At 42.3% G+C, this 118899-nt stretch overlaps 1 protein-coding gene across 1 annotated transcript; it reads left to right on the forward strand.

The window, feature by feature from the left end:
• The first annotated feature begins 749 nt into the window (after positions 1-749).
• On the forward strand, positions 750-112332 carry LOC139692777 (uncharacterized). The gene is made up of 17 exons (XM_071591057.1): positions 750-852; positions 1688-2480; positions 26223-26729; positions 32181-32515; positions 41836-42300; positions 61550-61844; positions 66323-66875; positions 69640-69936; positions 75582-75674; positions 79665-79895; positions 82270-82434; positions 89168-89443; positions 91584-91770; positions 95919-96058; positions 103304-103602; positions 104487-104790; positions 110086-112332. Exons 1-17 carry the CDS (start codon positions 750-752, stop codon positions 111424-111426), a joined length of 6384 nt encoding a protein of 2127 aa, XP_071447158.1. The 3' UTR covers positions 111427-112332.
• The last annotated feature ends 6567 nt before the right edge of the window (positions 112333-118899 follow it).

The raw sequence follows: 118899 nt of genomic DNA on the forward strand, positions 1-118899 counted from the left end.
ACATTTCAAAAGCCTCCAGTCTACGTCTATCCTCCTGCTTCAATGACCACGTTTCCGCACCGTACATAGCTACGCTCCATATCAAAGTTTTTACGAGTCTTTTCTTAACATCCTTACTCAACGTCCCCGTCATCAACTCCCTCCTTGTGAAAGCCTTTTTGCCTAGTGCAATTCTTTTCCTTTCGTCCCCACTACTTGGTACATGTTGATCCAAAACACTTCCGAGATACGTTAACTGTTCCACAACAAGAGTTAATGAACTCTAGTTCATTAACTCTTGTTGTGATATTCAAGTTATCCGTCTATTTCCGCGAAGTCGCGTAACCTTCGTTTTGTTTACATTTATTCTCTCCCCACATCTGTCGCACTGCAAATCATCTGTGCTTGCAATCCCTAAGGCTGACTGACAATTTAAAGCGTGATCGTAAGCGAACCTTACTGATTTTACGAATTCTCCGCATACTCCCTATATCCACTTTTTCTCATGCCTCTTTAACCATTTCCTCCATGAATACCTAAAACACTAAGGCGATAATTTTGCCGCTTTGCAATTTCTTACAGTGAAAGCATGATTGATAATGGTCACCCTTATCTCACCCCTTTTATTATGGTTATCCCTTTTCTTCCTAACACTGGCCATGCCCACACAATATCTGTTCCCCCACTCGCACCTGATCGGTCTGAGACACCTACCAAGTTCCGGATAAGCCTCCTGTCTTGCTGAGGCCCGTGCTGGGCAACGAGAGGAAATGAATGTGGTGAGCATTGGTGAAAGGAATATGAGGGAGGATGGGGGCGTTTGTGACTCGCGGCGCCAGGGAACACCGGCACTGAATAGCCAGTCAGTGGGAGGTAGGCACAGAATGGTTGCATTACGAGAGCGGTGAATGCATGTGTGCACGTAAAATCTCGCGACTCAATAGATGGCGTGGATGGCACAAGTGTGGAATGAGATCCCCGTTTGCCGTGGCACGAGTGAGGAGACGTGAGTGGTCGAGGGAGGGAGGGTGGTCGCCTCTTCGGACACGGAGTGGCGTCGCTTCTTCCCCGATCGACACCAGAGGCCAAGGTGGATGGTCCCGGAGGAGGTGTGCTTGGAGATCGTCGCTTCGCGTCTCAGGGCGGGAGAGCCACTCCAGTGTCTGGCGCCTTCTTCGACATGAGCAAGGCGTTCGATCGAGTTTGGCGCGATGCTTTGCTGTGGAAGCTTGTTTGCTTCGGGTTTCCTCGTTGGTGGAAGGACATCATGGCTTCGCGACAGGACGTTCCGGGTCAGCTGGGGACACGCGCTCTCCGAGAAGAGGAGCATACGAGCGGGCGGGGATCGAGATGGTGCGGGAGCTAACGTACTGAATTCCCACCCTGAGGGCGCGGGTTCAAATCCCGGCGGTGTTGAATATTTTTCAGAGGTATCTCGATCCCTACTTGAGGTGCTTTGTGGAGGGTACTTCGAGTGAGTACGCCGTCCGTCGGATGGGACGTTAAGCTGCGGACCCCTTGGCGCCTTTCGTAAAGAGTAGGCTAATGCCGACGCCGGGTTTCTCTCCACCCTTCATCCTTTCCTGTCCATCCCCTATGGCGCAAATGACCTTAGCTGTCGGTCGCCTCCCCTAAAAACTACTACTACTACGAGCGGGCGTTCCGCAGGGAAGTCTGCTCTCGCCGCTCCTCTTCAACATCAATTCAGCAGACATCCCTGATGACTTCGGAACTAACTTCCTCATCGCGACGTATGCGGATGATTCGGCGATCTTGGCACGCTCTTCGCGGCAGCACCTTGCGGCTGGTTACCTGCAGCGAGCGGTCGATTCCCTCATGGCGTGGTTCTCCCTTTGGCCCTTCGGAGTCAACGAGAGGAAAACCCAGGCGATCTTCTTTTCCAAGGGACCTAAGGAGCCCCGCGAAATTCTCGTCGGAATCACAGAAGTTCCTTGGAAGAGCTCCGTTCTCTACCTGGGCGTGCTCCTCGACAAGCGCCTCCCTATGAAGAACCACGTGAAGCGAGCATCCGGCATTGCAGCATCCGAGGAGCATCTCCTGACGCCCATCCTCGGCCATCCATGTCTTCCGCTTCGAAGGAGACTTCAGCTGTTCACGGCGGTGCTTCGCCCAATCCTTACTTACGCAGCGCCCGCGTGGTGCGGCGTTATGGGCAAGGCCGCCGTGAACGTGCTGTGCAACGCGGATAGGAAGAACCTGCGGGCGACGCTGCGTCTCGGCTGGACTCCGGGCAACGAGGCGCTTTGGGAGATCGCCGGCCTTCCACCGCTGGATGCTGTACTTCGGGAGCGGACCGTGTCCTTACGGGAGCGTGCAGTGACTTCCTCTCACGGGGAAATCCGCGGCATCACTGATGCTGTGGTTTTTTTCCGTGGGATAAGCACCCACGACCGCACGCGGGCACAGGAAAAGCAGAGGATCAGTCGCCGGCGAAACGACGCAAGCTCAACGGCCATTTCGGGGCCATATGCTTCGAAGTGGTACGACAGTGTCTTTCGGGCACTTCGTTCGTCAACCATTTCGGGCATTTCGCTGCGAAATGGTATGAAAGTAGCGGAGTCCCTTAGGACTCTGTGCGTTTCGCCGAGAAGAACACTGCCGAGGAGCAGCAGAAGGAGCCGGCGTGAAGTCAGCCGGACGACCCACGTGGTGGTTGAGGACGCCGCCGCGAAGGTTGGCTGCCTGCCTGCATGCGGAAGGAAGGAAGGAAGGCTTTCCCCCTGGAATATTGTGGACGCTTTGAGTTCAATGGGGAAACGTTTCCCAATGCCTAACCCCATTCTACGCGTCTGTCTTTTTTCACCGTGTACCCTCGCCCGTATCCGAGAATATTCAGCGCTCCAATGGCTTAGTGCTCGGCCGCGAGGACATTTACATCGTGATTATTGACTTTTTGCGGTCAATCGTGGTTTAAGTTATTTAATCTCGCGTTTACAATGTCCTGAAACATCTTGGCCTTTATTCCTCGTCAATGGGTCACCTTTTGCGTCCAGAATACCCCAAAGTACAGAATATCGACGACTACCGAAGTGAGTTATGGAATTGTAAAGTAAATAAAAATCTTCCCAATGTTGCGGGGGCCATATCAAATGCAATTATCACCTTGCATCGACGCTCTTTTGCCCAATATGGAAGTTCCAAATACTTCATTTATCAATTTTGCCAATAAACATTACAATCGTGCTGTTTTTACGTTCCTGTAAACGTCACAGAAGCAAATCTTCCCTATATTTTCCGCCATGAGAAATATTTCGCTGGCTGATTGCTAGATTATTCGAACGGTGCCTTTGTACTCGACAGTAAAGTTACTAAATGAATCCCCTCGAGAATCCTCAACCATGAGATCTAACTAGCGATGGAATAGGTCGTGATAAATATGAACCGATGGTTTCCTTGAGCTCAAGAATACGCCTTGCTTCGGAGGATATTTCTCAAAGTGGTCGTTTTTAGGCATTTGATTTTCTTGTGAACATTGTGAGCAGTGTTGCCTAGCAATGCGCCCCCTCCCTTTATTGAGCAAACGATTTCAGCAGGTCACGTCCTTGCGCACCCACCCCCTCCCCCGCTCCTCTTCAGCGCACGCCGCCTCCCAATCCTGCGCCTTCACTCTCTCTTCGCCTCGCTCGTTTTCTCCACGGAGCGCCTCTTGGCCCAGAGGCGGGAGGGGGCCACGACACGGGCCCTCACGCCGCCCCGCGAAGACGGTCTTCTGCGTCGGAAGGCCGTTTTCAATTTGGCACTTGCGTTTTCTGTAAACATTTTTATTTTCTACTTCCCCGCATCATTCGATTTATTTACCGAAAAACGGCGTGGAACTGAGTTTTTTATGATATATTTCGAACGAATAGCGTGCGGAGTTTATAATCATGAAAAAACGCGATTTGTAGAATAGTGGCGTGCTTGTTTCCATTAACACGTAATAAAAATATCGAAATTTAAAGAGATCCGAGTCGCCACCTCAACATTGCTTGTAGTACTGTAATGCTCTCACACAAATATGCATACATGGTGCGTTCCAAAAGTAATGCAAAACAGTGATTTATTCACCAGATTTGCGCAAAAACTTAAAATTCTTCAAAGTACTGTCCTTGGGCCTCTACACATTTTTTCCAGCGACTCTGCCATGATCGGTGCGTACCCTGGAAGGCGTCTTCGGGGACCTCTCGCAAGGTCTTTGTCACGGCTGATTGGATCTCTCCTATGGACGAAAAACGGGTTCCTAACAGGACTGCCATAATCCGAGGGAATAAAAAGAAGTCTGCTGGGGCGACGTAAGGACTATAGGGGGGATGGGGCGGCGTTGGCACCTGGTGTTTGGTCAGGAACTCGCTGACTCGTAGCGCGTTGTGGCAAACACCTTGGGCACCAGCTTGGCGCACACTTCGCTAAATATTCTGTGACAATGCGAAACACAACAGTAAACGACAATTCCAGCTCATCGGCAACTATCTTGACATTCAATCGACGGTCAGAGTCCAGCAATTGTCCAACACGTCGGTTGTCGGTTTTGCTGGTTGACGGCCGCCCAGAGAGCGTTGTTCGTCGTGAGCCTCTTCTCTCTGCCCTCCTTAAAGGCCTTTAACCTCCTCGGAACTTGTGAGCTGGGCAGAGCAGAGTTCCCGTAATCCCTCTTGTATCATTTTGTTAGTCCCTTCAAGAGATTTTTCCAGTTTAGCGCAAAACTTAGTAATCGCGTGACGTTGCTCGATCGCCGATTCCATTTTTTTCGTGACACGGTCGGCCCGCAGAGGTTTTTCAATATCTGACGTCCTGCCGCTTACACGGATGGGAGACCATAGCGATTGTAAAAACTAAGCGTCCTCCCCCCCCCCCCCCCCCCGCCTCTACTCCCAAGTGGTTCGATTCCACTCTGACCAAAAGCAGAGGCGCGGGAAATTCAATTACATGACCTTCGGAACGCAACCTTAACATATAACAGTGCATATTTTCCAAAGGAGCATTATTTTCGAAATGAAGTAATGGAGGTTATTATGTGCTTGCTGTGCTATACAAGTGTGCATTGCTTATTTATTTCAATCACCTATGTGATATTGTTTTAACTGCAACTTCGAAAGAAAGTTACGCATGAAATCACTGCCGAAGAACTGTAGAAGATGATAAGCGAGCCTACCGAACTTCAAATTTTCGACAGTTGTATGTTGTTGATTGAAAATATTTTGAACGGGTGCAAAATGGTTGATTAATCGGTTGTCCTCCGGTGTTCTTTTATATTCCTGCTTCATTTGCGTGGAGTTTAGACCTAGCATATGTTGTACTCGGAAATCTGTCCATTTTGGATTATTGCGGTTCACTTTAGACTTTTTATTGATTTTTTATCTTAGTTGTGTTGAATTTTTCGTTTAAATAACAAAACTGTTCACTTCTCTCCATTCGCGTGTATGCGTAGTTATCCATGTACAAGGTGCCGCAGTCATTTGTTCGTCTACTTCGCGGGCGACGGCAGAGAACTTGTGAGTGTATTCCCCTTCCCAGCGTCAGATTCCAGAGAATCGAATTAAGGGAAGAGAGTTGCAACTACGGGCTGCCGAGGGAATGGAACCTGAAGAGAAGGTACCTTCGAAGCGGGATAAGGGTCCTGGAACCGTGGCAACGAAATCCCGCATCTTCAATTTGCAATAGACACGGGGAAACAATGAGGAAACCATGGATTGACCGTGGAGGGGTCGGAGAGAGGGAAATAAGGCAGGGGCGAGAATTGCGTCGGTAGACGACCGGAGAATTAAACTGCGAAAAGAAACCAGAAAGTAAAGCAAGAAAGATGTGAGATGAGCGATTCGAGGATGGCGGAGGAATTAAGGGAGGGGAAAAGTTGACGAAGCCTCTGCAGTGGACGGCGTGAAGACTAATGGTGGGTGGGCTGGCGGCGATGTGTGAGGGGGAGTGGATCGGAGCCGAAGGACGGCGAGTGATTCATGATGAGGAGAGAGAGAGATATTGTGGGAGGATTGTTTCTTTATACCACAAGTAGGTTAGGGGGCCTGTATCTTACACAAAGGTGGGGAAGGCGACGTAAATGCGAATAGCAGGTGTCCAGGAGCTCTGGTATATCGGGACTTTCTTTGACTTGCAAAAAAATGGGAGAGATTAGTGTGTGTGTGGAGTGTAAGTGGAATGCCCGGAAGAAGCAAGCATGGCGAGGGAGAGGGAACGGAATTAATGGAATGAAGAGTTAATGAAAATGTCTTTATTTGATCCGTAGATTTGGAGATGGCGGCTGACAGAGTGGACGCCGTTGATGAAAGTACTTTTGAATGCGGGCGTGGGTTAAGAGATGCTTGATGGAAGCTTTTATGAGAATCCGGCGGTTGGAGAGTGGGGATGTGGGGGGGGGGGTGATCGAGATGCGCCGGGGAATGAGGCGAGACTGCTAGAACTACGAAATGCGTGTTCGAAAGACAGCGTCGAGAGGGATAAACGCATCCAGCGTAGAAAATGCCATGGTTCCTTATTCAGAGCGCATTCAATCTTCGTCAGGGAAATCTAACATAGTATTTAATACTGAATACCTGCGTCCAATGAATTATATTAATATATCGTGCGGGGAATACGGCACCGGTTGGAAACACTCAAAACACAACAGCTCTCTTGGTCCCGATGAAATTCTCACTCGAGTTTACAAGGCAATGGCGTCAGAAGTAACACCGTTTTAAGGAATCATTTTTGGCAAATCATTGGCGGAGCACGAAGTACCGATAGATTGGAAACTATCTCAAAACACACCTATATTTAAGACTGGCGAACCCAGTAATAACAGACCGATCCCTCCTGCATCAATTTTATGCAAACTTCTTGAACACATAACTGTCACATCTATCATATCGATATGTATAAGTCAGATTTGCATATCGATGGCCAGGTTTTATTGATAAGACATCAGCATGGATTCCCAAAGTTTAGTACACCTTGCGAGACACAACTAACTAGTTCTTTGTGCCCATGATGTTTCGGTGTCAGGTGAAAATAACACGCAGGTTGATGAGATATTTTTGGAATTTAGAAATGATTCCCACAGGGTGCCCCATGAAATGCTAATTTCAAAATTACCAAACTTTGGGGCAGGCCATGAAGTTATATGCTGGATCAGAGAACACTTAAGTAGTGGCGCACAACGTGTTGCTATTGGTTAGTTAGTAATACAGTTGAGGTAACTCCGGGTGTCCCACATGGAAGCATCGTAGGCCCCCTTTTATTCATATTATACATCAATGACTTGGCGGGCAAAGTCAACTGTAGGATTTGCCTGTTTGCTAATGACACGGCAAGGCACAGGGTTATCGGCAGCCAGTGCAACGGGGATGCACAGGCTTGTGACCTTCGGGCTATGCACGAACTATATGCACGCATGTGTGCGTACGTTTAAAGTATTTGCAGCTACATTTTACAAGACATTTATAACTCTTGGCGCATGACTTGTGTATAACTGGTGGAGTAACAATGTGACCGTTATTGTCTCTGATAGTAGTTAACTAGTTCATTGCATACTACATGTTTTTCCTGTAATTGTGTATGCATTGGGTGTGGCTTTGTCTGTGCGCGTGCTGGTCATGCCTGGTGTGGATACACCATCTGCCACACACCTTCCCGGTGGCTTACAGGGTATTATGTAGATGTAGGAGAAGCTGGGCACTCGGAAAGTTCGCGGATATATTTACTACGCTTCGATTGGCAAGTGGGCAGTCATTGTTGGGTGTACATACGTGGCCTGTTCAAAAAGTATCGCGACTTTTGTGTTTTTTCAATAATTACTCATTAATTCATAAATATTTATTTTGTCCCCTTCAAAGTAATCCCCATTAGATATTATACACTTGTACTTTTCTTCCTATCCTCGAAGCACTTCAAAAAGTCATTTTATGTGATCTTGATCAGCTCCTCATTCGATTCAGTGTTTTTCTCGTCAATCATGGCGTAGCGTCGCCCTTTCACGAGCCTCTTCAGTTTCGGGAACAAGAATAAGTCACTGGGAGCATGATCTGGGGAGTACAGTGGCTGCGGCATCATTATTGGGTTGTTTTTGGCCAAAAATTTGCGCACAAGTAACGATGTGTGAGCAGGGGCGTTGTCATGGTGCAAAAGCCAATTTTTGTTCTTCCCCAAATCCTGGCGTTTGTGGCGGATTGCTTTGCGCAAATTGCGCATAACTTGCAGGTAATATTCCTTATTTACCGTTCTACCCTGTGGCAAGAACTCATGATGCACCACGCCCCTGCAATCGAAGAAAACTTTAAGCAAAACTTTCACAGTCGATCGAACTTGGCGCGCTTTTTTCGGTCTTGGCTCGTGCTGCAGCTTTCGTTGGGTTGATTGAGCTTCAGTTTAAACATCATAACCATAAACCCATGGTTCGTCACCAGTTATGACCCTCTGGAGCATATTTGGGTCATCGCGGACAGAGTCCAACTCCTCATTAGCAATGTCTTCATAGCCTTGCTGTTTTTGGTCGAAATTGAGAAATTTCGGTACGAATTTCGCGGCGACCCGTGTAATGCCCAAATCATTGGTAAAAATTGAATGGCGCGAGCCAATCGATATGTTTAGGTTTTCAGCAACTTCTCTAACGATGATTCTACGATTAGCCAATAGTATTTTCTTCACTTCATCAATGTTTTCGTCTGTTGTTGACTTGCTCGGGCGTCCGGTCCGCTCTTAGCCGTTCACATATTCTCGGCCTTCTGAGAACATTTTGGGGATTCTTTGATCCATTTTTTGGAACAGGCAAAAATGGAAGATAAGCCAAAACATGTCCAAGCAAAACAGATGTCCAAAATTTACTGAATGTTCACAATGGCCAAAAGTTTCGGCATAAGTGAGCGACAGAAGTACCAACAAAGCGCTAAAAAAATCGAAAATCAAATAAACGTAACCTGCAAAAATACAAAATTCGCGATACTTTTCGAACAGACCTCGTACGTATTCTGGAGGCGCATTCAAAGCGAATGATGAAGAGAATCATTGGAAAACTAAAGTAATGAGATCGTGAGAATGTAACTCGGCTAGAGTTGATGGCCTCTCGGATAAATTAGAGGAGTAATTTTAGCAACTCACGAACGATGGATTGATACTGGGAGATAATGGACTTACAAATGACGAAGTTATGAAAGAAGCTGTTTTAGCGAAAGAAGTAATTACAAATAAACTGGGAATAATGACAAGAACTATTTGAGAAACTCCCGCCAACAACGAACTCTATCGCGTGTCTCTTGTCAATTGTTTCCTTCCTTTCCACGAGCACTCTTCCAGCGGATTGGCTGCACTCCACAGCTGACGTCACCCATTTGACGTCACTTGACCCTCGTTGAGCGAATCGAGCGAGGCCCGCAGCCATCGAGAAATGGGGAGAGAAAAGTTGGGGGGGGGGGAAGGAGGGTGTTGGGCGTGCGGACTCGGGGCATCGAGGCAAAGAGCAGACCTTGAATGGGACGGATGATGGCTCCGTGATGGATCCTTTATTCTCATTGGCTCGCCTTTCGAAAATCACTCATCTTAAATTTTAAATATGTATTAATCCATAGGCTTACGCGACTTCTATCTGATGATGTATCCATGCTACTTCCTGGAATTACCGTCGCGTAGGTGAGTTGATGGACAACTGTCTCGCCCCCAGTCCTGGAGGCGTCTTTAGGTTGAAGTCTGAACGTCGACCTGAAGACGCCTCCAAGACTGGGGGCGACAATGTTGCCCATCAACACACCTACGCGACGGTAATTCCCGGAAGCAGAAGGATCCATCATTCAAGCCTATATGCTGCCTATTCGGCTGTGTGTCGTGCCCGGCAGCGGGGAAGGACAAGGCTTCCGCGGTCATCATCCCACGAAACCCTTGCAAGGGAAAACCGGCAGCAGCAGGACAGCAGACACAGGGGAAGAAGACCAAATTAGTTAGAATAGGAACATGGAATGTTAAGACGATGATGAGGACAGGAAGATTAGAGAATATGAAGCGGGAGATCGAAAGGGCAAGTATAGATATTTTAGGTGTATGCGAGGTGAGATGGAAGGATAGCTGGGACTACTGCAGTGATTAGTATAGAATAATATGCAGCGGAGGGGACGAGAGCCAACGAGGGTTTGCCATTGTATTAAATGAAGAGGTGGGAAGATGCGTAGTCAACATAGAGCAGGTAACGGATAGATTATTACTAGTAGAGATAAAAGCAGAACAGACGAACTTGGTTATTATTCAGGTATACCTGCCACCGAGCAACCATACGGAGGAAGAGGTCGACAGGATATACGATCAGTTAGAGGACATAATCGAGTGTGTTCCCGAAGGGAAACATTTCATAGTGATGGGGGATTGGAATGCGACGGTAGGCGAAGGAAGAGATGGTGATGAGCTGGGGGACTACGGTTTAGGCACGAGGAATGACCGCGGGGAGAAAGCAGTTGAGTTCTGCAGGAGAAAGGGGTTAGTCATCACCAACTCTTGGGTTAGACTCCACAAAAGACGCAGGTATACATGGAAAATGCCAGGTGACTCAGAAAGGTATCAGCTAGATTATATTCTGGTTAGACACGGGTTTAGGAACAGTGTGATTCATTTACACAGCTTCCCGGGAGAGGATGCAGACTCTGACCACAGTTTAGTTGTTATGAAATGTATCCTCCGTTTAAAAAAGATAAGGCAGGGGCGGCGGGTTATAAAATGGAACGTAGAAGCATTAAATAGTTTGAAAAGCTTTCTCTCTCTGGCCTTCAACCTGAGCGGACCTGCCTACTGAGCGCTCCTGGTAACCGGTTTGACCCACCAGAGACTACCTGCCTGCCAGTTTGATTCTTGGTGCTTTTGGTTTTAGTGAAGTGTAGTGTAGTGTCAACGTATACGTTGCTTCGTTTATATAGTTTTCGTTCGGTGTGTGGTTTGCTAACCGTAGTGTGTAGTAGTAGTCATTTACTACCTTGATCAAAAAGTTCCCGGAATAACCACCGTGTGGCGCTCCCATCGTTCCGATTTGAGTTCTGTTTTTTTTGTTAAATTGGTACATCTGATGTTGATATTCCCTTTAAATCTTAGTGTCATAACTTGACATTTGCAAAAGTTACGTAGCCAAGAGTACATCTATCTCTGTGTGTGTTGGCGATTTTTTACAATTTCAGAAATGGATTTTAATTTGCAACAACGAACTTGTATTAAATTTTGCGTAAAAAACGGATTTAGTGGCGCACGGACGTTGGAAATGTTGGAAAAGTGTTTCGGCAACGATTCTCTAAAAAAAACGGTCGTTTACCAGTGGCACGAGCGGTTCAGAAGTGGTCGTGAGTCAATCGAAGATGATGAACGCAGTGGCAGACCATCGACATGGAAAGTCGGTGAAAAAATTGATAAAGTAAAAGAAATGTTGGTCAATAACCGCAAATTAACCATCAGAGAAATAGCGGAGGACTTGAACATTGCCTATGGATCCGCCCAAGACATTGTGGTTAATGATTTGGGTTTCCGTCGTGTAGCAGCAAAGTTGGTGCCAAAAGACCTCAATTTCATGCAAAAAAGAGACCGTGTTGACGTCGCAAAAGACATGATTTGCGAGGCTGAATCCGATCCCACATTCATCAAAAGGATCATTACTGGAGACGAGACGTGGGTTTATGAGTACGACACGCAATCCAGACATCAGGCAAGTGAATGGCGTTCACCAAATGAGCCGAGACCAAAAAAACCACGTCGTTTTCAGTCAAAAAAGAAGGCAATGCTGATGGTTTTCATGGATTACAACGGTGTAGTGCATCATGAATTTTTGCCAGAAGGCCAGACAGTAAACAAAGAGTATTATTTGGGCGTTATGAGACGTTTGCGTGAAGCAATTCGCTGAAAGAGACCAGACATGTGGGCAGAAAACTCGTGGATTTTGCACCATGATAACGCACCGTCGCACAGTGCTATCATTATTCGTAATTTTTTGACGAAAAATGCAACAAATACCATCCAACAGCCACCGAATTCACCTGATTTGGCTCCCTGTGACTTCTTTCTGTTCAATCGAGTTAAAAAACCATTACGGGGAACGCGTTTTAGCAGCCGAGAGGAAGTAATGGAAAAATCGCAGGAAGCACTGATGGACATACCGAAAACCGAATATAAAAAATGTTTCGAGGATTGGATCAAGCGCTGGCATAAGTGTGTTGCAGTCGATGGGGATTACTTTGAAGGGGACAATATAGATTTAGATGAATAAACTTGTATTTTTAATTTTCTGAATAAATTCCGGGAAATTTTTGATCAAGGTAGTATCCTAATCAATGGACTATTTTGTATTTAACGTAAACTTGTAATGGAATTCAGCATCTTCGTTGGAATACACCAAATCTATTCCGAAAGATATTCGCAAGAGAAGGTACGAGTATTGGTGCTGCCAATGGGATTTGCTGGTTCTACTGACTGCTAACCAAGACCGCTATTGTAAATGAAATAGCCTCGCGTTCTTCTTGTTAATTGCTTGATTCTTGGTGGCTTATGTGGGTATTTTTGGCGAACCAGTCGCCGGTTTCAGCAACGTCCATCCGCCCACGTGATGGTGGGAATGTTGCAGCTCGGCTCTGAGGATAGCGTAATTATTATTACAACATTTTTCTGTAATAAAACTGAGTGCAAGATCGTCTTTTCGTTCAGGGCCCACGTCTTTGGAATACTACCGGTGACATCCACTTCGAATTCTTTTCGAAATGGAGATAATAAGGTAGGGGGCGAATGAAATTCATTGAAGAGATTTCTATGCGGCCGAGGTGTTTTCCGTTGTGCTTTTGCTATGGGTGGCTGATATGGAAACACGTTGGACATGAAAAGTGAGGGCATGTTGCCGTTTATGTGAGATTTTATGCAGTACTCTCAATAGGAGTGAGTACGCAGATTGCATCGGACTGAAAATTGTGTAGGGGGATTGAATAAGATGATAAGAAGATGAATTAATAAGATGATAACACTCGTTAAAATTCGAACAATCGTAATGTCAAGGAAACATTGTCTGTATTGGCAGTGAATTGCCGAAGTTTAAGAAAACTAAGTCGCAGTCATCACGTTATTCAAAGCTCTGGTGCAGATATAACAATTGGAACAGAAAGCTGGTCGAACCAGCAGACTGTGAAATTTTAGATGAATAAACTTGTATTTTTAATTTTCTGAATAAATTCCGGGAAATTTTTGATCAAGGTAGTATTTAGTGGATTTTGGTGGTTTTTGTCCTTCGACTCTGATTGGTGACCTGTGCTTTTCTTTTTCTTCTATCTTTTTTTGGTCCTCTGAAAACCAGACCTTACTCAAGCATCGTTTTTTCCACTTCAAATTCAATTCCAAATCGTAACTTATTGATTAAGCTAAATTTAGCTAACCCCTTTTAGAAATTTTACCATAGTGTATACAGGTTAGCTTTTGTTGGGAACTCGGTAGTTAAATTATGATGGCTTCATATAGATCCCCTGTTACCATACTCGAAGGCACTGGCGAATGCGCGGCTTTAAGGGCCCGTATCGTCATGCTGGAGAGAATGGCGCGGGAGCTTCGATCGGAGATCGCCGGCCGGAGGGCTCCCTTCAGGAGAGATGGTGCTCGGGGTGGGAATACGCTAATAGGGATGCACGGGTTGGGCGATTAGAGACTTACCTTGTGTCCCATCTCTCAACGAGGGAGTGTCTCACGTCCGTAGGTCGTACGATTGGAGGGTCGTCTCTCGGGGCAAGGGGAAGGTAAAGCTGCGGCGAGGATTGGGCTCTGCGGAGGCAGATACCATCCCCGTCTCCAACAGGTACCAGGTGCTGTCGGATGACAGCACCACCGTACCTGCAGCCCCTACCCCTACTCCGAGGGCACTGCCTAGGGTAAGTCATCAGCGGTCGGGGAGGGAGGGAACCGTTATATTAGGTAGTTCAAATGTCCGGCGTATAATGCGCCGCAGAGTCCAACAGGAGGGAGGTGTTGGATTCTTGTCGTCCTTGTGTATACCAGGCGGCGGGGTACCCCAGGCGACGCTGGCGGTGAAGGCGGCCGTCAGTAATACGGGCTGCTCCAAGCTACAAATTGTGGCTCATGTCGGGGCAAACAACGCCTCGAAACGTGGATCTGAAGAGATCCTGCGCTCCTTTAAGGAGATGCACTCGGAGGTGAAACGAGTCGAGGCAGAGTTGAAGGTCCCAATTAAATTAAGTATATGTAGTATTGTGCCGCGTATAGACCGCGGAAGGCTCGTTTGGAGCCGAATTGAGGGTTTAAATCAGAGATTGCTGGGATTTTGCCGGGGAATCGGAGCGGACTTCGTTGATCTGAGGCCTGCCCTCTCATCGTGTCAGGTACCCCTTAATCGCTCCGGGGTCCATTATACTGCCGAGGCATCGCAGTTGGTAGCGCGTAGGTTACACGAACACGTTTCGAGGGTTTAGCATAGCTGGTAGGCAAGAGCGTAGGTCATATTTTATTAGGTTAGGTAGGTTATTAGTTAGGTTATTATTATTAGTTAGGTAGGTTATTAGTTAGGTTATTATTATTAGTTAGGTAGGTTATTGGGAAAAATAAAGTAGAATCCAGCGCTTTTTGTCAATTCAGTTCAGGTTATGCCTCTCAAATCCCCAAAAAAATTGAACGAACAAACACTTGCGTTAAAACAACATATAACCCATTTCAATTCAATAAAATTGGTGCCTCTAAATTCATAGTAGATAGCAATGCGAGTGAATGTAATTCTTTTGTCTCTGTTAACCACGAATCGTCTCAAAACAGTTTTGTTAGCGTACATAAAACCGAAAAACAAGAAGTTATTAGCCAAATTAAAATTATAAAATTAAACTGCCGTAGCATTAGAAACAAAATATCGGAATATTGATAGAAGCTCACTTCGACTTGTGTTGTAGTGACGATTACCCTTCAGTACGCTGAAGAGGGATACTTTGTGGCCGAAATACGCGTATTCGTGTTCACCTTTCGTATCCTCTCTTTTTTACCTTTTACCCCTTTTACCTACCTCATTATCCTTTTGTACCTTTTACCCCTTCTTGACCTGTGGCGCTAGCCAACTAATTTCATTTTAACTTTGTTTAGAAAGGTAAACTGTTTACGGCTATTGGAGTTTCACATTAATTATATAAAATATCGGAAATTGAACAAATTTTTGTCTGTACAAACGCAGTAGTTGGAACGGAAAGTTGGCTCACGGGAGATATATCAAACAATGAGATTTTTCCAAACAATTTCACAATTTACAGAAGGGACAGACCAAATAGGTTGGGTGGGGGAGTATTCATTGCAGTAAAGTCACATCTTAGTAGCCAACGATATGAATTCGGCGTAGATGACATAGAAAGCGTTTGGTGCAACATTAAGGACTACAACGGCAGAAGCCTATTCGTGTGTTGATTTTATAGACCCCCAGATTCTAACACAGATGTCCTACACAAGCTCGACGAACAAATATCCACTATCAGCTGCAGACAAAGCAACACTGTTACTATAATCGCTGGTGACACAAATCTACCGTCAATTGACTGGGACAACGTACTGCGTAGGAAAATCTGCTAAAAACCGAGATTCATGCCAAGAACTCCTTCATATATTCACAAAACACTCCTTAGAACAAATTGTTAAATCACCAACACGGGGCCAAAGCATACTAGACATCTTTGCGACTTCTATGCCCGAAATCATTACTAATATTGAAATAATAGACGGAATCAGTGACCATGAGGCTATTCTTGTAGAGTTAAAAACTAAGTTCGTCAAAATAAACAAAGAAAAGCGTAAAATATACCTATACAACAAGGCAAATTTTAACGGACTAAGAGAATATTTAAAGATAAAATTACCAGAATACAAGACAAAAACACTGACAACCAATACAGAGAACACTTGGAATTATTTCTTAAATATTTTACGCGAAGGTATGAAGACGTTTATCCCGTCCAAACTCAAATACGACAGTAAGGAACCTAGATGGTACAACGGGGAAGTCAGATCGGCATTAAGAAGGCAAAGAAAGCTACAGTCAAATTTTAAAAAGAGTTTAAAAAGGGACGATATAGTTTATATGAATACATCGAAACAGCAACTAAAAGAATGTCGTAGTAAGACGAAAAGTATTATACGCACAGCACTACACTCTTTTAAATCTAAAATGCTAAGCGAATATCTTGAGGAAAATCCAAAGTCATTCTGGTCCTATGTTAGGGAAATACGGGGTAAACGTACAACTGTACATTCTTTGGAGACGGAAAACGGAGAAATTGTTACAGATAGCGTGAAAAAGGCAAATATTTTGAACCATTTTTTCCAGAGCGTCTACAACAAAAACACAAACGCACCAAACGATCCTCCACACCCACCCGGGGAACACATGAGCGATCTTACACTGACAAAGCAGGGAATAGTACGAGGGTCATCCGGAAAGTAGTACCCGTTCGTGAAATAAAGACACAAAAGTAAATATTAACAAACATAAAAAATTTTATTTGAAAGAGGATACTTTAAACTACTTCTCAACATAATCTCCAAGCAAATTAAGGCATTTGTCATAACGTGTGACAAGTTTCTGTATTCCTGCTGCATAGTCCTTCGCCGCCAGCTCATTGAGATACGCGAGGGACCCATCTTGCACAAATTTTTGCATAATGCAGATGGTGTTTAACAATTTCATGAACAATTGTTCGAGAAACATTGGGAAAATGCTCACAGATGTCATCAATTGTGACGCGCCGATCGTTCCTCACGAATTCGTCAACTGAGCTCACCAGTTGGTCTGTAATGACAGACGGTCTCTCCGAACGCTCATCGTCGTGTGTGTTCCCCCTCCCCATGTTGAAGTTGCGACACCACCGCCGAACAGACGACTCGTCCATTACATTGTCTCCATACACCTCCTTTAATTGGCGATGAATATCACATGGGCGAACGTTTCTTGCATTGAGGAATTTAATCACTGCCCTCACTTCACAACTGGCGGCGTTCTCAATTTTTTTAAACATTGTAAACAATCACAGAAACAACACAGGCAATGCTAGCGTCACGCAACTTGGCTCAGAGAAGGCAGACAAGCCACTGAAGCTATCTGACCTCGTCCAGCGGCTACTCGCGTCGTCAGCACTTCATGCGGCACGAACGGGTACTACTTTCCGGATGACCCTCGTACATCTGCTCCGTAGTACCAAAGCACACAAGGCACCTGGTCCGGAAGAAATACCTGCTAGAATATTAAAGGAATTAGCTGAAGACATTGCCCCATTTTTACATATTGTTTTTCTAAAATCGATAGAAGAAGGCTCAGTGCCTCGCGACTGGAAGCTAGCCCATATAACTCCCATCTATAAAGGCGGCGATAGAGATAAACCAACGAATTACCGACCCATTTCCTTAACGTCGATCTCTTGTAAAATATTGGAACACATTATTGTGACTTACATTATGAGATTTCTTGATAATAGGAAAATACTAATCCACAACCAGCACGGATTTAAGAAAAGCAGATCTTGCGAAACACAACCTGGTCTCTTCAATCACGATATACTTAGATCGGGAGAAAACAACACACAAGTCGATGCAGTATTCCTGGATTTCAAAAAAGCCTTCGACAAAGTCCCACACAATAAATTGTTACATAAACTTAAATACTATGGGATCAATGAGTAAATAATTAATTGGATTAGAGACTTCTTGTCAAACCGCAAACAAATAGTAGTCATAGATGGGTTGTGCTCAACCGATAGAGATGTAACTTCGGGCGTCCCCCAGGGAAGTGTAATAGGGCCTCTTCTGTTCTTAATATACATTTATGACTTAAGCACACACGTTGGTAGCAATCGGGGGTTATTTGCTGACGACACGGTGGTATACAGGGAAATAAGGAGCCAACTAGATCGCGAGCTACTCTCTAAAGACTTAGAATATATCTCGGAATGGTGCAATAAATGGGGATTGACACTTAATATAAATTAATGCGCAGTTTTGAAATTTTGGAACAAAGGAAGCGAGGAACAGGATATAAACTACGAAATAGAGAGTTCATTTCTGACTACGGCCAATCAAGTTAAATATTTGGGGGTTGTTCTAACACCACGCCTTTCATGGGGATCACATATCAGGACAATATGCGGATCAGCTTTATAGAAACTTGGCTTCATAAAACGGGTGGTGGGGAAATGTAATGAAAAAGTTAAAGAGAGGTGTTATTTTGCTCTAGTTAGACCTCATTTGGAATATGCCGCAAGTATTTGGCATCCGTGGGAGAAAATCTGGCAAAAAGAATTAGATAAAATCCAGAGAAAATCCGCTAGATTCGCTAAAAATTGTTATGATAAGAACACAAGTGTGACAGGTCTCTTAGGGGATTTAGGCTGGGAACCACTTGAAGTGCGGAGAGAACAAGCGAGGCTTAGACTTTTAGAAAGGTTCAGAACAAACGAGTTTAACACTGACACTGTAGGAATTATAATGGCCCCACACTACTTAGGTAGATCAGACCACAAAGATAAACTAAGGGAGATAGATTCCAGGACAGATAGGTACAAATACTCATTCTTTCCCCGAACAATCAGAAATCATAATAGTAAGAAACCGAAGTCACTTTAGAAATATTGAAAACATTGAATTTACAAGTGGGAGCAAAGTTAAACACTGCAAAGCTGTTAGGTATACTTTCAGGTGAATGTGTATGTAAGATGTACAGGGTTCGTCCGGAAAATAAGTGTACTGATTTTTTCCCGCCGCTCCAGGCGCGCCCAGCACCGCTCTGACGGGCTGCGATTGGAGGGGGGTATGTTGGCAAGCGACGCTGAAAAAGGCAGTCGGCTCTGAGCTGTGGTGTAGTGAGGAGCTTTGTTAACGCGAACCTCCACGCTCGACCCACGTCACGGAACGCGATGCCGAAGTTTTTGGAGCAGCGTTATTCCATCAAATTTGCGGTAAAGCTTGGGAAATCGTCTACCAAAACTGTCGGTATGATTAACCAGGCTTACGGGGAGTCAGCCATGTCCAGAAACATGATCTTTCGGTGGCACAAGATGTTCGTGGAGGGCAGAGAAGAGGTCGACGACGAACCACGGCCGGGACGCCCATCAACGACACTCACCGACGAAAATGTGCGAAAAGTTCGCGATGTACTGAACTCTGATCGTCGTCTTAGTGTTCGGATGATAGCAGAGCAGTGTAATGTGCCAAAAACAATAGTGCACGAGATTATTAGGGAGCAATTACAGATGCGAAAAATTTGTGCAAAGTTGGTGCCGAAAGTGCTCAGTGATGATCAAAGACTCAATCGTTTGGAAATCGCGACACAACTTGCGGATCACTGCAAAACTGATCCACATTTTTTAGAGAACGTTGTTTCGGGTGGTCACGAGACGTGGATCTTTGAGTACGACCCGGAGTCGAAGAGACAAAGTGCGGAGTGGCACACCCCATCATCACCCCATCAAAAGAAAGCTCTCATGAGCAAATCTCGGATCAAGGCGATGCTCATTGTCTTTTTTGACAAAAGGGGAGTCGTCCACTACGAATTTGTACCTGAACGACAAACTGTAAATGCTGCATTTTACGCTTCGAAAACGAGTCGCCCGCGTCCGGCCAGCGATCAAAAACATCTGGCGGCTGCATCACGACAATGCGCCGTCTCACACCGCGCTTGTCGTGTCGGACTTCTTGGCCAAGCACGGCGTGGCAACGCTGCCGCACCCGCCCTACAGCCCGGACTTGGCACCACTGGACTTCTTTCTGTTCCCGAAGATAGAGGAGTTTGAAAGGAACGCGATACGGGACTTTGGATGCCGTCAAAGAGGCCGTGACGACGTGTCTTCGAGAGGTTCCCGATGATGCCTTCGCGGGAGCGTTCCAGGAATGGGAACGCCGCTGGAACATGTGTATCGACTCACAAGGGTCCTATTTTGAGGAATATTAGCTTAAGGTTTGTAAAAGTGTAATACATTTTTTTTCCTGAGCTCAGTACACTTATTTTCCGGACAAACCCTGTAGATTGAGTGTTTGCATGTGTGTGGGGTGTAAGTGTTCATGCATGAATGTATGCCATGTTTTTTTTGTGGATATATGATTTTGTGGTTATTGCATGCGGTTTTTTTTTCTTTTTTTTCTAAATTACGGGTTGTGTCCTAACACCCCCCGCCACACGCCCTTGCGGCGGCTTACGGGGTATTAAGTAGATGTAGATGAAAAGGAAGGAGTACAAACAGGCGGTAGAGGAAATCATGGAGGATGGTAAAGAGCTAAGTACTATCGAAGACAAATGGGAAAGTATCAAGAAAGGGTTATCGAAACTGCAAAAGACACTATCGGAACCGTTGACGCTAAAAGGACTAGGAAACCATGGATCACGGATGAGATGATTACAAATATGGATGAGCGGAGAAAATGGAACAATGTAAATACAGTCAGGCGAAATGAAGTACAAATGAGGCGGGCAACAGGTAAAGCAAAAGAAGCATGGTGAAAGACGCAGTGTGAGGATATGGAAAGTTTGCAGAGGAAGGGTGAAATTGGTGCGCTGTACAGCAAAGTGAAATATTTATCGGGAAGTAAGAAAGGGAGGTCAATGCTATCAGTTAGAGAAAAGGCTGGTAAGATAATAGTTGACACAGGAAAGATAGAAGAGAGATGGAAGGAATATATAGAAGAACTGTTTGGTAAAGAACTTCGACCAATAAAGTTAGGCTTTGAAAAAGAATATGACGGTGTGGAGAAGAATGGAGAAGGTGAAATGGACAGAGAAGAAAACAATGTGGAAGTACTTGGTATGGTGGGCAAACAGAGGGGTTTGTTGGAAGAAATCCTATGGAGGCAGGTAAAAAGGTGAAGGGCGTGCGTATTGATCGGTAGTGTTGAAGACTGCAATAGAGGGGAGAATGTTAGGCAGACGAGGAAAGGGAAGGAACTGGATAGTGATGTTGGGACGGGATGAAGGGAGGAAGTGAGTACTCGGAGATGAAGAGGGACGTGATGTAGAGTAGGTTGCTGAATTTTGTATTGTGTTAGGAGTCACGAAATATTTATTTGGTAGTGGTGTCCATCCAAAAACCTACGTTAACCGGTAGATTACTTTATAATATTAATATAAATATGTGTGCGTGTGTTATTACGGCATCTTAATTCATTATGTTTTACAATATTTCTCCTTCGTGGTCTTCGGTTATGTGCTCAAGTGAAGTCTGAAGTGAAGAATCCCCATTCATTACCAAGACTGCTGGGTGGGTGGGTCTCTCAGGGCCGTCACTTACGTCTCACTCGACGGACTCGCTACAGGGGGACACGGCCTGGACCGTGACGTCTGCGACGAATCAAAACAACCGTCCACTCTGACTTCCGAGCGACCTAAGTCCTCTCTTCTTAAGGAGGAGTGCTTCGTCTGTTGATGACGTCATGCTCTTGAGTGGCCCTGCCGAAGCCAAGCCCTCCCCTCCCTGCCCCCACCTCGCCCGTCGTCAAGCCGCCTCCAGATGGCGACAGCATGCTTCCGGCGTGGAACCCCTGTCGTTCGCCTCTCACACTCGTGGGGTTAGTTAGAGAAACATTACGCATTTCGCCATCTTTTTTATCGCTACGACCTGGTGTTAGACAACTTATGGTTTCTCGCCCCGTTCGAGCCAAATTATATTGAAGGAATTCCAGGCTCCATTTCGCTCGCGCGGGCGTCGCTCTTCTTGTCCGAAACCTCGGGAATACATTTATTTTTATTTATTTATATATACCCTGCAAGCCCACCACCAGGGTGTGTGGCAGGAATACAGATCAGAATAATTTTACCCGAACATGATCCTACAGCGGACGAGTAATGTTGATATGATCCCCTGTCTTTCGTGGAAAAAATGACATCTTAAATCTATCTCTTCCACGCCTAATCTTTCTAATTTTTTCGGCATGATCTCTCCAACCGTTGTACGATTGGGACTATATACATTTTCAACATTATCACTGCTATACAGACGACCTTCCAATTTATGCTAGAGCTTCAATCTGTAATTGAACCTTCGCTCCATAGCGTGATTCCCAGCCTAGTTCATCTGAAATTTTGGATACGCTTCTAAATTTATCATAACAACTTTTCACAAATCTAGCTCCTCTACGCTGCACGCGATTCAATTCGGCAATCAATCCAACTACACGAGGATTCCACATACTCGCAGCATATTCTAAATTAGGCGTAACCGGCAAAAGGTAACATTTCTCTCAGACCTTTCCATTAAATTTACCCGTTACACTTCTAATAAATCCTAATTTATTGTTAGCTTGTCCACATATTCCCCCTAGTATGTGTCTCACCAAGGAGAGATTGTGAGTGAGGGTAAAGCCTAGGTATTCAATTGAGTCTAAACATTCAAATTCAGTGTTCCCAATGGAGTAGGCGTTCGTGTGGGAATTGCTCTTTTTACAAATTTTATTAATACGTACTTTTTAAGCTTAATTCTAATTGCCAAGTGTCGCACCAGCTTTGTATAGCATTAAGGTCATTAGATAAAGCTGCTGTATCCTCAGGATCACGGATGTCACGGTAAACAACTGCATCGTCGGCAAATACACGTGTCTTACCAGTGACCACGGAGTCAATATCTGCTTAAATATCTTCCGGATGCGAGGAGCAAGGTAAACTTTGAAAACGAAGCTTTAAAACGGAGACAAATGGGAGGTCGCCGAGCCTTCGTAAATGTCACATTGTCGGGACCCTCCGGTGCTCTCCTGCCGCCCCCAAAGACTAGAGTACCGCTCCACGGGGGCGGTAGCGCCCTCTTTGGGAACCACTGATCTTCATAATACCCCGCCAGCCACCGGGAGGGGGCGTGTGGCAGTATCCACATCAGCCTCTCAAGGCACATGTAAAGTTACGCACCATTCATTGGCCTCCCTGAAGGAGAAAAAATAACAATCCGAACTATTAAACACTTATCAGAAACAAGAAAAATGCATATTGCAGCACCATGACCTCTAGTAGAGTCATGCAACAAGAGTGGTATGTTTCTTGTTAAAGATGGCCTCAACTACTTTAAATATATGCACGCATACATGCGTATACGTCGTCACTCCCGCACAGATGCTAACATCCATATTCATGCACTAAAATTCATATGCACATATATATACACACACGTGCCTACATAACCCTCTGCCATACACCCTTGCCGTGGCTTGCAAAGTACTGTGATATCTATCTATAAATATGTTTATTTTGGTAATGATAATTCTATTCAGTCCCTAGTTTATGTGAGCGGCAGCTGTCATTGTCTCCAGTCATTTCCGGATTAAACGACATATTCAACTTTTCCTACGCACAGTCAATTCATCTAATCGTACATGAATGATTCATGTCACACACGCATGCGCGTGCATGCGTGTGTGTGTGCGTGTGCGCGCGGCGTGTGTGTGCGCGTGCGTGTGTGTGTTTGTGTGTGAAAAATTGTTCGGAACGGCATGCGTGCCCCTTGTTGCCATCGGCTTCAATCGCTAAAGAATTCTTGTGCTTAATAATTGGTGAGACAACACTGTAATTAGGGTCCAACCTTGCTCTGGAAAAAATGATGACTTCCTCTTTAATCTTGCTTTGAGTGCCCTCTATAGGCGCACCCGCCCGCCTTCAAGTGCTTCATTTGTTTATCCATTTTATTTTCATTACTCCTCTGTTTAGCACCACAGTTCCATCGCCTCAAATGCCTCATTTTCTAACATTGTCGCCTCTATTTCCCCTCTCACGTTCCTATGAACAGGGGCACCATTCCGTATTGATGATTCATTTCGCTCGTCCGTTTACTGTAAAAACTAATGACACCACTGACACACTACATCTACATAATACCCCGCAAGCCGCCGCAAGGGCGTGTGGCGGGGGGGTACAACACTGTCCCTCAGTCTGTGCACGGCACAAATTTCCCGATGAACAGCAGCAGCTTTGAGGATAATTGCCAGTAAAAACATTATCACTCAAGGGATTTCACATTTGGCGGGAATTCCAATTGTCTTGTTCATTTTCAGTCGTAACATTAACAAAAGGCAAGCGGCACGGCCTTCCACTGAACACTGCAGCTTGTCTCAAATGGAGATGATCTTCCAATACTTGTGCCTGTAGTTTTATTTGTGAAGCTGCCCTCCCGTCCCCTTTCTGTTTTGATTTTTCCTCATTATCTAAAGCTATCTACTGATCAGGTAATGAGAAATGAGCCCCTTGATCTTTCTGTGTGCTCTTCTTTGCATACGGTAAGTCAGTTTATTAAGATTGGACTAATGACGACAGCGGCTTTCTCTCCACCTATTGACTCTGCCGTTTAAGGTAGGTTTTTGGTGGACAGACTGAACATTGGCAATTGTGTCGCTTAACATGACACAACTTGTCATCTTGGACACTGCATGACGAACTTCTTCAATCCCACATACTTCCTTCCTCCCTTTATCCCATCCAACATCCCTATCCTATTCCACCTTCTACCTCGATTTCCTAGCATTCTCCCCTTTATCGCAATCTTCAACATCCCATCACCGGTCCATACGCCCTGAATCCATCTTTCTTGCTTCCTTCTGACTTATCCCAACAATCCCCTCTCCTCCCCCACCATACTAAGTACGTACTTCCTCATTTGTTTTCCTTTCTGCCCATTTCACCTTCTCCACATTTCAAAAGCATGCAATCTACAGCCAATTATCATGCTTCAATGACCACGTTTCCGCGCCATACATAATCACGCCTCACATCAAAGTTTTTTACGAGTCTTTTCTTAACACCCTTATTCATTGTTCCTGTCATCAACTCCCTCCTCCTTGTGAAAGCCTCTTTGCCTAGCGCAATTCTTCTCCTTACGCCCCTAATACTTTCACCGTATTGGTCCAAAACACTTCCGAGATCCATAAACTGTTCTACCTGCTCTAGTCCTCCTATTTTCACGTTTAACTTAGCCTTTGTCTTTCTGGAAAACCTAATAACCTTTGTTTTATTAATATTGATTCCCCACCCATATCAATCGCACTGAATGTCTAATTCACGCAGCAATGCTTGCAACCCCTTGTCTGACTTACAAGCAAACCTAACTGATTGTACGGATTCCCCACCCACTTTCATTCCTACCTCCAGTTCTTCCCATAATCCTCTTTAATCATTTCCTCCACATATACATTGAACAGCACCAGTGATAATGGGCAACCCTGCCTTACACCTCTTCCTAGCACTGCCCATTCAGACTCCCCGTTCCCCACTTGCACCTGAGCTGCCTGAGACATGTGCAGGTTGCGGATTATCCTCCTGTCTCTTCAATCTATTCCTATTTTCTGCAATATGGTTTTCAGTCTACCCAATTTAATTAACGTGGGTCGTTCTATAATTCATAAGAAAATCCGAGAAATGTTGTTTTTAGTATCGGGAAAAGTTTGCTTTTAGTACGTCGTATCTCTCACTGGACTGATGTTAAAGTTTCTGCTGATTCTCTCTCTTGGTTTCATTTTCATAGACGATTGAAGCAACAAACATTTATTTATTTAATGTTTGAAAAAATGAGTATCCTGCGGTAATTAACATTACTATTTAAAAGACTGAACACCAAAAGAGATCGAAGCCGAATAAGTTAATGCTCACTATCTGCTCCTGTGCTGGCGGTCGTTCACAATTAGATAAACGATTTAAAAATGGCCGTACGTCCACAAATAATGAACATCGTTCGGGACGTCCAGTGGAAGTTGCGTCCTCCAAAATGATAGACGGAATACACGATATGGTTTTCATTGCACGGTTGGTCAAAATTCGTGTGATAGTTGGAGCCACTGGTATATCCAAGTTTCCAATTTTTCGTGAAAAATTGGTTGGAAAAAAATGTCGCCTTGAATGGATGCCGTGGTTGTTCTCGGTGAATAATAAATGTAATCGTGTGCTTGATTTCGACGGTGGGTTTGGTGCTTTTCCATCGCAATCCCAACGAGTTTCTGCGTCGATGCATAACTTTTGACAAAACGTGGATGTATTACTGCGCTACAGAGACGAAGAAACATCCGACGCAGTGTGTTCCCAAAGGCCAGCCGGAGAGGGCGAACGAAGACAGTGGCATCGGCCGACAAATGTGAAGGCCACGGTTTCTTGGGATTTGCCAGTTTTGAATATGCTGGCGCAAATCCTTAAACGGCGAGTGACTCGTACACATTCGATAGTGTGTGTGCCTGAAGATGCATCATTGGACTATGTCGAGCGGACGGTGTGTCCGTTCCACTCGTGCCTTCCCTCTCTCTTAATCTCGCCTTCCCCTCTCTTCTCTCCCCACCAGGTTTCCGGCCAAGGGTCATCCCATGGAGCACTCGGGCACAGAGTCACTGGTGAGCGACGAAGGGCCCTCCGGGGGCCATTCGACCCCTCCACGACCCCCGTTCCATTTCCCCCCCCCGCCTTCCTATCCGCCCCCCACCCACCCCTGCTGCCCCTCATACGACTACTCGTACGCCTACAACGCCGCCTCCGCGCCATCCACCGCCTGCCCACAGCAGCACCCCCTGGCGGCGGCGCCTGCCACGCGCGACAAGCACACCTTCATCTCGACATACGGCGTGGAGGAGAACATCTACGAGGAGATCTGCGAGGCGAGGGCCGCCTTCGAGAACCCGCACGACTTCGCTCCCAGTGGTGCCAGTGGCGTCGTGCGCCGGCTGACGGAGGCCGAGCTGGCCCGGGTTCAGCAGGGACACCGCCGGGTGCTGGGGGAGCTCAACCTCACTGTGGAGGCCATGCTCATGCCGGCGGATGACGCGACAGCGCAGAACCACGGCCTCGCCTCCGGGTGAGCAGCGGGGCATTTGGAGGTCGCAGCCGCTAACAAACCGTTGACACCTTTCCCAAAAAGGAGCCTTTGTCACCCATGGACTTGCATGTGAAAGTCCATGGCATTGCAATCGAATGTTCGCGCCTCGAGGTGATCGCCCATGCGTGCAAACGAGGGTTTGTGGGGGAAATACAACAAGCATGAGGTGCCATTTCACTCAGCCCCCACGGTGTCGATCCATAGAGCGCAATTTGGGCCTTTGGCGTGAAGATTACCAAATCCCCAGCGTAAATCTAAAATGTTTTTTTGTGGTTGTATATTGTCGCAAGGGGTGTTTCTAAGGTGCGACACAAAGGGCATCGGGGAAAGTCATAATAACTACACCGAGTCTTACCCAAACAATCTTGTATTATACATCATCAGTCATAATGCACCATTTACATAGGTATAAGCAAATTATGGATGGCTAGACCCTCGGTAAACCAACGCAAGTGTGGACAGCATTAAAATGGCAGAACATTATCTGGGGAAGGGTAAAGACAGGGTGAATGCAGTCACGACGCACGTAACCGCAGAACATTATCTGAGGAAGGGTAAAGACAGGGTGAATGCAGTCACGACGCACGTAACCTAGGCGGAGCCCTCGTCCGTCGGAAAGGAAGGGAGTATGGCAGGGTGGACGCGGTCACGACACGCATAACCTAGGCAGAGCCCTCGTCCGTCGGGAAGGAAGGGAGTATGGCAGGGCGGACGAGGTCACGACACGCATAACCTAGGCAGAGCCCTCGTCCGTCGGGAAGGAAGGGAGTATGGCAGGGCAGACGCGGTCACGACGCACGTAACCTAGGCAGAGCCCTCGTCCGTCGGAAAGGAAGGGAGTATGGCAGGGCGGACGCGGTCACGACGCACGTAACCTAGGCAGAGCCCTCGTCCGAAGTTGAGTCAGCAATAGGACACGCTGTCGCAACAAGCGCAACATAGCTGAAGCATCGTGCCTTACCGGTCATCGCCATATAACCAACTGACCGCTTTTCGCCCCGCGACCAGGCCTTTTATACCCAACTTAGGAGCCGGGGGAGGAATACTCTTGAAACATTGTCTTTGGTCACGTGGGAGATTCGGAGGAGCCAGGGAAGGAATACCATACTGCATACTTGCAACATTGTCTTTGATCGCTTGGGGTATTCGGAGGAGCCAGGAAAGGAGTGCCATGTCGCAAACTTGCAAAAATATTACTTTTATAATACATTATTATGGTTATTTTCTATGAAAATTCATTCAACATTTGGAGGAAATCCAGGAAAATTAATTAAATATTTTTGTAATTCTTACTGTATACCATGGTAAATATTATTATCCGTTGGCTAATGGCTTAAGGTATGTTTATGATGGACCCTGGCCTGCATAATGCTGTACACCTAAATCCTGAATAGCATGAGAGAATATTCTAAAATCACGTAAAATTATTATTATCGGTACTTTACCAAATAAGTTAGGTTTTAATGGACCCAAGTAACCAAACAGTACTGTGGCAATTTCCTTGCCTCTACTAACAAAACTTAACTCAACATCCAGCTCTACAATAAGCACCTCTTCAACTTCATATACTCTCTTCCTCCTTTCATTCCATTCATCTGATATGCAGCATTATACCGTAATCCACGTTGTCTAAGGCTTTCTCCAGATCAAATTATGGCATATACACCAGTTGATACTTGTGTATCTTCTTTTATTCAATAAACCAATACCGGCTCAAAAAATAATAAGGCTTAAGAGAGGGCTTATGGTGGGATCAGATTTCCCCAATTTGGTAGTCTTTTATTTTAAGGTAGGTTTTTGGTGGACAGACTGAACATTGATGCAGTTCTAAACCTCACCTAGCATGACATAACTGGACATCCAACACTACATTACCTTCCTCTTCGATTCCACATACTTCCTCCCTTCCAATATAGAAGGCAGAGCATAGGTGGCACTTCAGAAGGTAAATTACATTACTGGAGGTCAATGAGGAGTAGGTAATTGGAGGGAGAGAGTTAAAAGGCAGGTGAGAGATGGATTAGATTTGGTTTTGAAGACTATATGTCACAACACACTGTACCACACCCCTAAATATTATGATCAATAGCCACAGTGCCTCATGCAAGAATTCTTCCATGATGGAGATGCTCCCAATCCAAAAGCATGTCTCCCAACATAATACTCCCTTTGATAAATGCCATATTGTCTTCATTCTAGTATCCCTCCCTCCCTCCTCTCTAACTCAAAACAGGCAACGGGCATATATGTGGCTCCTTGATTCCTGGAATGAGCCAGGGATAAACATCAGACATTAATCCCCACCATTCAGATAGTTGCATTCCCCCCCCCTCCACAACCTTTCATGTCAATCCCACACTCCCAAGCCTCCCAAATCCAAATATAAGTATTAAATCTGCTGCCAAAGGTTTTATGGTTGTGGTTGTAAATACATCAGATTACATAAGGGAGGTTAGGGCAAAACTCTCTGATACCTCTTCCTATCGGCAAATTCCCAAAGACCCAAATCCTGCCCTTCAGGAGGAACTCATTCAATTCCTTCCTTCCAACAGGCCCAAAATATATCTAGCTCCTAAAGACATAACCCTCCCTTCTCCTCCTACCCACACACCCCTCATTTCTAATTACTCACAAAGATCCATAAACCTGACAATCCTGGTCGTCTGATTTTATCCTCTCGTAACTCCTCAATGAAAATAATCTCTGCATTTGTGGACTACTAACTTCAGCCAGTAGACCACTCCTCACCGTCATCCATTCATTCAAAGATTCATACCATTTCCTGGAAAGTCTAAAATGAAATTCCCTCCCTCCAGATACTGATATTACCATGGCCACCATTGAAGCCATATCCCTTTATGCATCCATTCCCCACTCACAAGGTCTCTTCATCCAATACTGCCTCTCCCAATGCCCTAAGGCACCCATCACCAGCACTGAATTTTTCCTTAGCCTTTCTGATTTCATCATCACCTGTAATTCCATCTCTTTTAACAACAAATTTTACTTGCAGGGCAAAGGTTGTACCATGGGTACCAGGTTAAGCCCTTCCTATGGAAACCTATATCTTAGTCTTGCAGAGAAAAAATTCCTTTTAAAACAACCTCCAAAACCTCTATTGTGGCTGTAGATATATTGATCATGTATTCCTTCTCTGGCACTGAATTCATTTTTCCTTCCCACATGGTACTGAATCTCGGAAAACGTTTGTTGCTAAACTCAATGCTTTCATTTATTCAGTACTACTAGCCGTAAGAGCTCAGTTCAATCAATGTCGCTATGGCTCTCCAGTGTCAACTGAGCTAAATAAATTCCACCTACTAAAAAGTGTGCTTAGATTGGTGAGGACATCTGTTTCCTTAAAAGGTATTTGATTGTGCAGCTCTCCCTCCCCTTGACAACATACCCAGTCTTCTCAAACTCCTCAACTGTCGGTTCCGTCTATTGGCTCCCATCCTTTTCACCACCCCCACATTTCACGCTGTATATTCTTCGGATGCCTTTAACCTATTCTCACTTCAACTTGTGTTGTCGTGCCGATTCACCCTCAGTACGCTGAAGAGGGCTACTTTGTGGCCGAAATATGCATATTCGTATTCACCTTTCTCATCCCTTTCCTTATTTACCCTCTACCCCATCCTTTGAATTGTGGCGTTAGGGAACTAATCTCATTTGTACTTTGTTTTTAAAGGTAAAATGTTAACGGCTATTGGAGTTTTTTCATTTATTCAATACAAGCTTCATCCTCAGTTTTCTTCATGCATACAGTTTCCTCCTCCCGAATCGTCTTCCTAGATGTAAACATATCATTAATAGACAAAACATCCCATTCTTCAATGTATACACTTATAAAACAGATCAACAAACATAAATACTTACACAATAACAGGTTGCCACCCATATGACAGCAAGTACTCCAATCCTTATTCCCTGTCCATAAGAGGACACAGAATCCGCCATCATCTTGACTCCCTTGAGAAGTTCCTCTCAAGCCTACACCATTCACTCCTCCAACAAAGTTATCCTGAATCCCTCCTAAACAAAAGAATCCAAAGACATGCTTACACTCCCAAACCTTCCTTCACCACAGAAACCCACCCTCTTTCAATTTGCACCACATACTTGCCTGGCCTGGAGTCTCTAAGGTGCATCCTTAAAAACCTCTACCCTATCCTCAAACACCATAATTCCACCACCAACCTTTTTCCCAAATGCCCCTCTGTTACTTTCAAAGGCTCCACCAACTTAGCAGATCTTTCAAATCAATCAATGCAAAATTTTAATCCCCGCCCTATCCCAAAGCACCTCCCATACCTTGCAATAAACCTAGATGCAAAACATGTGCTATTTTCAAAACCCAAACCCCATCCCTTTCCCACCCACTTTTTAACTCTCTCCCACCAATTCCCCATTCCTCATGTACCTCCAGCAATGTAGTTTACCTTCTGAAGTTCCAAATATGACCTGCCTTTTATATTGGACAGTGTGCCACACCCCTCAATAGTAGAATCAATAACCACCGGGCTTCATGCAAGAATTCTTCCCTGATTGGGAGGCTCCCAATCCCAAAACACGCCTTTACACACTACTTTCCCTTTGATAAATGCCATAGTGTATCCATTTTAGCATCCTTATCAACCTATGATGCTCCACTCAAACTCAAGAAGTAGACCAAGCAAAACAAAAAGGCTAAGCTGAACATTATAATAGGAGGGCAAAAAATAGAGCAGGTGGAACAGTTTACTTGTCTTGGAAGTGTTTTGGACCAACATGGACAAAGTAGTAGGGACCTAAGGAGTAGAAATGGGTTAGGCCAAGAGGCGGTAGTTGATGACAGGGAAGTTGAGTAAAGATGTTGAGGAAAGGCTTGTCAACACTTTGATATGGAGCATAGTTATGTACAGCGCAGAAGCATGGGAACTAAAGCAGGAGGATAGACGTTCGGTTGGAGGCTTTTGAAATGTGGGTGTGGAGAAGAATGGAGAAGGTGAAATGGACCAAAAGGAAAACAATGAGGAAGTACTAGGTATGGTGGGGGAGGGGTTTGTTGGAAGAAATCCTATGGAGGCAGGAAAAATGGATGAAGAGCCTTTTCCTTTGCAAGATTTTCATGAAATGACAACTGCAGAAGCCTTGCCTTTCCCGCTGCCGGGCATGAAACATGGTTGATTGGACCGAGTCCTGTAGTTGCCAGGACTAATATTTTCTGTAGTGTCCATCATTATATTCTTGGGAATGATAATTGAGGTGGTATCCTGTTGCCTTTCTCAATAGTGTTTCCAAGGAGACACCATCACTCAAATGCAGCCCCCAGGGGTCATATCCCTATTTTGTTTATCTGTTTTTCTTTTTCACTTAGTTATGTCTGATGTATACTGATATCTGTGGGCTCATTGGTAGTCACTGACTTATCCTCCACTTGCCCTGCAGGTACGGCTCACCATCTGCAGACGAGGAGGATGGTGAGGAGGACCAACGGCTGCTGGGTGTGCCATCACAGGCTGCGGTGGATGGAGACTTGCTCTCGCCAGACAGTGGCTTCCACAGTGGATCCTCGGGGTCCGTGGCATCCTGCTGCCGTAGAGGGGGTGTGCATGACGGCATCGTGCTGGGTCGCCCACCGCCTCTGACTTGCTCGAGGGGTACGCCGCCTCCGCCCCCCAGTGATGAGCGTGGGGAGAGGAGGGGGCCTTGCTGGGGTCCATCGAGCTCTTCCAAGGGCCTGTTCAAAGGAGGATGGCGGAGATTTGCCTCTTCGCACAAGGGTGAGTGGTCTGGCCCTGCTGCTGCTCTGTACGCCTCGCTGTTGGCTGAGGAAATAATAATCTTTGATATCTTCACTTTTTCCTTAGTGTTCTTGTTTATTCTTTGCTAGTAAGGGCTGTAATCTTGGCAGAACCAATTCATCTATCTTAAAGAATGAAAAATGGAACCTTGTAAATCATCATAAATTGTTCAACGATCTTTCTCCTCTAATGAAACAATTTATCGCGTATAATTTAATTAAAAATATGATTTGAGTCTTTTAAGAATTTTAGGAGGGGGGAACGGGAGAGGTATTATGTTTCATTGACCACCTCAAGCCTGTCAGACTGAAGGGATTGCCAAACGCTTCCAAAGCATTCAACCTGCGCCCTTTCATTTCCGTAAGGAGAATGTCTGCTGTGAAGTTAGTGGTGTGATTTTTATCCTAGAGGTGTTTGGCAAATTGGGATCTGTTGTCTCTCTTTTTGAAGCATCCATCTCCTTAGTCTTGTCCTTGTTCTTGTTGATGTAGACCAATTGTTGATGTGCATTTAGATAATTCTCATTCTCACCTTTTTCCTGATTTTAAATGGCTTTACATTTATATTGTTATTTTTATTCTCTAGTGGCTTTCTTCGTACAAATTTTTCTCTGCGGTCACCTTTAAAACTATGCAAATATCTCTATTTGCCGTCTACATATTTTAGCTTCTCTAGGGCCCCTCAGCAAATGAAGCACCAGTGTTTCTCCCTGTACTGTGAATGCCTGAAAAGTGTCCGACCTCAGCATCAAGATGGCATCAACTATTAAACAAAAGTTAGGGAATGTGTTGGCAGATGCGCTGAGAAGTACTCATCTAAATTTCAGCCATTTTGGATAATCAGTTGTTGTTTGACAATCATTTGAGTGAGTTGTTTTTGTACAAATCACTTAACTTGGGCTCTTCTAAAACTCCAGTATAGAGCTTCTTAGAGTTGGAAATAACCCGCTGGTCCATAGACTGGAGTGATGGAGTGGTGTTGGGAGGAAGAAATGGGATCCTGGTGAATTCCTGAGGGAGGTCATCTTGTGGGCTGGGAGTGAGCATTGTCCATACACAACAAGCGAGACACGGAGTGATTCACCATCAGATTCACCTCTGACTAATATTTTGCACCAAAAGACCAAGCGTTTGATTGATCCAATCAATAAAAAGGTCACTTGTCACACAAGCCTGGTTCTTGCAGCTCCATGTCACGTTTAGCCTGTTCCTCTAGACTTCACGCTTCTTTGAAGCTTGTGGAGTTTCAGAAAAGTGAAGAAGCAGGGGTTTGACTTTCAAATTGCTGCTTGCAGTGGCACATTGCAATACCAGTACGAGATGGTCTTTCATTGGCTTGTGGCTGGCGGTTGCTCTCTCCTCTGCTGTTTTGTCTACATATCTAGGCTTGCTTTGCCAGCTTCTTCCAGGAGAGACCCGCTCTCTTCAGGATTAAACACCTGGTGCAGCAGTTAACCTTCCTTGACCCACTTCTGGCTTAACCAGCTTCTTGAAGTCACCAATGAGTTCTCTGCTGCCTTAAAGTCAGAGCTAGCTGCTTTGAGTATCGTGAAGTAATAAGATTCTTCATAAAAGAAGGCTAAACCTGATTAAAATTCATTCAAAGATTCTGAATGTGCATGAGGAATCTTCTTCATCCATTTCCTCCAAACTAAGAAATGGGTGGCCAAGTTGAATGTGGCCGTGAAAGCCTCCACCTGACAAATGCCTGCAGAAAGTGCACAACATGACTTTGGAAGATCAGCACAGGAAGGTGCATAAAAGAGCTGATACTCGAGGGATAGCAAAAGAATGCATTGGCTACATTTTATCACAAAGCTTTGCGAGTAGTGGTGTCATCTATGGGTGAGGCCGAGTACTTTTCAGACCTACTTTCTATGTGTGTGCACTGTGGGACTTCATTTGACAAGCTACTCACAAAGTGAGTAATTCGCATGAGTTACTATTCTACAAACTAGCTACAAAAGTAATTCGCATGAGTTACTATTCTAACAAACTAGCATTTTTCCAAGCTTTTGTTGAGACATATTATTTGTGATTCTTTGTGCAAAGTTTAATAATATATTTGCATAGTTTTAATTATGCTCCCAATGAAAATGCCTCAAGCGCCCAGCCATAAGGGATTAATACAATCTCTTTTCATGAACAATAATCAGACATAATCTCACTCTACCACTCCACAGTCTCTCATCAAGAGTGTTACTCTAAGGGGACTATTACGAACTAGAGAGCACAGCCACTCCCTGAAGCAGAGTTTACTGATGCCACACTTTGTAACTCCACCTGCCATTATTACGAGTGAGGAGGCCAGAGTCTTGCCGCTGGTTACTTAGCTTACTTCAGGGGTCAGAGTTTTATTTGTAACCATTAGCTTTGTATATATGAAAACTATCATGTTCATACAGTCCAAAACTTATATTAGCCATTGGGGAATAGCTGTTCAATCAGCAGACAAAATGGTATGGGTAATGGGAACTTTAAAGAAATAGGTGTATGCATATTTATTAGGTCAAATTGATTAATAATAATAAATTTATTGGTCCAGCGATCAAGTACATGGTATAGGACAAGTCAGAAGATAGTAGAATAATATACAAATTACTAGAACAGAGCACACTATAACAATATTACACTCAATCATTAATGAAATCCACAACCTTGTAATACATTTTCTGGAGTAACATTACTTCAATTTTGGATTTAAAAACGGAAAAACTATTGATACCCTTTAACTCATTGGGTAATACATTGTAAAGTTTTAAACCCATTGAGTTTGGACCAGACAAAGAACTTGTAGTGCATACATATGGGAAATGAAGGTCATTAGAACTTCTTGTGAAGTGGCTGTGTGCAGTACTGTTTTTTTTAAATTTGGTAAAATTATTGTAAGTGTACAATAACACACATAAAATATATACACAAGGAAAAGGTAACAGGCCCAGCTTTCCAAAAATGGGTTTACAAGGGGCAAGATAATGGGAATTAGTTATTAGCCTCACTGCTCTTTTTTGCATTTTAAAAATTCTGGATGCATGGGGTGATGAACCCCGGATTAATGTGACCCAGTGAATATGGGTGGCATTTTTGATTCACAGATGCAGTGGAGAATAGAGTAAAATGCATCGACTTCTCAGAAGAGAAAATGTAGACTAATATTCATTGTCAGGTGAAAGAACTAAATAAGGTAAAGTTTTGAGTGATGATGCTGCAGTGTCAGTTAGTTGTCACTTGTATAATTCATCATATGAATTCCACCCGAAGGAATTCCTCGGGAGAAAATTGGTCATGTCATTGAAGCTACTCCACTGACACAGTGCGCTGATGTCTGTGAATCAACGAACAAAACATCGCAAAGATGGTGCATGAAAGATTATTTTTAAATATTTTTCCTAATGATTCATTTATTTCTCCACCACAAAACTTCATATCAATATGAGAGGGCGAGGGGAAAACTCACCGTAATGTTTCACCAAAACTGAAAGCATGCATAATGAATTTTATGCTTCATCAAAGGAAGAGACGAGATTTTGGACACGTCTTTTGATAGATGTTGAATAAACAGGTTTGGTGAGCATAGGTAAGGGAGTGTGTATTGCAGCAGTCCTATTTGAGGAATTCATTGGGTCGAACACAATGGTATCAATTATTGATTATTGCTCTAAAAACCATAAACACGGTAATCAACCCGAAGGTCGGTTTAGTAGGTGATGGTAGAGATCACCCGGTACTAAGCCCTATATGGCGTGTCACATTCACACACAAATTCACACATCAGGGTAAGGGGGCCAGTTCCTTTCCCTGTGCCGGTTTTGGTTTCCCAGGGAGACCTGGTACCCGAAAAATCACTAATTTTTCAAAGTTTATTTTATTCACAAGAAAGTCACAAAAATTCAAAAAAGAGATAACAATAAATGTAAAATAAATGAAACAGTAGAGAGTAAAATGAACACAAATAAGGGCCCAAAAACATTCAGATGAATGGGGCTGAATGCAGAAAAAAGACAGCATTCAGGACAGGGAGGCCACACACAGATCTTATGCGGGACTCAAGGTGGATCTCTCAGAGTAATGCAGAAAATAGTAAAATGTAAGAGGAAACAGGCAAATGTATTGTTACACAGACTGCAGTAAACAGTGAAAATAAGAAATGAAGAGGGAAACGAACTGAGGACAAAGCTAGAGATATTGGGAAAAGTATGTCGGGGAGGAACACTGAAAATGCTCACTCCCAAACCTGGAGGATATTCATAATGGGAACAAACGTTTGAGAAAGACAATTGTAGAAGTAGCAATTGGTGAAGGGGAATTTACATCGAAATATACACAGAACAATTGTATTCAGGAATTGTAAACAGAACATTTCGGGAATGATATCCTGGAAGAAGAGTAAACGGTTCCAGATGAAGAAATCACACAAATCATAAGCATAACAGAATTTGATTAAGTACCCGAGGAGTAAAAGTACAGTACCAGGGCCAGAAGTAAAAAAGGCGACAGTAGATGGGGCCAAACAAGCACTTCATATCAAAAGCAGACTGTCAACATGCAAAGGAGTCAAGACAGGCATGAAACAGTTCATGTAAACCCATGCATAGATTGTGGGGTTGTACAGAGTAGAAAGCTGGGCCACCCCAGAGAAAGAGAAAAAGAGAACAAAAGAGAAAATTTGACTTTTTTGATCTTCTGGTGCCTATATTGAAAATAACCTGGACAAACAAGCATTGAAGAAGAACAGGAAAAATAATAAACAGATGAGTGGGGCACTTGATCAGGCGAGTAATTTGAAGTGTTTCATGTAAACCTGTATGCAAATTGTAGCATTGTGCAGGGTTAAAAGCTGAGCGATCCTGGAAAGGGAGAGGAAATTTCATCGCTTGAATGTTCCTGTGCCTATGTTAATGACACTCTGGATGGACAAGCACTAAAGAACTTCTCAAAGAGTTAGGGGAGCATGAAAGTTGACAGAAGTATCATAGAAGCAACAGGCTGGGAGGACACCTGATAATGCATTGAGATTGCTTGTGTATCCAACTGGAGATGATTAGAAGCAATAAAGAAAAGAGGATGACTGAGGATGAAAAGTATAGACGGCTAAAACAAGTATATTTGTGCTTGAATGTGAAAGGGCTGGCTGGCATTAATCAGAGAACTTGTTACATGAAGGTTGTGCATTCCAACCACAAACTCCACCAGTCAAGTCAGAAGTCCTCCTGAGCCAGATTGGGGCTATTGGCGTGGTAGTGACTCCTGCCTTTTCACAAAGAGTGCTGCATTTCAGTGTCCAACTATTGACTTAAGCAACGTGATCACATCACAGTCAACTATGCTATGATCGTTAAGGTTAAATACATGCACATTTTATAGTCTACCTTTGAAGGATATACTTTTTAATTTTTTAAATCTCACCAAAGGATTTTAATCATGCATATGATTTGGCATTGCATTAAAAATATTTGGGCATCATTACAGTAATTCTATCACCACCGAAATTGCTAAAATATTTTGCCAGTTTCCAGTTACTTTAATCCATCTTCGATGATCTGAACTTGTACGCCTCCATCTCCTCTCAAATACTGAAATAATTCTTAAAAGAGCACTTTTCTGCCTTGAAAGTCATTGCGAAAAATCTTAAGTGAAGCTTTTTACTCTGTCTGCCTCCCATCTTCAGTGTGGTCTGTCCTCACCAGCGCATGTCTCGACCCCAAACCCTCCTCCCCCACTCCCGCAAGTATGGCCTTGCGACCCTTGTCCACTTGATGCCCTCGCCGCCTCTTGTTCCTCCAAAATGCATTCTCAGCTGGAAGATCATCTACTCTCACGTGCAATTCCTTCACTTTCAGCAATAGCCACTCTATTCAATTCAATGGTTGCGCCATAGGACGTTAGTTCAGTCCTTCATGTGCCAATCTCTACCTTGGCCCTCTTGGACTTACATCTTTCCTACCACACCCTGGCACCCTTACTTTGGCTCAGATACATTGATGTCATTTTTCTTGTTGGCAAAATGGCAAGGACTCACTTAAAGATTTCATCTTCTCCCTCCATGCAGCACCCTCCCTCCCTATTTCCTTACTTCCGCCACTTCTTACAATCAAGTCATATTTCCACATGCACAAATCTCACTCTTTAACAGCAAATTCCATACCTCTGTCCACTTCAAACCCACAGACCAGAAATTATGTCTTTCTTTCAATAGCTGTCATCTTCTCCACACTATACCATCAATTCCGTACTCTCTTTCTATTTGAGGCCACCGTAGCTGCATCAATCCTGATACCCTGAACGAATTACTTTCAAGAATTTGTGGCTCTCTTATCAGGTGTGATTATCTGAACTCGGAACAAAAAATCCTTGAACATTCATACAACCCTAAATAACCAGATCATTAAGTCAGAAGAAAATGACGCTGTCCTTTGTATAACCTTTTTCCCTGGCGGCATGCAGTCCCTAAGCATTTTTCTTAGAGATGTTTTTCCCATCTCTCCTGATGACTAAACCACCGCCGACCTGCTTCCCAAATGCCTGAATAAATAAACTTTGTTTATTTTTACCGATAAAATCTTTATTACGCTATGTACTATGCTTTGTTTTGAGGCATAGGCCATCGACATCATTGGCTGTAAATCACATTCACGGCCAGGACATGTACACGTACTCTTGCTAGGAGGGGAGGTGCGCTACGCAGGGGAATTAGTGGCGGAAGGGGAGGGTCGGGGGCATTCATACAATGAGGTGGCCGGCAGGGAGGAGGGGAAGAGGGGCAACGTGTTGGGAGGAAAGGATTATGGGGGAGGGGGGTGTGAAAAACAAAAGAGTTGACGAGTACGCGCTCTTGGTGGGCAATATAACTTCCATGAAAAAAGATGAATATCTCTCGAGGATGTTTTCGTTTGTCCAAATGCACTGGCTTCTTACGTCCAACTGCCCCAGCGTGGCCATCTCTCATCCCTTTTCCTCGAGGGACCGGATGTCCGGAAAAGAGGCACTCTATTCTGGTCCACGGGTGCTTGGCGACTTGGGATCGGGTGACTTTCCCATTCCGCCCTTGTGTTCCTTCGGTGCCTAGCTTGATTCATCTTCCCGTTTGCCCCACCTACACTGCACTGGAATCTTTACTTTTAAGTTTGTAAACGTTACTTTTTTCCATGCTTTCCTTTTCGTCCTTGGTCCTATTCAATAACGTTCGCAGGTGGCCTCTGATGCTGCATGTAATCCTAAATTTGTCTTTTGGGAATAGATTGGCTATTGTTTCATAGATTTGTTTATGATATGGAGTTTACACCAGCGATATCTTTCTTCCTTATTACCTTGGGTTGAATGTATTAGATTCCTTGCTTTGATGCTGCGTTTCTTTTTAAGCATTCTTGCAATTAAGTCCTGACTGTATCTGTTTATCACTGCAATCATTTTAATGCGTTAAGTTCTCTGGAGAAATTGCATTTTTAGAGTGGAATATTTAGCCATCTATTCAATTTAAAATGAAATGTGGATAGTTTTTGGTAATGTGGTGGTGGTAGTTGAAGGGAATAACATTGTCTGTAAAGGTTGTCTTCCGTTAAGTTTAAAAATCATAGACTTTGCTGCTTTTCGAGACTGTGATATCTAGGAAATTGAGGTTTCTTTTGATTACCTCTCAAAAAGTGACATTCCAATGCATATGCTGGGCGTTTAAAGATGTCCAACTGTCTCTCTATTTACCGGGTCACAATGCAAATACTCTCCAAATGCACAAATGTAACATTTGTATGGCCTGCAAATCTTTCTAATATTCATAAATCCACCAAGCCTCTTGATAAATCCATTTAATACATCCCTTCTGTGTTTTTTACGGTAAATGTTAACAACAGAACCAATTAGCTTATAACCTGAAACAGTAAACTACTGTTATTGATTTACTGCAATATATTAAAGAAGTCAGATTGAATTAAAGAAATTACCTTTGCGTAGTCCTGTGTCCTTTGCCTTTATCTCAAAATATGAAGGAATTAGGTTGATGCCTATGAAGCACTTCAACCAAAACCAACCTATATCAATTTTACACAGAATAACAGTTTATTTTTAATGAATGCACAAAGCTAAGCATTTGCCCCAAAAAGACGTTTGTCTTAAACTCCAGGTTGCCTAGAAGAATAGCAATTTTTAAGTTGAAGTACCAACTTCATCTACATTGCTGTAGTCTTGCTTGTTTAAACCGTTGGTATTTTGGTTGTTATTTGCATACAACAATTGGCAATGCACATCAACTGCTTACTGCTCGGAACATGAATTATAATTACTGTTTACATGTAACTGAACCTCTACAATTATAAACAAACCGGCTGCAGATGGGTACAACACCAACAACACTATACCATTTTCACGAGTCTACATCGTGCTTTACAATTTTAGAAAGAATTCGCAAGTCACTGTCAAAATAAGCAGTTTTACCTGGGAGAATAATCTATGGACTCCCTCTCAGGACAAACGAGATGGATTCAGCACCATCAGAGTCACCCGGAAGTTGCTTAGCTAGTTACAGACTTAGCTAATAGACTCATTTTCTCTCAAAGATAATCATCTATCTCCTTCACTGGAGAAAAAAAGTTACAGACTTGGGACCCAGGACACACGAGCTTAATTATGATGCAAAGAGAATTATAAGTCCCCACAATACTTATCTAAGCGGGATGGACCATATGCATAAGATAATGGAGATAGATTCCAGTACAGTTAAATGTAAGTATTTGTTCTTTCGTCGGACAATCAGGAATCATAGTAGTAATGGATCGAAATCAATGTTGTTACAAATGGCTCGAAGATTAAACGCTGCATAGAAGTCTAGTGCATTTGACGTCATGTGCATGTATATTAGTTGCTTGAATATACCTTTCCCATTTTGTAATTTAAAATAAATTTTGCGTGAATATAAACATCTGTGTGTGTCTATTAGCATGTGTATTTGTTGGTTTTACTTGCCGTTGCATACTTAATATACGGCTGGTGTCCTGGCATCTCCCGCCACACGCCCTTGCGACGGCGTTTGTGGATGTAGATCAGTGAGCGTATCTGTTTTTGAATATTCCCAACGAAGCGTATGTTGTCGTGTTTTTCGAGTACTGCATAAAGGTTTCAATTTGCATATTGTTGTCATGTGGAAGGCGTTCTTGTCCATTTGCTGATATATTTAGCGCCACTATATTTGCGGGAAATTTAGCAGAAAATGACTGGGGTTGAATTGGGTTTCGTTACTCGTCTCACCATTCGCAATTATCGCATTGCGAGGTGCTGTTTGGTAGCATGTGCATGACGTCACCCCGGCAGTCTGGTCACAATGGAGTAAATGGCTTCGGCGGCGGGAATTGGTTCCTCATCCTCGCCACCCTTCCCCCAGTCGCCAGCCCCTCCACACTCCAACCCCTTTTCTGCCCCCAACCCTTCCCCTTCCCGCCCCCACTCCTAGCCTCTTTGTTTTCTCTACGTGTGGTTCTCTCGTCGGCCGCGCGAGAGCGCTGATGATGCCGTGGAGAATAGCTGTTTCCGAGAGGGGCTGGATGGTGGCGTGGCGATCGACCGCCGCCCCTCGCTGCGTCTGTCTCGTTGAATGTCTGTGTGTGTTGGTGTGCGTGCGTGCGCGCGCCCCTCTCTCTGTCGTTCGCACCCTCTGCTTCGTTCCCTCCGTCGTGTTGTTCTGGTCGGTCAGTTCCGTCGGCCATGTCACGGTGGTTATGGCGGCCGCTGGTGCTGCTGGCGACGAAGGGGGAGATGGAGGCGTCGTGCTCATCAAGTGTGAGTAATGCAATTGTGTACTTTTCCCTCCGGTAGTTCATGTAAATATGCACCTGCCTTCGCGCGCAAACAAGCGGCAACCATGACTGCTTCGCAATATCAGTCAGCGGTTGGTTTGGTACAGGCACAACGTGAAGCTCGTCGATTCGGATTGCGTTCCGTTTCGTTGGCACGCGTGATTTATTTTATTCTGATCCCTTATCGTTCGTGTGAGCATATGACATCTTAAATCTCTCTCTTTTACAATCAATCTCTAGAATTTTATTAGCATGACCTCTCCTACCGCAGTACGATGTTTCAGCATCCCTGCTGAAGAGACGTCCTTCCAATTCATGCAAGACATGTCCCATTTAGCCTTCGCTCCGTGATTGAATCCCGGCCTAGCTCCGTTAATAATCTCGATAAGCTTTTCAGTTTATCATAACAGCCCACGCTGCTCGTGTGGGCGCATGTTATCGTCCGAGACGGTTTTTGTTTGTTGTCGAGGCAGCCTCTTTTCCCGTTTGTGTCATTAGAAGGTGCCCGGCGTCTTAAAGGAAGTGTTTTGCGCGCTTGGTCCCACTACCTGGCGTCCATGGCGCTGGGACCCCCCTCTGTTTTCTGCACGCCTCCACCTTCCTCCCTCTCCCCAGCCCCTCTCCTGCCCGCTCGTTGGGAGATAAATTGGGCCCGTTCGCCGAGGAGACCCAAAACTCCTCGGTGGGAATGTTCCTACTTCCCCTTTTCTTAATCACTTGGGCCGCGTGAGGGTGCATTTCGCCACGAACATTCGCATTCCCTTCTCGCGCGAGCTAACCGTCACAGCTTAGGTCGGAAGCAGAAACATACAACCAACAGGTAATCTGTTGAATGTATGCTTCATCTGAGCGGATTCGGTTAGTTTCCTGTCGCCTCCGCTACTCTTCTCTTATTTAGGGACAACGTTGTTGTTTTCGATAGCCTTATTCATAAGGATGATGAGCGAACATTGCTTCTGGTCGTCACGCGTCGTTGGGGAAACGATTCCTCGTCACGTGGTGTGTATGGCCGAGGCCCAGCGGCGGCTTTTATTTATGTTTTGAGTACTTCGCGGTCCCCAGCGGGCCTTTGAGTCGGAGATGTGGGGGACGACGGTCTGATTCATCCAGCCAGCGAGGAGAGGCGGCGATGGCGCGTGACCTCGCCATTCTCTCTCTCCCGTCCTCCCGGGTGTGTGCCGCGGGTGTTGCGTGGGATGACAGCCGAGTGAATTCCTCTGAACTCCCTCGCGTAGAGTGATTCACGGCGTGCTCGTTCCGCCAAAGACCATGAATTGCGTTATTTAATTAATTGAACACGCACCTTCTTATTTCATGAGAACACCCACCCATGGGAAACTAAATTCTAGATCTGTCTGGTTAACTACTCCAAAAAAGCCACGCATTTACACGTAACCGAAGGGATGAGTGACCACGGTAAATAAAATCGTAGAGAACAAGACGAAAGATATGTGCACTTGTTTTTAAGAAAGGAACTTGAAGGAATTCGCCGACTATCTTTAGAGAAACCTACATTTGTGTATTATTAAAATGCACGATGCTGAAACTAGGGTGAGGTGTTTCTTCGATTGAATTAGACTCGGTTTAGAAACATGTTGCCAGCAAAACAAAACACGAAAGCAACGAACAATGATGCGACGGCGAGGCTAGAAGGGCTTCGAGGCAACGAAGGATTCGAAATACAATAAATGCATTTAATCCCGGAGGAGGAAAGTTTGAAAAGACGCTGGAGAAATTCTTTCCACGTCGAAAGAAAACCAAAAGAATCATGTCTTAACAATCTTTGAAAGAAAACCTCTGTGTGCTTACTTTCGGGATCATCCGAAGGCTTTCTGGTCACACGTTGGGGTATTTCAGGGGAAACGTCCAACCCCAGAGTTCCTTGAAGGCCACAGTGATCTTATATTTACAGAAATCACCCAAAAATCGAATGTTTTGAATAATTTCTTTCAAAACATCCCAGCCTCCCATCCGCATGACCCATCGCCGCTCGCGAAGTGAAATAACCACAATTTACAGACATTATGGATTGACTGTGGAGCAACTAGTCACAGACGTATTCAGAGTCACTTGCATTATGTACAAAAATTTCCGGCGAAGCTCATTTAAAATTACTCCGCTTGTGGTAAGCTTTGTGTGGTTTCCAACTGCAGTAAAACTCACTGGAAATGAATTGGAAGGAACTGACCTTTCACTTAATCTCACGGATAAAACAGGATTTTTCTACATCTGGACTATGGTATTTCTTGCCATGCACGTTGTGGGATCGGAGGCTCTCTTTGTCGTTAATCTCTCCATTAATGCAATGGGTCTTTACCAATTAACCTTCATCTCACTGCATAACCTATCATATAAATTCTTTATGAATAAAAATTGAAAATATCCTTAGTATTCTCTGGTTTATGATTGCTTTGCTATGATTCTTTTGGTAATAGATATGTACCTATGCTCATCTTTTGATTCACATCATCTCTATAATTTAACGCATATGACTGTGTGTTGGTAGTTTCAGGGGAAGGACAGCTGAGGTCAGTTGCACCATTAGGGATGGACAGGTAAGGATTAGAAGGGGGGAGAGAACTCTGGCATCGCCATTAGCCTACTTTAAAAATGGGAAGGCCCAATGGTATAAGAGTTTAACGACCCATCCAATGGACGGCGTAATCACTCTAAATGCCCTCCACAAGCACCTCGAGTAGGGTTTGGGATACCACTGAAAAACATCTTCCATCTCCGGGAAATGAACCTGGGACTAAAAAGTGTCATGACAACCAAACAAAATGACCTTTTATTTAAATAAACAGCATTGCATATGTCCTTTAGTTTGAGGCACGAATTTGTGGAAATGCATTTATTTTATCTCCAACCTCGCAGTGATTCTCCCGTAGTGTCCTTGGGGAAGAAGGCAGTCCTTGAGCCTGCTTCTAGTCGTGGCATCCATCTCTTGAATTTTATATTAATGATCCGAATGACGGTTGGAATATGAATAATTAACGAGACCTCAGTAGTGAAACAAGTGGCCTTGATTTATTTAATATGCTCTACCTAATGTCAAATCTTAGTTGTTCCATTGATTCCAAACCCAACTCCAGAAGCGTTTCTTTGATGCTTTTTATTTGGTTGCTACAGTTTATAATGAATGAGGGAACCCTACTTGGAACATTCTAAATGTACCGTGGAGGACTTTTTACCTTTGAATCCCATTCACAACAATTGTACTCTAAATGGGGCCTCACTAGAGCGTCTACACAACACCCCCCACAAGCTGCCGCAAGAGCATGGGGTGCTAGGTCTCCACCCATGAAACAGTGTAGAACTGCATGCAAAGCTAACGAATTCATGCCAATTCACCCCCACAGAGACGTACAAGTATATTCATGCGAAAGCCATTTTAACTTATAAACTTGCAAATACATAAGAGGGTAATCCCAGAAATACCCATCCCAGCAAAGGAAACAGATATTTTGGAAAAAATGTATTTATTTTTCAACATAATCTCGTTTCAGCTGTATACACTTCCCAGCGATGTCGAATGAGTTTGATACCCTTTTTATGATAAGAACTGTCTTGATTCTCAAAATAGCCATTAACTGCCGACATCTTATTCATGGTTGGAAAATCTTTGACCACTGAGTCATTTTTTCGAATTTGCAAACAGAAAATAATCCAAGGGGGCTAAATCTGGCGAATAGGGTGAGGCATGAGGTAGCTATTCTAGCTTCAACTCATGAATTTTGGCCATTGCAATAATGGAATTGTGAGCAGGTGCAATGTCTTGATGAAACAGCACTTTCTTCTTAACCTAATGCGACCACTTTTGCTTGATTTCTTTGCTCAAATGTTTCAATAAGTTCGCATAATACTCGCTGTTGATAGTTTTTCCCTTTTTAAGTTGGTCAATGAAAATTTCCCCTGGCGCATCACAAAAAACCAATGCTATGATGCCATGCCTTGCCTGCAGATGAAACGGTCTTTGTCTTCCTTGGTGGCGGTTCTCCATTTTGAATCCATTGTTTTGATTGCTCTTCTGTGGCGAGTGTGAAGTAATGCACCCATGTTTCATCCATGGTTATGAAATGGTGCAAAGATTTGGCTTTTTTGCTGTGAAACTTACCTAAACACTCAATTGAAATATCTTCACGGCAGTGGTTTTGCTCGAGTGTGAGCCAACGTGGCACCCATTTGCACACAGCTTTTTCCTGTCTATATTTTCAGTGAATATGTGATGTACCGCACTTTTTGAAATGCCTATTATGCCTCGTTATAGCTCGTGCACTTTCAGTCGACGATCATCTAGTATCACTTGGTGCATTTTCTTCACCGTTTCAAATAAAAGCATTGTATCACACAATGATGACCAATTTTCTACATTTTTCCAAATTCATTTAACGTTCACTGTTGATGGCTGCCAAACACATACTAAACAACGTAGAGTCTTCAAACTTGAAACATATGCTTTATAGATGGCATACTTCATATTAACGTGATATTTCCAAACAACTGCGGCCATCTCTAGGTCAGGCAGGGTACTTCTGGGCCTTCCCATGTATATTATCAACTAACATACGCACACACACCTACAAGTACAACTCATGTCTTCCAGATATTAATCTTGTCCTGACTTGCCAGTTGAATATCTTTACCATTTAGTAAATTGCTTTGACGTAAATGACCCACCATACCAAGTCTATGAGGCCTGCCCTTTCGGTAAATCATGTAACCGTAGGGAAAAACCTCACTGTTTGCTATATCTTCCTTGAGTCAACTCTCCGGTATAACTTCTATGTCTGCCTTAGTACTGACAGAAATCCAATATTTTGTTTCTTATGCTACTGTAATTTTAAAGTTATGTAATTTTAAAGTTAAATAATTTGTGATTTTTTAAAATGTGATGAACGTCTTTGGAGAACCAATGGGTCTCAAATTCTCCCAAGAGATTCGGTCCCAAAATTAATCTTCGTTTTTCGATGGTATCCGACCCCACATCTAACAAAATCAGTGTCACTCTGCATCAAAAACTCCTTTGACAAATCTAACCACCCGTTGCTGCCCACAATCTAAATCTTTTACTAAACTAGCCTCTGTTAGGATCGCAGATGCTGGGAGCATGGTAAAACCATGAGAAATCATGGGCAGGAGTACTGGATACTTAACCTGAATACCTGGATACTTTGAAGATTCTGCATTCACTATTATTAGTGCTGCAAGAAATTTGGGGAGAGCAGTTTCGTTCCCAGTAGTCCATGACAAAACATTATATAAGATTTAGTTCTAAATGCGATACCTTACACCATTCCTGAATAGCCCGAAGGTCACAAGCCTGTGCATCCCCGTTGCACTGGCTGCCAATATCCCTGTGCCTTGCTGTGTCATTAGCAAACAGACAAATCCTACAGTTGACTTTGCCCGCCAAGTCATTGATGTATAATATGAATAAAAGGGGGCCTCTGATGCTTCCATGTGGGACACCCGGAGTTACCTCAACTGTATTACTAACTAACCAATAGCAACACGTTGCGCGCCACTATTTAAGTATTCTCTGATCCAGCATATAACTTCATGGCCTGTCCCAAAGTTTGGTAATTTTGAAATTAGCATTTCATGGGGCACTCTGTGGGAATCATTTCTAAATTCCAAAAATATCTCATCAACCTGTGTGCTATTTTCACCTGACATCGAAACATCGTGGGCACAAAGAACTAGTTAGTTGTGTCTCGCAAGGTGTACTAAACTTTGGGAATCCATGCTGATGTCTTATCAATAAAACCTGGCCATCGATATGCAAATCTGATTTATACATATCGATATGATAGATGTGAAAATTATGTGCTCAAGAAGTTTGCATAAAATTGATGCAGGAGGGATCGGTCTGTAATTACTGGGTTCGCCAGTCTTAAATATAGGTGTGTTTTGAGATGGTTTCCAATCTATCGGTACTTCGTTCTCCGCCAATGATTTGCCAAAAATAATTTTTACCCTTCTGCGGTTGCGCGCGTTTGCATTCGTTCATCCGTGGTTTTTTGTGCGTGCGTGTGTTTTCTGCATTTGTGCGTGCGCGGGTTTGTCTGTGTGAGTTCGTCTCCGTGTTTTTGTTTGTCTGTGTTTGTGTGTGTGTGTGAGAGAGTTTTACGAACGTGAAATATGATTGTCGACGGCCGAGCAGACGCTTCATGCGTGGTAAGCAGCTGCCACCAAAGTTATGTATTTATTAATTTTTATTTATTTATGTATCTGCAAGCCACTGATAGGGTGTGTGGCAGGGGGTGGATACATACCAGACTAATTTTGACCCGAACATGATCGTACCACGGTCGAATAATGTTATTATAAACCCCTAACATTAGTGGAAAAAATGACATCTTAAATCTATCTGTTCTACATTTAGTCTCTCTAATTTTACTGGCATGATCTCTCCCACCGTTGTATGATGGGGTAATAATACATCACCAACATCACTGCTAAAGAGAAGTCCTTCCAATTTATCCAAGAGGTTCGATCTCTAACCTTCGCTCTATATAGTGATTCCCAGCCTAGCTGCTCTTATATTTTTGGTACGGTACTAAGTTTATCACAGCAACGTTTTAAAAATCTAGCTCCTCTACCCTGCACGCGACCCAATTCGGCAATCAATCCAACTTCGTGAGCATCCCATCGTACCAAAATTGCTCAATTTCGACCAAAAACAGCAACGCATTAACATGGCTAATGAGGTGTTGGACTCTGTCCACAATTACCCAAATTTGTGCATAACTGGTGACGAATCATCCATGGGTTCATGGTTATGACGTGGAAACTGAAGCTCAATCATCCCAATGGAAGCTGCAGCACAAGCCAAGACCGAAAAAAGCGCGCCAAGTTCGGTCGAAAGTTTTACTAAGAGTTTTCTTCGATTGCAGGGGCGTGGTGTATCATGAGTTCTTGCCACAGGGTAGAACGGTAAACAATGAATATTACCTGCAAGTTATGCGCAATTTGCGCAAAGCAATCCGCCACAAACGCCAGGATTCGTGGAAGAACAAAAATTGGCTATTGCACCATGGCGACCCTCCTGCTCACACCTTTTTTTGTGTGCTAAATTTTGGCCAAAAACAAAGCCCCTATGATGCCGCAGCCACCGTATTCCCCAGATCTGGCCCCTAGTGCCTTTTTTGTGTTCCCGAAACTGAAGAGGCCCATGAAAGGACGATGCTACGCTACGATTGACGAGAAAAAAAGACTGCATCGAAGGAGGAGCTGAACAGGATCACAAACTAATGATTTTTTTGAAGTGCTTCGAGGATTGGAATAAACGTTGGCACAAGTGTGTAATATCTAATGGGGATTACTTTGAAGGGGGCAATTTAGATTTCATGAATTAATAATTTTTGAAAAAAAAAACAAAAGCGTGCTACTATTTGAACAGACCTCGTGTAATGTGCACTCGTAGTGTGTGTTTGTGTGTGGGTGTGTATGAAACGGATGTCGCTTGAGCGGCGTCCGGTCGCCTCCCTCGTCGTGGCCTTGTGGTGGTGCGTGTGGAAGCAGTGGATGGTAGTCAGAAGATCTGGTGACCCCCACGTCCCCTGCCGCGCATACGCATGTGCGCTGTACATAATTTCAGAAGCAACGCCCCTCTCTTTAAAGCGCGCACTGACCGATTCCTGTCGTGAGTGAGGCCCTCCTCTCAAGCGGTGCCCTCGCTGAAAAGGGGTAGCGGTGGGAAGCGAGGTGCGCGCCCTTTCAAAGTCTCGCGTTTAATTATCGGGGGTCAGGGTGTCAGATCAGAGGCACCGTTTACCCTGGACCTCGTCTCCCCCCGCCCACTCTCCCCCCGCCCACTCTCCCCCCACCCACTCTCCCCCCACCCACTCTCCCGACCTTTTCCCCAACCCCCTTCTCCCCGCATTCCACCAATCGCAGTGATTTACCTGTCGTGGAATCTCGACGTCAAAATTGAAGGCTGGAAAATTCGAGAGAGGAAGATTATCCTGCCGTGGCCCAGAGTCGAAAACGAGCTCGTGCTGTGGGGAGGAAAATACGAGAGATGAAGAACGCTCCTTCACCCCCTTCCCCCCAGTCGTATCCTCGGGGAATGGAGGGAGGAGTTGGATGGGGATCCCGCTGTTCGCTCTTGCATAATGATGCACGACGGCCGTGCATTAAGTTTGTGTTTGAGAGACGCAGTGAGAAAGAGAGAGATATTCGGCAACGTCGCCCCCTCCGCCGCCGGCGTCCGGGTCACGGCGGCGCAGTGCCCTAGCACGCATGCCCCCCACCCCTCCGATGACGCAAGTCTCTTCATGGCCGCCTACCCCCCTTCCGTCATCGGTGTCGCCCCTTGGCAGTGGAGATGGCACATCAGTCGGCAACCCCAGCGTTGAGAGTTGAGAAGGAGATCGCCTACTAGGAGGCCCGCTCTCCCCCCCCCGGGGGCAGTGAAGGTGGGTGGGGGTGGTTGACCACTGCTGTCCCCGAACCGGATCGAAAGCCCCCCGCGCACACATTTAAACACACCTTGTCTCTTGTTTGCCCTCCTGAATGATGAGGGCGGCGGATACGTGTCGTCCACGGGGGCGTGCACCATTTGTTTGGACTGTGCCCTCGTGGGGGAGGAATAAATGGATCCGTTGGCTCTAAGTTGCGTAAGTCGCGGTCCTTGGATTCTGGAGGCGGAGCTGGTGCGGAGGGTCGTGGAATGCTTGAATGTCTTATTCTCTGCTGGAGAACGCACTTTCCTTTCTTTGGGGTGTTGCGGTCGGGCGATGAGTGGTCACCCCGACTGGAGTGCCCCCTCGAACCAGTATACAATATCGCTTTTTCGCTGCGTAGATTGTGATACGTCCGGATGTGACACCATTAACGTAATGCCGCGCGCCAGCCGTCTTCTCGTGTGCACGTCTCGATGCGACTGTTCCACGAATCGACCGGCTCTTGTTTGAGATCGACCACCTTCTAGATAGCTCAGGTTTCTGCTTCGCCAATTACTGCTGGCGCTTAAGGTCGCCTAGGAATTTAATTTTCCGGGGAAAACCGTGAATATTCGACAACTCCGGGATTTCAGAAATCTATTAGTGTGAACGAATTAATACGAAGGGTGTCGAGAAAGTAACTTGTGGCGAGTGAAGTAGTTGGGGGGGAGCCGAATGTTTGCTGTGTTGACACAGACACCAGGGAGGCAGTGCGCCTCGATTTGCAGTGTTCGGTGGAAGGCCGCGCCGCTTGTTTTTTGTTAATGTTGCGACTGAAAATGAACAATACAATTGGAATTCCCGCCAAATTTGAAATCCCTTGAGTGATAACGTTTTTACTGGCAATTATCTTCAAAGCTGCTGCTGTTCATCGGGAAATTTGTGCCGTGCTCAGACTGAGTGACAGTGTTGTGCGTCAGTGGTGTCATTAGTTTTTACAGTGAACGGACGAGCGAAATGAATCATCAATACGGAATGGTGCCCTTGTTCATAGGAATGTGAGAGGGGAAATAGAGGCGACAATGTTAGAATATGAGGCATTTGAGGCGATGGAACTGTGGTGCTAAACAGAGGAGTAATGAAAATAAAATGGATAAACAAATGAAGCACTTGAAGGCGGGCGGGTGCGCCTATTGAGGGCACTCAAAGCAAGACTTAGTAGAAGTCTTCCGTTTCATCAAATTCAAAGCTGCTGACATTCATCATCGGGAAATTTGTGCTGTGTGCCGACTAAGTGGTGAGTGACAGTTGTGGTTTGGTGTCTTTAGTTTGAGAGTGAACAGACAAATTTCATGATGTCCTAGAACCGGCAATCCGTCAGTTCATCTGTGTCGAGGCTATGTCGAACACTGCGGTCCTCGTCGTGAATATTGGTTCTTTGGCCATTTTAGAACTAGGAATGCACCACTGCCTCGCTCAGATTTCACTCACTACTCCGTCTCCGTACACGCTTATTACAGTTGCCTATATATTCTAATTGGCTTGTGGGTTTTTTGCCAGTAGAAACCTAATAACAGATGGCACTTCACAACTCGCGGAGTTTTCTGTGGCACCGTATTACATTTTAACATTTGGCAATGTGATCAAAGTAGAAGAAGAACCACAGTCTGCGCTCACACTGCCACAGCAGGATGAGCAGTACTGAGTGAGACACCAAGATGGTGGTGGCTCTAGCCCCCATAGCCACCGCCACGCTAGGCCGAATTGTAAGTTAATTTATTGACAGCCCACGTATACGTATTATAATATCCATTATGGGAGTAGACATTTCTTGTAAATTTGCAGAGGAAACCTTATATGTATCAATGCGAACAGGGATGGTTACAGCATCGAATGGGTGGCCTCCTTTAGTTTGTCTTCGTATTATTTATAATGTGTGAAAGTAGGGGTGATTTATTCCCTACCAGGAAATGAAAAGCTTTTGGTGTTCCATTGAAAGCCCTAGATCGAGAAGAGTATTACATTTGTGCCTTCTACAGGCATTTCGATTCCAGAGATACATCAATTTTAGACAGTAAAGAGAGGTCGCTAGTTTGAATTCTCATTTGCACGCTAGGAGAATTACAATTGGAGGGGATTATCAATCTTCCATCCACAGACTGGAATAACCATGGTTTCATAGCAAGAGGTGAGGACAAGGAGACATGCGAATCACTGCTTCGTGTTTTCACAGCACGCTCGTTGAACCAGTTAGTACTGACACCCACCCGGGGAAATAAATTCTTGATATATTAGCAACAAATTTATCCGAAGACGTCCTCCACACGGCAATACTTCTAGGACTTGGTGACCGCAGAATAGTGTCGGTTAAAATTACTTAGGAAAATCGTAAACCCGAAACACAGATTTACTGAATTGACCGAGCTGCTAACGTTGGATTACGTGGAAGAAGCTTGGACACAATTTGTCAATTTTATGCAGAAAGGAATCACAGATTTCATCCCCATAAAATACGTTAAAACAATTCGTGACCCCAGGTGGGCATGTATAAGGGCTCTAGAAAAGCCCATCGGAAGCAGAGAATGTTACTCTCAAAGCGTGAAGATAGCTGGCGAGACAGCTCTTCCTTGGAGAGTAGACATTATTGGACTAGCATAGATCTTCTAAAATTCAAACCTTAAGGCGATTACGTAACGCCCAACGAGGTTTAGATTGACAATAAGTACTTTGCGAGTATTTGGACAGTGACCCTAAAGTGTGCTGGACATATGTTAGGGGGATAAAAGGGGGTGATCAAACCGTGGCTTGCTTAAGGAATTGTAATAATAGCATCCATTCTTATGGAGGGAAAAGCTAATATTCTCAATGAATTCGTCCAAAGAATTTTGACGTACGATTTTGCCACCGAGGATTTCCCAGAAACATTGCGTACTGGACTAATATCAAATGTCTCTAAGTTATATTTAACAAAACCCCCACAGAGTGCTAGGTCCCTAAGAATTGGAAAATATGGGCAATCAGCATTGTTTTATTAGAAAAGGCTTAGAAAAGTTTGTACATATGGTCACTCTAATATTCCCTTAGATCGTTATTATTTGGGATGTTCCATAGAATTTTTAGCATATGGTTTCTATTAAAACTAGTAATTGGAATCGTTTCTCCCCGAGGGTTTGTTTGTTGTTATATTTGATACGGGTGGTGACAGCTGCGGAGTATCATGTAGTTGTAGACTCAAGGACTCCTTCCCACAGACAATGCGGGATATTAACTCTGACGTTGTAGATAACAAGATTGTTTACTTGCCACGCCCTGCCTGTCTAGAGAATAATTAGTTTTACTTATATGCAACAGCATTTTTCAATGATCTCCTATTTATCAGTTGGCAAATCTCTTCCCTCATGATTAAGACCAGCCAACATCGAGGGTAGCGAATGTTAAAAATTATTAAAAGTTCCCCCTCCCGCCGCTGGTTCCTCTCCGCACGGGTGACACCCCACCCTTGACCCGCTGCCAAAAACACAATGGCTCAATTACTGCAACGTGTGTAGTCGGGGATGGGGTGGCATGGGCATGGATGAATTGAATTTCCTCCCCTTCTTGCTCTCCAGCTGTAGTTGACTTGCGTTGGGATTGTGAACTAGTATCCTAATCAATGGACTATTTTGTATTTAACGTAAACTTGTAATGGAATTCAGCATCTTCGTTGGAATACACCAAATCTATTCCGAAAGATATTCGCAAGAGAAGGTACGAGTATTGGTGCTGCCAATGGGATTTGCTGGTTCTACTGACTGCTAACCAAGACCGCTATTGTAAATGAAATAGCCTCGCGTTCTTCTTGTTAATTGCTTGATTCTTGGTGGCTTATGTGGGTATTTTTGGCGAACCAGTCGCCGGTTTCAGCAACGTCCATCCGCCCACGTGATGGTGGGAATGTTGCAGCTCGGCTCTGAGGATAGCGTAATTATTATTACAACATTTTTCTGTAATAAAACTGAGTGCAAGATCGTCTTTTCGTTCAGGGCCCACGTCTTTGGAATACTACCGGTGACATCCACTTCGAATTCTTTTCGAAATGGAGATAATAAGGTAGGGGGCGAATGAAATTCATTGAAGAGATTTCTATGCGGCCGAGGTGTTTTCCGTTGTGCTTTTGCTATGGGTGGCTGATATGGAAACACGTTGGACATGAAAAGTGAGGGCATGTTGCCGTTTATGTGAGATTTTATGCAGTACTCTCAATAGGAGTGAGTACGCAGATTGCATCGGACTGAAAATTGTGTAGGGGGATTGAATAAGATGATAAGAAGATGAATTAATAAGATGATAACACTCGTTAAAATTCGAACAATCGTAATGTCAAGGAAACATTGTCTGTATTGGCAGTGAATTGCCGAAGTTTAAGAAAACTAAGTCGCAGTCATCACGTTATTCAAAGCTCTGGTGCAGATATAACAATTGGAACAGAAAGCTGGTCGAACCAGCAGACTGTGAAATTTTCCCAAAATCCTTTTCCATTTACAGAAAAATTAGAATAGGGGGCTGTGTTTTTATTGTAGTTAAGTTTATTGCGTTAGCGGGGCTGAGGTAATTATTGGTTTGGAAAGCGTTTGGTGGTCAATTAAAAGTTCTCAATCCCAAAAAATTATGTTTGCCCATTTCACAGACTGCCAGTCGGCAGAGATTATTGAATACTAGAATTAGATCAGCAAATAAAACGTTTCTTATCTCAACACAATGATCGCGACGTTATAATCGATGGAGATTCTAATGTCCCATCTACTGACTGGAGGACTTGTAAGAGGGTCATCCGGAAAGTAGTACCCGTTCGTGAAATAAAGACACAAAAGTAAATATTAACAAACATAAAAAATTTTATTTGAAAGAGGATACTTTAAACTACTTCTCAACATAATCTCCAAGCAAATTAAGGCATTTGTCATAACGTGTGACAAGTTTCTGTATTCCTGCTGCATAGTCCTTCGCCGCCAGCTCATTGAGATACGCGAGGGACCCATCTTGCACAAATTTTTGCATAATGCAGATGGTGTTTAACAATTTCATGAACAATTGTTCGAGAAACATTGGGAAAATGCTCACAGATGTCATCAATTGTGACGCGCCGATCGTTCCTCACGAATTCGTCAACTGAGCTCACCAGTTGGTCTGTAATGACAGACGGTCTCTCCGAACGCTCATCGTCGTGTGTGTTCCCCCTCCCCATGTTGAAGTTGCGACACCACCGCCGACCAGACGACTCGTCCATTACATTGTCTCCATACACCTCCTTTAATTGGCGATGAATATCACATGGGCGAACGTTTCTTGCATTGAGGAATTTAATCACTGCCCTCACTTCACAACTGGCGGCGTTCTCAATTTTTTTAAACATTGTAAACAATCACAGAAACAACACAGGCAATGCTAGCGTCACGCAACTTGGCTCAGAGAAGGCAGACAAGCCACTGAAGCTATCTGACCTCGTCCAGCGGCTACTCGCGTCGTCAGCACTTCATGCGGCACGAACGGGTACTACTTTCCGGATGACCCTCGTAGTTTAAAATGGGCGGTAAAGACTAGGGTATTTGAGAATCGCTCTTGAATTCTTCGACGTTGAACTCATTGAATCAACTTGTCGCTTCATCTACTAGAGGCGATAATATTCTTGATATGTTAGCAACGATTATTCCCGAAAAAGTCTTAACTATAGAAACTATAGAAGGAATTAGTGACCACAGGGCAGTAAACGCTTATTTTTCACTACATGGGGTCCGAAATAAGAAGCCTGAAAGGAAAATTTACTTGTTTAAAGAAGGGGACTACAATGACCTGAGGTGCGTGCTACAGAATCATTTTGCTCGTTTTAAGAAAGATAGAAATAATCCCCGAAATACTGAGGATGCGTGGGATCACGCGCTCAGCAGTCAACAAGTTCATTATTCCCAGTGAATTTATAGAAGATAACACGGAACCAAGATGGTACAACGCGGATGTTAGAAAAGCATTAAAATGCCAAAGGCGTTAGTCTTCACGCCAAGATGAAAAATATTAGGGATGATATTTATGGTCAAAATGTCTTCACCAATTACTCACAGAATGCCACCCATAGATTATGAAATCGTACCGGTCAACCGATGTCCAAAATTAAAATATCATATAATGGAGTAGAACGGATCCTGATAAATATCGAGCCTAGTAAATCCTCCGGACCCGATGAAATCCCGGCTCGCATATTTAGGGATATAGCATCGGAAATTGCGCCGAATCTAGAAATAATATATTTAAGAAGTCGCTGGTGGATCACAAGGTTCCCAGAGATTGAAAAACGGCAAAAGTAGCACCAATATTTAAAAACGGAGACAAGGAGGAACCGAGCAATTACTGACATATATTCCCTAGCATCCATTTCGCGCAAGATTATGGAATATGTAGTTGTTAGTTAGATCGTGAGACACCTCGATAATCAGAAGTTATAAATGAAAAATCAGCACGGTTTCCGAAAAGATAAATCCTGCGAGAAAAAACTTGCAGTTTTTGTTCACGATATTCTTATGTCGGGATAGAGTAATGCTCCAGTTGACGCGATTTTTCTAGATTTTAAGAAAGCCTTATACAAAGTACCTCATAGTAAACTAGTCGCAAAGCTAGAAGCATATGGCATGGATAAAAATATCCTCGGTCGGAATAAAGACTTTTTGAATGGTCGGGTTCAAAGAGTAGTGATAGATGGAGTTGGTTCAAATGCAGTAGAAGTTACTTCAGGTGTTCCCCAGGGAAGTGTCATCGGACCTCTTTTATTCCTTATTTCCATTAACGACATTCACCGCGGTCGGGATGGTGAGGTTACATGTACTGGCTTTCCACCGAGTGGGCCCGGGTTCAAATCCTGGAGACAAGTATTTTTCAGTGGTATCCCGATCCCTACTTGAGGTGCTTTGTGGAATGTACATTTTTGGAAAAAGAGGAATTCCCTCCCGAACGCCTACTACATTGGCAATACCTTATTGGAATGCGTAGACTCGATTAAAATACGTGCCTAGGCGTTACCCTCACTCACGATCTCTTCTGGATTAAACACATGCGGGGAATATGTGGACTAGCTAAAACAATTATGACTTATTAGAAGAGTACTGGGTAAATGTGACGAAAAGGTCAAAGAGAAATGTTATCTGTCGTTGGTTAGGCCTCAGTTGGAATTTGCTGCAACTATGAATGGGATCCTCACGAAGTTGGATTGATTGCCGAATTGATGTTGAAGATGTAATATTACCCCCATCGTACTACGGTGGGAGAGATCATGCCAAATAAAATTAGAGAGATTAAGTGTAGAACAGATAGATTTAAGATGTCACTTTTTCCACGAACGTTAGGGGTTTGTAATGACATTGTTCGACCGCGGTAGGATCATGTTCGGATAATAATTAGTCTGGTGTGTATTCAACCCCTGCCACACATTCTAGCAGTGGCTTGCAGGGTACATAAATGTCTTCCCGGGTGTTATATGTCACACAATGTGCACTGCTAGGGATAATTGTTGCCTATAGTATTTCTTCCTGAATACTTTCCTTATGAAAACCATTAACACAGTAATCAACCCGAAGGTTGGTTCGGCAGATGATTATAGAGTTCCCCCGGTACTAAGCCCAATAGGGTAAAAATTCACATATCAGGGTAGGGGTGCTAGTTTCTTTCCCTGTGCAGGTGATTGTGTTCTAGGAAGATCTGGATCCCGAAAAATCGCATAGTTTGTGTGGAGTTGCAGGTGCCCAGAGAGGTTTGCCCAGGAATGGAACTCGGGCCGTTCAGGTCTATAGTCCAACGCTCTACCCCCTGGACTACCGCGACTCACACTTTCCTTGTGTCTAAACCATAGAATCTGTTGTCTATCTCACGCTACAGTTCACGTCTGATTCATTGGTTCCTAAATAATAAATTCCAAGAAACTGCGGGAGATGCCGCGACAGTAACTTCTCACGGAGTCCGGGAGTCGAACCCAGATCTCTCGATATTCGGCCGAATGCTTTGGCCAGTTAAGCAACCGAGGTGCCCTCTTTACTAGACGTCGTCCTAACTGGCTAAAGTCGGCTGCACATCAAGGGATCGGGGTTCGAATCCCGGTCAAGGAGAATGATTCTTAAACTCTGAAATTGTTGCATTGTAATTGCTATATTCTTGGGTATCAGTAATAGGAGTTGCTGTATGAACCTTAATTTGTTCCCACAGAAGCTGTACATTCCAGTTTTGGAACTGACATTCCAGTTATTTAAATTAGTAAGAACATTGTGCCAATGTTTAATTTTGACCTATCCTCGACAAATTCAGCGAAGGGTATACAGCTAAGGGGATACATACGAGGTCTGTTCAGCGAGTGACCTTCAGGGAAGTGATCGACAAAATCCACAATATGGCTTTGATTGATCCTCAAATCAGTTCGCGAGATAATTGAGACCAAGGGCATGTCACAAGGCACAGTGTTTTCGATGTTGCATAAAAAGGTTGGTGTGAAAAATCTCCGCACCTCGGGGACCGTGTTTGCTTTCAGCAGAGAGAGGAGACACTATCGTGCGGTCTGAGGCTGTTTGCCGCTTTTCCGTCGCAATCCTGACGAATTTCTGCCTCGACATATAATTGTGGATATATTCACTTGGGGTTAGGTGGTAGAAAAGACTCCGTGGTCTCAATTTCGCCCCTAAATAAAGGCGATTAATTATCTCCTACACTGAAAAGACGAAAGAGCATTCGCAGCATTGGCTTTCTAAAGGCGATCCACCACCGAAGGATGCGAATAGAGTGAAATTGACAGACAATGTGATTATAAATAAATGAAAGGACTAACTTTGTAGTTCCACACGAACGATTTATTCACACGACCCGGGTTTCGAAGTAAAACTGATGATGAAGTTTTACTTCGAAACCCGGGTCGTGTGAATAAATCGTTCGTGTGGAACTACAAAGTTAGTCCTTTCATTTATTTATAATGAATCGGTTCCATAAAGTTACGCCAGAAACCATCAATTAGACAATGTGATGGCAACAGTTATTTTGGTTTCATAGTCCGTTTCCGCTTCTCTTTACCGGAAGGGGCGGGTCCAAATTTTTTCAATGGGCGGTTGCTATTTTTTTAATCGCAATTTATAGTGGTCAAACATTCAGAATCGTGATCGTTGCTATAGTCGTTTGAAATTGTGCTATAGATGCAATGCAATTTTTCTGCAGACTATTAAGGGCATTGCTGAACACACCGTTAACTGCGAAACAGTGCCTGACGTTGACCGATTTTGCTTGTCTTTATTTTTCCGAAAATCCGAGCATATCCTCCGATTGGTAAGTTTCGGAAGCGCAGAATTCAAAATAAGCCTCTTTTGCCGTCGTGGGCCTCAATGCAGTTTGATGTTTGCTTCCTGCGACATCTGTAATACAAATGAGCTAATATCCGCTTTGCGTAATATTTTCGGACGCATATCGCCCGTGCACCTTGGAGGGGTGTACCCATTGAATTTTCGAGAGTTCTATTTCATCTTTGACCAATGGGAGAGAGAAGAGTGCAATTGAGCTGCCATTTTGCCATTGAGAATTAACGGAATTTCAGATCGGAAGGAGGAGGAATATACAGCACGTTACCTTTCATGCCTCGAGGGGCTTTTCTGTCGCTAGAGTTAATGCTATTTATTTCTTCCGTCGCCTGACTCCTTCGGCGGCATTTATTTGAACCGTGGAAAGAGATTCAACAAAATACGAGGTGCTGTTATGAACGCTCTTCGGCAAAGTACTTCAGAGCTCCATACCATTCTCCACGATGGTGTTGTTAAAAACCTGTAGATATCCTCGTAGCGACCGTTTGAATTTAAATATTATTTGGTGTTCGTTAGTACTTTGCCTTATGTGTCATAGAGCCTTCAGTAGGTATTCACTGGATGACATAGTCTTCGATCGGTCCATGGAAGGCGAACTTGGCGAGTTTAAATAAGTTTTTCCCCGACCCTTCTCAATCTGCAGCGGAATTCGGTCTAGTGAAGTTTGTTGATTTGCATTTTATTGGATAAAATATTTAAAACGTCCGTGTCGAGCAGGTAGAAATGGAGATTATCATCGTCATCATGTTGAATGATGGATGCACAGGTATTGAATCAATATTGAAAACATATTGAAGCCATGTTTGTATTATGCTTAGTGGAATATCTGAAAGATAAACGCTCCAGTACACTAAATGCTCGCCATTAACTTTTCCCAGCTGTGATTACATGAGGACGACCTTTAATTTGGTGTATATTGACAATGATCTAATGCTCGGTGCAACGTTCTACTTATCGATTTCGTTGAAAGTGAACAAGCGTTATAATATCAGTGACCCGCCCATGGCAAATGTCGAGACATTTTCCTGAGGAACATGCCGAGTGAATGCCAAGGTTTTAGTTATTCATATATTTATTTATATATCATGCAAGCCACCGCTAGGGTGTGTGGTGGGCGGTGAATACACTCCGGGATAATTTTGCCCGAACATGACCCAACCGCGGCCGGACAGTATTAATCTGATCCCTAATCGTTCGTGGAAAAAATGGCATCTTAAATTTATCGTTCTACTTCTATCTCCTGAATTTTATTGACGTGATATCTCCTACTGTAGTGCGATGGGGGTAATAATATATTTCCAACGGTGAAGGTTGTCCACCGGGAGAACTTCATTGCCCCAAAATGAGAGTGATGAGTCGTTGGTGTTTTCCATGGATGCCACTTGAGGTGCAGTTGAGTTTTGCCGTCGTTCCCGATTCGGGGGGATAGTGGTGTGGTGTTAATGTTGTCCCCTTCCTCCAACTGATTCCTCCCCCTTTTCCGCCTCCGCAGACGGGCCCCGTTGGGATGAATCCCGGCTGTCGGCGGCGGAGGCGGAAGGCGAGGGGCGCCGGCCGGTGGCGTCAGACGGCGGCGCCGGGTGCTGTGCGTCGACACCTTGTGAGGCGGCGGAGAGGCGCCGGCGTCTGGATGACGCCCTGCGACAGCTGAGCTCGGAGACGGACAGTTGGGGCTCGGCGGAGTCCGACCTGTCGACGGAGGAGGGCGACGACTTGGAGGGCGGTGAGTTGGGAGAGGGCCGGACGTCGGTGGAGAGGGCCGCTGCGCCCGCCACCATCGCATCCAGGTGAGCTCTAACCCCCCCCAAGTGTGATGACGAGTCTGGACACAGGGTAAAAAACAGTTACAGTGAGATGCCCTTGAAAGACTAGAGAGATAAATTTGAAAACTTGTTAACATTCTGAATTTGGCCCTCCATTGAATGATATTTTGAAAATCCGTTTGAGAGAGATGTTAAGGAAATGATGATGACTCTCTGTTGCTCAAATTCCATTTAGCTTTGTGGCACATTCAATATGTTGTTGACAAGAGGTACGGCTTGAATGTAATAAAGTGATTAAAAGTCTTTTATGCCCTTAACTATGTTTCATTCAGGTATGAGGATGTGGGATTTAAACGAAAGAAAATACTAGGAAGTATGTGGGTTATATGACTGAAACAAGGAATCGCTGCTTTTTTAAAGTAAAAAATAATATAACACGCTGCTGATAGTGCTTATGCGTAAATGTATTCATTTATGAAAGGCCAATAACCTCAATTATCGCATTGTCATGCCATGGTTGAATGGCAATGACATTGAAGCGCAAGCTATGAAGGTCTTTTTGGCATTTGATAGTAGATATTGGAAATAAACAGTTTCATGTCATATATATATATTAAAAATGAATACCAAAGCATAGATGACAGCAGATATTTATGCACTTTTTGTGCAGTTAACGTTTATTTTCAATTTTCTCGCTAACTCACACAGGCTAAAAAAAATTCATATAACTTTTGGTCTAAAATAAATCTTCGCCTTAATAGTCTACATTTTTATTGGTATTCTACCAGTTAAGTTAGGCTTTGGATGGACACAGACTGTGCAATAATACATCCCCGGCTTTTCTTAACAAAACGTACCAGACACCCTACATCCCATCTTCAATTCTGCTCACACATTTCCTTCTTTGTTCTAATGCTGCTTAGCCTGATAGCCCTAGACTGTTTAACCTTTGTTTGTTTTGCATTGGTTCTATACCTATTGCACTAACTTTCCAATATGCTGAGGCCCTTGATTGACTGACACACTAGAGCTTGTTCATCAGCAAACCTAACTGATTTTATGAATACCTTATTGACTTTCATTCAAATCTCCAGTTCTTCTCATGCCTCTTTTGTCATTTCCTCCACCTATATGTTGAACGGCACCAGTGACAATGGATGACCCTGCCTTACCCCACCTCCTCCTAACACATCTGAAATCCCCCCTGCCACACACCTTTTTGGTAGATCAAGGGGGATATTTATGTCAATGTTGACTCTCTATCCTCTACTCACACCAGAGCAGTCAGAGACCTGCTCAGATTAAGTATCTTATCCCTCCAGCCTACTCTTTCCTGAACACAAACTGATCATCGCCCTGTTCTCTATCTTTTTGTTGATGATTCTGAGAACCACTTCAGCTGTACGCAAAATCAAACTTAATGTTCTGTGATCCTCACATTTGTGCTCCTGGCATTCTCTTTTTGGTTTATGAATGCAAACTGATCTGATGGCATCTTTCAGCCTCATTCCTTCCTCATGAATTCTTTCTGCAAATTAGACCACACAAAAAACTCCCTCCTGCATTTTCGTAAAACTGAAGGAGTTCTGCAGGAATGCTGTCAACCTTTCACATTCCATTTCATAGCCGTACATCTTCCAACACACTTATTTTGCCCTATTAGTCTTCCCCCATCATTTCATCATCCAATGATTTGTGCTCGAGTCCAAATAAAATGTGTTTAAATTCTTCCATTTCCTTACCTCATCTATCGTCATAATCATCTTGTCCGTAATCAATGGTTTTCTTGAACCCTTCTATTTGCTGTTATTGCACAAGGCCTTTTCAAAATGTTCCTGAACTTTTTTATCGCGCACCTCCAGTTGGTTATTTTTTTATCTGCTTGAAGGCATTGTGTCCACAGAAACTTCCCAAATAACCACCTTCAAACACTTTGTTCACATCTTGTTTTGTTGATTAGTTATGGCTGCTTATGTGAAGGAGTACAGCAAACAAGCGGATCCACGGACATGAGCTCTTTGAAGGAGCAGCATTACTCTGCGGAATTCTTCTTGAAACTGCAAACCCTTCATGGAAACCTTTTGAGTCGATTGCCTAGGCTGATGGTGAGGATGCTATCAAATGTGGCGGATGTTACGAGTGGTTTACCCAGTTCATAAAGGGGCGGCAATCAGTGGAAGACAACAGGCACTCCAGAATGCCATCAACGTCGACTGATGACCGCCACATCAAGAGAGTGAACGATCCCATTTGTCTGTCAGGTAACTGGCAGAAGTGTGTGGCTTTTCAATTGGTTTGTGCTGTGAAAACCTGACTGAAAAAGTGAGGATGCATCGAATCGCCACCAAATTTGTGCAGCACCTGAAGAATGCAGACCAGAAACAAAGAGTTCAAGTCTGTCGGGAACTCTTTGATTGAGCTGCTGAAGAGACGAACCTTCTTGTCCAGGACCACAACAGGTGATGGGTCATGGACTTATGAATATGGCATCGAAACGAAAGTCCAATCTTCACCATAGATTGATCTTGCAATCTTCACAATTAAACATACCCCAGCCCCAAAAAAGCTCGACAAGTTCGCTTGCATGTCAAGGTGATGTTGACTGTTTTTTCCGATGTAAAGGGGGTTGTGCATCACAAATACCTACCAAAAGGCCAAACATTCACCATGGAGTACTACCTGCAGGTTATGACGCACCTCAAGGAGAGAGAGAATCAGGAGAAAATGGCCTCGTCTATGGAGGGGTGACAATTGGTTTCATCACCAAGACAATGTCCTGGCTCATTCGTCTCCAAGAACTCTCCAATAGTTTTTAGCCAAACACAAGATCGCTGTGCCTCCCCACCCACCCAACTCACCACATCTCGCCCCGTTTGACTTTTTCCTCTTCCCCAAATTAAAAACCCTGCTCGAAGGAAAAAGGTTTGCCACCATTCCAGAGAGAGAGGGAAAATTTTGACGGAGGAGCTTATGAGCATTCCGGAAGAAGCGTTCCGGGGCTGTTTCAAAAAGTGAAATCACCGTTGGGATAAGTGTATACATTGGGGAGGAGACCACTTTAAAGAGGTACCCTTACCATTATTTTGTTGGCAAAGTGTTTTTTGTAATTAAAAAGTTTGGGAAGTTTTTGAACTGATCACGTAGTTAAATTTGCTGCCTTTGATATCCTTTTTGTGATATTTTCCCATTTCGTCATCAGTTATTTCCAGATCCCTAGCCCCATTCATGATATTGTCTACAGCCTACTGATAATCCTATGTTGTAGTTCTAATTAATGCTTCTAAATTTTATTTGTTTAAACGTCTTCCATGTTTTGTCCTTTTGAATCTGACATTCCTCTTCATTAGTCCTGAGCAATAATCCAAATCCACTCCTGGGAAACTTAGTGAATTAATCATGCTATTCCTGGGTATGTGTCTAACCATAATACAGTGATGGTAACCATAGTGTAACTGATATCTTTCTGAATCCCCAGGAATTAATCTTTTATACCGATGCTTAATGTGATATTAAAACTAATTGTTAGTTATAATAAACCCCTGTCCACTGCAGAACTCTATTTCTTTCTCCTCGCTGTCATTTGTTGTTCCTAAACCATAGTCCTATACCTCACTACTATCTCTTCCTTGGCTTGAGGTCAAGTTCCAATACCCTATAACTATCATGGGTTTCTCTCGGGAATATCTGCTATTATGTCCTCAGACTGATCGTGTACCTTATCAACTTCTCTCTCTCTACTCGTAGTTCTATCGGTCGCTCAGTCTTATGTTTTCCACCCATCTTTTCTTTTTGCCTCATCACATAGTGTTTCGTGAGAGTTGTCTCTCTTTTATAATATATTTCCTTTATTATCCTAAGTCTTTGAGAAGAAATCCAAAATGTCCAGTATGGTTCAATTCAGGAATTCGCTGTCTGAAAATGATTGGGCACTTTTTGCTAAGAGATGGCTGCTTAAATGACGTGAGTGCCGTTTGATTTTGTGCATAAATATGTTTGATGTGTTGTTTTGCATTTGATGTTCTTCACATCAATCCCTAAAAAGATGAGTATTGCGTTTTCTACTGAATGATATAAAAGTGTCTTTCCAAATTTCCCCTCTTAGCTGTGGAGGAATTGCAAATGAAGCAGCTGTACCTCCTTACGACCTTAAGAGGAAATATATGCCCACTCCCATTCTACATGATAAAGATAAATTTTTGATTTTTACAATGCCCTCATTAAAAGGTATCATTGCCGGAGCATGGAATTGGTAGCAACTAGTTTTGGACTAGCTCTGGTTAGAGTGCTCAAGTGTTGGAATTGAAGATTCATATCACTCTAGCAAATAGATAACACATGGTGAGTTCTGGAATTAAACTTTGTTGGTGTGTGTTTGAAAAGTGTGAATATTTGTGAGTGCTCTTTGCCTTTAGCGTCTTTATTGTCGGGTCACTCAAACGCCCTCGTGCAAACGAATGCAAGTGTATTTCCTTGAACTTGGCTGATGATGCTTCCTGTTCCAGGGCCAGTGGTAACTTGAGGTCGACGCTTAACAAGGCACGTACTCTTTGCGACAAGTGGCGAGAGTCAAGGGGGCGTGGGAGGGAAGGGGGTGGCCCCTGTCCCCTGGAGGCAGGCCCCCTTGCCACGGGGGCTCCCGAGAGCAGGCTCTCCCGCTGGTTTTCCATCAGACGCAACCAGTATGATGTGGACAGGGGCGGAGGGGGCAAGGGGGGAGACGGGGGGAGCGCCCTGGCCACCCCCCCTCCCCTCGCGGTGGTGGATGGCTGCGGCATCGGCGGGGGCATGCCGCTGCTGCAGGAGGAGGACGATGGCATGGCAAATACGACTGCAGTGGTACGGCCGAGGGCCATAATGATTGGTGCTGTGGTGTCACCCACTGATGTTGCGGCGGCCTTCCCGCCCTTCCCAGCTTTCCAGAGGCGCCATCAGCCCCCAGCGCTGCCTCCGCCACCTCCAGGCCTCACCTCGGAGCAGATAAAGAGGCGGCATATCGTGGCAGCCATAGTGCACTCTGAAAACTCTTACGTGGCCACGCTTCAGAGACTGGTCAATGTGAGTCACCCATTCCGCACTCGTTTGGTGCTTGTCTCTCCTCGTGGGGTGGTGAATGGAAAAGGTTGCGCAATTGATTTCGCTCGATTGTGTTCTTCTGGTTTCCATGGGCTGTGGAGTTATTCTGTGGCTACTCAAAGTGGCGACATCACCTCAGCCTCCAAAGCGTGCTCCCAAGTTATGTATAAGTTTCCTTTGTTTAAATTTACCATGTTGTTTAATTCCTTCCCTCACATTTTGGCACACATCACTGTACCTTTTGTGTATTTATAGAATTTTTGGCAAAATTGAAAGTATATTGTTTCCATGCAAAGTTATTGAGGGTGATGTATTCTTTGGTAATACATGGAGTCAGCTGTTTGCTCTATAGCAGGAGTTGACTGAGTTTTCGAGGACAATGGAAATGGGAAATCCTGGGAAGCAGTTACTACTCTACATTGAAAGTTACCATGATGTCATTAAGGAGGTGGTGTGTATGTGTTGGATGCTATCATTTTGAAGTATTTGGTGTTAGCAATTCTCCAGTAGAGCCTGAGCCTTATTGTTACTCTGGGCATGAAGTCACTTGGTGAGTTTGTAGGCAGGGCCTTGTTGTGATCAGCATCATTTCGCTGCATTTGGGGAGTATTTGGGTTTGTGGTTTTTGAAATAAAGCGTAATTTTTGCCTGAAATGGATGATGTAGAGTGGCACAAAAAACGTATTGTTGGCCATTGGAGTGGCGCCTCACAAAAGTGATGGACCGGGGTTTCTCTTGCCTTTGAATGAAGAGAAAAGACCTGTTCTCCTTGGAAGTAGTGTTCAATGATAAGTTCACAGCATTTGAATGGGATGTAAGGAGCATGAATTTTTGAATGACAATTCCATGAATGGAAATATCTATGTATTTCCTATTTCTAGCAACTCAGTTTAGTCTGTTGAATCTAATCATGCTACAAAAGATGTGCTGAAATTGCAAAAAAGTTGCGTGCATCCAAAAATCCTTTAAAAATTAATTGCACTGCCAGAAAAAATTAGTGTTTGCCACAGCATAGGTTGCACTTTTTCCCCATCAAAATTTGGCAAAAATATGGGGTGCGTCTTATCCTCAGGTATCAAAATTATGGGATGATATTCGTGGATTAAACTTATGGTTTTTCATTAGTATACTTTAAGTATTCTATAGCATATTTTCCTTTTTTTGAAAAAGCGGTTTTAAATAAATGTTTCTATTGTTTTTTCCCATTCTGTAAAAATAGGAAGTTGCATGGACTGATTTTTGGTTCACTATGAAAGAGAAAGAATTGAAGTGAAATGCGGTCAGATCCACTGGCATTTGAAGTTGCAATGTCTCCAATGTGTGCAGGCATGGATATACAATTGGATGGATGGATGCATGCATTTTTGGATTAGGCGATGGAATCATATAGTCGTCCATTTGGATGTGGATATTGAAGCGAAGCTCCATTGAGGTGTATATAGGCTGGTGCTAAATCCACCACCCTCTTCCATACTGAATGCGTTCCGAATTGGGGAAGTGGGCGAGAAAGTAGCAGGAATGGCCATGAGCCTAGTGCACTTGGTCGTGGATAATTGAATTAACTCCTCATGCATGTATCTACGAAAACAAAAACTGCATGATGTGATTTTGTTTTCAAATATCAGAATGCATTGAACGAAGTCCTGATTTACAAATCATTCAAGTCATTAAAATTTTGTGGATTCACTTCGGATATTGGCTGGAAGACACTTTAAATTCATTGTGATATCTCTTTGCTACGAGTAAATGCAAATGCCCAAGAACACTGAAATGGCAGTATTGGGGACTTATGGATTGTATTTAAAATTATATACCATCAATATTCAGTTTTGTAATTATTATAAGTTCAAAATATTTTAATGCTTATCAAAATTTCATCCTTAGATAAATAATTGATCTTAGTCTGTATTAAACTTTAATGCTTGAGATACGAGTATAAAGGTTTTAAAATTGAACGTATGCTGCCTATTGGGCTTTTCAAGATATTACCATTAATTTGAATGTGGTATAAAAGTTCATGGTTTTGGTTTTAGAAATCAATAGGGTAAAGTGTATTGTTATTGTGTCTCTAAAAAAGCTACTAAACCATCATTCCACAATTAGCTGCTCTTCTCTGAATCTCCTGTTGTCACACTTGGTCAATTAGATGGTGCTCCAAGTGAAAAAGTTTGATGATGTGATTTGTTAATTGCTCGTTAATTAAGAATCACCAAATTTCTGATTTGTGATTCCATTTATATTGAAAAACCCCTAATTCACCCACACCTAAAATTGAAATGGATTGCACCGAAAAGTATCTCTATGTTTATTATTTATTGTCTATACTTGCTGCGGGTGCATTCATTTTGAAAACATGTTGTCGCAGTAAATTTTAAACTTCAGTCAATTGTATTTCCAGGCACCTCTATGTGGCTTAACGGGAGTTGGGATTCCTTCCAGACACTTCTGGAGACTCCTGCTTTGAGCTAGCTCTCTTGTCTTGCCATCAAATGTCCCTCACGACTAAACTTACTTGAGTGCACTCTGTATGTATATATATTTGCCCAAAGAGAACATGAACTTGGGGTATGGGGTGGATGTGCGCCGCACACTAGACTACCCCATCCAGCATTTGGCATAAGAGGTGTATTTCTCGATTTTGTTTGCTTAAGGAGTTGTCAATTTGGTCGTAGAGGCGCCTGCACGAGGGGCTTGAGATTGTACTGTAATGAAGGTGTTGAAATGTTGACGTGTTCCTCCCCAAAAGGATTACAAGAGGCCCCTGGAGGAGAGCAGTCCGCCCATCCTGAGCGCCCCTAAGATAGCGACGCTGTTCCACCGCGTGCCCGAGATCCTCCAGTGCCACGCACTGTTCCGCATAGCGCTCACGGAGTGTGTGCGCAATTGGGACAAGGAGGAGGTGCTGGGGGATGTGTTTGTGGCCTCATTCTCTAAGGCCGTGGTGCTGGAGATCTACAGTGACTTCATCAACAATTTCTCGATTGCCATGGACCTGGCCAAGCAGGAGTCGAAACGAAAGTCAGCCCTTGCCGATTTCCTCAAAGTGAGTGTGTGTCTTACCAGTGATGAATGATTATGACCATTTCATTGTTTATTACTTTGCTACAATGAATTATCATATTAACCCCTTCCACTTCAATTTATTTTCTGAATATCGTGCCCCTATTCTGTATTTATTTTTTCTGTGGTTCTTTTAAAATGGTATGGTAGGTAATGAAATGATATTTTGTAGTTGGTAATCAACTTGGAATAGTGAAGTAAAAATTAAAAATTTATTATTATTTCATATTATATAGTATATAGTTAAATGATTTTTTTTCGTCGAGACATTTTTCTGATTTACTACAAGTATAATAATAATAATATTAAATATTAAAAAAAAGAAAATTACATTTGTCATTGAAAAATCTCCACATAAAGTGAAAAATTAGGAAATATTTGTTTAAAGTAAGACAACATTATTATTCAATAGATTGGAATACATAATATTATATACATATATATAATTAATACTTAGAGAAAGTATGACACTTCTCAAAACACTCTGGCAAATTTGAAGGTACCTGGAGGTGCTTACACTGCCAAATTGTCTCGCTTCTGACATTATTTTTGAAGCATGCATGTCATCTTTTTGTTGGATGTTGTTTCTTTGCTGTTGATGGGATATGTTCAGGAAAATGAGTCCAATTTTTAGCTTGCAATCAGACTGGTATGTCACCATGTGGAGGTCATCCACGAACATTGTAATTTGGCAGAGTGACCTTGGCCAATAACGCCTTTGCAACATCCAAACGAAAACTAGGTATACTTTTCTTCTTTTTTTTACTTTCGAGTATAAAGTGTAAGAATTAAACAGTGCATCATCAAACATATAAAAGAACATTTTTATATCCTTTCATGAACTTTCTCATCAACGGGAAGCATGCCAGCTGCTGGTCTTGTTTGTCCACATTCCTCGATTATAATCAATCACGCAAGTTGGTTTTGAAACAATTTCTTTGTTATCATCTCTCCTCCTTCTCTTCTTTTCAATGCTCTCATCGTCACTTTCACGTACACAATTTATAATTCTTTTATACATTGACGGGTAGTTTTCACCTCACTATCTATATATATGTAAAAATGTGGACATAAACCAAAACGACACCCTGTGACACACTCCGTCTAACCACATGAATGATCGCATTCAAAATAAGGTTATCAAAGAGGAACTGCGTAGGCACCACAATAAATGCTGAGAAGATGACTCATCGTGTAATAGGAACACCCTTCTCGAGAAGGCAAACTCTGTACAAACTGTAGTAGAAACTTGATAGTCGAAACTTGCAACTCTGTAGGAGAAACTTGATACTTCTATGTGGACACCCAATAGGAAAATGAAAGAAAATAATTCTACGGAAGGATGGCTAAACCAACAGTTTGTCAAAGATTCCAAATTGTAGCTTAGTTTCACCAATAATGTTGCCAAAAGTGTACTGATTAAAAACTATTTTTAAATTTTTGTGTTAAAATTTCATTTATCCTTCAAATTCGTAATATGTTTGGAAGAGAACTCAATTTATTCATTTCTACATTTCATGGCGATCAAGGCGGTAGTTCCCGAGCAAGTGCAATTTGAAATCTGCTGCCCAAAAGTAGGATTTTAAAAAGTTGACGAACAAACCCTCTTCCCGTAAAAACATCGAGAACACAGCTATCACTACTCATAGAAAACCATTTTATTACTTCCAATGCATCATATTTCATGAAATATGAGTTCTTTATGTACATTAGTGATTTTTTAAAGTTTTTAAACTTTCAAATTAATTATGTCGTTCCCCTAAATAATGCTAAAATTATGAAAATCTGATGACAAGCTACATTCGTCATTGCGTGATTTGGCTTCGGGAGATCATGACAAGCTAGGCTCGTCATTTCAGCGCAAGGTGTGATCCATATTCATAAATACAACTTGTTTGAAAGCACATTGTCTGTAATTATTGTAATGGCATCATTGGTCAGAGTAGATGCTACCAATTAAGGCAGGCTTTGGATGGATATTAGCTGTTCAGCTGTACAATAATGCATTTCTTTCCCTCTAATATCAAAACACAGCCTGAAATTTGATTTTAAAATTGGCCCCTATTCAATTCAGCATGCTCTCTACATTCCGTCCAAGATTCCTAACCTGTTCGTTCCCTTTCCTCATTTGCACCACATTCTCTCCTCTATCACAGCATCCCACTGCCGATTAATATGCTTATTTCCAGCCTCCTCATGATTTCGCCCAACAATCTCCTCTTCTCGCCCACCATACCAATGACTGCCTCATTTGTTTTCTTCTCGGTCCATTTCCCATTCTCCATTCTTCTCCACACCCACATTTCAAAAGCCACCAGTCTACATCTATCCTCCTGCTTCAGTGACCACGTTTCCGCGCCGTACATAGCTGCGCTCTATATCAAAGTTTTTACGAGTCTTTTCTTAATATCCTTACTCAACGTCCCTGTCACCAACTCCCTCCTCCTTGTGAAAGCCCCTTTGCCTAGCGAAATTCTGCTCCGTATGTCCCTACTACTTTGACCGTGTTGGTCCAAAACACTACCGAGATACGTAAACTGTTCTACCTGCTCCAGTTTTTGCCCTCCTATTTTAATGTTAAGCTTGGCCTTTTTCTTTCTAGAAAATCGCATAACCTTTGTTTTATTAATATTGATTCTCATCCCATACCTGTCGCAATGAATTTTCAATTCACTAAGCAATGCTTGCACCCACTTGGCTGACTGGCAAACTTTAACTTGGTCATCAGCAAACATGATTTAATGATCAGCAACTGATTTAATGAATTCTCAACTGACTCTCATCCCCATTTCCAGTTCCTCCCATGCCTATTTAACCCTTTCCTCTGTTGAGTGTCCTTTATCACTCATGCTTTCCATTGGAAAGCATGAGTGGTCAAGGGCACCCATCTTCTTAGCACTGCCCATCCCAACCATCCATCCATTTCTTGCAACCGAGTCTTGCTCGAGACATGTATAGACCATGGATAATTCACCTGTCCTTATGGTGTTCTCATATCTTCAGTAATGCCTACATAATTTCTCCGAAATTTATTATATAATAATAATACATTTTATTTGTCCAGCAATCAAGTAGCCACAAATGTTACACTTGATATAAGACACGTCAGGGGAAAGTGACAAAATACATTTGTGGATACAAGACATATCAGGCATTATCAAGAAATTCAGCAATTGAATAAAACATTTTTAATTTTGAGAACCTAAGTAGACTTGACTTTAAATGCAGCCACACTTTTATGGCCCTTAATCTCAGCTGGGAGTTTATTATACTAAAGTTTAAGGCCCATAACATTTGGGCCAGCACCTGCATTGTTTCTACACACATATAAAACGTGCAGATGCTCATTCTGCCTTGTAGAATATTTATGGATACCACAATTTTTCACATACTCAGATTCCTTTTTGTATGTACTACTACATGAAAAATATAAATGCATGGCACTGGCAATACATCCAATTTTTTAAACAGGGGACGGCGCAAGGGGCATTGTGTTTTGCAAAACTCATTAGCCGAATGGCTCTTTTTTGGACCCTGAAAATAGCCAAGGCCTTAGATGTTGAACCCCAGTAAAGGATACTATAGGCTATGTGAGAATAAAATTCACCTTAGTATAGTGTATAGTGCACAGAGAACGGCCACTGAAACTGTGGATCTAATGGACCTTATTAAAAAGCAGGCCGAGCTTAACTTACTGGTTAAAGTACTTATGTGTTCATCCCAAGAAATTTGAGAATTGATGTGGAAACCCAAAAATTTGGTAATTTGTACCTATGGGATCACCTTCCCATCAACGTAAATAGAAAGTTCTTTGCTTGCTTTATTTTTATTTGCAAAATATATTAGGTGAGACTTCTCTATATTCAAATCTAGGAAATTATTATGACACCAATAGAGTATGTTGTGGCTAACCTGTTTACACTTAACTATCAATTCATCAAAAGTAAGCGATACAAGAATAATGTTGGTGTCATCAGCATATAACAAGGGGGTAGCACCGTTTATATGTTGAAAACTATCAACAAGGTCATTTATATAAGAAATAAACAAGACAGGCCCAAGAACAGAGCCTTGAGGAACACCTCGATTAAGGACCTTACTTGGGGAAACAAAAGATGTACCATTTTTAGAAACGACCACATGTTGTATTCTATTAAATAGGTAGGATTTAATCCTAGCATTAGGTATGCCACGAATACCCATCCTTTGGAGTTTCTTGAGAAGTAATTGGTGGTCAAAACAATCGAAAGCTTACGAGAAATCGAAAAACATTGCAGAGACTTCCATATTTTTATTTAGAGCGTTTAAAGTCTGGGTTATTAACTGATAGTTGGCAGAAGATGTAGATTTATGCTCCCTAAAACCATGCTGAGATGGTGAAAGGAGATTGGAAACCTCTTGGTAAGAAATTACCCTAACATAGAATGCCTTCTCAAATATTTTGCTGAATTGGTTCAGCAGAGAAATTGGACGGTAGGAGTTAGTGTCATGTCTACTTCCTGAATTCCGTGAAACAAAAAAATTCATCCTGGATGCACTCATCAATTTTCCTTTCAATTACTGATCTGATTACTGCTATGCGAGGGCTATTACTGCCTGCCTCAGGTGAACCCTGCCTTCTTCAAAACATCAACTGACTAAGTCCTCTAAGTAAGGACTTACCCAGTAAGGTAAGACCTTACGGAGAGGTTAGGTACACCCTGTCATAATTTTTATTCATTTTCTGTAAACATCCAAGGTAAATTTTGATGATGTTTTACTAAGTTGCATTGAAACTCAACAAGTTTAATTAGTGGTCATTTGTGCATGTGGTGGCTCTGATGTGCTCAGGTCTGTTGTTGCTGGATGACTGAAAGGACTGGCGCTGCTGATGAACTGGAAGCGCCACCTGATAGGCATCAGCCTTGAGAGTAACTTCCTTTGAAATTCTTCTTCCGAGGGAGCTGGAGCCAAGTCTAAGAGCACCTGTCTTCTCTTTACTGGAGAATAAAGCTTCCATAGTGCTTCTTTGGTGCTTCTTTGGAATCTCCTCCTCTCTGCTTCCATAGGCTCTAGAACTGTCTCCTCTTTTTCATCCTCTTCGAAGTTAGAAGTAATTCAGCGATGGTCAATTCCTCGGCATGGGATAGTTTCTCCCCAAAGCCTTCTCCTCCGATTTGTTTTACAATAATCATTATTTTCCCAATTTCTCCAACTCACTTCATTCCTTTATTATTCCAATGGCCTTTGAAAGATCAATATTTTCCACTTCTCTCCAACTCCTAAACATTCATTTGCCCCAATATTGAAGGAATGCGAGGAGAGCTTTAGGGAGGTTTAGTATGACTTGAAGGCCCTGAACATATTCATTCATGGCTTAAAAGGCACTCTAGTCCAAGGGTTGATGGAGTGAAGTTTTGTGTGCATATTCAAGTGTCTTTCATTGAAGTAATGGTTTTAAAACTGTTTTTTATATGGAATTTTGAACTTGGACAATCTCAGGGCATCTCACCTCTACTTCTAGTTCAGCAGTGCGCCTTCTTCTGGATTTGGCATCTCCTAGACTATTCATTTGGAATTGTTATTGGGAGTGATGAGTGGTTTGTTTCCGTTTTGATGCTGATGCCTTACTCGTCATTTCCCTTTCAGGTGAAACAGATCAGTGCCCATGACCGATTGTCATTTTTTGGCCTTATGGTGAAACCGGTGCAGAGGTTCCCGCAGTTCATCTTGTTCCTGCAGGTGAGTCGTACATTCTCTCTCCCTTCCTCTGCTCCTCTTAGTTTATGGTATCCCTGTCCATCCTCATCTATGCTCCCCTTCTTTGTCATATTTGAAAACCTTAGCACGATTGAGTGAACCCTGTGATGTCCTTTATCAGTAGACACATTTTCTGTCTAATACTGGTGGAGCATGATTGGCATTGTTGTGATAATGGAGGTTTCTGCAATTAAAGTGATGAGTCTAAGAAGGATTGTTTTTTGTTGCTTGGAATAAGTAATTGTCTATTGCTTGACTAATTTCAATGGCATGCTCGTATTGATTTACAGAATAATAATAATTGGCTACTTAAGGTCTGACTTTATGGAATTGAATCATTTTATAATGAAAACGTTATGTCTTAGTAATTCTGCAGAATTTTATTTGATCCCAGCCCAGGTTTCAATGTTCAAAGTCATCATTATGGGGAACTGACTTCTTGCAGATGTCCATCTTTTTATGTATGTTCCCCTGTAGGCAAGGAGGGGGAGGCTTCATTTGGAGGTGGTCAGTGCGGGAAAATTGGGTTCAAATGATATGCAATGTTCTAGTTAAAAGTGTTGAAATAAGTGTTTGAGTTGAGAAATGTTCAATCAGACTGGTGTGTATGGCACATTGGGGTTGAGAAGCAGGGAGACAATTATTAGATAATGAATCAAACCCCTGGGTCTAGTATCACATTTAATTAAGTCTTTGCTGCCATATATGGTGCACTTTCTCTGCCTCAGAATATGAGTAATATATGGGGTATGTCTTATTCTCAGGTGATCAAAATTATGACACGAACTTTGTGGCTACAGCTTTTGGTGTTTTGATACAGTGGAACCTTGCACAAGGAGCATAAATTGTTCCGCAATCTTTCTCATGAAGCAAAACACTCATTCAGTGAAACACTTTTTCCTACGTAAATTAATGTAAAATATGGCAATGGATCTCATGCCTAAAAAAATAAATTATGTGCAAGGTGTATTCAAATGAAATAATGAACACATTGCTCTGGATTGTGAATCATCTTAATCTTTTCTTCTATTGTAGAATGAACCGACATGGAATTCAAATCTGTGTGAAGAACAAAAAAATCATAATAATTAGTGTATTATGTGATATATTCCTAATTTTCTTTAACTAGTAAGCTGTCCAGAAACATTTATCTTTGACTAATGCTTCAGAATTTTTTTGAAACTGCGACTTGGTGTTATCGTTGAGTAACTATATGTAGTGAGTGCACTTAGCCTCTGCCTTATTAGGGTGTTGCTTCTCAATGTGTGATGCAACAGTTTCCCATACTCTCCCTTAACCTCCCTTTCACAATTAGCCTGCTTTTCTTCAGACTTGGCACTTCTTGAAGGCTCGTGGAGTTTCTGAAAAGTAAACAAGCATCACTTAAATTTTCAAATTGCTGCTTGAATTGGCACTCAACGGCAGTGTGAGACCGTCTTTCATTGGCTTGTGGTCCACCAGTGCACTCTCCTCCGTGCTGATTTTTTTCCAGAAGAGATCATTTTCATCACAATAATATGTAATGAATAGTATGAGAATATGTAATGGTTGAGTAGTTATTTTTGTCTCTCTCATTGAAGCATCCATCTCCTTAATCTTGTCCAGAGCATTGAAGGCAGAGCAATTCTTTGGTGTCGACCGATTGTTGATGTGCGCTCTTGGTCAGCCACGCTTGCACCTTGTTCCGGATGGTCGATGATTTTCCTTTTCATTTCTAATTTATTTTTTATTCTCTTATGGCTGGCTGTTGGGGCTTTTTCTTGAGGGGCGTTTTTGTAAGTCTTCACAAAATATATTAAACTGTGCGCAATAAATCACGAATACTGTCAGAGTGCAAATTTGGAAAAATGCCTGACCCTTCACTTTCAGATCAGAACTTTCACGGCTGTCTCCATGGTGGAAGGAGAAAGAAACTGGTTGAATTTGTCCACTCCACTGTAATGGGTTAGATAGTCCAGCCAGGGCATTTGCTGGACAATTCAGTTCAGCCATTTAATATCTCATCAGTGAAGGGTCTTGCCTATTACGACTTATTTTATTATATTCGTAATAAGTATTGGCAACTCAGTTTACCGCAGGCCATTAACAGACCATGTGATCAGACAAATCAAATAATCAGCACCTGTGAACAATATTTCTTGGAAGAGCAAGCATCCCTACTATGGGTCAATGATGCTCACACTATATTAGTCCCTGGAAATATCTGTGGCAATGTTATCCAGAACTGCCAAATCCCTTTTATTTAAAATCAGTGCATCAATGCCAAATGATTTTATTGAATTCCATGCTCCGTAAGAGGTATGCAATTGCTTTGCTTCTTCCCAACATCAATATTGAAATCCCTACAGGAATAATCGTAACCCAGCATTGTTGCATGCTCATAAACATTTTTCAAACTCCATGCAGAATAGTGCTTTTACACCGTTGGATGATCTGTGTAATGATCAGTTTCATCCCTGTGAAGCCAGTGCTCACATTTGCCAACAAAAAACATGCCAAGTTTATTGCATCCTCTGTCTGTTAGAGTTTTCTGTGGGGGATTTCATTCCGTTGCATGCAGGTATCTTTCAACTGAGGATTTAAGGATCAGTGAGGATCTTGTCTTTCGACTTCAGTTTTAAGGTTTGCTTTCAAATAGTCCACCACCTTGTCATGAGAGGTGGTTCGTGGGTATAAGTTCCACATATGGACATGGGACATTTTGATAGGGTGCCTGAATCATGGTAGTAATGGGAAGTTGCCCTTTGTATTTCCACCCATGAATACTTTGCATTTTTCCTCTCAGGGGTTTGGTTATGGTACCTGTGCACGGAGTTTGCTGGGCAGCATGCAGCTGTACCAACCCTTTTGAAATTTCTTCAGGGACACAATGTAGTGATCACCAGCACCATTAGTTCCCACAGTTGGGCTTCAGATTCACCCTGAAATAGGTCACCTCCTGCTTTCGTTGGGGCATCTGCATCTGCTCGATTACATTGAGTTGGTGCTCCAGCTGTGCCCTTCGAAAGATAATCGCATCTTACCCTGTCTGAGTACGCCTTAGGGATTAGATGAGAGGCTTCATTGACAGTTCTTTTAGTGTTTGAGGTATTGTTTACGTTTCGGATGACGTCTGATTGCAATATATTTTGTGAGCAAACTTATTGAGATCCATCTGCAAGGATTACACCATCATATTTGACTACCCCCTGACAGACTACTCTTTACGGGTGCTCTACCCTTTCCCAGTTCTGATTGATTTGTAATATTGGAGTCGGGCACACCTTTAATGATATGCCTTTGGCAGGAAGATATAACTCGGCAAGCGGTGCATTGATGTATTTATTCATGAGATAATTTCTGCACTGTCAAAGTAGATTGGGTCAATCCTGCAACGCGTATCAAATCATGGCAAATGGTGAAATCCACTGGCAATAGTTCCTCAATTTCCATCAAATACGTGAGAGCAAACGGTTCACCATTTTGGCATTGTGGTATCTATGGTGCCGTAATGTGAATGTATACTTAAATATCAATTGTAAATGAGATGAGGGAAGTTAGTTGAAGAAGCTAATTTCAGATTTTTTTTAACATGTCTCTTTAGATCATTAAAAGGGGATGAACAAGAAATGTAATACTTGAATTAGTGCAATGCATTAATTTTGCATTTCTGGGTGTTCAGACTTTTCCACATCTTTAATCCATAACAGGGAGTGACTAATGATTATTTTGCTGTTTTATTTTGTTTTTAGTTCCTTAACTTGATGATTATGTTGATATATTTTTGTGAAACCCTATAATAGTTGAAGAAATGTGTGCCATATACACTGGTGGTTCTTCTGCTGTTATTGGTTTGTTTTCCGTGCCATCCTCATCGCCCCCCTGTTGCTCTTCATGCGATTTCTAGCCCTCCATTCTGCACAAAGCGTATATCTCTGTCCACATTTGCCTTGCATATGGTTCACTCCAAGGCACCACTCTCTTCTCCTCCAGGACCTCCTCAAGCACACACCCCAAGGTCACCACGACCGTATGTCCCTGCAGCTGGCGCTCACGCAGCTCGAGTCCCTCGCTGAGATGCTGAATGAGCGCAAGAGGGAGGCAGAGCAGTACCAGGCTTTCCGGGAGATGTTGCGCCATGTTGGGGGCAAGTTTGCAGCGAGGCCCCTGGTGTCGGACGGTGCAGGTCGATACCTCCTCAGGGAAGACAATATGACGCAGCTGGTGACTATCCCAACTTTCAGTTTTTGTTCACCTCAAAACGTGGGGAGGGAGGAGGTTGTTTTTGTATAGCTATTGTTGTCTCATGCATTGCAAGTATAGCCTTCGAACGGTATGTGCTGCACTTTTGAATTCTTCATGGGATGCCCATCCTCTACGTGATTTTCCTGGTCGGGGGTCATATGTGCCGTCACTTATCAGGCGGAGATAAAGTAGGCATCTTAGGTGGTGGTGATGATGCTCGTCTTCCTCCTTCTTGCCCTGCATCCTCATTGGGCAGGGCGTAAGGTGAACCTCACAAACACTCGAGTGCTTTCTCTTGTGCTCTCCAACGGGCGTGCAGATTGGCTGGGTGGTTTGAGCAGTATTTGTGGTTTAGTGGCCGCTGAATGTTATAGCATCACTGGGGTGGAAGGGGTGGCAATTTCAATTCTGACATATATCGTAGGTGGTCTATCCAATAAATGCGTTAACTGGTGCAATCTGGCGGCCATGACGTGGACTGTAGCCCCTACACGTCCACTAGCCAGGTGCTAGTTGCCTGAGACCCAATGAGGAGCCAGCCAGCCGTCTGTGCTTGGCGGTTCGTCGAGCTGTGCTGTGCGAATGGTGCCAGTTATGTTTAGTTTCTGGTGTCCTTGTTTCATAATGTTCATCAGAAATGGAAATTGACAAATTCACGGAGCAATGAATCAACACCAAGTTTTTTGGTGAAGTTTGGTTAAAGTTATCAAGAAATTTCGGAAATGTTGACAGCTGTGTGCGGTGATAGTGCTCTACAGAAAACATCCATTTTCAAGTGGATTGAGCATTTCAATGATGACCAACAAAGACGCCACGGATGACGCAAGGCCGGGACGACCTTCAACTACTTGTGTTGACAACAACATTGATTTATGTGTGGTCCCTTGTCATTACCGACCATTCGATAAACTGCCCGAATGATAGCGGATGAACTGAATTCAGGAAAATCAGCAGTGCGCACTATTTAACCGAATATGATGGATGGATCCTTCACCATGACGACAATGCACCAATGCACATTCAGCATTGATTGCTCCCCAGTTTCTGGCAAAAAACTCAATCACCCTGATCATCCTCCTTATTTGTCAGATCTTGCCCCCTGCGACCTTTACGTATTCCAAAAATGCAAAAATGTAATGAGGGGACATCACTGGGAAGAAACGACGAGAAAACTTACAAGCTTAGCTGCCGAGGACTTCCAAAGGTGCTTTAAGCATTGGAAAAGAAGATAAAAAAAGAGTAAATAGCAACGAATGGAGAGTACTTTGAAGAGGACAAAATCGATGTAGACTAAATTTTGCAAAATAAAATTTTATGGCCTCAGTTTGCGTATTTTTTGGGCAGGGTAGTACAGGGTACATTTCAAAAGTAATGCAAATATATTTTTAATAATTTATCGAGCAGATTTTTTTAAACGCTAAAAATTCTTCAAAGTACTGTCCTTGGGCCTCTACTCATTTTTCCCAGTGGCTCTGCCATGACTGGTATGTGCCCTGGAAGGAGTCTTTGGGGACTTCTCACACAATGTCTTCATCACAGCTGATTGGATCTCTTCTATTGACAGAAAACAGGTTCCTTTTGAGGCTGCCTTAATCCAAGGGAACAAAAAGAAGTCTACTGGGGCGATGTCAGGACCTTAGGGGGGATGGGGCAGCATTGGCACCTGGTGTTTGGCCAGGAACTCGCTGACTCATGGATTTGACTCCTCGGTTTTTAAAAATGATTTCTAGTGAAATTTCACAAATTTGTTTACAACTATTTATTTCAGTAGCTATTTTTAATACTTCTGTTAATGTTATGTAGAAATTGGTAAGAAGTGGAATATATAGAGTAGGTGCTGAAGAATTATTAAAGTGCTGTTTCGTAAAGTATTGAGGTATTTACGTGGTACTCGTTTAAAATTTTTCATTTTTAGTTAAACATGATCCCTCATCACCAAAGAGAATGGTACAGAATGAGCAGTAATAAGATGGGCATCAAATTAACTTAGGGTTTAGTTATCCTACCCACGTTATAATTGCAAGCTGTTATTGAAGCTGAACCTTGTCTGTGTAGTACAAATTACTGGTTAGTGTGTTCATAATTCCAGACCGCATTAAAAATGTAGCCACCAAAATCAACCATTGTCATTTTTATTTTTTAAGCACTCTGGAATGTCACAATTTTCTGTTAGCCTCTAACTTGGTGTGAGTCAAATGTTTAAACTTAATAAAGTTTTGATTAATTAATGATGTGAGGAGTGTGGACTCAGTGTGTGTGTATGTATATATATATATATATATATATATATATATATATATATATATATATATATATATATATATATATATATATAATCTCTCCAATGTTGCAGACGTTCAACCAGTCTGGGATGATCACCAAGTCCAAGGCAAGGCGTCTCCTGCTGCTCAATGACCTCCTCGTGTGCGTCTCGGTCACACCAAAGTCATCGGATGACTTTGGAGGCGGCAGCGAGAGGCTGGCCCTCAAGTGGGCACAACCAGTCACGGAGATAGAGGTGATTTGATAATCGGGATGATAGTTTGGTGGGCACCGAGGTGTACCAGTCTGCTATTTGACTGTGGAATCATGGAGCTTGTAAATCTCATTTGTTGGCTGGTAGAGTTCTGTGAAATTAAATTTAATGTTGAAACAGTAAAATGTTCTCTCCCATCTCAAGACTTTAAACTCCATTTTTGGAAACCTGCTCAAAGAGGGCGTTCGTTGTTTTACAATGAGATGTCATTGTTATCATCTTGGTTGACAGATGGAGCTGGCGTCGCCAGACACCTGCGCATGGCTTACAAACAGCCTTTCGTAGAAATTCATGCATTTTATTATTTGCTATTATATGCCACCAAATGAAGCCCTGGCATCAGGAAATGAATAGTGATGTGTGTATGAATGAAAAACATACCATTTGCCATAGTAACATATTTATTCAACAGATAAACAAAAACAAGTTCAATTAAAAAACAGCATAAAAAAATAATTTAAAACCATACCTTAATTTTCAATGCATATTTTCACAATAAACTTCTGTGAAAGGAATACCAGTTTTTGGCTGGTAACTCTTCCATAGATGCTGCCATATTTTATAGGTACTGGGTTTGCAATTGAGGAATAATATTATGTTAGATTGTGGCGTGCAAAAAATATTGGGCTGTATTACTTATCACGTCTTAAAAATTAAGTATGTTGTTAAAAATGTGTTTATATGTATGGTAAGAAATCAAGACATCTTAATAAGACAGGCAAAGCCAATGTTAACCGTAAGCAGCAGGACTGCAGTAGGAAAAGTAATTTATTTAGGAAAGTACAATGTGAAACCTTTCGAGTTAAAATATGATAAAAAAGAAATGTGAGTGAAGTTTAATTCCAGCCATAACATGGTTGGAAAAATAGAACGCTCCCGCCAAATGGCTTTCTGATGTGACTGTTTTAAAATGTGGCACCTCATAAATTGCGCGTAAGAATGAATAAAATTAAATCCAATTTCAAACCAATGTCTACAGGACATTGGGTACGGCTACATTTAAAATCATTGCGGACATATATACCCTAGGAACAGCTTGTAAAAACTAGAGAAATCAAAGGAACTGAAATTACTTCTGAAAAGCAAATATGAAAGTAGATAATTAGTGTAGACTGTCTGAAAGATATAAACAAAATTAGAATTGATTTTTAGTGTAAAATTGATAGGCCATGTGAAAGTGATGAATTGGTACATTTTATATAGATCTCTGTATACGTCGGCAAGAACTGAAAGGAAACGATTCTCTATATCAAGTTGTTGGTAGTGACACCCGAAAAACTGAAAATGGACTGCTCCAGACATTATTGGGGTTCACTAAATAAGGAAACTGTATTTAATTTACCCTAAACATAATTCGATCGCTACCAGTTCGATGCGTAGTCGATGCCATCAGATAGTTTCCACGATAACGTACCCAATGATGTCACCTGTGTGTTGAAACTAGAAATGGTGGAATAAAGTTTAATTTGAAGAAGTACCAAGTTCACTGATTCAGTGATCATGAATTTCCACAAAGTGGGCCCCGAAACCTTTGAGCCCAGTATTGGGGTCATTAAAGAGGGCTAATTTTTCTTTTCCCCAGATTGATCCTCCTCTAGCTGCAGTGAAAAGAGGACAGGTTGGGTTTTGTTTGTCTTCATCTAAAAGGAAATATAAAAATAGCATCCTTTAATAGATTAGGGAGCCCAGGGGTAGAGCGATTGACTGCTGACCCGAGGGACCGGGTTCAACTAACTGGCACAGGGAAAGGCGCTGGCCCCCCTTATTACCCTGATGTGTGAATTTCACATGCCCTCAGGCTTAGTATTTGGTGAACTCTGCCATCACCTACCAAACCTACTTTCAGGTTGATTACTGTGTTCTCAAAAAATAAATTAGGGTCTGTATAAGAGTTAGTTACTCTTATTTCGGTCACAATGCTGAACCTCAGGAAATGTCTGCATTGCATGAACACCCACGTATGCATCTGATACCATTTTCTTATCACTTGCAATACCTTTTTTGTCATCATCACAATTCGTCTGCACTAGGTTCGATGTGTTGTTTTTTGAACAAGAGAGAGTATGTCCATCTGCGGATTAAAATCGTTATCCTTGGTATTTCTTTGAGCCTGGTTAGAAGCCAAACTGTTTATTAATGCCATTTTCAATGCTTCCCAGATTAGCTGTGGATTAGGGTTATGAGTAGCCCCACAGTTTTGCATGACAACATTTTAAATATTTCTCTATTAGGTCTTGAGTAAGGTTTCTTGAGTCAGGGTCCCAAATTTTCTCTGTTTTCAATTCAGCCAACTTACCATTTCTATGACAGCTGATCTTCCATCCTACAAAGTAGGGTGGATTACCTTTTTTGCTTTGCCAGGAACTGTCTTGACTGGATTAACGTTGGGGCTAATTTCCCCTTGAACCACGGAAGGACTCCAATTTCTCACTGCCAACTTTATCATTATCTTGTATTGGTTGCCCAAGCAATCAAAAGTAGAATCCAAGTCCCTCAGGGATTGTGCATGTCCAGCCTTTCTACGTCCGGAAACATCTGCAACAACTAAATGAAGAACCATATAATCCTGGAAAAAATAAGTATCATATAAAAAAGGAATTATTTTCCTATCTTACCTCTTCCAAGTCATGCATGGATTCCTACAGCATCATGATGACTAAATACTTGTGCCGCTAAGTTAACACATTTTAGGAACAAATGAGCCTATATAAATTAGGTATGATAATGGTTATTACTACCATAAAAAACCATAAACACAGTGATCAACCCGAAGGTCGATTTGGTAGGTGATGGTAGAGTTCACCCAGTACTAAGCCCGATGGCGTGTGAAGTTCACACATCAGGGTAGGGGGGCCAGTTCCTTTCCCTGTGCTGGTTATGGTTTCCCAGGAAGATATGGTACCCAAAAAGTCATATAGCTTGGGTGGAGCTGCAGGTGCCTAGAGACTTGCCCAGGAACCGAACCTGGAACCCTCTGGTCAGTAGTCCAATGCTCTACCCCCTGGACTACCGTGACCTGGTTATTATTACATCACATACAATCACATCACATATAATTCCAAACGGGAAATAAGTGAAACAAATAGTCAATCTAATGGTTAATTTCAAGCCATGATAGTGTAAAAATGTATCTAAGATTTATGTGAATGATAAAATTGAAGAATGCTGAGGAACAAATGAATCTCTAGTTCTATTTCCGATGGTATCATGTCAGTTTATCCTGCAGGCATTGACCATGTTACACTCTCGGAAGCACTTGATTATGTCGAATAGAAGGGCAGTCAACATGGGAGATTGTTGTCAAGTAAAAACACAAATTCAAGTAAATATAAATAAAATCATATTATAAACTACTATAAAGGCTTTACAATAACGCCGCCTGAGTTTGAATCTTGGACATTCAAGCTGTTGAATAAACAGCATTGTGACAGCAATCCACCTGCAAAATCTTTCTAATATATAAAATGGCTAAAACTTGCAAGAAAATGGAAAAATTTCCTATTAAATATCAGTGAATATCACTAAATGAGTCAATGTATGGCACAAAGCCAATTGGAATGGAATTGGAGTGGTATTACAATATTATCAAGGCAAACTGTAAATGAAACCAGTTTTTCACTAATTGATATCCTCATGTGTATCATATGATTCATGTACATACTACCTTGATCAAAAAGTTCCCGGAATAACCACCGTGTGGCGCTCCCATCGTTCCGATTTGAGTTCTGTTTTTTTTGTTAAATTGGTACATCTGTTGTTGATATTCCCTTTAAATCTTAGTGTCATAACTTGACATTTGCAAAAGTTACGCAGCCAAGAGTACATCTATCTCTGTGTGTGTTGGCGATTTTTTACAATTGCAGAAATGGATTTAAATTTGCAACAACGAACTTGTATTAAATTTTGCGTAAAAAACGGATTTAGTGGCGCACGGACGTTGGAAATGTTGGAAAAGTGTTTCGGCAACGATTCTCTAAAAAAAACGGTCGTTTACCAGTGGCACGAGCGGTTCAGAAGTGGTCGTGAGTCAATCGAAGATGATGAACGCAGTGGCAGACCATCGACATCGAAAGTCGGTGAAAAAATTGATAAAGTAAAAGAAATGTTGGTCAATAACCGCAAATTAACCATCAGAGAAATAGCGGAGGACTTGAACATTGCCAATGGATCCGCCCAAGACATTGTGGTTAATGATTTGGGTTTCCGTCGTGTAGCAGCAAAGTTGGTTCCAAAAGACCTCAATTTCATGCAAAAAAGAGACCGTGTTGACGTCGCAAAAGACATGATTTGCGAGGCTGAATCCGATCCCACATTCATCAAAAGGATCATTACTGGAGACGAGACGTGGGTTTATAAGTACGACACGCAATCCAGACATCAGGCAAGTGAATGGCGTTCACCAAATGAGCCGAGACCAAAAAAACCACGTCGTTTTCAGTCAAAAAAGAAGGCAATGCTGACGGTTTTCATGGATTACAACGGTGTAGTGCATCATGAATTTTTGCCAGAAGGCCAGACAGTAAACAAAGAGTATTATTTGGGCGTTATGAGACGTTTGCGTGAAGCAATTCGCCGAAAGAGACCAGAAATGTGGGCAGAAAACTCGTGGATTTTGCACCATGATAACGCACCGTCGCACAGTGCTATCATTATTCGTAATTTTTTGACGAAAAATGCAACAAATACCATCCAACAGCCACCGAATTCACCTGATTTGGCTCCCTGTGACTTCTTTCTGTTCAATCGAGTTAAAAAACCATTACGGGGAACGTGTTTTAGCAGCCGAGAGGAAGTAATGGAAAAATCGCAGGAAGCACTGATGGACATACCGAAAACCGACCGTAACTTTTGCAAATGTCAAGTTATGACACTAAGATTTAAAGGGAATATCAACAACAGATGTACCAATTTAACAAAAAAAACAGAACTCAAATCGGAACGATGGGAGCGCCACACGGTGGTTATTCCGGGAACTTTTTGATCAAGGTAGTATGAAATAACCTTTCATCATTGTTAGAGCTAAAAGTGATTCCAGAAATGATGGATTTTGGCAATGTGTTAATTAGGTCTGGATATTGTTACGCAACATACTTACACCCCAACTCCCCTTAAAAAAATTATCTTCCAGGTTCCACATCTGATTTTGGTAATTTTCACAAAAAGTTAAGACCAGAGAAATCTCAGCTTTTTTCAAAGTGAATATGACCGCCAAGATTTGTTTTGGAGGGAAAGTAGATCCCTGCGAGGAAGAGGCTGTGCGTTGAGGGGAAGGGGGAATGGCCAGCCTCTTTATCTTTTTTTGGGAAGCCCTCTTTTGCAGGAGGTTGGGGTCAAGGGCTGGCTGGCCGGTGACATCGGTGGGACTTGCTTAGTGATTGCATTCAACGTGTCCGAAAGAGTGATATTGGAATTGGCATCAACTGGGAACTGCTTTGCTTAATAAATTGATAATCAATTGCAATTTAATCCCAGTTAGTTAGCACCATTCCGCTTACTATCATTACTAATTAATTTATCATTGCAACAATTTTTTTTAAGTTATCATATCAAAGTCCAAAAAGGATCAAGGGGATTTAAGAATCTTGCATCAATTCTTTAACTTAGTGGAGGGCATTTGAATTCAATTGTAATTTCTGAGCTGAGTGCATGCCCCCTCGCATGGCGTAATAATGCAAATCTATTGACATCGTCATTCCTGGCAAAAAAAGGAAGCTGCAGCTGGAGTCCAAAGATAAATTCAATGTACAATTAGTTATTAGAGGACACTCAAGTTAAAAAGTGCAGTGGTGTATGCACAATAAGTAATTATTTTCATTTAAAGCAATAAGGTTTAAGGGCTGTTCAATTATTTCATTACATTTCAATATGTTATGCAAATTCCACAAAGTTACGCCTGAGACAACAAAGGTTTAAGGTTCAATAGAGTTTAAGGTTCATTCTTTGTTTCGATTTCTAAGTATTTATCATATGAAAAATTTGACGTCAACTGGTGAAAAAGGAGTTTTAATTTAAACCAAAGGTGAAACCTGGGAATTTGTAAAGTTTTTTCAATTTGTTGAAATAGTCAAATTCTATCTCCTCTACATCCTCGATGCTTACTGATCCTACCTTTTGATGGGCTACCACTCTTATGAGAGAGTGGAAGCCCACACAATTATTATTATTACAATTAAAATAGAAATCATAAATGGGAAATAAAAAAAATTTTTATTTGATCAATTTAGGTTGTATTCTTCAAGAAGTAAAGAGAACATTCAGCAGGAGGAATAAAATTTAAATAGCAAAGTTAAATACAGTGCTGAATGTGTGTAATGGTGTAGGTACAATTGGGAATCTTGTAATGCAAGCACCTGCAAAACCATTTTAAATTATAACATATTAAAATGTGCAGTATAATTTTGGATTCTCGATATATAGTTGATACAATATAAAGTAAGAATCAATAAATTTGTTCTTGGAAATGTAAGAACAAAAGTTATTAAAGACAGTGAATATGACCCCCAAGATTTGTCATGGGGGGAAAGTGGATCCCTAAACAATCCTTGAAAATTATGAAGGACTGTTTGTCCTGATTGTTTAAATTTATCTCTCTCTTTGTATGAACTCATTATTGACTCGTTTAGCAGATAATGTGTGAAGGTTTGCCTTTGCCTTTTGTGTGGAGTGGTTGTGAGAGAGAATCCATGTGGTTGATCACCATTGGTGTGTGCTGCAGGTGCTGGACTCGAGTGCATCGCCGACCCTGAGCCGATTGTTGGCAGCATCGGGGGGTGTGGGTTCGGGGGGGGGCAGTCGGGGAGGCAGCCTCAAGTCGGAGCGCAGCACAGATGGGGCATCTTCATCCACATCGTCTTCGACCATGTCTTCCCTGTCCACTTTCAACACTTTTGGAGTTGATGACCTCTGCCAAGAGATGAATGCCCTCATGCACGACTACGAGGTGGTCAGTCGCATTGCTGACCTCATCTCTTCTCTCAAGGGAACTTACTCGGTGAGAGACATTAATGGGATCACTTCAATCATGTTCGTGAATATCGATGACAATTCAGGGGTGTGAAATTGGTTGGTTGGTTGGTTGTGGCCCGGTCAATGTCAATTTTCCACCCCTGCTTGTCGGCAGCAGATCACTTCAATGATTTCTTTGGGGGTTGATTACATCCAGCCTTACATGATACATTTTGAACAACATGGAAGAGCCAAAGCCACGTGTTTATGTAGAAAAACATCCCAAGAATTCATCGCTACCCGGGCTGATGATGACTGCCTCATTCCTTAGATGGAATTTCAATTTTTGTATGCTATTGGATTTATCACCGAGCTTTTCATCAATTCACTTCTTTAACCCTCTTAGTGTGGTGGGGATTCCAGGGGTACTAATGAGAAGTGCAAAGGGTAATTTAAGAAAATGTATCACCTTAGGAAAAAAAACATTATGAAGTTATTTGTGTAGATATCCATATGCAGTTTTTTTATCTTAAAATAAAATATTGTAGTTAATAATGACGGTTTACATTTACATCATCTGAAAAATAAATGTAATTATTACAGTATTATAAATTAAAAGAATATTTTTTTATCAATAATATTTCGATTTTTAGACACAATACTAATATTTTTTTAAAACATTTTTCAATAAAACTACCATATTTAAATATAATAAAGAATCAAAAAGACTTGTAGAAAAAATTATAAATAAATAAAGAAAAACCAGTGAATTGCAAATTTTTTTGTCAGCCTCTACATAGTTCGATTTTGTTGAAAAGGCTGATCTCACTTAGTCGAATTGGGACTTTTCCCCTTTACTTGAGACTGCGGCAATGTGCTTACTATCTAAAGGCAGAAAAAAACGAAGTTCTAACTCACAGAGAACTGCTGACAATGTAATCCAATACACAGGGTGCAAATGATTAGATAGGATGGACAGCAAGAGAAACCAAAATGATTACAAAGCAGTGCTCTCTGTCCAATCATATCAACAGTCTGTATAAGCAGTTATATATCAACACCATGACACCATAACACATTCAAGAGATTACAGATGAATGCAGATTAGTAGCCTTTCAGTGGCTTTTCATAGTGGAAAGACCACTCAGAAAAAAAACGAGCAGACAATTAGGCTGAGCTTCCCGACATGTACAAAACTGAACCTAAAATTATAGTAAGGATTATACTTTTTGAGAAGCATTTAAAATTGCTAATGAAAAATTTAAAAATGTGTTGTATAATTGTAGGGAATTCACCCTATCGATAGCACAAAAACCATAAATTATTAAAGAAAAAACCATAAGTTACAGCAATTTAAACAATAGCCTACGCAAGAGCCTATATGTAGGCCAGCCGCACTTTTCGCCAGGGATACAAAAGCCAATATATATCGGCCCGCCGCACTAAGAGAATTAAAATTGCATTTTGCGGATTTCATGCATTCATGACTACTGTCTGATTAATATTTTTCTGTGAGAAATACCATTTTTAATCCAAAATACAAAATTAGGTCGATAGTCGCTTACCTAGAAAATTTCATTTCAGAATGTTACTTGTGAAGGGAAACACTCATTAATTTTTCCCTTATAAATTAATGTAAAATGTGCGAATGCATCATATTAGAAAAAATAAGTAATGTAAAAGGGCTATTCTAAGAAAATTATAAATTCTGTGGAAACTTGTACAACGAGCATAATTTGTGCTGCTATCTATCTCGTACAATGGAGCAATAGTTTTGCGAAACAATTTTTTGCCTATAAATTAATATCAATACAATAAGTTTCATGCCAAAAAATAAATTTTATAAAAGTTTTATTCAAAGGCAATTATATGTACATTGTTTAGGATCGTGTTTATCTTTTCTTACATCATGAAATAAAGCAACTAAGAATACAATTTCAGTTAGTAAAAACAAGAAAAAATCAAAATAAACTTTATTATTTATGATTTAAATGTGATTCTTTTTCATGGGAGCTCTGCCCAGGGTCTTTTTTTTTCACCAATGTTTCAAAATTTTGAAAACTGTGAATCAGCATAATCATTAACTTTGGTGTGAGTTATTGCTATTGCCCTGTAGAGGGGAAAGCAAAATTTATTCGGTAGGTTTTTTACATGGAGGACTCTTCAAAATGCTTTCTTGAATGCAGGAGGTGAACTTGGAGAGTGCAAGGCGGGTGCTTGTGTCCATACAGTCATCCATTCAGCATAAGGACGAGGAGATAGCATGGGTGGACTCGTGCTGCTTGCAAATAGCGCTGCGTGGCAAGTCTGGCAAAGAAGAACAGCTCACCTTCCAAACCGACAATCCAGCAATCAAGAAAGAGTGGGCCACGGGTGAGTGATGATGACTGGTGGGAGATAGTGGTCGAGGCAGTTGTGCTGCAGTGACAGTTCTGCATTAATCAACGGTGCATGTTCATTGTCCCATGGAAAAGGCCTTGTTTGCTTTGGGCATCACATCCTAGAAAACCGTTCAAGAGGTCTTTTAAACATTCATTTGCCAAGTTTAGGCCAAGCTTTATATGTCCAAGATAGAGTTGGCCAGCTGGACTCCTCTTTTGAGAGGACCTACTCCCACCCGAGGACTGACCGTCCAGTTACATGCATTCACTCCTCTCTCTCTTTTGCTCTCAAACAATGGATTAAGCAGCTATTAAGTTGAAAGTCGTGGGGTTGAAGCATTCGAGGGAAATACATGCAGCCTAGAATACCTCATATGAAGGGGGGTTCAATAAGTACCCGTGTTAGAAATGAAGAAACCAATTTTTCAAAATCATTTTTTTTAATTTTTCAACATAGTCCCCTTTTAGAAAGATACACTTCTCCCAACGTTCCGGCCATTTTTTTTAACCCCTCCAGAAAATAGGATTTGTCGAATTCCCCAAAATATGCCTCTGTCTCGGCGATAACTTCTTCGCTTGAGCTTTATTTTTTTCCCGCGAGCCATTTCTTCATGTTATGGAATAAGAAAAGGTCGCAGGGAGCCAGATCGGGTGAATACGGGGGGTGCGGCAGCAATTCATAACGTATTTCATGCAGTTTGGCGGCGACAACTCCGGATCAGCTTGTTGTCCACCGTGAGCAATCGCGGCACCCATCGGGCCGACAATTTTTTCATCGCCAACTTATCATGTAAAATACTAATTGCCGTTCCGGTCGACACACCCACGGCCTCTGCTACATCGGGCACTTTCGTTCGTCGATCAGCGAGAATCATGGCATAGACTTTTTGAATGATTTCCTCGGTAACCACGTCTGCCGGGCGTCCTGGTCACTCCTCATAAAAAACAGATGTTCGCCCACGTTTAAATTCGTTGAACCAACATCTAACTGTGGTCATAGATGGCGAAGTGTCCCCATAAACAGCATCCAGCTTTGCATTTATCTCCTCGCATTTCTTCCCATCCAAAAATAAAAAGCGAATTATGGAAGGATACTGCTCTTTTTCCATCTTAGCAAAAATCACGAAACACGTCTTTCTCAAATGGCTGCCAAATCCAAACTAGCCTTTAAATAAGTCTGAAATTTGTTTGATAGATGGCAGCACATGATGATAACATAAACTTCCCTCAGGAACGCCCTTTGTCGTCAAACACGGGTACTTATTGAACCGCCCTCATAGATTGAATATTTATGAGGTTAGCGTGGGAAAGTGCATTATTTTTTTCCATTGAGACGGCACCATTATGGCGTTTCAGCAATTAGTGAACAATTAACTCAGTGTCATCCATCCTCCATTTCACTGTAGTCCTTCTTCCTTCTATAAGAAATGAACCAATCAGAAATACTTGAATATTATATTGTTTTACTGTCACTCATTGACACAGGTGCTCCATTTATTTGATTAAAAATCTACACTTGAAGAAAAGCAAGTTTAGGGCAACCCGTGCAAAGACTGTGGGTAAACACAACGAAATCAAACCTCACTTGACAATCCTTTGGACACATTAGAAATGCCATTCCCTACCTCCCTTGCGGACAACATTGGTGATTCAGGCTCCCCCTTTGCTTCTCCGTACGACTTGGCTTGCGACCCAAGCTGCCCCTCCAGGTTTAGACATTTTTATAATCTATGGTGAAGAAAGGATTTCAAGATATGCTTTCATTTCCAAAAGAGAATATCCCTTTTGAGATTCCGGGGCATCTACATGTAATTAATAATGTCACTCCCAGTGTTGCTGCAGAAAAATTCGAGTCTTGGAGCCACTTACAGCTTCTTCAATGTCACATTCAGTGAGAGCAAGATTGTCACTGCTATTCTACCATTCAAACTGAGCAATGATACATTTCCTTGCCTCTCCTAACAACACGTGGCCTAACAATCTACTCTACAACGAAGCCCCTCTTCATCTCCGCATACTTCCTCCCTTCATCCCATCCAACATCCCTATCCTATTCCTGCCCGCTCCTTGTTTGGTAAACATTCTCCCCTCTATTATAGTCTTCAACATCCCACTGCCAATCAATACACCCTTCATCCATTTTCGCCTGCTTCCTTATGATTTCTCCTCACCCACCATACCTAGCACTTCCTCATTTGTTTTCCTTTCGGTCCACTTCACCTTCTCCATTCTTCTCCAAACCCACATTTCAAAAGCCTCCAATCTACTTCTAGCATCCTGCTTCAGTGACCATGTTTCTTCATCGTACATAGCTACGCTCCATATCAAAGTTTTTACGAGTCTTTTCTTAACGTGCTTACTCAACGTCCATCTAATCAACTCTTTCCTCCTCGTGGTTGTTTTTGCCTAGTGCAATTCTTCCACTTATGTCCATTCTACTTTGGCCATTTTGACCCAGATAACTTCCAAAGAGATATAAACTGTTCCACCTGCTCTAATTTATGAATATTATTCTAATATTTAACTAATCTTTCATCTTTCCCAAAAATCTGATGTCATTAACAAAATCATAAAAACGGCAATCAACCTGAAGATGTTTGGTAGTAGGAACTAAATTCCTTAAATATCTATTTTTGCTTATATTATAGCCTGGTTGAACTCCCTTTTTATCCATTTATTCCATTTCCTCTAATATCTTCACTTTTTAATCCTGTTTAATATGATGTTATACTTGATTATTTCTGTTTCGTAATCCAATGTCTATGGCTTTTGGGAAAATGTGCAAATTAAATGTGCTGTTCTTAAATCTGTGCCCACCCTTGACGTAATCTATTCATGTCTTTATCAATGCCCCGGCAAAATATCTGTACCTTTTGTGGTTTCTAAGCCAAACGTCCTTGATGATTAATCCCTGTCCCTGGTGGAAATGTTAAGCTATCTCCCCTCTGTGATTTCTTGTTCCCAAACTGTAGTCCTCACCTCAATACCATCTCTTCCGTCACCTTCACTTGAGTTCTTATCCCCCAACACTATCAAACTCGCATCTCTCCCTTTGCCCACCATTGTATTTCCCTCCCCCATCGCTATAAAATGTTTCCTCCCAGTAACGTGCAAGTATTCCCACTAATTGGTCATACACTCTCTCCTTTCCACCCTATGCATACTTATTGAAGTGTAGACCTGAATAATGACCACATCTCCCAATGATAATATTTTATCACTTGCATGCTCCATGCCTGTGCTATGATTCTTCTTGCATTTTCGTTAATTATTATTACCACTCTAGACCGTCTCGCTTCCCCTCCATTCTATATTACTATGTACTAATTGCTCCAAAAGTCATGTGGGTCATGCTGAAACAGTTGCAGACTTGTCTTGGAATCTATCAAAAGATTATTGCAATCCCTCGCTGGCTATGGTCCCCTCCACTCTATATTACTCTAATACTATCACTCCATTTATCCTCGCTAACCTCACCTCTCATAAACCTTTAATATCTGTATTCTCTCCTCCCATCTCTCACTTTATATTCTCAAACTTTCCTGCCCTCAGCAACATCCTAACATTCTTAATTTCGATTCTAACTAATTTTCCCTGCAAAATCTACCTTAAGCTGTAGATTTCCATGTAATGAAAGTAACATATAATGTAGTGTACAATTGTTAATGATTAGTCCTAAGCTATGAGAGTTGAAGTTTTTTTAATTACCTTTAGAAAGAAGAGAGAATAATGGTGCCCTTGCTCAATACATGGTAATAATAGCAACATTCTAACAATATGATGGACTACAATGTGAAAGCCATTATTGTACTCATTCTTAGAGATTAAGCATGGTGTTTAACTTTTGGGCAATTTAATTTCTTTGATGGTGATCAAGCTTTTGTTTACCATTGAAAATGTTAGCAGGTTGGTACCCGTACATTCAATGGAATCATGAGAACCAAGAATAAAAATTGAGAATCAAACCATGAAAGAGGAGAATGTCACTTTTATTTCTAGTTTGGATTTTTAAAAAGGAATTTTTTTCAGTGTGAAATATTTGTTTTACTTTATTCGCTCTGCTGAATTCACACGCTCGACCAATTTGTACGTTGGCACTCGCAGTGTGTTGGAATTGGTGTTGCCATTGCCTTTTTCCAGAGCTCCGCCTTGCACAGCTGGCGTTGGACCCCAATAACTCGCCAGCGTGGCACATTCCGGAGCAGGAAAGGCGCCCTTCCACCAAAATACCTCTCTTTGTGCGCACCTTGCCAATTTGCCGGAGCCAGCAGCCAACGGAGGTGGGTGTCCTTTCAATTACATCTCCTTATTGTTTATGACTACCCAACAAAATCTCCTTTTCAAATGTGTGTGACGTGGTGAGATGGTAGTTTGATGTTTAAGTAACAAATTTCTGTAGATTGTAGGGTTTTAATGTAAGTAGGGTAGGTAGGATACTAAGAAGGTCATTCAATAAGTGGGCGCTTGCAAATCTCTCAGGGCATTTCCAAAATGGATAGAAATTTTAAGGGTGGGTCATGGTATTCAATTGTTTATTAAATTAATTAATTAAGTGAATTAAATCCAGGTCATAGTTCTAAAGATAATTAGTTGATGTTAAGGAATTTCCTTTGAGATGGGTTGTAGATTTCTCTTGAAAATTCAAGAGATTGGATTTCAGCTGCAAATTCATTATTTGTACTTAGATGTGATGGCAATTAGTGACTATAGTTGAAGTGTACATAAAGTATCATGGAAAAGGGAAGAGGAGTGTACAACAGAGTTACTGAGTGACTGATAAATTCAAAATGATTTTTTATCAAATTTCAAATCAATGGCCATTAACGCTTTTCTATACTTGTAATTTTTCTGCAAATTTGAATGTTATTCAATATTAATATCAACCCTTTGATGCTTAAGGTGCTCATATATCTCCTTCCCATATTTGCCTCAAAAAGCTTAAAGTGCCAATGGATTGAATCTAGTTTTAATGCAAATTAAGAATTAATATCTGTTAAACTGATAATGGAATGTTTGTTGTTGATTTTTTTCAAAATGGGAGTGCTTTTAATAAATTATGTAGTTTACATGAACTAGAATATGCAAGTATCATTCCCCTTCCATTGAACGTAGCTATTTGGCCATGAATTGTCATCCAAATTTTTTTCTCTTTACGCCTTCAAGTTTGTTGTCTCTTATGAACTGCCTGCCGTGCACATCTGTTGTAATGCTATCATTCCTAGGCGAATACTTCATGTGAGATGAAATGCTAGCCAATATTTTCCGAACTTTTTTTTTTCATAAAAAAAAAGGAAGAATACAACAACCAAAACTAAAATATGACAACCTTATTGCAATATTTACCTAACAAGAAATATCATCGATGGTGGGTGAAATTCTGAATGCTGTGTGATTTTGTGTCGAGTTATTGCCTTGTGTTCTTCACATGCACAGGAGCCAAGCCAAGAACAGACAAAGCTGAAACACAAGAGCATGGCTTGCGATATTCTACTCTGACCAATAAATATGTGAACTGATGGCATAAAAACTTTATTTTGCAAAATTTAGTGTACTTCGATTTTGTCCCCGTCAAAATACTCTCCTTTCATTTATATGCACTTATTCCATCTTCTTTTTCATTGTTTAAAGCACCCTTGGAAGTCCTCGGCAGTTAAGCTTTTTAGTTGTCTCGTCGTTTCTTGCTAAATTGTGTCCACATCTTCCCAGTGATGTCCCCTCATCACATTTTTGGGAATAGGGAAAAGTTGCAGGAGGGCGAGATCAGGGGAATAAGAATGATGATCAAGGATCAAGGTGATTGAATTTTTTGCCAGAAACTGGGGAGTAATCAATGCTGAATGTGCATTGGTGCATTGTCGTCATGGTGAAGGATCCATCCATCATATTCGGTTAAAATAGTGTGCACTGCTGATTTTCCTGAATTCATTTCATCGGCTATCATATGGGCAGTTTTTCGACGATCTGTAAGGAAAAGGGACCGCACACGATCAATGTTGTGGTCAACATGCGCAGTTGCAGGTCTTGCATCATCCATGGAGTCTTGTCGGTCATCTTTGAAATGCTTAATCCACTTGAAAATGGATGTTTTCTTCAGAGCATTATTACCGTTAACAGCTGTCAACATTTCAGTATTTTTTTATAACTTTTACTGCACTTCACCATAAACTTGATGTTGACTCGTTGCTCCGTGATGTCATCAATTTCCATTTTTTTCCACGAGCAGTACTAACGAGGACAACATAGACTGACATGACTGGCACCATACGCACAGCACAGCTCGATGATACGCCAAGCGCAGACGGCTGGCTGGCTCCTCATTGGGGGTCTGAGGCAACTAGCACCTGGCTAGTGGGCGGGGCGGGGCTCTAGTCTGCGTCATGGCCACCAGATCGCACCAATTCACGCATTTATTATTGCACAGACCATGTACTGTGGTATTGAAACTTTTGCAAAGAGGGAATTATTTTCCGAAGAGTTATCATGTGTTTGTTGGCAATTTGTGTTTTCCATTTGTTCAAAAAATTTACTCTTTGGAACCTATTTAATTGGTACTTATAGGAAAAAATAGGAAATTTCTATCACAGAATTTCAAAAAGAAATTTTTAGTTTGACAGAAGTTGTACTGTTCGTCGAGACCTGTTCTTGCCTTTGGTTTCTAAGAAAAATGATCCTAAAATCAGATCCAATTCTTCTTTTATCACATCAAACAACTGCAATAGATGAGGAAATAAAGTCTAACACACGTGGGAACGATAAAATCGTGCAGAAACCAGAAATAAATTGCCTTGATAACAAATTTTTTTTGGGGTAGGACACTTCCGATATGATGTTATTCAATTACATGGATGAAAGAAGAGCATAAAATATTGAGTGGAAGTTGATTTCAATATGATATCAAGTTGGTTTTGTTGGATAGTTCGAATCTGGGAAACCTCCGTCAAGGCTAGCATTGAAGTAGGTATCATTGATCATTTGGGTAAAGAGGGGGGGGGTTTGACGAGGGACAGTTCATAAAAAGTAGAAGTACCAAAACTGGATGCAGAGAAATGGGCTGATTGTTGTGTGTATGCAGCTCTAAAAATAAAAGAAAAACATTCTGAAGCCTGCATCGGATGTGAAGAAGGCTTGCGTGGGGAGTGTTTGGCCAAACGCAAATGCTAATGGTGTGAAAAGTACTCTTTCATGTTATGCATTACATGTCATCCACAAATGGGAATAAATATTAGCATCAAATTTGACTATGATAGAGTTGAATACTTAAAATTTTATAATATATATACTCCATTATTCAATAACTGCACTGGTTTTTAATTGTTATATTACTTGTAACAAAAATTTGGCATTTCATTAAAACAAAATTTGAACGAAATATTTCTTATAAAATTACTTTTTATTTTGACATCCAAAGTAATTTTAAATAAAAGCTAAATTTTTTTTTCCATTTTCAGTCAAAATTTCAATATTGTTGACTCAAAAAGAGATTTACAAAAATTATTTGAGAAAAAAGCTTGAAATTTGCAGAAATAAGGCGTGAGCTTTCGGAGCTTGAAAACCAAAATATTAGATTATTATTACTATTACTTTTTATTTGCCCAGAGATCACAGTACAAAAATATCAGGTGGGTGGTGTATGTACATGATATAAGGCACCTCAAAAAAGGAGTACAATGCATACAGGCTTAATTAAGATACATAAAAAAGAAATGATGCTCGCAGTTACATAAATGTTTGGCACAAACCCATGAACATTGACTGTAACATGCACATACAATATCAAATTCAGAGAAATCATTGATCACCAACGTGAATCGGACCATGACCACTGCTAGCAACTAAACGTATGAACTTACTGGTCGGAAATATTGTTGAGACATTCGTCAACAGAGTAGAACATATTACGCTGTAGATATCTTCTTAATTTATGCCTGAATGCAGCAGTTCCCTTTGTATCCTTGATACTTTTGGGTAGTTTGATAAATAATCTGGTGCCCATTTCATTGGGTCCTAATTTCAATGCTTTAGTTCTTATATTCCCATAATGGATGTCATTCCTTCCTCAATGTGTAATGATGATGATAGGCAGAGTTAAGAGAATAGTTGCCAGTGTTATATTTTATATATAGAATTAAAAACATAATGTAGATGAACGGGAGTGGTAGCAAATTTAATTCACGGAAAATAGGCCTTGATGGAGCATTGTGAGGTTTCCTGGTGATGATTCTAATAGCTTTCTTTAGCATTTTAAAGATGGTTTGAGGAATAGCAGCTGATCCCCATAATATTATACTGTAGGTTTTATTTGAATAAATTTCCCCAAAGTATAAGTTGAGTAGTACAGTTTTACTTGTAGTTTCATACAGGTGTAAGTAGCAAGTTGAACTGAGCTTGTGTTGAAGGGCTTTTACATGAGTATCCCAAGAAATATTTTCACTTAGAGAAATACCTAGAAATTTGCATTCTGTCGCATGCTCAATTGATTGGTCATTGATTTTTACCAGCAGATCATCTGACACATTCTTATTGCGTGTAAAGTCTCCTATTTTACTTTTATATGCATATAAGTTTAGAAGGTTGTCTGTCCACCACTTGTTTATTGCAAGTGTGACAGACTTTGATTTTTCCACACGGCTGGGATATGTTTGTGTTGATATTATTACATAAATGAGAACAAAAGGGTTAATAACATTGAGTGGCAATCAACATCACTTTTAATGCAATCAGATTTAATTTTCTATAATAAATTAAATGTGACCAGCAAAATTATCTGGCAATTGTAATTAATCAGTAATATTTTTTGATGAAAATCTGGAAAACTTGAGAAATTCAGGAATAGTAGAAGCACACGCTTAATTTATTAATTTATTCCAGAATCTTTCTCGTAAAGCAAAAAACTCTTTTAAGTGAAATATTTTCCCATGTGTACAAATGTAAAATATGAGAATGGGTTCCATGCCAAAAAAAATGATATGCAATGTTTATTCCAAGAAAATCATGCATACAGAGTTGAGGATTGATAATCAACTTAATCTTTTCTTTTACTGCGGAACATGCCTGGGTTCATGATTCTTTTTTGCCAGAAATTTGTCTGGAGACATTTGTTTTTGCCGATGCTTGAATATTGAGTGAAAATGCAATGCAGCATTATCATTAAATAAACTTGTAGCCTGCATGGCCACTGCCATGTCATCAGGGCAATGCACCTCTTAAGTGAGATCCAACAGTGAATGCAATCTTTTCTTCAATCGCGTATGCACAGTAACCTGGAATGCGAATTTGATTTGTAGATAACAAAAAAGTTAAAATATATTAGAACCCCTTATTTACACTTCTATTACATTTTTTAAAATGTGAAAAATGACATCTACCATATGTGAATATGATTATAAGATGAATAAAGTATATTATTATTATTATTATTATAGGGATCCCAGGAAAAAGTGTACTTTTAAGCATAATGCAATTAGCAGAAAAAGGAGAGAAGTTTCACTTTTGAATGATTAATTACTGGAGTCAAGTTAAAAATAAGCAATAGGCTGATAAACTGGAAAGAGCAGGTTTGTTATTGATCACTTGTAGTGCCCCCATTTCGGGAATACTTTGAGAAAAACCTTTCACACTCAGCATTACTGGAATACATTAAATGCAAGAAAACATTTTCTGCAAAGTGATTGCAAAATGGATCAGAAGACTGTCTTTTGAATGACATGGGCAACACTACAAAGTCTATGGAATAGGGAACGCAATGTCCTTATTTCTAAAAACGGTTGAAAAATAAACATTGTGTTCTTAATTTAATGAACATGGACTTCCACAAAGTTGAGCCATAAACAATGGAATACCTGAAGGACTGTATGCCAGCACTGACTTTTATTCAGGTGAAAGGCTTCATTGCTTCAGCGTCTTCATCAGGTGCCTTGAGGATGATCCAGAAGCACTGAAATTATTGTAAAACCCCTTATTTACACTTTTCTAGGAATCCAGGGAAAAAGTGTAATTTTCAGGACAATGCAAGCTGCAGAAAAAAGGAGGGAAATTTCTCTTTTACATGATTAATTACTGGAGTCAAGTTAAAAATAAGCAATAGACTTAGACAACTGCGGAAAGAGTGGGGTTATTATTGATCACTTAAACTATATTTCTCCTCACATGTTTATGTGCTGAATGAAAGTGACAAAAATACATTGAAAATCTTGTATGCATAAAATATTCAAAAGTAAATAATTGTCATCTTTGTGATCGGGGCATAAAATAATAATAATAATTCACGACTTCACTATATTGCACCAAATCCAGAAAACATGAATAAAGATGAAAGGAGCATCTGGATGAAAATGTACTCAACGGATACCTGTGGACCTCGAAATTAAATAGTATTATAATGCCTCAAGTTCTGAATACTGGAATGAGCGTGGGGAAGAATGAAGATGGCTGGGTCATTTCAGTCGTATTAGACGTTTGGAACCATTGAAACTCTCTGACGATTATCATGATTATTTAATAAGAAAAGTGTTGATATTTTCAACAGTTTGAATTGCTTCTGCCTCCTGATAAGGTTCACTCACAAATACCAATTTTATGCAGTTTGCCAAGCATTTACTCGCACCAGTTACTACCTAAGATGTAATTTCTTATAGTGTGAATGGCAAACACTTGTGTCTTGGTGTGAAGGTGGATGAACCTCTTCATCATCACCTTCATCCATGTGTTACACGGGACTGGGTGAATGCCTGGGGTCTTTAGCCTGATTGGGTCCTTGGCTCTGATGAGAAGGTTTGCTAATTTCCCAGTGGCTTGTGGATGGCCTCTATTTTATGCCTCGCCAATATCCTGAATATTTTCTCGGAAATCGAGGAGACATATGGCAAGCAGACCCTGGCTATTGGTTTCTCCTTTTCCTCCTGCCTCATGTTTACTCGAGGGTTGAAGGGCCTTAAGGGCCAAAGAGATGTTGTATCCACTATACCCGTTTTGGAGGAAGGTTGTCTTGAAGTGGCTTATCTCCTCTGACTAACTGTTCTTGTTGGAGATGGCCCTGGCTCATTGAAAGATTGTGTTCAGCACTGCTCGTCGCTGAGCTGGGTGGTGGTGGCTGTTTGGATCCGGATGTCGAGCAAAGGGTGTTTGCCCTTGATTTCCAATTCCATTGTGGAAGAAATGTTCGGGTGTTGGTAGTTAATGTGCCGCAGGAATTCCTTCAGCGCCTCCTGCCCATTTGGCCAAACCACATAGGTGTCGTCAGCATACCGGTAAAAATGTCTCGGGCAGAATGGGGCTGATTTGAGCAGCTTTTCTTCGAGGTCTTTTATGAAGAGGTTGTCCTCTCATTTGCCTTTTGTGCGCCGTAGCACAGCCTAAGTGAAATGGGTTCCGGTCACCTTAATACCCACGGTCCCCCTCTCTCTCTCGATGGTGGCACCTTGCAATCACCCAAGATGGTGAATGAATGTCTACACATTTAGCATGTAGATTGACTGATATTGATTAATTACTTGTGGTGAGTGATTGCATGTTTTGTTCCTTTGCAGGTGAGCTGTGGGTGCTTCTACACGATCATGACGACGGCGTATGGGCGGAGACGCAGGAGTGGATCTCCCAAGGCCCTGAGCTACCTGTGGGTGTGCACGACGGATGGCATTGGCAGTCGAGTGGCCATCCTGAGTGTTGCCCTTGGCATGGGTGGCTCTGGACTCCTCAAGGACGTGGACTCATTTGAACTCATAGCAACCAAGGTGACGGCCTTGGAATTTGTGGGTGCATCGTATGGAGGAGGGAGCACCGGAGAGCTCTCGGGAGACACCGTCTGGATGGGCACGCACAATCGGAGGCATGTTTGGACTGTGGTCGGCAATTGAATATGGTGGAATATTAATGCAAATATTATGGCAGGAAGTGTAACTTTAATTGTTCCAAATGGTGCATCAAGTGCAGTTAGTTTCTTGTATGATTGGTATGTATTCTGTAATAGAGAAATGCACTGCACTAACTGTGGTCTCTCAATGTATGGGTTGGTCAATAATCCCGTAGAAAATTCGAGAAATGCCACTTGAAGAATCAGAAAAGGTTTGCTTTGCCTCATCTCTTACTAGACTGCACTTAAGAGTTTCTGCTCTTTAATCATGTGGTTTAATTTTCATAGTCGATTGAAGCAAAAGATTTCTCTTCATTAGGAAAATTGGGAAACAAATGAGTTATGTGTAGTGATGGAGCGCACTTAAACATTGAAGAGGCTCAACACCAACAGAGAGCAAAGGCGCGCTGGGTGAAGTTCATGCCACACCTGCTCCTGCGTTTGTAACTGATTACAATTGGGTGAATGAGTTAAACGTGGCCGTACATCCAGCCTCGTAATGTGGCCGTTTGCATTCCACAAATGATGAACATCGTTCAGACTGTCCTCTTTCATGCCTCTCTTGTTATGCTGGAAGTCAGAGTTTTTGTTTGGCATACATGATGAGTGAATTTGAATATTTTGACTTGATTGAAAAGAATATTGCCATTTTGATCATGTTTAGCATTTGGAGCGAATACATAGGGACAAGCTTTAACCAGGAATGTGTAGGCCCTAAGATATTATCTGTCCCAGCCCTCGGGATATTACTAATTTGCTTGTTCGGCTTAATTGATAGCAAATCGCATGGCATTCATGACTGGGTGTGTGTCCCATCCTCATTCTGCGGCTCTCTTCTCATCTGATTGGACGTATTTCAGGCTGATCGTTTATAATGCGCATGAACCCGAGAAGCAGGAAGAGGTTTCGAGCACCAACCTCCCTGCAGTTGCTGTCCAAATCAAGCATCACTGTGATCAGGTGTTTGTGGCGCTTGGCAATGGCTCCCTGCTGCTCTTCCACCGTGGCCCCAGTGGTGATGATTGGTGCTTGCGTGACCCTCAGGTGATCACCCTGGGCCCCCTCAACTGTGCTGTTTCCTGCCTGCTGCCCATCAACGTCTGCCTTTACGCTGCCTCTGGGAAAGTTGTCTGGGTGCTCAATGCACTCACTGGAGAGATGCAAGTAAGTCAAGGGCCCGCCATGGAGGGGCTCGTGAGGTGAACCCTGGTCTCAAGGGGTGACAACGTCTGATTTGTGACGTGTTAATCTGGATAAAAAGTGACCATGGGTGGAAATGGAACATAGGAGTCTCCTGATATGTCCAGAAAAGGTCAAAAATGTCCTCCCTCCACCACCAACACCATGGGAAACTTTATCCAGGTAGGAATTTATTAGTGATGAGTCTGTGTCAAATTTTTATTTTGATAGTAGTGGACCCGAGTTTCATCCGTGGTCACAAACTGGCACAGAAAATCTTATTTGTTGCTCTTGAAACGGGTCAAGCATTGTTTGGAAATTTCCATTCTGCTGCGTTTGTCATCGTGCATCAAGAGTCACGGCATTCATCCTCGCAAAAAATGTCCTCATGCACAATTGTAAAATGTTGAAGTGTGATATGCCCGCTCAGATGACATCCCTTCAGCAATTCCTCGCAGTCGGCGATCCTCCACGATCACTTAATGCTCTTTTGCAATGATTTTTGGGGTAGTGGCACGTATTGGCCGACCACTCCCCAGATCATCTTCCAAGCTGTCCTGACCAAACTTCACTCCTTTGCCCACTCAGCAACACTTGAATATGAAGGAGCAGAGTCCCTCTGAATGCTCACAAAGTCTGCTTTAATTTCCTTGGCTTTCGTACCTTTCATTTACGAAGCATTTCATCACTGCTCGATTCTCAAATTGTTCCATCTTCATACATCACTAGACAGGAGTGACATCAGAGAGGCATTTGCACCACAGATCTCTTCCCAGAGCACTGATGCATTACATGTTTACTCACTAAGGATCACCTATAACTACGTAGGAAACTCATGGCGATAGTGATGACCTATGGTGACGATTCCAAGAAATTTTCTAACTACCCTTGCACAATGGTCACTGATATATGGTATCATTGTGACGGCCATTGATTGAGCAGTACAATTTTCCCCAGTAGGCATTATTTCATGTTACATTTCTGGGATATGATGCTGCCAGCATTTCTTTCAAGACTTTTTCTTGTTGGATCGTAGCTTTCCGTGGCGTTCAGGATTCGTGGATGTCTCCATTTTTTGGGTTCCCGCCACGTTGGTAGTCATGCTTGACGACAGTTTCGCCTGGATTCCACCGGGCGTCTTCAGGTCGAAGTGCCGATATCATTTTGGCTGCGCTTATATAGCCCTCGCTCTCTCGCTGCTGCGTTGTGATTGGCTGGTTTCTGGAACACTCTCTTCCAGGCGTTCGTCAGGTGGTAACCGTCTTCCCGGTTGAAATTTCTCGGCGTTTTGGTGATTTCAATTGATTCTCTAATCAGCCGAGGATAGTATCTTCTTTCCTTGGCGATTATCTCGGCTTCGTCAAATTTGATGTCGTGTCCGGGTTCGCTCCAGGCATGCTCGGCGACTGCTGATAGGCTGAATTTCTTATTCTTTGTTGCCCTCTTGTGTTCTTGCAGGCGGGTCTTCATGGACCTGCATGTCTCGCCGATATACAATTTGCCGCAAGAGCAAGGCACGCGGTACACACCTTCGAGAAGACCTTTCGGGATCTTGTCCTTGGGCCTTGGAATTATCTGGCTTATTTTTGTCACGCAGTTAAATCTTGTGACAATGTCTTTCTTCTTCAGGGTCCTCGATCTTTTCGCTTGTGCCGGAGACGTAGGGGATCATGGCACAGGTTCCTGGCTTTTCAGTTTGGTGTTTCTCCTTGTCGAGTGTCCGGTGGCGTTTTTCCACTTTAGCGGTCCTTTTGAGGACCAATTCTTCTCTGTATCCATTCATCTTCAGTGCCGTCATCAAATGTCCCTTTTCCTTGGCCAATGATACTGCATCCGAAAGTTTGTATGCGCGATGCAGGAGTGTTGCCACCAGTGATGCCTTCTGGGACGGGTGATGATGTGAGTGGGCGTTCAGGTAGCGGTCAGTATGGGTTCTTCGATAAAAGCTCTTTACTTTCCTCCATGATTTCGTCTACCGCCTGTTTGTAATCCTTCCTTTTCAAACCATTTAATGCTTCTACATTCCATTTTCTAACTCGCCGCCCCTGCCTTATCTTTTTGAAACAGAAGCCACATTTCATAACAACTAAATTGTGGTCAGAGTTCGCATCCGCTCCCGGGAAGCTGGGCGAATTTATCACACTGAACCTAAACCTGTGTCTAACCAGGATATAATCTAGCTGATACCTTTCTGAGTCACCTGGCATTTTCCATGTATACCTGCGTCTTTTGTGGTGTCTAAACCAAGTGTTGGTGATGACTAACCCCTGTCTCCTGCAGAACTCAACTGCTTTCTCCCCGCGGTCATTCCTCTTGTCAAAACGGTAGTCCCCAACCTCATCACCATCTCTTCCTTCGCTTACCGTCGCATTCCAATCCCCCATCACTATCAAATGTTTCCCTGCAAGAACACATGCGATTATGTCATCTAATTGATCGTATATCCTATCGACCCCTTCCTCCGTACGGTTGCTCGGTGGCATGTATACCCGAATAATAACAAAGTTCCTCGGTTCTGCTTTTATCTCTACTAGAAATCTATCCGTTACCTGTTCTATGCTGACTACGCTTCTTCCTACCTTTTCATTTAATACTATGGCAACCCCTCGTTGGCTCTCGTCCCCGCCGCTGTATATAATTCTATAGTTATCACTTCAGTAATCCCCGCTTTCCTTCCATCTCACCTCGCATAGACCTGAAATATCTATTTTTCCCCTTTCTATCTCTCGCTTAACATTCTCCAATTTCCCTGTCCTCATCATCATCTTAACATTCCACATTCCTATTCTAACTAATTTGGTCTTCTTCTCCTGCGTCTAATGTCCTGCTGCTATTGGTTTTCCCTAGCAAGGGTTTCCTGGGATGACGACTGCGGAAGCCTTGCCTCCCCCACTGCCGGGCACGACACACGGCTGATTGGACCGAGCCCCTTAGTTGCCAGGACTCAAAATCTCTGTATTGTCCATCATGTTTATCTTGGGAATGATAATTGAGGTGGTTTCCCGTTGCCTTCCTCAATAGTGTTTTTAACGTGACACCATCACTTACTGGCCGCCCCACTGGGGTCAGATGCCTTTGCAGCTGCCTCACTGAGGAACAGATGCTTTGCTGACTACCTTTTGTCTGGCTCCTAACCTTTGACCCATCTGGCATGGGTGACCCTACCATGAGCAATTATTATTACTCCCGCCAGCACAGCTGTAGGGGTCATCGGAACGCACAAGCCCTTCCACCACATCAAGGTTGTAGTCCGGGGAGGGCCAACCATGCATATTATCTTGTAATGTGTTGCAGTATTCCTGATACTTGATGAAGCACAGAAGTTTAAGCTATAAACTAAGAGAAATACTACCTTGATCAAAAAGTTCCCGGAATAACCACCGTGTGGCGCTCCCATCGTTCCGATTTGAGTTCTGTTTTTTTGTTAAATTGGTACATCTGTTGTTGATATTCCCTTTAAATCTTAGTGTCATAACTTGACATTTGCAAAAGTTACGTAGCCAAGAGTACATCTATCTCTGTGTGTGTTGGCGATTTTTTACAATTTCAGAAATGGATTTAAATTTGCAACAACGAACTTGTATTAAATTTTGCGTAAAAAACGGATTTAGTGGCGCACGGACGTTGGAAATGTTGGAAAAGTGTTTCGGCAACGATTCTCTAAAAAAAACGGTCGTTTACCAGTGGCACGAGCGGTTCAGAAGTGGTCGTGAGTCAATCGAAGATGATGAACGCAGTGGCAGACCATCGACATCGAAAGTCGGTGAAAAAATTGATAAAGTAAAAGAAATGTTGGTCAATAACCGCAAATTAACCATCAGAGAAATAGCGGAGGACTTGAACATTGCCTATGGATCCGCCCAAGACATTGTGGTTAATGATTTGGGTTTCCGTCGTGTAGCAGCAAAGTTGGTGCCAAAAGACCTCAATTTCATGCAAAAAAGAGACCGTGTTGACGTCGCAAAAGACATGATTTGCGAGGCTGAATCCGATCCCACATTCATCAAAAGGATCATTACTGGAGACGAGACGTGGGTTTATGAGTACGACACGCAATCCAGACACCAGGCAAGTGAATGGCGTTCACCAAATGAGCCGAGACCAAAAAAACCACGTCGTTTTCAGTCAAAAAAGAAGGCAATGCTGACGGTTTTCATGGATTACAACGGTGTAGTGCATCATGAATTTTTGCCAGAAGGCCAGACAGTAAACAAAGAGTATTATTTGGGCGTTATGAGACGTTTGCGTGAAGCAATTCGCCGAAAGAGACCAGAAATGTGGGCAGAAAACTCGTGGATTTTGCACCATGATAACGCACCGTCGCACAGTGCTATCATTATTCGTAATTTTTTGACGAAAAATGCAACAAATACCATCCAACAGCCACCGAATTCACCTGATTTGGCTCCCTGTGACTTCTTTCTGTTCAATCGAGTTAAAAAAACCATTACGGGGAACGCGTTTTAGCAGCCGAGAGGAAGTAATGGAAAAATCGCAGGAAGCACTGATGGACATACCGAAAACCGAATATAAAAAATGTTTCAAGGATTGGATCAAGCGCTGGCATAAGTGTGTTGCAGTCGATGGGGATTACTTTGAAGGGGACAATATAGATTTAGATGAATAAACTTGTATTTTTAATTTTCTGAATAAATTCCGGGAAATTTTTGATCAAGGTAGTATGTAATCGGAGAAAGTTAGCCTTTCACTCTAAAAATCCTGTGCAGAAATTTCTTCAGATTAAGCTGCAATTGCCCTAGTTTACCTCTGGAACCACATTTTGCCGTCTTGAAACTTTTCAAAAGAAAGTTGGATAAATTCCTTTTCTAAAATACCAAGAGAATCACATATTAAATTGTTTTCACCCGACAAGAGCTGAATACAGGAGAAACTATCAAATGCATGGTTTTGTTGAAATGAATGGTGATATAGTTGGAGATGGCTGAAAAAACTTGCTTGAACAAAGAGTTAAGGATTGGCCAAGCTATAAATGGTGTATAATGCTTCGTACGTAATGTTGAGGGCTCAGGACTTGGCATTGCTGTTCCTCTTAATTGGAAGTTACTTATCCCTTAATAATTCGTCTCATCATATGCATTCATTTATTCTAATGAAATGTGATTTGATTTTTCTAAGCCTTCCAAATGTGTGATTTGTCATGCGGCCAATTTGAAGTGTGAAGGTGGTGTTTGGGGAGTCTGTTTTTGGTGGCCATTGGGTTCGCGGGAGGGAGGTGCTAATTCTCTCCCGATTGACGCTGTCTTAATTTCGTTTTGGCAGAAGAACTTCCGAGTACAGCATGAGCACCTGGGCGATGTGGCTCTGATGGCACACTCGGGCGTGGGCCTGTGGCTCTCCTTCCGCAACTCGTCCACCATTTGCCTCTACCACACGGAGACCTTCAAGCACCTGCAAGACATCAGTGTGGGGGCCAATGCAGCACGTGTGGTCTCGCTTGGTGGGGGTGCTTTGGGGCCTGTTGCCCCTTCGGCCGTGCATGTGACGGCCCTCTTGGCATCGCGGGGCCTTCTCTGGGTGGGCACCAATGTGGGAGTTGCCCTCACTATCCCACTGCCACGGCTGGAGGGCGTGCCCATCATATCAGGGCGGGTCAACATCTCCCACCATGCCCACTGCGGGCCCATCACCTTCCTCCTGCCGCTCATTCCACAGCCCTCACAGGGCCCAGGGCCCTTCCTCCTCGGCCTACCACACATTGTGGAGGAGGAGAGGGGGGTCGAGTGCCAGAAGGGTGTCGTCCTGGCCGAGAGGCAGCCATTGGTTGATGCCTCCTCCCCTGCCAGCAGCACCAATGGCAGCATCCTGAGCCCCCGCACCAAGGGAAGCCCAGTGGCTGTGATCCGGAGAAGATCGTCCCCGAGGGGTGGGGAGGCTCCCATGGGGCTCAGGAGGGCCTCGAAGACCCTTCCCCGTGGCCTCGGGGGGTCAGCGTGGTCCTCGGGTGGTTCCCAGGACTACGACGTGTATGGCCTCTATGGGGAGCTGATGAACGTGAAGGACTATGATGGCGAGGGCAAGGCGGGTGCCGGTAAGGGGGTGGCCAGCTGCTCCTCGGCTGGCACTGGAGTGGCCAGGTGCCACAGTTCTGCTGGAATGGTATCTACCTATGAGAAGCTGCGCCGGTCAGACCCAGAGCTGGCTGCAATCCCGGCCAAAGTGAGCACGTTGGACCGCAGGGTGCAGATGAAGGTGTGCCGACCACGTTCGCTTGACCTCTCGGACTGGTCGGTAGACTCAAGGTCCTCATCGGCATACACCTCATCAGGTTCAGAGGAGAGTGTGCCAATAGTGGTGGCAGCACCACCAATGGCCCTTGAGCTAGCCGCGGTGCATGATCAGAAGGTGGTGTCCGGGGAAGAGGGGAGTGTGGGGACCGAGGGGAGTGGGAACCACCACCACCTTGTGCACCAGCCGAGGGTCAATGGGGGGGGTGGCGTTAAAGTGTCGGAGGCACCCAGGACGATAATCACGCTGATGGGTGGCCGGGGGTATATTGACTGGAGGCGGCCGAGGAGTGAAAAGGGCGGTGGGCTGCCGCCTCGCCATGGCGATGCCAACACAAACGATGCGCATGTTGTTGTATGGGAGATGAAGTTGTGATTGTTGTGGGGTGGGCGGGGTGCTGGGTGTCCCCCCCTCTCCTGTGGTGCTATACATGCTTGGTCTACCATTTGTTTTTCCCTTCTGATGCCTGGTTGATCCTTCAATTGTCATGGAAGCAAGCCTGAGATTAAGACTCAACAAATTGAATCGGTGCAGCTAATTGGTTTGCCGTGTGTGCTAGTTATTACAGGGAGGGTTCCCTTGGCTCCCCTTAAGAATTTTTTCTGCAATATCATAACTTATTTTATGATACAGAATTAATATTTGCTCAAATTCTTCCAGTCAGAATGTTCATGTAATAAAGTGCTATCCCATGCCTCACGGAACCAGTCGTGCAGATGCATGTGACTCACGTTCCCTTTTTGCCGAAATCACTCCACATTTAGTGGAGGATATTGTGGGAATAAAGAGCAAAGCACTGGCTGCATGACCTGAATTCACCAGTTGCATCCCTGCCAGAGGTTCAAAGAAAGATTCAAACTTAATTGTACCATGTAATGAAAATCATCAGATAAGTAATTCATTCAATCCAGTGATTAAACTCTGGTCGATCCAAGTGTCTTCTTCTCTGCCAAAACTGAAAAATATTGTACAGTGTTTTGTTTGAATGCATTTATTTTATCTTTGCAATTGTCATCATTATGTTCAACATATCCCTCCGTCAGTCCATGTGCTCCTCGGGACGCTCTGCTCTCCCTCCTCAATTAGAAGTGGACGCCTTCAGTTGCGAATGCGCAAGGTCCATCCTTGCTCTCGGAGAGTCCAGCGAAGAGATGTGCAGAGTGTGGGGGCAGGGTCAATCAAATTCATCCCCCCTCCCTTGCCCCCATTCACAGTGTTTATTTATTCTGAGTGCAGTTGTGCATATCTCGACAGGAGAATGTTGAATAAGGTTAAAACTGACTGGCACCAAGCCTTGTGAATTTTTTTGTTTCCAGTGCTTTCATCAAAAGTTAAGTTTCATGCAGGAGAGGAGATGAGGGTGATATTCGTTGTCCGACTTTGTTGTATTCAGATTTATAATGTCACTATGGCACTAATTTTTAAAATTCAAACGCCAAGTTGAATTTTTATTTTTTAAGTATTACTTTGTACATATTTTAATCAATTCCCAGAGAATTTAAGTCATATTTCTTCGGAAATCATTTTTGGTCAGTCAGCGATCAGAGCCTGATCGCTGACTGAGCCGCATATTTAAACCTGAACTAATTACTGATATTATTTTTACCAGAATAATTTATAGTCACAGAGCAATTAACCAAAGTCATGGAAGTGTTTTTCATGTATGTACTGGTTGGCTGTGTTTTCAATTTTAAAACAGAGCACTATCTTTTAGACGTACCACAGTTTTTGTTGGATTTTGGTCTCTTGGAAATTGAAATTTTTCAGTGCTGATGAAGACTTCATGAGTATTCTCCTGAAAAGCACTCATTTTATATAGAGGACTTTTTTGTATGCTTAATCATGTTAATAAATAACTGTGTTAAGCCTGAGACAAATATTGGTATCACAATCATGACAACCTGTAGTGTTATATTACGGCAACTATTGCTCAACAAAGGAGATTGGTGAATGGGCACCTCAGATCATTCACTACAACTGAATGCCAAGGAGTGAGGGAAAATTGAGCCTACTCTTTATTAACTGAATAACTAGTGCTGATGTGCTGTTTATGCCATAATTAGGTGCCTGAAACTATGCCGACAAAACCGTGGTGGTGTAACTATCATATTATGTCACACAAAAGTTCATGCTTCAATTATTTTTATCAATGTCATCAAATAGCTTCAGCAATTTGAAATAGGCTGTATTTCCACTACCTCTTACAAAGTAGCCTAAATTTAGCAGTGAGTTACTCTTCACAGAGCAGGTTATAATTTGGGAGTCTACAATTTAAGGTAGGTTTTGGGTGGAGACAGGACTGAAAATGGTAACATTTTTAAGTAAAGCACAAGCTGACATTAAACACTAAAACAAGCCCCTATTCCTGCCCCTTCCTCACTTGCCTTAACTTCTCCCCTCTGCATATCACCGTCTTCAACATCCTGCTGATGGTCAATACGCCCTTCATCCATTTTTCCTGCCTCCTTGTGATTTATCCCTGCAATGCCCTCTCCTCCCCACCAAACCTCCACCCACTTGTTAATAATCCACTCATTTGTTTTCCTTTTGGTTCCCTCCTCTCCACCTCCATCCTTCTCCACGACCACATTTCAAATGCCTCCAATCTACGTCTATCCTCCTGCTTCATTGACCACATTTCTGCACATTAAATGACTACTCCCCATATCAAAGTCTTAACGAGCCTTTTCTTACCAGCCTTACTCAACGTCCTGTCATCTACTCCCTCCTCCTTGTGAATGCTTCTTTGGCTTTTGCAATTTTTCTTCTTTTGTCTGCACTTCTTTGATAATTCTAGTTCAAAACACTTCTGTTGCAGGCTAACTGTTCCACATGCTCTAGTTTATGAACTGCTGTTTTGATATTCTTCTTGGCACTCCTCTTTCTCACAGATCAACTATTGTTGTTTTTTTTAATTGTTTATCAGTACATAATGATCACAATGATTTTCAAATGTGTTCAACAATAAATGTAAACCATTGCTTAATTGGCTAGCTAAAACTTGATTATTCTCAAACTTAACCGATTTTATTAATTCCCCGCTGACCTTCATTCTTATCTCTTGTTCTTCACATGCTCTATAAACATTTATTTGCGTATGTTGTCGCGTCGCTGGCGTCCGGGGTTGGCTGTGCGACCCGCCCCGAAACGCGAGAGCGAGTGAGCATTTGCCCAGGCAAGGGCTGGGGTTGCTGGAGAAAATAAACCTCCCCGCTGTTCCGTTGATTACCCCGAAGGGCGTTTATTCCGTCCAGTACAGGATTACAGTAAAGGGGACCTTCTCCCAGGGAGAAGGTCGAGTGTCGATGGCCTGAAGGGCGTGTGGAGTCCGGTGCAGCTACAGCAGCTGGATGGCGGCCGGGGTCCTGTCCGGCTTCTGGCTGGTCGCGGGATCCCGACGGTCCGGCGAGCCAAATAGGGGCAGCCTCGGCACCTCTGCGTAGGGCGTCCTTGGAGAGTCCAGGGACCGGAGGCGGTACTGCGGGGTGGGCGGCGTCAGGAGACTCAGCACCGGCCACGTAGGAAGGGCGGCCTTTAGTTTTCAAGGCCTATCCTTTAGTTTTCAAACGGTGAATGTTTCACACTTCTGAGTTTCGAGAATCTATACCAATTTTCTGAAAATGCTTATTTGCTTCTCACAATTAAGTCAATCCAACGATGTTTGAAAAGTATTCTTTTCAATTTTAAGTCATTCATTTGATTTTTATGGCAATTGAAATTATAATTTCGATACATACAGGCACGATGCAATGGAAGTTCGTCATTATATGAAAAACAGAATCTGCATTTTTCCAGCGATTAATTAACCCTCACGCGCGTGGTAAGAATCAAATATTCTTATCACTCCCTATGCAGATGCACATAATCGAAGTTAACTGTTTCAAAAGAACTGCGTGCCATCAACGCGAAATTCGAGCAAACATTGTTAATTTATTCAAAAAACGTACGTTGAGAACTATTGTATGCTTATTACTTGATTGCTTTAATGAGCAATCTTCTAAGTTTGGGCTTCATGCATGGATGGAGCTTCTTACCTCCGATCGCTGCGAAGAGTCGTCGCCGAGTGAGGGCGAGTTATGAAGGAGTGTCCTCACAAATGAAAAAATGACGTATTACGATGACGAAGAAACGTATTACAAGGGGGTGGGGGATGAACAAGTATTGCTCAAGACAAACTTTCTGAAGCCGTTAGCAGTAAATTGAAAAGAGGTCACGGCTGCTAATCCTGTATACCACACTACACAAGATCTAATGCAGAGGTCTCCTCATTTAACTCGCGGGGTGATGTCAAATGGGTCAGCTGGAGTGTTACCTAAAGCGAGAGGGAGCTGTTGACCGCGAATACCAGTTTAATTCCATGACTCATGAGATTGGCCGGTGGGCCTCACACACCGTGTGATAGGAATGGAATAGTGGAGTTGGGATGGGAGGGGTTCTGGCTTTCGTTCCCTGCAAAGACGGGGGGGGGGGGGGGGGGGGGGGGATTATGCAGCGAGGCCATTGGGCAAGCCATTGGGCAAGCGTAGTGCCCTTGGGTAAGCGCAGTAGGCCAATTACTCCGGAAAAATATTAAAGTTGTTTATCTGCTGCAAAATGAGATACGTCCAGGAATCATTCCAGAGTACCAGATGAACTACTAATTTGAACCAAGAAATGACCACTTAAAGAAATCAATTGATAAGTCAGATATTAATAAAAACCAAAACTTGGTTTGATACCACAAATGGCATAGGTTTACATAGGAGGCTACTCAGAAATGGATTGGTTAGATTGTCAATTTGTTTTTGAGAAACAGCAAAATACATTTACAATTGTTCCTATGAGTGGATCTGATCACAATTTAGCAATAGAGTAGTATTTTGCATCTAATTGAATTAGTACAATGAGGGAGGATATTCAGGCAGCAGAAAAAATTGTAACTGAAGGAAAGAAGCTGGGAACTATCAAGAAGAATTGGGGATCTATCAAAATGGGAATATATCTTCTGCCTCCTGCATGGGAATGGACATGGGTATGGGAAAAGGACAAGAAAGACAAAGGATTATGGACTGAATGATTAGAAATATAGAAATGTGGAAAAATGTTAGGAAGTAAGAAAGGAATATTGTAGCAAACAATCAAAGCTAAGTCAAGAATATATGAGTTGAGCCACAAAATATCAGATAGTTGAAAGGAATAGAGAACTTTTATAAGGAAATTAAACAAGCGACATCATGATAAAAAATGGTGTACATAGAATAATTTATTTCAAGGCTTAACTGATTAAATGGATGAAAAGAACATGGAGGAAATTTTAACAAAAAAAGGCCATGGGGGTTGAAAACATTCCTGTGTTGCTTTTAAAAATTTAAATAGTGCTGGGAGAAGATTTTTTTAAAACTATTTATTGGCATTTACGAAGGATGAATTTGGCCAGAAGAATTTGTTAAATCAGCGTTAGTCCCTATTCCAAAAAGGGAAAAGGCTATAAATATATGTTTTGTATTCATCGCAATAAGTCTGATTTTACTTGCAGCTTAAAATAGTTTTTATGGTCTCAGTCATAGCATTTATGAGGCAGGTTTGGCTAGTAGACAAATTGATTTGGATAATATCCCAAAAAAGTGGCAGACGTACAAAAAGACTATTGAACAATGAAGTTTGATTTCACACACCAAAGCATTCACTCATTTCAAAACTATCTATTAACATATTACTTTAAGTGAGAGATTAGCTGGGGTCATCAACCGTTGACTAAAGAAGAGAGCAAATGAGTATAAAGGCTATGAACAGTTTGAATCAGGAACTTGGAAGAGTATGTGTGACACCATGTCAGTAATGAGGTATCAAGTAAACACGAGCATATGATCAGGAGTGAGGATGTATTTTAATGCACCTTATACTTTTATTAAGCATTTAATCAAGTAAACTGGGCACACACATAAATGAAGGTAGGAGTATACTAAAGGGATTCACATCTTATCTGCTACCCATACATTTCCTGAAATGCAAAGAAGAATAAAGTAAACAAAGTCACATGGAGGGAAAAGGTGGAAGGGATGAAGCCAGCGATGGCCAATATAGCCCAATCTTTTCAATATTTAGGTATAGTAAGTTGTGCACACATTATGGGAGGGCTGATGAAGTAAGTAGGGAACCCATCAATCATGTGGGTGGCTATTCAAATATTAGTTAGCCATCCTACCAATAGGAAACAATTATTTATTATCACAGCACAGGATCAGTGCTATTTTATGGTGACAATTAATCTTCAGGAAATGACAGTAACAAGAATCTGTAGAAATAAGATGATTAAAATGAACATTCAGGGACAAAAATTGGAAGCTCACCTATTTTGGAATTTATTTCAAAGAGGAGGGCAGAGCAGCAAGGAGAGAAAAAAAACCAACGTAAGGTGGGGAGTGGGTTGGGTGTAAAATGGGTGTGAGTTGATGACAGGCATACTAATGAATGAATTAAAGAAAATACTAGTTTTGTCTATCTCATTGTCGAGCATGCCTGGAATTAAGATATGTTCCTCTACATCATGTTCCTTTTCTATGTCTAACTTTGTTGGTCTAAGTTCTTTATTATACTTTTCTTCTTCTATATATATATATATATATATATATATATATATATATATATATATATATATATATATATATAAGATATCTTTGGATAATATATATATCCTTTGGGAGAATATATATATATATATATATATATATATATATATATATATAAGATATCTTTGGATAATATATATATCCTTTGGGAGAATATATATATATATATATATATATATATATATATATATATATATATATATATATATATATATATATATATAAGATATCTTTGGATAATATATATATCCTTTGGGAGAATATATATATATATATATATATATATATATATACATACTATATATATATATAGACAAACAAACTTAGGCACAGAAAAGGAACATGATGTAGAGGTAGATCTTAGGTCCAGGGATACTCAACAATGAGATAGAAAGGGCATTCAGCGAGATGAAACTAAATAAGCCTGTAGAAGTGGATGACATTCCTTCAGAACTACTGAAATGTTTAGGAAAATGAGGGAGGAAGACGCTAAATGGGCTTATTCGTAGTATCTATGAGGAAGAAATCTGGCCGGAAGACTTTGTGAAATAAATTTTAGTTCTTATTCCGAAAAAGGTAAAGGTTACATCTTGTGAGGACTACAAGACAATAAGTTTGATATCCCATGCAGTTAAAGTTGTTCTCAGGATCATAACCAAAAGGATAGAGAGTAGGGCAAAGAGTGTTCGCGAATCTTCATCTGTTGAGGTTCTGCCCGACTAAAAATGACTGTACCACTCAAAACACTGGCTTCGACCCATAGCTTCATTAACAAAGGCTTGCTGAATCATTCCCAATGTCTCTGTAGCACTTTTGCCAAGTTTGAAACAAAATTTCACTCACACTCGCTGTTCCTCTAGCTCCTTCATTGCTGCCGTTGAGCGCGGCGACGAACAGGTCAAGACACTTTTAGCTGCTGCTGTGCAACAATTGGATGTAAACAAATGCACCACCTCTCGTTTTAGCTATCAGCTGTGTTGCTAGATGGCGCAATGTCTCATTTTGATCCGTTGAATGGTTTGCGCCGAATAAAATCAGTTCGGTCTTCTTTTGATCACACCTTGTAGAATGCAATTAGAGTGGCATGCTTCCAGACTGATTAATTTTTGAGAGACTCTTCTTAAAATTATTGTGGACATGGGTATCTAAATATTTGGATTTATTCAATTTTTATTACATAACCCGCATCGTCATTGTTTCAACAATCTGAATATTTTTATATAAGATAAATGCGCGCTTT

Source organism: Hetaerina americana, unplaced genomic scaffold (assembly GCF_022747635.1).
Source record: "Hetaerina americana unplaced genomic scaffold, ioHetAmer1.1.p SCAF_41, whole genome shotgun sequence".
Lineage (NCBI taxonomy): Eukaryota > Metazoa > Arthropoda > Insecta > Odonata > Calopterygidae > Hetaerina > Hetaerina americana.

Coding starts and splice junctions, on each gene's coding strand:
- LOC139692777 (XM_071591057.1), top strand. CDS start 750: ATGAATGTGGTGAGCATTGGTGAAAGGAATATGAGGGAGGATGGGGGC. Junction 69,937..75,581: donor CCCTTGCCGATTTCCTCAAA/GTGAGTGTGTGT, acceptor TTTCCCTTTCAG/GTGAAACAGATCAGTGCCCA. Junction 91,771..95,918: donor CAAGAAAGAGTGGGCCACGG/GTGAGTGATGAT, acceptor GCCTTTTTCCAG/AGCTCCGCCTTGCACAGCTG.